Here is a 121,896-nt window from a genome sequence, read left to right as displayed (position 1 = left end):
CAGTCCAGTATGTATGAGTTCAACAGAAGCTTCAGTTGCAGTGGAGGCCCTCACCCACGAGTCATGAGTTTTGTTAAATTCCAGAGTGTCAAGTTCAGACAATGCAGTCCTGTGATAGTAAAATGCAATCGCAGTACGAACAACCTTTTCTTATTATTTGTTCAGTAAGTCATACTGTAGATAAGCAATCCAAATCACATTTCTTGCTTGGAATGTTTCTCTCAGGAATCCCTTTCTATAGGAAAAATCTGCTTTTCAAACGATTTTGCCTTTGAATCCACTGTACTCCAATAAACATGTTTTACAAAAGATCTTGCCCTTCCCAGCTTCTACCCCCAGGGGAGGGAGGCCTTCTCAGCCTGCAGACCCTCCCAGACTGAAAGCCCGGACTTGCTTCTGACTTCCTGCCTGTCTGCCTTCCTCACCGGCCATTCGCACCTGAGCAGCCATGCGTTTAATTCATGTTGTTGTTATTCGGTCCTCAGTCATGTGCGACTGTTTTTGACCCCACGGACTGTCATGCGCCAGGCTTCCCTGTCCATGGGATTTCCCAGGCAAGAATACTAGAGTGGGTTGCCATTTCCTCCTCCAGGGGATCTCCACCCAGGGATCAAACCCAAGTCTGTGCCTCCCGCCTTGGCAGGTGGGTTCTTTAATACTGAGCCTTGTTTTGTGTTCGTTGAGCTGAAATGCAGAATGCCTTGTCGCCCATTCTAGACGTTAGCTCAGCTGCTGTTGTCAGACTGTTCTCAGGCCATTCTGGAAGCAAATCTGTGAGTAACAGCATCTCTGTGAAAATACTGCTGCTAATTTCCTCTCTCAATTGGACTGACAAAGGGTCTGCTCTTTCCTTCATAACATAACCTCGAATTATGTAGGATCATCACACTTAGGGGCTTCCCTGGTAACTCAGCTGGTAAAGAATCCACCTGCAGTGCAGGAGACCTGGGTTGGGAAGATCCCCTGGAGGAGGGCATGGCAACCCACTCCAGTATTCTTACCTGGAGAATCCCATGGACAGAGGAGTCTGGCGGGCGACAGTCCATGGGGCTGCAGAGAGTCAGACACGACTGAGGGACTAACACACAGCAGTCACACTTAGACGTGTTTACCCTCTAACTGTGTCTGTGTGATGGATACAGTTTTGGAGTTACATTCTGTTTCGCCACTTCCTGCCTTTCCATTCCTGGAAAAATTATTTAACTTCTCTAAGCCTCAGTATATTCATATGGAAACTGGTAGATTAAAATTTTCCATGAAGGTTGTGAAGCCTAAAAACAATATATTTAAAACCACCGAGCAGGATGTCTGGAGCCTCCAAGAAGAACGCAAGGACCTTTGCGTGTCCAGGAGTATTCTTGTAAGAAGATTCACAGTGACTGTTCCATCAGACAACGCGCGCAAAGCTCCTGCTGTTTATCACCGACTAGGAAATTTTAATAGTGATAACTTCTCTCTGTGTAAAATAAAATGTAAATTCAGGTATGGAATGTGTGCTCGACATATTCTATTGCTGGTGATCTTCCTATGATTAACTTTTTTCAGAGTCAATAAATGTGGTAGAAATAGGAAAGTTGTCAGAAGGAAAGGAAAAGGACTATAATTTCCTTTGAGGCAAAAAGGAAGAGTGTTCCCAAGTAAAGGAGTCTATAATAAAGAAAATGCTACTGTACAAAATGATGGAGGAGGAAATGATAACCCAATCCACTATTCTTGCCTTGGAAATCCCGTGGACAGAGGGGCCTGGTGGGCTACAGTCCATGGAGTCACAGAAGAGTCAGACACGACTTAGTGACTGAGCACGCACACAAAACGGGGGAATCAGTTGATGACAAAACAGGACAAAAACAGCCAACAGTTTTGGTAGAAGAATCAGGGCGATGTATGTGGAAGAGACAGTGTTTTTCTGTGGATAAGAGCTTGAGTTACGGTGGCAGAGAGAGACCTGGTTTAGATACTGATCTGGGCAGGTTTTTGGTAATGCTCTGCAGTGAAATTTTTTCCACTCGAAGAGACATGTTGTAATACCATCTTCCTGACGGGTGATTTATATCTGGCTAAATAGTAAATCAAAACAATTTGAGGCTTGCCAACGTCATTTCATTAAAGCTTGCTTTTGACAGTTTTACAGTCAAGCACACCTGTAAAATACTTACACCTGTAAAATACTTACAGGAAGGTGAATTTACCTTCTTGGTGTAATTAACCCACTTGAATTACTTTAATCCCTGAGGGTCCTCGAACTCCAAAATTCTGGAAAGGAATTTTCAAGGAGTGCATATGCTTCTTTCCTATAGAAATATAACTGCTTTTCTCTAATTCTTGCTTCCTGCTTGATTTCTGTTTAAATTTTCTATGTTTTGTAACTGACATAATGCATTATTTTGGTGGCTCTAAAGACAGTCATGTGTTTATACCAAGGGGGTGAATTCAGGTGTCATTCAATCAGAGCTGCTGAGAAGAAGGCTCAGTCGATCATTTAATTTTAATGTAAACTCAATAGTTTAACAAGCAACCCAGTCAGTAACTATCTCCCCTATGACTTGAGGACTTTTGCTTATTATGCAAAAGCCTGCCTTTTGCTGAAGGACACACACCCAGAATGGAGATTAAACAGGTGAACTTGACCTCATATATTGGCCTCTTTAATATCCAATTCTTCCCAGTTAGTCCATAAATCTTAAGGATATATATATATATATAACGGGATGTATAAATATATATCCTAAAGACTATAAATATGAAAATATAATCACATGATTATGTAAAACCATTTCTCATTTTCTGAGATAATTCATAAAACCTGATATTTATCTCTGAAATAGATGATCAGAACACTTAAAATGAAAGTTTAGGTCTGCTGAAATCCAACTCTTTAATCTCTGATGTTCTTCTTTATCTACAGAAGCATGGCAAACCATTGCATTTCTTTAAAAGCTTGTTATCATTGGTAACTTTTAGTAGTCTCTGACATGTAATGTAAATATTCTATGAATATATCTTTTGATAGATGGGCATATAAATGTTAATATAAAACCATATGTACCACACAGAATATAGTTTTAATTACTTCCAAATAATTGTACTTGAATGAACAAAAAGGGAGAAATTTTCTATTCATCCAAGTACAATTATTTGAAAGTAATAATCGGGAGAAAACAACTTCTTTTACAAATTAAATCATTGACTGTCCTGGCCTAAATTACGTAACAACTTCTGTTTCTTTAGTAGAATGTAACTGCCTTACAATTAATAAGATGATGAAGGAAGTTTCAACTGCAAATAAGATCCTGAAATCTCAAGGTAAAATTAAGATTCATGAACCAACAGTGATGGAAAGTAGTTACATTTGAGGTCCCATTCAATATTTAATTTGAAAAACAATATAAGTAAATAAAAATTTCTAGGGATTAATACTTTGTAAATGGGTAAATAACATCATTTTTGCGCCAAAGTTTCACCAAATAATTGTTTTCTTTTCTTGCATAACATTTTTGCACTAAAAATAAAAGGCTTCTGGAAAGCATTTTTAATGATACAGATTTGTAGAAAATCCTCAACAAATGTATATAAAATTTCCAGGGCTGTGTGAAGTGGATATCTTTTCAAACGATGTATGTTTAAATAACTCAGCGTCTCTATAGGCTCTTCCAAAGTTCATGGACTATTAGAGCAATTGGATCAAAGTGACTCAGACAAGGAAAAAAATAAAATGACTAAACTAAGTCTTACATTTGTTTAAATTCAAAATAATTGTTAAAAAATAAACCGTATTTTCTGAACATACCATAGGTTTTAAATAAAAATTAGCAGTCAGGTTTACTTTTAGTTTCTTACAGAGAGACGTTAAGTATGGAGACAAAAAGAGCTTATTACACTTCAGTTAGAATTCTGAGTCAGGTAACTTTAGAAAGTAGGGATCACTGAATTGCCTCTAGAGAATAATACATTATTTCAAAATTAGCACGAATTTGATATTTAATAACACAAACTTGGTTTAATAGTGACATCGAACACCTACTCATTAAAACTTTAATGAAGATAAATTAAAACACCAGTATTTCTTGTTGAAAATGTCAAGAACCACAAATGAAATTTTGTACACGAGGTTCACATCTCGAAAAACTGTCAAGTTTTATGAAAATAGCCATTATACTCGCATAGTCTCCGCAAAACATTTTGATGATAGTGTTTAACTTCGGGGCAGATCAAAAGGTGTTTCGTGTGTGGTCAGTTGAATAGACTTGTTTCACGGTGTCCCTAGAAAGAACTGAAGTTCACAGTTCAATCCAATTTAAGTATGTCCACTCTCCGCTTTGGTTTCTCAAGCAAAAAAACACAGGGTCAGTTACGGACAAGCATTTATTAATATACTGAGCCACCAGTCACAGGCAGAATTAATGCACAAAACAAACAGAACCGGTAGCCTAACCCCTGGCTCTGTGTTGATTTAAGAAACATTAATTAGAGAACCTATGAAAGCAGTGTAATCTTTTGAGAAAGCTGGTGACTTGTGGAAAGTGGGTTGATTAACACATGGTTAATGATTTATTTTCTGCTTTGTTGTTTTTAACACTCAGACTTTTTCTGCTCCTCCAGCCTCTAGCTTCATGCTTCACGTGGCTAGGTTTTATATGCATCTATACCATTCACTTGGAGAAGGAAATGGCAACCCACTCCAGTATTCTTCCCTGGAAAATCCTGTGGATGGGGGAGCCTGGCAGGCTACGGTCAGTGGGGTTGCAAAGAGTTCCACACGACTGAGCGACTAACACACATACTATTCACTAAATATATTAAACTGTTATGTGTCTTATGTTAAAAAATAGTTTATTTACGAAAGAAATGATTACCCAACAGGGACGTTTTGGAGAAATCATATATGTGCACCATCATTGGTACACTTGGGCTTCCCTCATAGCTCGGTTGGTAAAGAACCTGCCTGCAATGCAGGAGATCCCGGTTTGATTCCTGGGTTGGGAAGATCTGCTGGAGAAGGGATAGGCTACCCAATCTGGTGTTCTTGGGCTTCCTTTGTGTCTCAGCTGGTAAAGAATCTGCCTGCAATGTGGGAGACCTGGGTTCGATCCCTGGAGAAGAGAAAGGCTACCCACTACAGTATTCCGGCCTGGAGAATTCCATGTATAATCCATGGGGTTGCAAAGAGTCACACACGACTGAGTGACTTTCATTTGTACACTTTTGTATGTATATACATTATCTTAGGATTTAGCCTTATTACATTTTGACGAAACCTTTTAAAAACAGCTTCAAAGTCCAATATATTTGTAAGCATAGGTTTCATACATTATTTCCCCCAAATCACAAATTAAATGTGTATTATAGCATTTTACTGCTACTTGGCACTTAGTGAACAATCCAGTGTTCATTTGTTGTTGCTGTGGGTCAGTCACCAAGTCCTGTCTGACTCTTCGAGACCCCATGGACTGCAGCATGCCAGGCTTCCCTGTCCCCTGCCATCTCCTGGAGTTTACCCAAGTTCATGTCCATTGCATTGGTGATGCCATCCAACCAACCATCTCATCCTCTGTTGCCCCCTTCTCCTTCTGCCTTCAATCTTTCCTAGCATCAGGATCTTTTCCAGTGAGTCGGCTCTTCCCATCAGGTGGCACACGTGTTGGAGCTTCAGTATCAGCATTTCCAATGAATATTCAGGCTTGATTTCCTTGAAGATTAACTAGTTTGATCTCCTTGCTGTCAAAGGGACTCTCAAGAGTCCTCTCTAGCACCGCAGTTCAAAAGCATCGATTCTTCAGTCCTTAGCCTTCTTTATGGTCCAACTCTCACATCTGTACATGACCACTGGAAAAACTACAGCTTTGACTAGTCGTACCTTTGTCGGCAAAGTGATGCCTTTGCTCTTTAACACACTGTCTAGGTTTGTTACAGCTTTCCTGCCAAGAAGCAATTGTCTTCTAATTTCTTGGCCGCAGTTACCATCAGCAGTGATTTTAGAACCTAGGAAGAGGAAATCTGTCCCTGTTCCCACCTTTCCCCCTTCTATTTGCCATGAAGTGATGGGACCAGATGCCATGATCTTATTTTTTTTAATAATGAGTTTTAAGCTGGCTCTTTCACTCTCCTCCACCCTCATCAAGAGGCTCTTTAGTTCGTCTTCACTTTCTGCCGTTAGAGTGGTATCATCCACATATCTGAGGTGGTTGATGTTTCTCCTGGCAATCTTGATTCCAGCTTGTAACTCATCCAGCCTGGCATTTCATATGATGTACTTAACATCTAAGTTAAGTAAACAGGGTGACAATAAACATCTTTAGTATACTCCTTTCTCAATTCTGAACTAGTCAGTTGTTCCATACAAGGTTCTAACTATTGTTTATTGACCTGCATACAGGTTTCTCAGGAGACAGGTAAGATGGTCTGGTATTCCCATCTCTTGAAGAATTTTCCACAGTTGGTTGTGATCCATGCAGTCAAAGGCTTTAGTGTAGTCAGTGAAGCAGAGGTAGATGTTTTTCTGGAATTCCCTTGCTGTCCCTTGATACCATAGTTTTCTTCTGCTGATCTGCATCATTGTAGCTATGGGGGTTGAGAAGATCAGGAATCAAAAATCCACAAATTCAGGTCTGAAAGCCTCAAATTCACTTTTTTTTTTTTTTTTTCCTGGTGGAAATTGCTTTACAACGTTTTGTTGGTTTTAGAACAATGCAAATCACTGATAATTGTATATATATATCCTCTCTCTCTCTTGAGCCTCCCTCCCAGCCCCACATCCCACCCTGCTAGGTCATCACAGAGCATGGAGCTGAGCTCCCTGTGCTACACAGCAGCTTCCCACGTGCTGTTTTACACACGGCAGTGTGTGTATGTCAGGGCTCCTCTCCCAATGGGTCCCACCCTCTCCTTCCTCCGCTGTATCGACAAGTCTGTTCTCTACGAGGTTCATCGGTGCCATTTTTCCAGATTCTCTATATATGCTGTCATATTCCTGGGTGGCTCAGAATCTGCCTGCCAGTGTAAGAGACACAAGCGTGATTCCTGGGTCAGGAAGATACCCTTGAGCAGGATATGGCAACCCACTCCAGTATTCCGGCTGGAGAAATCCCATGGACAGAGGAGCCTGGCAGGCTACATACAGACCATGGGGTCGCAAAGGGTCAGACACAACTGATTGACACACACATATACAATACTTCTTTTGACTTGCTTCACTCTGTATAACAAACTCTGTGTTCATCCACTTCACTATAACTGACTCAAATTCATTCCTTTTCATGACTGAGTAATATTCCATTGTATATATGTAACACATCTTCTTTATCCATTCAGCTGTTGATGGACATCTAGGTTGCTTCTATGTCCAGCATTATTGTAAATAATGCTGCAGTGAACATTGAGGTACATGTGTATTTTTGAATTGTGCTTTTCTCAGGGTATATGCCCAGGGATTGCTGGGTCATGTTGTCGATTTATTCCAATTGTTTTTTTTTTTTTTTGTATTTTCTTTAAAGGATTACTTTATTAATTCTAAGTACATAACATAAAGTATACTAATTTTAAATGCACAATTTTTCAAAACATGTATACATCAGTAAAACTACCACTCATAGGAAGGTATTGAACATTTATTTTACAATGAATGCCATGTTATCTACCGCATAAATCAGCTTAAATGTTACAACCTGTACTGTATGTCTTATAAATATGCTGTAGCTTGAGTTGTCTAATAAAAATATTGCTCCCTACTTGCATTTCTATGACTCTTTGTTTTCACTATCTTTATACTCTTTTATGGTTTGTTTTCTACAAATATGAGTATCCAGGGTTACAGAGCCATACTGTTCTTCATAGTGGCTCTATCAATTTACATTCCCACCAACAGTGCAAAAGGGCTCCCTTTTCTCCACATCCTCTCCAGCATTTATTGTTTGTAGATTTTTTTTGATGATGGCCATTCTAACCGAGGGCTTCCCTGATAGCTCAGTTGGTAAGAACCTGCCTGCAATGCAGAAGACCCCAGTTCGATTCCTGGATCGGGAAGATCCACTGGAGAAGGGACAGGCTACCCACTCCAGTATTCTTGGGCTTCCCTTGTGGCTCAGCTGGTAAAGAATCCGCCTGCAATGTAGGAGACCTGGGTTTGATCCCTGGGTTGGGAAGATCCCTTGGAGAAGGAAATGGCAACCCACTCCAGTATTCTTGCCTGGAGAATCCCATGGACAGAGAAACCTGGTGGGTTAGGGGTCCATGGGGTCGCAGTTGGACCTGACTGAGTGACTAAAACTTTGATTGTAACCATGTGAAGTGATACCTCATACAGTTTTAATTGCTCTAATAATGAGTGATGTTGAGCATCTTTTCACGTGTTCATTGGTCATCTGTACGTCTTCCTTGGACAAATGTCTGTTTAGGTCTTCTGCCCAGTTTTTGGTTGGGTTTGTTTTTCCGATGTTGAGCTGCATGAGCTGCTGGTATATTTTGGAGATTAATCCTTTGTCAGTTGCTTCATTTGCAATTATTTTCTCTCATTCTGAGGGTTCCCTTTTCATCTTGTTTGTAGTTTCCCTTGCTGTGCAAAAGTTTTTAAGTTTTATTAGGCTCCATATGTTTATTTTTGTTTTTATTTCCATTACTCTGGGAGGTGGGTCATAGAGGATCTTACTGTGATGTATGTCACACAGCGTTCTACCTATGTTTCACTCTAAGAGTTTTATTGTTTCTGGTCTTACATTCAGATCTTTAATCCGTTTTGAGTTTATTTTTGTATATGGTGTTAGGAAGTGGTCTAATTTCATTCTTTTACATATAGCTGTCCAGTTTTCTCAGCACCACTTATCGAAGAGGCTGTCCTTTCTTCATTGTATATTCTTTTCTCCTTCGTCAAAGATAAGGTGCCAATATGTGCATGAGTTTATCTCTGGGCTTTCTACCTTCTTCCATTGATCTGTATGTGTTTTTGTGCCAGTACCATACTGTTTCAATGACTGTAGCTTTGTAGTATATCTGAAGCCAGGAAGGTTGATCCCTCCAGCTCTGTTTTTCTTTCTTAAGATTGCTTTGGCTATTTGGGGTCTTTTGTGCTTCCAAACAAATTGTAAAATTATTTGTTCTAGGTCTGTGAAAAACAATGCCTTCTGTAATTTATAAGGATTGCATTGAATCTGTAGTTTGCTTTAGGTAGTTTAGTCATTTTCACAATATTTATTCTTCCAGTCCAGGAACATGGTATATCTTTCTATCTGTTTGTGTAGTCTTTGATTTCTTTCCTCAGTGTCTTACCATTTTCTGCATACAGGTCTTATGTGTCTTTAGGTAGGTTTATTCCTAGGTATTTTATTCTTTTTGTTGCAAACACATTTCTTACTCTTAAGAACTGTTTTTTTTTAAGAGAAAAATTTCCTGTAGCCTCTATCTGATTTTGGATAATTTCTACTGCTGTTACATTTTCGACTTTTTATTTCATCTGGCTCTATAATTGTTATCTAGTATAAATTTTATCTACACTGGTTGAGTCTACACAGCCATTTTACTTGGACAACATTTCTGGACATTCTCTCTCTCTCTCTCTCTCTGTTAAAAACTAACATCTATTTATTTATGTTTGGCTGTTCTGGGTCTTTGTTCCTGCATCGGCTTTTCTCTAATGGTGGTGAGCAGGGTCTATTCTGAAGTTGTGGTATGTGAGTTTCTCATTTCAGTGGCTTCTCTTGTTGTGGCTCCTGAGCACAGGCTTAGTAGTTGTGGCTCCAGGCTTAGTTGCTCTGAAGCATGTGGAATCCTTCCAGACCAGGGATTGAACCTGTGTCGCCTGCATTGGCAGGTGGATTCTTAACCACTGGACCACCAGGGAAGTCCCGGATGTTCTCTCTTTATGCATAAAATGTAATTAGTAAAAATCCTGTGAACATAATCTTCTAAGTATTAAAACTTTTCTTTCTTTAAAGAGATTTCCTTAGAGTATTAGTGCACAATTGGTCAAAAACATAAACATTTTTCAGATATATTGTATTATGATGAGATAAATAAATGATTTTTCTCAAATCCCTGTGGGTGAATGTTGCTGGTAGCTGGAATGGGAGAGTAATAGTAAACCAGCAAGCATTCCAGTGTTTTAAAAGAGGGTAAGCTTTGCAAAGCATATTCAGATCAGTATTGTGGTAGGAACAAGAGAAGTTTGTTTGTTTGTTTGTTTGTTTGTTTACAAGAACATAATTCACTTCTGTGAAGCTCTGAGTAATATGAACATTGTGAATGTCTCATTGAAACATTTACCAGTTTACAAGTTGACAAATTTGGTTCAGAAAGATTTTCTCTTCAATCATTATTATCATCATCTCAGTTTCTAATAAAAACACTGAAAAGCACAACCTCCCTAATGACTATTAATTTTGCTCTTCTTACTTTCTTAGATACATCGTGTTGTCAGAGTTAAAATCGAACATAACTGGGGAAACACGATGCTACAAATAGGAAAAGTGGGAAAGTTTTTACTCAAATTGTCACTTGGTATCAAAGACCTATATAATAACAATGCTTAATTTTCTTGGTTCTCTTTAAATCCCTTGAAAGTACTTGAAAATTGAACAGAAATCAGACGCTGTGGAAATACTAGATGTATTAGTAGCTAAATACAGTGTTTGAAAACAATTCAGTGTACAATTCAGACTTTTGCAGAATTTGAACAGCAGTGAACATCTGCAAGAATGTAATTAATCTTAACCCAACGAAGCTGGTTTTCCTAAATCCTAGGCATGACTCCCTGACTGCAGTGAGGGGTCCTTTGCCTTACTCTGACTGCACAGGTCACACTGTCTCAGTCTCCTGCTCTGTGAACGCTTTCTCTTCCCCACCTCCCTATTTGGAAATGTCCCCTGATTCGTATTAGGTCCTTTTCTGTTTCTGTGTAAACACTTGTCCTAATTTATCTCATTTAATTCCTGAACTTTGAAACCGTCTATCAACTTAGGAGTCCCAATTTTTGGATTGGCCCCGAGCTCCAAAATGTTTATTCAACACCCTCACTTGCATGTCTACAAAGAGAAAAACAAATATCATGTGTTAATGCATATATATGGAATCTGAAAAAATGGATATAGGTTATCTTATTTACAAAGCAGAAATATACATTCAGACATAGGGAACAAATGAACAAATGTATAGACACCAAGGAGAGGGAGAGAGGATGAATTGAGAGAACGGGATTGACACACATGTATTATTGACACTATGTATGAAGTAGGTAACTGATGAGAAGGTACTGTATAGCTCAGGGACCTCTACTCAGTGCTCTGTGACCTCGTAAGAGTGTTAGTCATGCAATCGTGTCCGACTCTTTGCAACCCCATGGACTGTAGCCCCCCAGGCTCCTCTGTACATGGAATTCTACAGGCAAGCATACTCGAGTGGGTTGCCATTCCCTTCTCCAGGGATCTTCCCGACACAGGATTTAACCCAGGTCTCCCGCATTGCAGGCAGATTCTTTACTGTCAGAGCCACCAGGGAAGCCCATGGTGACCTAAAGGGGGAGGAAATTCAAAAAAGAGGGGGTATGTGTATACGTATAGCTGATTCATTTTGCTGTATAGCAAAAACTAGCACAACATTGTAAAGCAACTAGACGCCAAGAAAAATTTTTTTAATGTATCAAGAAGGACCAGGCACTTTTATTCACCTCAATGCAGCCCACCCTCCCATGTGAGTCAAAGCCACCACATTCCTCCCACGACCCAACCAGCTGCTCAAACCAGGAATCTGGGTCTCACCCCTCAGAGCCTTTGTGTACCCTGAACCACCAGAAGGTCCTGTGACACTGCCTTGCGGTGTGTCCTGACCTGGGTCAGCGTCTCCTCTCACGCCAGCTAGTCCTCTGCTCCCTCGTCCTCACAGAGCAGCTTTGATGACCTGCTCTGCTCTGCAGTGTCCGGTCTGCAGGCTGAACCAGAGAGAGTTGGATCTGTCTCTCACCCCTCTAACATCCTTCACTGACAGACAGTTCAGATAAAACCCATCTTCTGCCCCAGTCTCGCCAGGCTGTGCTCAGGCCTTGGCCTTGCCCTGAGCCTTTCTGCCTGCTCACCTGCCTTTCCTTCCAGACCAAAGGCCGTCTCCTTGAGGGCTTGTGGACAGCAAACTCGGCTCCTGCTCAGAACCTTAACGTGACATGTAAACCTGCTCTTCATTTATGTGGACCCCTGTGCCCATATTTGGCAAGCGTGGCTCTTTCTTCTTATTGAGACCTCTGCTTGAACATTGCTTCCTTATAATATCTTAACCTGGCCAACCTGTTCTTTTTTTTTAATTTGATTTTTTAAAACTGAAGTAGTATAATAATGAGTACAATTCAGACAGTAAAGAATCCGCCTGCAATGCAAGATACCCAGGTTCGATCCCTGGGTTGGGAAGATCCCCTGGAGAAAGAAATGGCTACCCACTCCAGTCTTCTCGTCTGAAAAATCCCATGGAACAGTGGAGTCTGGCAGGCTATAGTCCATGGGATCCCAAAGAGTCAGCCACGACTGAATGACTAACACTTTCACTTTTCTGTGTTGATTCATAGTGTGCTAATTACTTCCGTACAGAAAAGTGATTGCTATATATACATATATATATACACACACATACATATACCTTTTATTTATATTCTTTTCCATTATGGCTTATCACAGGATAGTCAATGTAATTCCCTTTGCTGTACAGTAGGACTTTGTTGTTTACCCATCCTCTATATAAAGCTTGTGCTGTGCTGTGCTTAGTGGCTCCGTCGTGTCTGACTCTTTGTGACCACATGAATTGTAGCCCTCCAGGCTCCTCTGTCCATGGGGATTCTCCAGGTGAGAATGCTGGATTCGATTGCCATGCCCTCCTCCAGGGAATCTTCCCAACTCAGGGATCAAACCCGGGTCTCCTGCATTGCAAGCAGACTCTTTACCATCTGAGCCACAAGGGAAGCTCATATATAGTTATATATGATATATACAAAGCGCCCAAAATAGTTTGAATGAATGAATTGGTTTTTCTAAGGATTTGGAACCGAGGGCAAGGCAGGCGGTCATGTTGGTGGGCCCCTGGACGTCCCCGTGTGGCCGTGCTCTCACCCTGTATGGCATATTCGGGTCACCTGTTAGTGTAACAACCAAAGTTACCAGTCACCCAAATTCATTTACTTTTCAGAAATATTCTTTTCCAAGACTTCAAAAATGTTATCACTGGTCATCCTAGCCAGCAATCCCTGAAACCTCCATCTTTGAAAACCTCAAGACTCTCTCCAAAGCAAAATAGGAAATGTTAGCTTTCCTGAATTGTGTTGCTTATCAATTATAACAATAGATTTTCCTTGTATAAGCCACATTTCTCCAACTCTAAATGTGACTGTCAATTTCATATATCGACAGAGTATTGCTCTTCAATCTAAAGCAATTTTTTGAGAGAATTCACATAGAATATACAATAGCTATCTATGTCATGCATAAATGAAAAAATATGATTTTAAAAATTATCTTTATCTCTGCACTTTGGACATAGACTGATATTCAAAAGCCCATTTAAGGCTGCCTCTAATTGGAAATTTGCATTCACCCTTTCCATTTTGTAGCAACAGAATTCATGCATTAAAATAACCTGTTTTAAATTATTTTTCAAATCAGAGACTCCAAACCTTACAAGAAATTTAGTTAAAACTCCAAGAAAAAAGTAACATACTACAAAATTATTTTCACCACTTTTAAAGTTAGATTCTAGTACATTAGTTATATATGTTAATTTGAAACAAAGTTCATATTTCTGGAATAGTAATTTTCATATATTTCAGAGATTAGAAGTCAGAGAATCATTCTCATTAAAGAAGGAGAAATACTTATGATGGTAAATGGGTCTCATATGACATTAAAAGCAATGTGTATTGAAAAGAGGTATCAGGTGTTTCTGGAGGATATTTTCCTTTGGGTTTGTCAATACCATTTTAAAAATTGTTTTTTATTTATCCGACTGTGCTGGGTCTCGTTGCTGCACAGGCTTTTCTCGAGCTGTGCAGAGCGGGGGCTCCTCTCCGTTGCAGAGTGCAGACTTCGCTTTACAGGGGCTTCTCTTGTTGCAGCCCGGGCTCTGGAGCACAGGCTCAGTAGTTGGGGCACACGGGCTTAGTTGTTCTGGGGCAGGCGGGATCTTCCCGGACCAGGGACTGAACCCTCGTCTCCTGCATTGGCAGGCGAATTTATTTGTTTTGAAATGGAAACACAAGATGCGTCTGACTCCCATGTGAAGGCTGGAGCTGGTCCTAGGAAGGAGCATCAGTTCTCACGGAGCAGATGTGAACAAAGCAGAGCCATAACCATGACTTAACTTTTCTTGAAATCAGTAAATAAAGTTCATGTCATCATATAAAAATCCTTCCCTGGTGGCTCAAGCAGTCAAGAATCCACCTGCAGTGCAGGAGACATTGATTGGATTCCTGGGTCAGGAAGATCCCCTGGTGTAGGAAATGGCAACCCACTCCAGCATTCTTACCTGGGAAATCCCATGGACAAAGGAGCCTGGTGGGCTGCAGTCCATGGGGTTGCAAAGAGTCGGACACGACTGAGCGACTGAGCACACACACTAGTCTTACCCATTGAAATAGCAAATATAGTTTTTGCAAAATAATATTTCATTTTGATGTGTGACTGTGAAGTATTTAAGAAATAGACAAGCTGGAATTTACATATCCAGGCATGTATTGTTGTTTGCCTTGGGAGATTATTAATGATGGCAGTGATGCCCTTGTTTCAGTGATAAAAGTGAGTATTTTTCAGCACCAAATGTGCCAGCTTTGTTCTAAACACTTTAAATAGTTTTAATTTGTCCCTGTAAACAAGCCTATGAAGTAGGCTTTATTATTTCTCCATAATATAGTTGAGGTTGAATATATGGAAAATGAGATTCAGATGGTTGATGCTCTGTGGAGCATCCTTGTGTGAGGTTTTAGTGAAGATAAGGACCTGGAGCGGCAGGCAGGAGAGTCCAGGCAAACCATGGGCTTTCCATCGAGGCCCCCCACATGGGAGGATGCGACATCCACAGATGGGACCATCACCTGTGGATGTGTGTTGCTTTGGGAGACTTTGCTAGAAGCTTCCGGTGAGATCTGTCTCTGGTTATGCAGCCAAGCCAGGCTGACTCACCTGCACCAGCAGTTCCTGGTTGCTCTGGGAGTTGTCTGGGGTTAGTCTGAAACTGCTGCAGTGGGACACCCGCCCGCGATGCAGTAAGGAGTTTCATGATGCAGCCCCCACTTTGGGCTTCTTTTCCCTTCGGGTGTCTCAGGCCCATTTTCCAGACCGCATCAGAGGCCCACTGGCTCATCCCCAACAATGGGCAAAAGCCACTTCTGCTGTTGGCGATTTCCTCTGACGGTGAAAGGAACAGTGCTTACCTCTGCCCACAGCGGGCTTTTCTTTGACCTCTTCAGTTAGTGTAATGCCATCAGCATGTCAGCAGAGCACTGTTTTCTAGATGGAACACAGGCTGGTCATCTTGATCAGCGGTTCCCAACCTTTCTGGCATCAGAGACCAATTTTGTGGAAGACAATTCTTCCCCCAGCCGGCGATGAGGGGTGTTTTCAGGATGATTCAAGCTTTCCATTTACTGTGCACTTTATTTGTAATCTAACCTCACTACTGATGATGACAGGAGGTACTGAACCACAGCCTGGAGACTGGGGACCCCTCCTCTAGATGGTCAAGGACCGTCTACCATCCATGCCATGTGGCACCCTCTGATAAGTGTCACAGGAAAGGGACCCCTCAGTGACATCCTTTCAAGAGTCCACAGGGAAATGGAGGACCCGGGGGAACACCAGCCTCCTGAACATCCTCCTGATGAGGTCCCATAATATGCTTCCGCCCCCAACCCCCATGATGCTGTGAAAGTGCTGCACTCAATATGCCAGCAAATTTGGAAAACTCAGCAGTGGCCACAGGACCGGAAAACGTCAGTTTTCATTCCAATCCCAAAGAAAGGCAATGCCAAAGAATGCTCAAACTACTGCACAACTGCACTCATCTCACACGCTAGTAAATGCTCAAAATTCTCCAAGCCAGGCTCCAGTGATAGGTGAACCGTGAACTTCCAGATGTTCAAGCCGGTTTTAGAAAAGGCAGAGGAACCAGAGATCAAATTGCCACTGGACCACTGAAAAAGCAAGAAGAGTTCCAAAAGACATCTATTTCTGCTTTATTGATTATGCCAAACCCTTTGACTGTGTGGATCACAATAAACTGTGGAAAAGTCACCAAGAGATGGGAATACCAGACCACCTGACCTGACTCTTGAGAAACCTGTATGCAGGTCAAGAAGGAACAGTTAGAACTGGACATGGAACAACAGACTGGCTCCAAATAGGAAAAGGAGTACGTCAAGGCTGGATGTTGTCACCCTGCTTATTTAACTTCTATGCAGAGTACATCATGAGAAACGCTGGGCTGGAGGAAGCACAAGCTGGAATTAAGATTTCCGGGAGAAATATCAATAACCTCACATATGCAGATGACACCACCCTTATGGCAGAAAAGTGAAGAGGATCTAAAAAGTCTCTTGATGAAAGTGAAAGAGGAGAGTGAAAAAGTAGACTTAAAGCTCATCAGTCAGAAAACTGAGATCATGGCATCTGGTCCCATCACTTCATGGCAAATAGGTAAGGAAAGAGTGGAAACAGTGTCAGACTTTATTTTTGGGGGCTCCAAAATCACTGCAGATGGTGATTGCAGCCATGAAATTAAAAGACACCTACTCCTTGGAAGGAAAGTTATGACCAACTTAGATGGCATATTTAAAAGCAGAGACATTACTGTGCTAACAAAGGTCCGTCTAGTCCAGGCTATGGTTTTTCGAGTAGTCATGTATGGATGTGTGAGTTGGACAGTGAAGAAAGCTGAGTGCCAAAGAATTGATGCTTTTGAACTGTGGTGTTGGAGAAGACTCTTGAGAGTCCCTTGGACTGCAAGAAGATCCATCCAGTCTATCCCAAAGGAGATCAGTCCTGGGTGTTCATTGGAAGGATTGATGTTGAAGCTCAAACTCCAATACTTTGGCTACCTCATGCGAAGAGTTGACTCATTGGAAAAGCCCCTGATGTTGGGAAGAATTGGGGGCAAGAGGAGAAGGGGACGACAGAGGATGAGATGGCTGGATGGCATCACTGACTCGATGGACATGGGTTTGGGTGGACTCCGGGAGTTGGTGATGGACAGGGAGGCCTGGCGTGCTGCAATTCATGGGGTTGCAAAGATTCGGACACGACTGAGCGACTGAACTGAAAAGAAGTCTTCACTAAGAGATAATCTTGTATCAACCTAGAGGGGTGGGATGGGAAGTGAGATGGGAGGGAGGTTCAAAAGGGAGGGTCTATATGTGTACCTGTGGCTGATTCATGTTGCGGTTTGACAGAAAAGAACAAAATTCTGTAAAGCAATTATCCTTCAATTAAGAAATAAACTAATTAAAAAAAAAAATAGATGATCTCTCCTGGACTCCCAGCTTTTCCGCTGGTCCTGGGTCTGAGGACAGGAAACAGTGGTGGCAACAGTGTGGGGAACAGCTAACCCCTTCAGGGTCCAGACGGGTCTCACTTATACCTTTGCGCGAGTGGTTCAGCCAGGGGAGGTTTTAGGAAGCATGCACGGCCAAGTATTTTTATAAACAATGAGTGCGCTGTTTTAACCAACTAACCTGTGCCTTTTTAATGAGATTCTGTAAAGAATACTGATCCACTGCAGCCCCACAGGAGCTTGGTGACAACAAAGTGACTTAGTGCAAAATACAGCTGAACTCATTTAACAGCAGTTGGATAAACTGTGCACCCTCCCCTGATCTCTAACAACCACCCTCAGACAACAGAAGGCTAAAAGGCTAGAAATTATCCACATGGAACTGAACAGGGATCAATCTCAAATTCAAGTTAAAAGAAGCATTTATAAAAATCAGAAAACAACAAAGAACAGACCAAGGAAGTGACACCCCTGGGTTGACTATAGACTCCATGGAGAAAAACACCTGCCTCAAAGTCAGGGACCACGGCCAGGCCCTTCCCCCGGGCCTCCTCCTAAGGCAGGCCTCTGGGTCCCCAGCCTGGCCGCCCTCCCCCAGGATGGGAGCCCGCCCCACGGGTGCCCACGTGACTAGGACGGGCAGTACCGTGTCCTCACTTAACAAGAGGGCAAAGCAGGCCACAAAACGGGCGAGCCGTACACCCAGGTCACAAACCCCAGGGTGACGGTGCTGCTCTGCTGTGCCCGGCAGAAGGGTTCCTGGGCACTGCGCTGCCTGAACTGGAGCGCGGCTGCCCGAGTCCTGCGGAAAGCCCCAGGAGTGCTCGATTAGCAGGCTGGAAGCGAGAGAGGGACAAGGAAGGCCAGCCCTCGGGGCACTGGACTCCAACAACAGGGGCTCATCCAAGTGACCCGAGCGGAGAGGCACCGAGCTCCCTCCTGATGCTCCCTCCATCAGGGATGCCATGATGGACACGAGAGCCTCTGGAGGAAAGCGGGCTGGACGGCACCACAGCTAAGTGTCCAGGCTCTGATCAGACCAGTCCCCACCGCACTGCTGGGTGTGCAAGCCTGGGCATGGTGCCCAGCCTCTCTAAGCCTCAGTGTCCATGTCTGCTGAATGGGGATAACAGCAGCCTGGACCTCACCTGGGTGTCTGTGGGATTAGATGACAGGCTCGGAAAGCACTCTTCGGGGTGCCTGGTGCACAGAGTCCTGCACACTGCTACCCACCATCATTAAATTGGTTTCCCCCAATTCTAACATCTATGGTTCTGATTCGGTCATTTCTTTTAAAAAACCACTAAGTGGAAATTCCATGGTGGTCCAGAGGTTAGGTCCAGAGGCACTTTCACTGCCCGGACACAAGTCTGATCCCTGGTTGGGAAACTAAGATCCCGTAAGCTGTGCAGCATGGCCAAAATAAATAAGTAAATAAAATTTTAAAAATAATAAATAATACTACGTCCATTATAAATAAGCATGAGATGATTAGAAGGCAAACAAGTGGGAGAAAGGCAAACTGTTACAATTTCCCCAAGGAATGACCCATTTGCAACAAAATCATCAGCATATTTTAAGTGGTGGGTGAGTTTCATCACTTCCATTAAAATGTCAAGTATTCACCGGTACATAACCACATAGCGTTCATTCATGTAAAACGATAAAGACTCTTTAATACTTCATCGAGAAACAAAGGCATGCTAAATTACTAAATAGTTTACCTTTCGACGATGCTTCCTTAAATCACTAGGCTGATAGATGCATGCAAAGAAATGAAGAGAAACCAGATTTATTGCGACTTTGAAGCTAAAAATCCAAGAATCCGTATAGGCAAAGACAGTAAAGCAAAAATGACAGCAAACATATAAGTGAGATGAAGATTTAGAGAACATGTAACTGGAAACAGAACATTTTCTTGGACCACAGAAGTTAAATAAGCTATTCAGGATTTACTAGAGAAACACTATACGTTATTCCTCAGGAAGATACAATTCTATTCCAACATCATGATTTGTTAAAGCACAGCATTCTGTACAACGAAGGGCCTTAACAAAGGGCCTGAGTTTTCTATTCTCAGCCAAACTTCTCTATAACTTAGTTTCTCTTAATAAATAACATGTTATACTTCAAAATAGTAATTTAACAGATGAGGAAGTTACCATAATACCTTTTTTTAACACTGAACAAATCTAACCACCTATTGGACGTTAATGTAATATCTTTACGTAGAATCTGATTTCAAACTTCTCAAAATAAATTCATTAAAGCAGGTACCCTGTGAAAATATATAAGAATGAAAGCTAGAATAATAGCAGGTGGAGTCTTTACATTTTATGAACCATAGAAGATACATTTTAAGAGAGTCTAGTAGAGACATTAACCGTGCAAAAGCTGATGAGATTTACAGTCTTAAGTACAAGCACCAACACAGAAAGGATATTGTGTCAAAAGTCCATTAATTCTACACTTAGATGATCATTTCTTTATGTAAGCATAATCTCATTTATGAATCACACATGTTACGTAGTGTACTATCCATCTACATTCTGCTTGTAACTGCATAGTGATACAATAATTCAAACTTCCTGCTGTGGGGGAAGAACATCATTTAATGAGACATGACGACAAAGCACAAACCCGACGAAAAGGGACACACGCTGTGGACCACAGCACTGCTATGACCAGAGCAAGTGGGAGGGCGAGGGAGGGGAGACGGATGGGTAAACTACAGCCTCCGGGTGGGGGGATGGGAGGCTGGGGTCTGGACTGACGACGACTAAGCAGACAACAGTATGAGACAGGAAATCAAAACCAATGATGAAAGCAGACACACCGTCAGAGAGCTCCAACAACAAGGAAAAAATATACAGAACTGTTCTTTTACAAATACTCGGAAAGAAATCAAGCATGAAACCACAGAGAAATTTCAAAGAATTTTAAATACCAACTAATTAGCCAGTGATGCAAATTATAAAAACAGTGTGTCAAGAGACCACAAAATGGACTAGTTACCACTTCATCTGCAGCTAAAATGATTCACCGATAATTTAATTATATGCTAACTAACAATGCAGCTACAATGAAATGGGTGGTAACAAAAAATAGTGATACTACAAGTGCAGTTACAAAGCAGAGTGTTGCAGACATGATTTCATGGGGTAAACAGCAATGCACTCACAAAACCTAAGCTAAACACGCAAGAAAGCTGGAACATGTGCTTTAGAGCCGCACACTCTGTCACCAAAAGCCCTAGGTCGTCATCCCATTTTTAGACTCGGAAGAGCGAGGAAGCCCAACTTCTTCCCTGGGGCCCTGGGCTTTTAACCTGGTTTCACACGCAGAGCTGGCCTGAGCGTGCGGCCAGGTCCAGCAGCAAGCAGACCAGTTTAGCTTCTTGGTTTTGTTCCCACCGCATGCCCTGCACCCTGCAGCCAGGCATCCCCAATGGAAAACGTGCTGCACGGTTTTCACACACCATGAGACCTGCCTATGGTTACTTTCACGAAGCTGTCTGCTCCCTGAGAACAGAAAACTTCCCTGCAGCTGCTGTGCCCAGCACAGGCCAGGCCCAACGTTACAGAGGCAGGCTCTGGCTGAGTTCATGATGATGTGGCTAAGCCGGCGGTCCAAATATCAAGACTCATTTGTCGCTGTGTGATTACGGAATGATTAAAGACTAGCCAGTTTTAAAAATCTTACACCTCTGAGCGTAGCAAATGTATATCTGATTTTATTCTGGGTAAAAAGAGAAAAAAACAAAAAAGAAACAAATAAAACACAAAACCAGTGTGCTGGGGGAGGGACGCAGCAGGGAGGCCAGAGTCTTGATGTCCAGCTTGTCTACCTCTTGCTCCGGGCTGTGCAGCCTCCTTTGGGGCTTGGAGCGCCCACTGCTGGGCAGGCAGGAGTCGGCAAGCGAGGAGGTGGGACACAGGTTGAGGGAGCTCACAGATTCACGACGACGAAGGTTGCCTAAGCTCCCCCTGCACACTCTGCTCTCAATCTCCTCGACCCGCTGCTCCGTGTTCTCCTTCTCTTCTTGGATCAACCTAAAATAGAATACAACTCTTCACCTGCCTTTGTCAGCAGAGGAACGTGTCTGGACAACAAATGTGGGCTTGCATTCTGTGTCACGATTAGCAAATTCCAGGAACAGTTGCTCAACTAACATCTCAGCAAAAAGGTAGGACTTTCCCTCTTTTCAACAGTCTCAAACTTAGAATAATTATCATTGAGTCTTACAAAGTGGCCCCTGATCGTTCACGTTTGATTTGACTGATTTACTCTAACATTCTGACGGGGCCTGGGTGGCGCCTCTCTCCCTGTGAGGAGATAACCTGAAGTTGACAACCTTCACCTTCCCCGCTCTCAGGGCAGAGATGCACGGCAGTGCCTCAAGTCTTTTCCACTGGGAATCGGGAACTCTGTATAATCAAACAGCAATTCACGAACAAGCTGGAGTTTCTAAACACAAGTCTCCAGACCAGATGAAGTGCTGAGTTGATTTTTTTTTTTTAAGGTTCTATACATACAAACGCATCACTTGATGCAGTTCTCCACCAGCTTTGTGTGAGTTTCTGGATTCATGTCAATGTGCTGCGTTAACCTGTAATTCATGGTTACTGCTGTTCTCCCCTAATGTGTGGTGGATGATTTTATACAGCAGTTTAAATACTCGATTATGCAAATAAAATGATTTTCAAATTTAACTACAAGATTCTTACAGGTCGTAACCTCTCCAGTTTCACTTCTGCTTATACATACTGGAAGTTTTTCACCGTTGATAACAAGTTGATGGACAGCATTTGCCATTTACATCAAGTTAACTTGTGGCATAAGGAAAAATCACCTTTACCTGACAACGTGCTGTAAAAATAAAAATATTAATATATAACCGTTCCAGATTACCTGCGGGGACGGGGAAAGACAATCTTTCTGAGCTGTCTGTGCTCAAAGCCGGCCCACAGAGCAGTCTGTCTACGGCGTCAGAAGTGCAGGCGGCACCACCTGCGTTTGCTGGTTGGCCGTCACCCCCGCCTTTCCCCCGGGCCCCCCGTGCTCGGCCGACAGGAACGGGCACCTCGGCCTGGGCTGACGTGACAAGAACAATCTGAGCAGCGGCTCTGCCAGGTCCTGTGCAGGGTCACCGGCCTGCGACCAACTCTGAACGTGGACTCGGGACAGGAGGCATGGCTGTGCGGGTGTGGTACCAGGCAGATCTCGGGGCCCCCAGCCACCCGGCTGCACCCAGACCCAAGGCCCCCTGTTCACCACGAGGCCGGCCTTTGGATTCTAGCCCGTTTTGTAAATTGTTATAACTGCCAAGACGGTGTCTAAGGAAAACATCTTCAATATACTGATGAGATGAGAAAAACTCAAACACATGTCCTTGGACCACTGTCTTACTTACAACAAGCCAATCTTCACACTGTATTAACTTTAAAAGGAAAATGCAGATCTGAGTGGGAATTTGCCAACCCCAAAACCCCAGCTTTTCTGTTCTAGGTGGCTTTTCACCAGAACGTGGGCGGCTCCGAAGGACACACGAGGGCGAACCCTCAGTGCCGGAGGGTGCACGGGCCACAGGGGGACACCGCCTTGGCACCTCACCCACCTTGGGGCTCAGAGCTGAGAGGGGAACACCCCACAGCGCCTCCCCACAGAGTGCTGACAACACACTGTGGACCGAACGCCCTGGCTGACTGAGCTCTATAATCAAGGGCCATCTCGGAACTGAAAATTCTTGAAGCAGACCTGAAGTCAGTTTTCTTACTAGGGAACACTCAAGACTTGTCTAAGGAGAACAGCTCCTCAGAGAAACCAAGTTTCCAGGAAGCTGGGCTCGGGCGCACCCACCGGATCTCTTCGTTGATGCCGTCCAGCTGCTCCTGAAGCATCGCAGTCAGAGTCTCGGCATCGCCCTGCCCTCTGGGCGACAGCAGAGCGGCCGAGCTGCAGAGGGTGGCCCTGTCGTCCTCGCCGTCAGACACGTCCACGTCACTCTCGAACGCCTGGGCCACGCTGGCCGGCACGCTGGCTTCCTTGGCGCACTCGCAGTCCTGTTTCTTCGGGGTCTGCACCTGGGCACGAGAGGACCACGTCTCGTCAGTGACCACGATTTTACATGGGAGCCCTGACTTTGGATAAATGGGCCATGCTTATGAGACACTGCCATCTCTTAAGCGAGCAGTACTGAACAAACGGGCAGGAGGAGAATCCAGTTCCTAGATGGCCTGGTGACATTCAGGTCTTAGCGTGGACGGAAGGCAATCCTATGAGGTTTTTCATAAGGGTGGGCTGATGGAGTCAGAGACAAAAACCGAAAATTAAAAAAAAATACATCCATGCTTCCTTCAGCCAGGCGGAAGGAAAAGAAAAAAAAAATCCTTCAGCTCCGCAGCAGCTGGGTCCACCTCAGCCGTCATCACTTGTACTAGTTCACCGAGGAGTACAGTCCTCACAGGTTCCCAGCCCTCCGTTTTCCAGGCTGGTCTGAACACCTCAGACAGGAGCGAGCAGGGGCAGCCAGGGGACCGGAAGGCCAGCCCCCCGCGGCTCTCCTCTCCGGGCACAGGCACTCGGGCTGTTCTGGGGGACGGCCCCTCACACCCCAGGGGTGGCTCTGTCATCAGAGATGCCCGGGAGAGTGCCTGCTGGGCCCCATCCTGCTCTTCCACTCTCACACCTCACACCCTTCTCTCTGCAAATCTCCCCCCTGCCCCACTCTCAACCCAGGTCCTGCCTTCTTTTCCCAGACATGACCTCAAAGCAACCAAGGGGCAGCCTTGAGGGGCTGGTTTGCCGGCTCCCTGTCCCCCGTTGCCTGTGCCCTCACCCTCTGTCTTCGTCACAATCCCTCCCCAGGGCTGGGCCACCCCCTTCGCTGGCTCCAGCACCTCCTGCCATCATTCCTGCTCCGCTCCAGCGAACCAGCTGCCTATGGGTTCACCCCCATCAGCCCGGTCAGCACATCCTCTCCCTTTTCTCACCTTAAAATCGCACAATGGGAACCAGCAGATTCCTCCTCCAGGGCTCCCTGCAGCACCCACTGCAGGTCTCTGAAAGCTCCCTGGGAGCGGCCTCTACTGTCCCCTGCCCCACCCGGTCTCCAGCTCTCTGCAAGCAGGTGGTGTGCCCCACCCCGCAGGGCAGTTCCCCGGGGGCGCCAAGGAACCCATGTTATCAAGCCCCCTCCCCTCCTTGCCCCCGCAGCATGTCTCTCCCTGGGCTCCAGGCCCCTCCCTCTCTGGGGTTATTCCTCAGTCCCTCGCGCCCCTTCTCAACCTTGGAATGTGGGGCACCCCACGGCTCTACTCTTGCACCCCATCTCTCTCCACCAGCACATGCCTGGTGACTTTACCATGCTCGTGCCTTTAAATGCCATCTGTATGCCCACGACCCTGAGTCCTCTCCCGGATCCAGGCCGGAACACTCAGCTGCTGACGGGCTCGTCCACTTGAACAGGGCTGAGGCCGGCTCTTAGCTCCCCACCCCAGTGCCCTCCTCACTTCAGGAAACAGGCTCCGGCCTCGAGCTGCTCAGGCCTGAGCCCAGGGTCCTCCCTGATGTGGCCCTCTCTCTCCGTTATCCCAGCTTGTTGACACGACCCTTGATCTATCTCCGAGTGGCTCCTTCTCTTCCTGCCTCTGGGGCTCTGTTCAAGGTCACCCTCCTGGTGTCACCTCGTTGGCCACCCTGTTCACACTCAATCGTCCCCCCTTCCTTGGACAACTCGGGCACTCAGGTCTCCTTTCCCTGCTCGTTACTGTCCAACGGGCTGCGCGGGCTTAAAAATGGATCCACAAATTCTTCCATCCTCCTCCCTTCAAGAGGCAGAGGGGGCAACTCCTGCTCAGCCCCTGAGCGAGGCAGGACTTCGCAGCTCACTCTCGCAAACACAAGTCAAGGTGTACGGTTTCTGAGACCGGGGCGCGAAAGGCCCCGGGATACACCCCGCACTCTCGCTCTCAGAGGGTGTTCCGAGGAAAGCCAGGCCATGAAGAGGTCCACACGGCAGGGACCTGGGCCTGTCCCCACCAGCCAGGTGAGTCTGAAAGCCTGCCATCCAGCCCTGGGGGGCCTTCCCATGTTTGCGTCCTCAGGAGGCCCTGAACCAGGCCCACCTGCTGCAAAGCACAGAAACTGGACTGTGACCTGCTCACTGGGAAGCCACTAAGCTTTGCAGTGATTTGTTACATGGCAGTGGATAAAGAACGCACACGGTTTTTAATTCACTGCTGGAGTCCTAGTTCTGACGATGTCTGGCCCAAACTAGCTGCTCACTGAACATGGCAGCTCAAAACACAGACATGTATGAAAAAATACATGCCATAAATGAGGCGAAAATACAAAGGTACTTAAACTTCCAATGAGAATTCTTCTCACTATAAAATGATGGGTATGTGTATCCATTTACTCGCAGGATGATTTCAATCAAAACGGTGCTAATTAGTACTGTGCTGGGCCGCACAGTAGGCCACAAGTTATCAAAATTGGTTCTTTTAAGAAAAAAAAGCATGCCTTAAAAGGAAACTCGTAGCCAGAAAAAGGAAAATGGGAAGACATAAAGCGATCTATCAACGCTTTGTTCCAAAACCATTTCAGGACCACAGTGTGAGGGGGCAGGTGCCTTACAACGTGGGAGCCACATGAAAAGGTGTTTACCTTCCTTCCTCAGGAATTCACCACTATAAAAGTCAGACACAGTTCAGTAAAAGCCGTTACCTGTCGATGCATAGAATCCTTATCTGCGATTTCATTTTCAAGTTTATCATTGAGGTCGTCGTGCACAGAGGTGGCTTCGCGCTGGGCGGCAAGGTAGCATCTCTCAAGGGTAGTGATTCGCACCTCCACGTCCGTGTTCTGGACCATGGCCTACACCGGGCATTGCAGAGTAGAAAAGGTAAGTCATTATCATGGAACATTCCGATACACGTACGCGTAAAAGAGTTGGACTAAATCCTAAGTTTCAACTCAAAAATAAAGTTAGCGTCCTCAAAATTAAAGTCCTAGACACGGCAGTTTCCTCGGACGTGAGCAAAAACGTGCCTACTTAAAATGTCACATTTGCCACGATTGGCACCCATATGTCTGTATTAACGTTCTGTCTGGCCACTCGGTTTCCCAAGCTTCTCTTCAACATAATAAACCCAAACAGCAAAGAGTATACTAAACTACCCTGTTACTGCATGAATTCCAGGAGGAATGGTATCTGGCATGAAGTCACGACCTCTGTCTGCTACACCACACAGGCGGACTGGATCCACAAGAGGGAGGGACCTTCAACAGATCCAACAGGGACCTCTGAGGCTCGTTTCCTCGGGTAAAAGTCGGAAAACTCTCATGCAATTTCCTCAGAATTCAAGTAATAGTAATGAGTGGAAACAGAAGTCAAAGCTTAACACAACTGGAAGCAGCCTTCTCAAGCCTAATTCTTCTAAAGCAGACTTACACCACATGTATGAAAGGGTCAAACCAGGACCAGAACTTGCTGCTGGTGCAACTCCCGTCCTCCAGGTCAAAATCCACTGCAGGTCCCTCCGTAGTCGACTACTAAGTAACCAATGTGGGCAAAGGCCTGACATTAAAAGTGAAAGGTCTCAAGGCCGCTTTTCCCAGAATTCTCTACATATTGAACTCTGCCACCTAATCTCCTCCTGTTGCCAAAGAGTAGTGGGAAAAGGTTATACAAGCGTGCAAATATTCTGTTTTGAGTTCTCACCTTGAGCTCTCACAGAGAATTACTCACACCAAGCTACTAAACAAGGACACCTGCTGTAGCACATGTCGGAGGGGTTCTGTCTGAGACGGTCTCACGGGGGAGGGGTGGGGCAGGGTGGGCGCTGTCTGTCTGCCTACAAAGGAGAGGTGAGGCTCACAGGAGGAGGCCCGAACCCTCAGCACTCTTCTCTTTTCACAATGACCGTTAGGCGGTTTCTCATCAATCGTGACAGCCGCAGACACGACCACCAGAAACATCATGACTCTACATGGTTACACAGCACGGGCCTGAGGCTCTGAGGGTGAGCAAACGCCACTCGACCTGTCTGACCGCTGGTATCAATGTCACACATCCCCTCAAGGAGCAGAACCTCAGAAAACTAGAGAAGACGGCCAGGCAAGCTGCCTCAGCAGGGCCCACACAGCGGGCTCCCATCTCTCCGAGAGAACGGGCTCCACAGACGTCACCAGACTCGCCTGAGTGAACCCGAAGGAAATTTCAGCATCATCAGGTATACATTCGACAGGCGGGTGGGGGGGATGAACTGGGAGACTGGGGTTGACGTATGTACACTACTGAGACTATGCGTAAAGTCAACAACGAGTAAGGACCTACTCTACAGCACAGGGCAGTCTACTCAGGGCTCTGTGGTGAAGTAAATGGGTAGGAAATCTAAAAAGAGGGATATATGTAGACACACACACACACACGTGTGTATATATATATATATAAATATAAATATAAATATAAATATATATATAAATATAAATATATATATATAAATATAAATATAAATATATATATATATATATGACGGATTCACTTTGCTGTACAGCAGACATTGACACAGCAGTGTAAAGCAACTGCTAACTGCTAAGTCGCTTCAGTCGTGTCCGACTCTGTGCGACCCCACAGACGGTAGCCCACCAGGCTCCCCTGTCCCTGGGATTCTCCAGGCAAGAATACTGGAGTGGGTTGCCATTTCCTTCTCCAGTGTATCAAAGGGAAAAGTGAAAGTGAAGTCGCTCAGTTGTGTCCGACTCTTAGCCACCCCATGGACCGTAGCCTACCAGGCTCCTCCATCCATGGGATTTTCCAGGCAAGAGTACTGGAGTGGGGTACCATTGCCTTCTCCAAGAAAAAGGAAAGCAACTAGACTCCAATAAATGAATGAATGGATGAATGAATTTTTCAAAGAGGAACACACTGGGCACCCTAGAGCTTGTAGAAATGAGGAGTCCACACCCAGGGTGAGCACAGCGCTAGGGATGCCCTCGTGTTGCTCCACTGCCAATGGACCGCCTGGACCAGGCCTCTTCTACCCCAGAGATCTCGACGCAGAGGCGGGGAGGCCGCCAGTCGCGGTCTCGCCAGCGCTCTGCTCCTACTCACGCAGCCATCCCAAAGCTCAGATCAGCCGGAGAACAAGGGACCCACATTCCACCTCAGGACAACAGACACGTCCGCTGTCACTCACTTCGCGGACATCCCGCTGTGGTTGTCTGTTCGCTTCCTCGGACGCGAGGAGCTCCTTCCTGGCCGTGTCCGGGTCCTCCTCCGGCTCTCTCACGTAGGCCGAGAGGTTTGCCAGGCACTCCTTCGACTGGCTCTGCTCCCCTGACTGCCTCTCGATGACCTCCTGGAGCTCGATCACCTTAGCCAGGTCTTCCTCGTGGCTTGGGGAGCCGTCGGAGGATCTCTAAGGGGGAAAGGAAGCCTTAGACAGACAGCCTTGTTTTGGGAGGGAGGGAACACAGCATTTCCGGGCAATCGGTGAGGTCAAAACTTTCTTCTGCACTCTGGGAGCTCACACGACCCTCACGGCCACTCAGATCTACATGGTGCATTGCTGACAGGTCCCAACAGCCCCGCACAGACTGGATGGTAAGGCGAGAACCAGACAGAGAGCGAGACCGAGGACTTGCCTTTCCATTGGTGCTTGGCATGTTTACTTGCTCGGGATTTACATCAAGCACCCCGTCCGTTAGTAGCTTTCCCCAGTTATTCTGCTCTTTAAGAATCATCTGCTAAACGTGAAGTCCACCGGACTTTAGGAAGCATCACTACAAACAAAGCTAGTGGAGCTGATGGAATTCCAGTTGAGCTATCTCAAATCCTGAAAGATGATGCTGTGAAAGTGCTATATTCAATATGCCAGCAAATATGGAAAACTCAGCGGTGGCCACAGGACTGGAAATGGTCAGTTTTCATCCCAATCCCAAAGAAAGGCAATGCCAAAGAATGCTCAAACTACCGCACAATGGCACTCATCTCACGTGCTAGTAAAGTAATGCTTAAAATTCTCTAAGCCAGGCTTCAGCGATAGGTGAACCGTGAACTTCCAGATGTTCCAGCTGATTTTAGAAAAGGCAGAGGAACCAGAGATCAAATTGCCAATATCTGCTGGATCATCGAAAAAGCAAGAGAGTTCCCGAAAAACATCAATTTCTGCTTTATGGACTATGCCAAACAAAGCCTTTGACTGTGTGGATCACAATCAACTGTGGAAAATTCTGAAAGAGATGGGAATACCAGACCATCTGACCTCTCCCTTGGGAAACCTGTATGCAGGTCAGGAAGCAACAGTTAGAACTGGACATGGAACAACAGACTGGTTCCAAATAGGAATAGGAGGACGTCAAGGCTGTGTGTCCTTGTCACCCTGCTTATTTAACTTAGACGCAGGGTACATCATGAGAGACGCTGGGCTGGAAGAAACACAAGCTGGAATCGAGACTGCCGGGAGAAACACCAATAACCTCAGATATGCAGATGACACCACCCTTACGGCAGAAAGTGGAAAAGAACTAAAGAGCCTCTTGATGAAAGTGAAAGAGGAGAGTGAAAAAGTTGGCTTAAAGCTCAACGTTCAGAAAACTAAGATCATGGCATCAGGTCCCATCACTTCATGGGAAATAGATGGGGAAACTGTGGAAACAGTGTCAGACTTTATGTTTGGGGGCTCCAAAATCACTGCTGATGGTGACTGCAGCCACGAAACTGAAAGACACTTACTCCTTGGAAGGAAGGTTATGGCCAACTTAGATGGCATATTTAAAGGCAGAGACACTACTTTGCCAACAAAAGTCCGTCTAGTCAAGGCTATGGTTTTTCCAGTGGTCATGTATGGATGTGAGAGTCGGACGGTGAAGAAAGCTGAGCGCCACAGAACTGATGCCTTTGAACTGTGGTGTGGGAGAAGACTCTTGAGAGTCCCTTGGAGTGCAAGGAGATCCGAATAGTCCATCCTAAAGGGGATCAATCCTGGGTGTTCATTGGAAGGACTGATGTTGAAGCTGAAACTCCAACACTTTGGCCACCTCATGCGAAGAGCTGACTCATTGGAAAAGACCCTAACGCTGGGTAGGATTGGAGGCAGGAAGAGAAGGGGACGACAGAGGATGACATGGTTGGATGGCATCACTGACTCGATGGACATGGGTCTGGGTAGACTCTGGGAGTTGGTGATGGACAGAGAGGCCTGGCGTGCTGCAGATCATCGGGTTGCAAAGATTTGGACACGACTGAGCGACTGAACTGAACTGAACTGAACTGAACATCCACAAATTTGAACGCAATATTTTAGGGTAATAAGAACTTGACACTGGGACTTAAATTCCAACGTGGGAGTCACATGAAAAGGTGTTTACCTTCCTTCCTCAGGAATTCACCACTATAAAAGTCAGACACAGTTCAGTAAAAGCCGTTACCTGTCGATGCATAGAATCCTTATCTGCGATTTCATTTTCAAGTTTATCATTGAGGTCGTCGTGCACAGAGGTGGCTTCGCGCTGGGCGGCAAGGTAGCATCTCTCAAGGGTAGTGATTCGCACCTCCACGTCCGTGTTCTGGACCATGGCCTACACCGGGCATTGCAGAGTAGAAAAGGTAAGTCACTATCATGGAACATTCCGATACACGTACGCGTAAAAGAGTTGGACTAAATCCTAAGTTTCAACTCAAAAATAAAGTTAGCGTCCTCAAAATTAAAGTCCTAGACACGGCAGTTTCCTCGGACGTGAGCAAAAACGTGCCTACTTAAAATGTCACATTTGCCACGATTGGCACCCATATGTCTGTATTAACGTTCTGTCTGGCCACTCGGTTTCCCAAGCTTCTCTTCAACATAATCAACCCAAACAGCAAAGAGTATACTAAACTACCCTGTTACTGCATGAATTCCAGGAGGAATGGTATCTGGCATGAAGTCACGACCTCTGTCTGCTACACCACACAGGCGGACTGGATCCACAAGAGGGAGGGACCTTCAACAGATCCAACAGGGACCTCTGAGGCTCGTTTCCTCGGGTAAAAGTCGGAAAACTCTCATGCAATTTCCTCAGAATTCAAGTAATAGTAATGAGTGGAAACAGAAGTCAAAGCTTAACACAACTGGAAGCAGCCTTCTCAAGCCTAATTCTTCTAAAGCAGACTTACACCACATGTATGAAAGGGTCAAACCAGGACCAGAACTTGCTGCTGGTGCAACTCCCGTCCTCCAGGTCAAAATCCACTGCAGGTCCCTCCGTAGTCGACTACTAAGTAACCAATGTGGGCAAAGGCCTGACATTAAAAGTGAAAGGTCTCAAGGCCGCTTTTCCCAGAATTCTCTACATATTGAACTCTGCCACCTAATCTCCTCCTGTTGCCAAAGAGTAGTGGGAAAAGGTTATACAAGCGTGCAAATATTCTGTTTTGAGTTCTCACCTTGAGCTCTCACAGAGAATTACTCACACCAAGCTACTAAACAAGCACAGCTGCTGTAGCACATGTCGGAGGGGTTCTGTCTGAGACGGTCTCACGGGGGAGGGGTGGGGCAGGGTGGGCGCTGTCTGTCTGCCTACAAAGGAGAGGTGAGGCTCACAGGAGGAGGCCCGAACCCTCAGCACTCTTCTCTTTTCACAATGACCGTTAGGCGGTTTCTCATCAATCGTGACAGCCGCAGACACGACCACCAGAAACATCATGACTCTACATGGTTACACAGCACGGGCCTGAGGCTCTGAGGGTGAGCAAACGCCACTCGACCTGTCTGACCGCCGGTATCAATGTCACACATCCCCTCAAGGAGCAGAACCTCAGAAAACTAGAGAAGACGGCCAGGCAAGCTGCCTCAGCAGGGCCCACACAGCGGGCTCCCATCTCTCCGAGAGAACGGGCTCCACAGACGTCACCAGACTCGCCTGAGTGAACCCGAAGGAAATTTCAGCATCATCAGGTATACATTCGACAGGCGGGTGGGGGGGATGAACTGGGAGACTGGGGTTGACGTATGTACACTACTGAGACTATGCGTAAAGTCAACAACGAGTAAGGACCTACTCTACAGCACAGGGCAGTCTACTCAGGGCTCTGTGGTGAAGTAAATGGGTAGGAAATCTAAAAAGAGGGATATATGTAGACACACACACACACACACACGTATATATATATATATATATAAATATAAATATATATATAAATATAAATATATATATAAATATAAATATAAATATATATATATATATATATATATGACGGATTCACTTTGCTGTACAGCAGACATTGACACAGCAGTGTAAAGCAACTGCTAACTGCTAAGTCGCTTCAGTCGTGTCCGACTCTGTGCGACCCCACAGACGGTAGCCCACCAGGCTCCCCTGTCCCTGGGATTCTCCAGGCAAGAATACTGGAGTGGGTTGCCATTTCCTTCTCCAGTGTATCAAAGGGAAAAGTGAAAGTGAAGTCGCTCAGTTGTGTCCGACTCTTAGCCACCCCATGGACCGTAGCCTACCAGGCTCCTCCATCCATGGGATTTTCCAGGCAAGAGTACTGGAGTGGGGTACCATTGCCTTCTCCAAGAAAAAGGAAAGCAACTAGACTCCAATAAATGAATGAATGGATGAATGAATTTTTCAAAGAGGAACACACTGGGCACCCTAGAGCTTGTAGAAATGAGGAGTCCACACCCAGGGTGAGCACAGCGCTAGGGATGCCCTCGTGTTGCTCCACTGCCAATGGACCGCCTGGACCAGGCCTCTTCTACCCCAGAGATCTCGACGCAGAGGCGGGGAGGCCGCCAGTCGCGGTCTCGCCAGCGCTCTGCTCCTACTCACGCAGCCATCCCAAAGCTCAGATCAGCCGGAGAACAAGGGACCCACATTCCACCTCAGGACAACAGACACGTCCGCTGTCACTCACTTCGCGGACATCCCGCTGTGGTTGTCTGTTCGCTTCCTCGGACGCGAGGAGCTCCTTCCTGGCCGTGTCCGGGTCCTCCTCCGGCTCTCTCACGTAGGCCGAGAGGTTTGCCAGGCACTCCTTCGACTGGCTCTGCTCCCCTGACTGCCTCTCGATGACCTCCTGGAGCTCGATCACCTTAGCCAGGTCTTCCTCGTGGCTTGGGGAGCCGTCGGAGGATCTCTAAGGGGGAAAGGAAGCCTTAGACAGACAGCCTTGTTTTGGGAGGGAGGGAACACAGCATTTCCGGGCAATCGGTGAGGTCAAAACTTTCTTCTGCACTCTGGGAGCTCACACGACCCTCACGGCCACTCAGATCTACATGGTGCATTGCTGACAGGTCCCAACAGCCCCGCACAGACTGGATGGTAAGGCGAGAACCAGACAGAGAGCGAGACCGAGGACTTGCCTTTCCATTGGTGCTTGGCATGTTTACTTGCTCGGGATTTACATCAAGCACCCCGTCCGTTAGTAGCTTTCCCCAGTTATTCTGCTCTTTAAGAATCATCTGCTAAACGTGAAGTCCACCGGACTTTAGGAAGCATCACTACAAACAAAGCTAGTGGAGCTGATGGAATTCCAGTTGAGCTATCTCAAATCCTGAAAGATGATGCTGTGAAAGTGCTATATTCAATATGCCAGCAAATATGGAAAACTCAGCGGTGGCCACAGGACTGGAAATGGTCAGTTTTCATCCCAATCCCAAAGAAAGGCAATGCCAAAGAATGCTCAAACTACCGCACAATGGCACTCATCTCACGTGCTAGTAAAGTAATGCTTAAAATTCTCTAAGCCAGGCTTCAGCGATAGGTGAACCGTGAACTTCCAGATGTTCCAGCTGATTTTAGAAAAGGCAGAGGAACCAGAGATCAAATTGCCAATATCTGCTGGATCATCGAAAAAGCAAGAGAGTTCCCGAAAAACATCAATTTCTGCTTTATGGACTATGCCAAACAAAGCCTTTGACTGTGTGGATCACAATCAACTGTGGAAAATTCTGAAAGAGATGGGAATACCAGACCATCTGACCTCTCCCTTGGGAAACCTGTATGCAGGTCAGGAAGCAACAGTTAGAACTGGACATGGAACAACAGACTGGTTCCAAATAGGAATAGGAGGACGTCAAGGCTGTGTGTCCTTGTCACCCTGCTTATTTAACTTAGACGCAGGGTACATCATGAGAGACGCTGGGCTGGAAGAAACACAAGCTGGAATCGAGACTGCCGGGAGAAACACCAATAACCTCAGATATGCAGATGACACCACCCTTACGGCAGAAAGTGGAAAAGAACTAAAGAGCCTCTTGATGAAAGTGAAAGAGGAGAGTGAAAAAGTTGGCTTAAAGCTCAACGTTCAGAAAACTAAGATCATGGCATCAGGTCCCATCACTTCATGGGAAATAGATGGGGAAACTGTGGAAACAGTGTCAGACTTTATGTTTGGGGGCTCCAAAATCACTGCTGATGGTGACTGCAGCCACGAAACTGAAAGACACTTACTCCTTGGAAGGAAGGTTATGGCCAACTTAGATGGCATATTTAAAGGCAGAGACACTACTTTGCCAACAAAAGTCCGTCTAGTCAAGGCTATGGTTTTTCCAGTGGTCATGTATGGATGTGAGAGTCGGACGGTGAAGAAAGCTGAGCGCCACAGAACTGATGCCTTTGAACTGTGGTGTGGGAGAAGACTCTTGAGAGTCCCTTGGAGTGCAAGGAGATCCGAATAGTCCATCCTAAAGGGGATCAATCCTGGGTGTTCATTGGAAGGACTGATGTTGAAGCTGAAACTCCAACACTTTGGCCACCTCATGCGAAGAGCTGACTCATTGGAAAAGACCCTAACGCTGGGTAGGATTGGAGGCAGGAAGAGAAGGGGACGACAGAGGATGACATGGTTGGATGGCATCACTGACTCGATGGACATGGGTCTGGGTAGACTCTGGGAGTTGGTGATGGACAGAGAGGCCTGGCGTGCTGCAGATCATCGGGTTGCAAAGATTTGGACACGACTGAGCGACTGAACTGAACTGAACTGAACTGAACATCCACAAATTTGAACGCAATATTTTAGGGTAATAAGAACTTGACACTGGGACTTAAATTCCAACGTGGGAGTCACATGAAAAGGTGTTTACCTTCCTTCCTCAGGAATTCACCACTATAAAAGTCAGACACAGTTCAGTAAAAGCCGTTACCTGTCGATGCATAGAATCCTTATCTGCGATTTCATTTTCAAGTTTATCATTGAGGTCGTCGTGCACAGAGGTGGCTTCGCGCTGGGCGGCAAGGTAGCATCTCTCAAGGGTAGTGATTCGCACCTCCACGTCCGTGTTCTGGACCATGGCCTACACCGGGCATTGCAGAGTAGAAAAGGTAAGTCACTATCATGGAACATTCCGATACACGTACGCGTAAAAGAGTTGGACTAAATCCTAAGTTTCAACTCAAAAATAAAGTTAGCGTCCTCAAAATTAAAGTCCTAGACACGGCAGTTTCCTCGGACGTGAGCAAAAACGTGCCTACTTAAAATGTCACATTTGCCACGATTGGCACCCATATGTCTGTATTAACGTTCTGTCTGGCCACTCGGTTTCCCAAGCTTCTCTTCAACATAATCAACCCAAACAGCAAAGAGTATACTAAACTACCCTGTTACTGCATGAATTCCAGGAGGAATGGTATCTGGCATGAAGTCACGACCTCTGTCTGCTACACCACACAGGCGGACTGGATGCACAAGAGGGAGGGACCTTCAACAGATCCAACAGGGACCTCTGAGGCTCGTTTCCTCGGGTAAAAGTCGGAAAACTCTCATGCAATTTCCTCAGAATTCAAGTAATAGTAATGAGTGGAAACAGAAGTCAAAGCTTAACACAACTGGAAGCAGCCTTCTCAAGCCTAATTCTTCTAAAGCAGACTTACACCACATGTATGAAAGGGTCAAACCAGGACCAGAACTTGCTGCTGGTGCAACTCCCGTCCTCCAGGTCAAAATCCACTGCAGGTCCCTCCGTAGTCGACTACTAAGTAACCAATGTGGGCAAAGGCCTGACATTAAAAGTGAAAGGTCTCAAGGCCGCTTTTCCCAGAATTCTCTACATATTGAACTCTGCCACCTAATCTCCTCCTGTTGCCAAAGAGTAGTGGGAAAAGGTTATACAAGCGTGCAAATATTCTGTTTTGAGTTCTCACCTTGAGCTCTCACAGAGAATTACTCACACCAAGCTACTAAACAAGCACAGCTGCTGTAGCACATGTCGGAGGGGTTCTGTCTGAGACGGTCTCACGGGGGAGGGGTGGGGCAGGGTGGGCGCTGTCTGTCTGCCTACAAAGGAGAGGTGAGGCTCACAGGAGGAGGCCCGAACCCTCAGCACTCTTCTCTTTTCACAATGACCGTTAGGCGGTTTCTCATCAATCGTGACAGCCGCAGACACGACCACCAGAAACATCATGACTCTACATGGTTACACAGCACGGGCCTGAGGCTCTGAGGGTGAGCAAACGCCACTCGACCTGTCTGACCGCCGGTATCAATGTCACACATCCCCTCAAGGAGCAGAACCTCAGAAAACTAGAGAAGACGGCCAGGCAAGCTGCCTCAGCAGGGCCCACACAGCGGGCTCCCATCTCTCCGAGAGAACGGGCTCCACAGACGTCACCAGACTCGCCTGAGTGAACCCGAAGGAAATTTCAGCATCATCAGGTATACATTCGACAGGCGGGTGGGGGGGATGAACTGGGAGACTGGGGTTGACGTATGTACACTACTGAGACTATGCGTAAAGTCAACAACGAGTAAGGACCTACTCTACAGCACAGGGCAGTCTACTCAGGGCTCTGTGGTGAAGTAAATGGGTAGGAAATCTAAAAAGAGGGATATATGTAGACACACACACACACACACACGTATATATATATATATATATATAAATATAAATATATATATAAATATAAATATATATATAAATATAAATATAAATATATATATATATATATATATATATGACGGATTCACTTTGCTGTACAGCAGACATTGACACAGCAGTGTAAAGCAACTGCTAACTGCTAAGTCGCTTCAGTCGTGTCCGACTCTGTGCGACCCCACAGACGGTAGCCCACCAGGCTCCCCTGTCCCTGGGATTCTCCAGGCAAGAATACTGGAGTGGGTTGCCATTTCCTTCTCCAGTGTATCAAAGGGAAAAGTGAAAGTGAAGTCGCTCAGTTGTGTCCGACTCTTAGCCACCCCATGGACCGTAGCCTACCAGGCTCCTCCATCCATGGGATTTTCCAGGCAAGAGTACTGGAGTGGGGTACCATTGCCTTCTCCAAGAAAAAGGAAAGCAACTAGACTCCAATAAATGAATGAATGGATGAATGAATTTTTCAAAGAGGAACACACTGGGCACCCTAGAACTTGTAGAAATGAGGAGTCCACACCCAGGGTGAGCACAGCGCTAGGGATGCCCTCGTGTTGCTCCACTGCCAATGGACCGCCTGGACCAGGCCTCTTCTACCCCAGAGATCTCGACGCAGAGGCGGGGAGGCCGCCAGTCGCGGTCTCGCCAGCGCTCTGCTCCTACTCACGCAGCCATCCCAAAGCTCAGATCAGCCGGAGAACAAGGGACCCACATTCCACCTCAGGACAACAGACACGTCCGCTGTCACTCACTTCGCGGACATCCCGCTGTGGTTGTCTGTTCGCTTCCTCGGACGCGAGGAGCTCCTTCCTGGCCGTGTCCGGGTCCTCCTCCGGCTCTCTCACGTAGGCCGAGAGGTTTGCCAGGCACTCCTTCGACTGGCTCTGCTCCCCTGACTGCCTCTCGATGACCTCCTGGAGCTCGATCACCTTAGCCAGGTCTTCCTCGTGGCTTGGGGAGCCGTCGGAGGATCTCTAAGGGGGAAAGGAAGCCTTAGACAGACAGCCTTGTTTTGGGAGGGAGGGAACACAGCATTTCCGGGCAATCGGTGAGGTCAAAACTTTCTTCTGCACTCTGGGAGCTCACACGACCCTCACGGCCACTCAGATCTACATGGTGCATTGCTGACAGGTCCCAACAGCCCCGCACAGACTGGATGGTAAGGCGAGAACCAGACAGAGAGCGAGACCGAGGACTTGCCTTTCCATTGGTGCTTGGCATGTTTACTTGCTCGGGATTTACATCAAGCACCCCGTCCGTTAGTAGCTTTCCCCAGTTATTCTGCTCTTTAAGAATCATCTGCTAAACGTGAAGTCCACCGGACTTTAGGAAGCATCACTACAAACAAAGCTAGTGGAGCTGATGGAATTCCAGTTGAGCTATCTCAAATCCTGAAAGATGATGCTGTGAAAGTGCTATATTCAATATGCCAGCAAATATGGAAAACTCAGCGGTGGCCACAGGACTGGAAATGGTCAGTTTTCATCCCAATCCCAAAGAAAGGCAATGCCAAAGAATGCTCAAACTACCGCACAATGGCACTCATCTCACGTGCTAGTAAAGTAATGCTTAAAATTCTCTAAGCCAGGCTTCAGCGATAGGTGAACCGTGAACTTCCAGATGTTCCAGCTGATTTTAGAAAAGGCAGAGGAACCAGAGATCAAATTGCCAATATCTGCTGGATCATCGAAAAAGCAAGAGAGTTCCCGAAAAACATCAATTTCTGCTTTATGGACTATGCCAAACAAAGCCTTTGACTGTGTGGATCACAATCAACTGTGGAAAATTCTGAAAGAGATGGGAATACCAGACCATCTGACCTCTCCCTTGGGAAACCTGTATGCAGGTCAGGAAGCAACAGTTAGAACTGGACATGGAACAACAGACTGGTTCCAAATAGGAATAGGAGGACGTCAAGGCTGTGTGTCCTTGTCACCCTGCTTATTTAACTTAGACGCAGGGTACATCATGAGAGACGCTGGGCTGGAAGAAACACAAGCTGGAATCGAGACTGCCGGGAGAAACACCAATAACCTCAGATATGCAGATGACACCACCCTTACGGCAGAAAGTGGAAAAGAACTAAAGAGCCTCTTGATGAAAGTGAAAGAGGAGAGTGAAAAAGTTGGCTTAAAGCTCAACGTTCAGAAAACTAAGATCATGGCATCAGGTCCCATCACTTCATGGGAAATAGATGGGGAAACTGTGGAAACAGTGTCAGACTTTATGTTTGGGGGCTCCAAAATCACTGCTGATGGTGACTGCAGCCACGAAACTGAAAGACACTTACTCCTTGGAAGGAAGGTTATGGCCAACTTAGATGGCATATTTAAAGGCAGAGACACTACTTTGCCAACAAAAGTCCGTCTAGTCAAGGCTATGGTTTTTCCAGTGGTCATGTATGGATGTGAGAGTCGGACGGTGAAGAAAGCTGAGCGCCACAGAACTGATGCCTTTGAACTGTGGTGTGGGAGAAGACTCTTGAGAGTCCCTTGGAGTGCAAGGAGATCCGAATAGTCCATCCTAAAGGGGATCAATCCTGGGTGTTCATTGGAAGGACTGATGTTGAAGCTGAAACTCCAACACTTTGGCCACCTCATGCGAAGAGCTGACTCATTGGAAAAGACCCTAACGCTGGGTAGGATTGGAGGCAGGAAGAGAAGGGGACGACAGAGGATGACATGGTTGGATGGCATCACTGACTCGATGGACATGGGTCTGGGTAGACTCTGGGAGTTGGTGATGGACAGAGAGGCCTGGCGTGCTGCAGATCATCGGGTTGCAAAGATTTGGACACGACTGAGCGACTGAACTGAACTGAACTGAACTGAACATCCACAAATTTGAACGCAATATTTTAGGGTAATAAGAACTTGACACTGGGACTTAAATTCCAACGTGGGAGTCACATGAAAAGGTGTTTACCTTCCTTCCTCAGGAATTCACCACTATAAAAGTCAGACACAGTTCAGTAAAAGCCGTTACCTGTCGATGCATAGAATCCTTATCTGCGATTTCATTTTCAAGTTTATCATTGAGGTCGTCGTGCACAGAGGTGGCTTCGCGCTGGGCGGCAAGGTAGCATCTCTCAAGGGTAGTGATTCGCACCTCCACGTCCGTGTTCTGGACCATGGCCTACACCGGGCATTGCAGAGTAGAAAAGGTAAGTCACTATCATGGAACATTCCGATACACGTACGCGTAAAAGAGTTGGACTAAATCCTAAGTTTCAACTCAAAAATAAAGTTAGCGTCCTCAAAATTAAAGTCCTAGACACGGCAGTTTCCTCGGACGTGAGCAAAAACGTGCCTACTTAAAATGTCACATTTGCCACGATTGGCACCCATATGTCTGTATTAACGTTCTGTCTGGCCACTCGGTTTCCCAAGCTTCTCTTCAACATAATCAACCCAAACAGCAAAGAGTATACTAAACTACCCTGTTACTGCATGAATTCCAGGAGGAATGGTATCTGGCATGAAGTCACGACCTCTGTCTGCTACACCACACAGGCGGACTGGATGCACAAGAGGGAGGGACCTTCAACAGATCCAACAGGGACCTCTGAGGCTCGTTTCCTCGGGTAAAAGTCGGAAAACTCTCATGCAATTTCCTCAGAATTCAAGTAATAGTAATGAGTGGAAACAGAAGTCAAAGCTTAACACAACTGGAAGCAGCCTTCTCAAGCCTAATTCTTCTAAAGCAGACTTACACCACATGTATGAAAGGGTCAAACCAGGACCAGAACTTGCTGCTGGTGCAACTCCCGTCCTCCAGGTCAAAATCCACTGCAGGTCCCTCCGTAGTCGACTACTAAGTAACCAATGTGGGCAAAGGCCTGACATTAAAAGTGAAAGGTCTCAAGGCCGCTTTTCCCAGAATTCTCTACATATTGAACTCTGCCACCTAATCTCCTCCTGTTGCCAAAGAGTAGTGGGAAAAGGTTATACAAGCGTGCAAATATTCTGTTTTGAGTTCTCACCTTGAGCTCTCACAGAGAATTACTCACACCAAGCTACTAAACAAGCACAGCTGCTGTAGCACATGTCGGAGGGGTTCTGTCTGAGACGGTCTCACGGGGGAGGGGTGGGGCAGGGTGGGCGCTGTCTGTCTGCCTACAAAGGAGAGGTGAGGCTCACAGGAGGAGGCCCGAACCCTCAGCACTCTTCTCTTTTCACAATGACCGTTAGGCGGTTTCTCATCAATCGTGACAGCCGCAGACACGACCACCAGAAACATCATGACTCTACATGGTTACACAGCACGGGCCTGAGGCTCTGAGGGTGAGCAAACGCCACTCGACCTGTCTGACCGCCGGTATCAATGTCACACATCCCCTCAAGGAGCAGAACCTCAGAAAACTAGAGAAGACGGCCAGGCAAGCTGCCTCAGCAGGGCCCACACAGCGGGCTCCCACCTCTCCGAGAGAACGGGCTCCACAGACGTCACCAGACTCGCCTGAGTGAACCCGAAGGAAATTTCAGCATCATCAGGTATACATTCGACAGGCAGGTGGGGGGGATGAACTGGGAGACTGGGGTTGACGTATGTACACTACTGAGACTATGCGTAAAGTCAACAACGAGTAAGGACCTACTCTACAGCACAGGGCAGTCTACTCAGGGCTCTGTGGTGAAGTAAATGGGTAGGAAATCTAAAAAGAGGGATATATGTAGACACACACACACACACACACACAAACACGTATATATATATATATATATATATATATATATAAATATAAATATATATATAAATATAAATATAAATATATATATAAATATAAATATATATATATATATATATATATATATATATGACGGATTCACTTTGCTGTACAGCAGACATTGACACAGCAGTGTAAAGCAACTGCTAACTGCTAAGTCGCTTCAGTCGTGTCCGACTCTGTGCGACCCCACAGACGGTAGCCCACCAGGCTCCCCTGTCCCTGGGATTCTCCAGGCAAGAATACTGGAGTGGGTTGCCATTTCCTTCTCCAGTGTATCAAAGGGAAAAGTGAAAGTGAAGTCGCTCAGTTGTGTCCGACTCTTAGCCACCCCATGGACCGTAGCCTACCAGGCTCCTCCATCCATGGGATTTTCCAGGCAAGAGTACTGGAGTGGGGTACCATTGCCTTCTCCAAGAAAAAGGAAAGCAACTAGACTCCAATAAATGAATGAATGGATGAATGAATTTTTCAAAGAGGAACACACTGGGCACCCTAGAGCTTGTAGAAATGAGGAGTCCACACCCAGGGTGAGCACAGCGCTAGGGATGCCCTCGTGTTGCTCCACTGCCAATGGACCGCCTGGACCAGGCCTCTTCTACCCCAGAGATCTCGACGCAGAGGCGGGGAGGCCGCCAGTCGCGGTCTCGCCAGCGCTCTGCTCCTACTCACGCAGCCATCCCAAAGCTCAGATCAGCCGGAGAACAAGGGACCCACATTCCACCTCAGGACAACAGACACGTCCGCTGTCACTCACTTCGCGGACATCCCGCTGTGGTTGTCTGTTCGCTTCCTCGGACGCGAGGAGCTCCTTCCTGGCCGTGTCCGGGTCCTCCTCCGGCTCTCTCACGTAGGCCGAGAGGTTTGCCAGGCACTCCTTCGACTGGCTCTGCTCCCCTGACTGCCTCTCGATGACCTCCTGGAGCTCGATCACCTTAGCCAGGTCTTCCTCGTGGCTTGGGGAGCCGTCGGAGGATCTCTAAGGGGGAAAGGAAGCCTTAGACAGACAGCCTTGTTTTGGGAGGGAGGGAACACAGCATTTCCGGGCAATCGGTGAGGTCAAAACTTTCTTCTGCACTCTGGGAGCTCACACGACCCTCACGGCCACTCAGATCTACATGGTGCATTGCTGACAGGTCCCAACAGCCCCGCACAGACTGGATGGTAAGGCGAGAACCAGACAGAGAGCGAGACCGAGGACTTGCCTTTCCATTGGTGCTTGGCATGTTTACTTGCTCGGGATTTACATCAAGCACCCCGTCCGTTAGTAGCTTTCCCCAGTTATTCTGCTCTTTAAGAATCATCTGCTAAACGTGAAGTCCACCGGACTTTAGGAAGCATCACTACAAACAAAGCTAGTGGAGCTGATGGAATTCCAGTTGAGCTATCTCAAATCCTGAAAGATGATGCTGTGAAAGTGCTATATTCAATATGCCAGCAAATATGGAAAACTCAGCGGTGGCCACAGGACTGGAAATGGTCAGTTTTCATCCCAATCCCAAAGAAAGGCAATGCCAAAGAATGCTCAAACTACCGCACAATGGCACTCATCTCACGTGCTAGTAAAGTAATGCTTAAAATTCTCTAAGCCAGGCTTCAGCGATAGGTGAACCGTGAACTTCCAGATGTTCCAGCTGATTTTAGAAAAGGCAGAGGAACCAGAGATCAAATTGCCAATATCTGCTGGATCATCGAAAAAGCAAGAGAGTTCCCGAAAAACATCAATTTCTGCTTTATGGACTATGCCAAACAAAGCCTTTGACTGTGTGGATCACAATCAACTGTGGAAAATTCTGAAAGAGATGGGAATACCAGACCATCTGACCTCTCCCTTGGGAAACCTGTATGCAGGTCAGGAAGCAACAGTTAGAACTGGACATGGAACAACAGACTGGTTCCAAATAGGAATAGGAGGACGTCAAGGCTGTGTGTCCTTGTCACCCTGCTTATTTAACTTAGACGCAGGGTACATCATGAGAGACGCTGGGCTGGAAGAAACACAAGCTGGAATCGAGACTGCCGGGAGAAACACCAATAACCTCAGATATGCAGATGACACCACCCTTACGGCAGAAAGTGGAAAAGAACTAAAGAGCCTCTTGATGAAAGTGAAAGAGGAGAGTGAAAAAGTTGGCTTAAAGCTCAACGTTCAGAAAACTAAGATCATGGCATCAGGTCCCATCACTTCATGGGAAATAGATGGGGAAACTGTGGAAACAGTGTCAGACTTTATGTTTGGGGGCTCCAAAATCACTGCTGATGGTGACTGCAGCCACGAAACTGAAAGACACTTACTCCTTGGAAGGAAGGTTATGGCCAACTTAGATGGCATATTTAAAGGCAGAGACACTACTTTGCCAACAAAAGTCCGTCTAGTCAAGGCTATGGTTTTTCCAGTGGTCATGTATGGATGTGAGAGTCGGACGGTGAAGAAAGCTGAGCGCCACAGAACTGATGCCTTTGAACTGTGGTGTGGGAGAAGACTCTTGAGAGTCCCTTGGAGTGCAAGGAGATCCGAATAGTCCATCCTAAAGGGGATCAATCCTGGGTGTTCATTGGAAGGACTGATGTTGAAGCTGAAACTCCAACACTTTGGCCACCTCATGCGAAGAGCTGACTCATTGGAAAAGACCCTAACGCTGGGTAGGATTGGAGGCAGGAAGAGAAGGGGACGACAGAGGATGACATGGTTGGATGGCATCACTGACTCGATGGACATGGGTCTGGGTAGACTCTGGGAGTTGGTGATGGACAGAGAGGCCTGGCGTGCTGCAGATCATCGGGTTGCAAAGATTTGGACACGACTGAGCGACTGAACTGAACTGAACTGAACTGAACATCCACAAATTTGAACGCAATATTTTAGGGTAATAAGAACTTGACACTGGGACTTAAATTCCAACGTGGGAGTCACATGAAAAGGTGTTTACCTTCCTTCCTCAGGAATTCACCACTATAAAAGTCAGACACAGTTCAGTAAAAGCCGTTACCTGTCGATGCATAGAATCCGTATCTGCGATTTCATTTTCAAGTTTATCATTGAGGTCGTCGTGCACAGAGGTGGCTTCGCGCTGGGCGGCAAGGTAGCATCTCTCAAGGGTAGTGATTCGCACCTCCACGTCCGTGTTCTGGACCATGGCCTACACCGGGCATTGCAGAGTAGAAAAGGTAAGTCACTATCATGGAACATTCCGATACACGTACGCGTAAAAGAGTTGGACTAAATCCTAAGTTTCAACTCAAAAATAAAGTTAGCGTCCTCAAAATTAAAGTCCTAGACACGGCAGTTTCCTCGGACGTGAGCAAAAACGTGCCTACTTAAAATGTCACATTTGCCACGATTGGCACCCATATGTCTGTATTAACGTTCTGTCTGGCCACTCGGTTTCCCAAGCTTCTCTTCAACATAATCAACCCAAACAGCAAAGAGTATACTAAACTACCCTGTTACTGCATGAATTCCAGGAGGAATGGTATCTGGCATGAAGTCACGACCTCTGTCTGCTACACCACACAGGCGGACTGGATCCACAAGAGGGAGGGACCTTCAACAGATCCAACAGGGACCTCTGAGGCTCGTTTCCTTGGGTAAAAGTCGGAAAACTCTCATGCAATTTCCTCAGAATTCAAGTAATAGTAATGAGTGGAAACAGAAGTCAAAGCTTAACACAACTGGAAGCAGCCTTCTCAAGCCTAATTCTTCTAAAGCAGACTTACACCACATGTATGAAAGGGTCAAACCAGGACCAGAACTTGCTGCTGGTGCAACTCCCGTCCTCCAGGTCAAAATCCACTGCAGGTCCCTCCGTAGTCGACAACTAAGTAACCAATGTGGGCAAAGGCCTGACATTAAAAGTGAAAGGTCTCAAGGCCGCTTTTCCCAGAATTCTCTACATATTGAACTCTGCCACCTAATCTCCTCCTGTTGCCAAAGAGTAGTGGGAAAAGGTTATACAAGCGTGCAAATATTCTGTTTTGAGTTCTCACCTTGAGCTCTCACAGAGAATTACTCACACCAAGCTACTAAACAAGGACACCTGCTGTAGCACATGTCGGAGGGGTTCTGTCTGAGACGGTCTCACGGGGGAGGGGTGGGGCAGGGTGGGCGCTGTCTGTCTGCCTACAAAGGAGAGGTGAGGCTCACAGGAGGAGGCCCGAACCCTCAGCACTCTTCTCTTTTCACAATGACCGTTAGGCAGTTTCTCATCAATCGTGACAGCCGCAGACACGACCACCAGAAACATCATGACTCTACATGGTTACACAGCACGGGCCTGAGGCTCTGAGGGTGAGCAAACGCCACTCGACCTGTCTGACCACCGGTATCAATGTCACACATCCCCTCAAGGAGCAGAACCTCAGAAAACTAGAGAAGACGGCCAGGCAAGCTGCCTCAGCAGGGCCCACACAGCGGGCTCCCATCTCTCCGAGAGAACGGGCTCCACAGACGTCACCAGACTCGCCTGAGTGAACCCGAAGGAAATTTCAGCATCATCAGGTATACATTCGACAGGCGGGTGGGGGGGATGAACTGGGAGACTGGGGTTGACGTATGTACACTACTGAGACTATGCGTAAAGTCAACAACGAGTAAGGACCTACTCTACAGCACAGGGCAGTCTACTCAGGGCTCTGTGGTGAAGTAAATGGGTAGGAAATCTAAAAAGAGGGATATATGTAGACACACACACACACACACACACACACACACGTATATATATATATATATATATATAAATATATATATAAATATATATATAAATATAAATATATATATAAATATAAATATATATATATATATATATATATATGACGGATTCACTTTGCTGTACAGCAGACATTGACACAGCAGTGTAAAGCAACTGCTAACTGCTAAGTCGCTTCAGTCGTGTCCGACTCTGTGCGACCCCACAGACGGTAGCCCACCAGGCTCCCCTGTCCCTGGGATTCTCCAGGCAAGAATACTGGAGTGGGTTGCCATTTCCTTCTCCAGTGTATCAAAGGGAAAAGTGAAAGTGAAGTCGCTCAGTTGTGTCCGACTCTTAGCCACCCCATGGACCGTAGCCTACCAGGCTCCTCCATCCATGGGATTTTCCAGGCAAGAGTACTGGAGTGGGGTACCATTGCCTTCTCCAAGAAAAAGGAAAGCAACTAGACTCCAATAAATGAATGAATGGATGAATGAATTTTTCAAAGAGGAACACACTGGGCACCCTAGAACTTGTAGAAATGAGGAGTCCACACCCAGGGTGAGCACAGCGCTAGGGATGCCCTCGTGTTGCTCCACTGCCAATGGACCGCCTGGACCAGGCCTCTTCTACCCCAGAGATCTCGACGCAGAGGCGGGGAGGCCGCCAGTCGCGGTCTCGCCAGCGCTCTGCTCCTACTCACGCAGCCATCCCAAAGCTCAGATCAGCCGGAGAACAAGGGACCCACATTCCACCTCAGGACAACAGACACGTCCGCTGTCACTCACTTCGCGGACATCCCGCTGTGGTTGTCTGTTCGCTTCCTCGGACGCGAGGAGCTCCTTCCTGGCCGTGTCCGGGTCCTCCTCCGGCTCTCTCACGTAGGCCGAGAGGTTTGCCAGGCACTCCTTCGACTGGCTCTGCTCCCCTGACTGCCTCTCGATGACCTCCTGGAGCTCGATCACCTTAGCCAGGTCTTCCTCGTGGCTTGGGGAGCCGTCGGAGGATCTCTAAGGGGGAAAGGAAGCCTTAGACAGACAGCCTTGTTTTGGGAGGGAGGGAACACAGCATTTCCGGGCAATCGGTGAGGTCAAAACTTTCTTCTGCACTCTGGGAGCTCACACGACCCTCACGGCCACTCAGATCTACATGGTGCATTGCTGACAGGTCCCAACAGCCCCGCACAGACTGGATGGTAAGGCGAGAACCAGACAGAGAGCGAGACCGAGGACTTGCCTTTCCATTGGTGCTTGGCATGTTTACTTGCTCGGGATTTACATCAAGCACCCCGTCCGTTAGTAGCTTTCCCCAGTTATTCTGCTCTTTAAGAATCATCTGCTAAACGTGAAGTCCACCGGACTTTAGGAAGCATCACTACAAACAAAGCTAGTGGAGCTGATGGAATTCCAGTTGAGCTATCTCAAATCCTGAAAGATGATGCTGTGAAAGTGCTATATTCAATATGCCAGCAAATATGGAAAACTCAGCGGTGGCCACAGGACTGGAAATGGTCAGTTTTCATCCCAATCCCAAAGAAAGGCAATGCCAAAGAATGCTCAAACTACCGCACAATGGCACTCATCTCACGTGCTAGTAAAGTAATGCTTAAAATTCTCTAAGCCAGGCTTCAGCGATAGGTGAACCGTGAACTTCCAGATGTTCCAGCTGATTTTAGAAAAGGCAGAGGAACCAGAGATCAAATTGCCAATATCTGCTGGATCATCGAAAAAGCAAGAGAGTTCCCGAAAAACATCAATTTCTGCTTTATGGACTATGCCAAACAAAGCCTTTGACTGTGTGGATCACAATCAACTGTGGAAAATTCTGAAAGAGATGGGAATACCAGACCATTTGACCTCTCCCTTGGGAAACCTGTATGCAGGTCAGGAAGCAACAGTTAGAACTGGACATGGAACAACAGACTGGTTCCAAATAGGAATAGGAGGACGTCAAGGCTGTGTGTCCTTGTCACCCTGCTTATTTAACTTAGACGCAGGGTACATCATGAGAGACGCTGGGCTGGAAGAAACACAAGCTGGAATCGAGACTGCCGGGAGAAACACCAATAACCTCAGATATGCAGATGACACCACCCTTACGGCAGAAAGTGGAAAAGAACTAAAGAGCCTCTTGATGAAAGTGAAAGAGGAGAGTGAAAAAGTTGGCTTAAAGCTCAACGTTCAGAAAACTAAGATCATGGCATCAGGTCCCATCACTTCATGGGAAATAGATGGGGAAACTGTGGAAACAGTGTCAGACTTTATGTTTGGGGGCTCCAAAATCACTGCTGATGGTGACTGCAGCCACGAAACTGAAAGACACTTACTCCTTGGAAGGAAGGTTATGGCCAACTTAGATGGCATATTTAAAGGCAGAGACACTACTTTGCCAACAAAAGTCCGTCTAGTCAAGGCTATGGTTTTTCCAGTGGTCATGTATGGATGTGAGAGTCGGACGGTGAAGAAAGCTGAGCGCCACAGAACTGATGCCTTTGAACTGTGGTGTGGGAGAAGACTCTTGAGAGTCCCTTGGAGTGCAAGGAGATCCGAATAGTCCATCCTAAAGGGGATCAATCCTGGGTGTTCATTGGAAGGACTGATGTTGAAGCTGAAACTCCAACACTTTGGCCACCTCATGCGAAGAGCTGACTCATTGGAAAAGACCCTAACGCTGGGTAGGATTGGAGGCAGGAAGAGAAGGGGACGACAGAGGATGACATGGTTGGATGGCATCACTGACTCGATGGACATGGGTCTGGGTAGACTCTGGGAGTTGGTGATGGACAGAGAGGCCTGGCGTGCTGCAGATCATCGGGTTGCAAAGATTTGGACACGACTGAGCGACTGAACTGAACTGAACTGAACTGAACATCCACAAATTTGAACGCAATATTTTAGGGTAATAAGAACTTGACACTGGGACTTAAATTCCAACGTGGGAGTCACATGAAAAGGTGTTTACCTTCCTTCCTCAGGAATTCACCACTATAAAAGTCAGACACAGTTCAGTAAAAGCCGTTACCTGTCGATGCATAGAATCCGTATCTGCGATTTCATTTTCAAGTTTATCATTGAGGTCGTCGTGCACAGAGGTGGCTTCGCGCTGGGCGGCAAGGTAGCATCTCTCAAGGGTAGTGATTCGCACCTCCACGTCCGTGTTCTGGACCATGGCCTACACCGGGCATTGCAGAGTAGAAAAGGTAAGTCACTATCATGGAACATTCCGATACACGTACGCGTAAAAGAGTTGGACTAAATCCTAAGTTTCAACTCAAAAATAAAGTTAGCGTCCTCAAAATTAAAGTCCTAGACACGGCAGTTTCCTCGGACGTGAGCAAAAACGTGCCTACTTAAAATGTCACATTTGCCACGATTGGCACCCATATGTCTGTATTAACGTTCTGTCTGGCCACTCGGTTTCCCAAGCTTCTCTTCAACATAATCAACCCAAACAGCAAAGAGTATACTAAACTACCCTGTTACTGCATGAATTCCAGGAGGAATGGTATCTGGCATGAAGTCACGACCTCTGTCTGCTACACCACACAGGCGGACTGGATCCACAAGAGGGAGGGACCTTCAACAGATCCAACAGGGACCTCTGAGGCTCGTTTCCTTGGGTAAAAGTCGGAAAACTCTCATGCAATTTCCTCAGAATTCAAGTAATAGTAATGAGTGGAAACAGAAGTCAAAGCTTAACACAACTGGAAGCAGCCTTCTCAAGCCTAATTCTTCTAAAGCAGACTTACACCACATGTATGAAAGGGTCAAACCAGGACCAGAACTTGCTGCTGGTGCAACTCCCGTCCTCCAGGTCAAAATCCACTGCAGGTCCCTCCGTAGTCGACAACTAAGTAACCAATGTGGGCAAAGGCCTGACATTAAAAGTGAAAGGTCTCAAGGCCGCTTTTCCCAGAATTCTCTACATATTGAACTCTGCCACCTAATCTCCTCCTGTTGCCAAAGAGTAGTGGGAAAAGGTTATACAAGCGTGCAAATATTCTGTTTTGAGTTCTCACCTTGAGCTCTCACAGAGAATTACTCACACCAAGCTACTAAACAAGGACACCTGCTGTAGCACATGTCGGAGGGGTTCTGTCTGAGACGGTCTCACGGGGGAGGGGTGGGGCAGGGTGGGCGCTGTCTGTCTGCCTACAAAGGAGAGGTGAGGCTCACAGGAGGAGGCCCGAACCCTCAGCACTCTTCTCTTTTCACAATGACCGTTAGGCAGTTTCTCATCAATCGTGACAGCCGCAGACACGACCACCAGAAACATCATGACTCTACATGGTTACACAGCACGGGCCTGAGGCTCTGAGGGTGAGCAAACGCCACTCGACCTGTCTGACCACCGGTATCAATGTCACACATCCCCTCAAGGAGCAGAACCTCAGAAAACTAGAGAAGACGGCCAGGCAAGCTGCCTCAGCAGGGCCCACACAGCGGGCTCCCATCTCTCCGAGAGAACGGGCTCCACAGACGTCACCAGACTCGCCTGAGTGAACCCGAAGGAAATTTCAGCATCATCAGGTATACATTCGACAGGCGGGTGGGGGGGATGAACTGGGAGACTGGGGTTGACGTATGTACACTACTGAGACTATGCGTAAAGTCAACAACGAGTAAGGACCTACTCTACAGCACAGGGCAGTCTACTCAGGGCTCTGTGGTGAAGTAAATGGGTAGGAAATCTAAAAAGAGGGATATATGTAGACACACACACACACACACACACACACACACGTATATATATATATAAATATATATATAAATATATATATAAATATAAATATATATATAAATATAAATATATATATATATATATATATATATATGACGGATTCACTTTGCTGTACAGCAGACATTGACACAGCAGTGTAAAGCAACTGCTAACTGCTAAGTCGCTTCAGTCGTGTCCGACTCTGTGCGACCCCACAGACGGTAGCCCACCAGGCTCCCCTGTCCCTGGGATTCTCCAGGCAAGAATACTGGAGTGGGTTGCCATTTCCTTCTCCAGTGTATCAAAGGGAAAAGTGAAAGTGAAGTCGCTCAGTTGTGTCCGACTCTTAGCCACCCCATGGACCGTAGCCTACCAGGCTCCTCCATCCATGGGATTTTCCAGGCAAGAGTACTGGAGTGGGGTACCATTGCCTTCTCCAAGAAAAAGGAAAGCAACTAGACTCCAATAAATGAATGAATGGATGAATGAATTTTTCAAAGAGGAACACACTGGGCACCCTAGAACTTGTAGAAATGAGGAGTCCACACCCAGGGTGAGCACAGCGCTAGGGATGCCCTCGTGTTGCTCCACTGCCAATGGACCGCCTGGACCAGGCCTCTTCTACCCCAGAGATCTCGACGCAGAGGCGGGGAGGCCGCCAGTCGCGGTCTCGCCAGCGCTCTGCTCCTACTCACGCAGCCATCCCAAAGCTCAGATCAGCCGGAGAACAAGGGACCCACATTCCACCTCAGGACAACAGACACGTCCGCTGTCACTCACTTCGCGGACATCCCGCTGTGGTTGTCTGTTCGCTTCCTCGGACGCGAGGAGCTCCTTCCTGGCCGTGTCCGGGTCCTCCTCCGGCTCTCTCACGTAGGCCGAGAGGTTTGCCAGGCACTCCTTCGACTGGCTCTGCTCCCCTGACTGCCTCTCGATGACCTCCTGGAGCTCGATCACCTTAGCCAGGTCTTCCTCGTGGCTTGGGGAGCCGTCGGAGGATCTCTAAGGGGGAAAGGAAGCCTTAGACAGACAGCCTTGTTTTGGGAGGGAGGGAACACAGCATTTCCGGGCAATCGGTGAGGTCAAAACTTTCTTCTGCACTCTGGGAGCTCACACGACCCTCACGGCCACTCAGATCTACATGGTGCATTGCTGACAGGTCCCAACAGCCCCGCACAGACTGGATGGTAAGGCGAGAACCAGACAGAGAGCGAGACCGAGGACTTGCCTTTCCATTGGTGCTTGGCATGTTTACTTGCTCGGGATTTACATCAAGCACCCCGTCCGTTAGTAGCTTTCCCCAGTTATTCTGCTCTTTAAGAATCATCTGCTAAACGTGAAGTCCACCGGACTTTAGGAAGCATCACTACAAACAAAGCTAGTGGAGCTGATGGAATTCCAGTTGAGCTATCTCAAATCCTAAAAGATGATGCTGTGAAAGTGCTATATTCAATATGCCAGCAAATATGGAAAACTCAGCGGTGGCCACAGGACTGGAAATGGTCAGTTTTCATCCCAATCCCAAAGAAAGGCAATGCCAAAGAATGCTCAAACTACCGCACAATGGCACTCATCTCACGTGCTAGTAAAGTAATGCTTAAAATTCTCTAAGCCAGGCTTCAGCGATAGGTGAACCGTGAACTTCCAGATGTTCCAGCTGATTTTAGCAAAGGCAGAGGAACCAGAGATCAAATTGCCAATATCTGCTGGATCATCGAAAAAGCAAGAGAGTTCCCGAAAAACATCAATTTCTGCTTTATGGACTATGCCAAACAAAGCCTTTGACTGTGGGGATCACAATCAACTGTGGAAAATTCTGAAAGAGATGGGAATACCAGACCATCTGACCTCTCCCTTGGGAAACCTGTATGCAGGTCAGGAAGCAACAGTTAGAACTGGACATGGAACAACAGACTGGTTCCAAATAGGAAAAGGAGGACGTCAAGGCTGTGTGTCCTTGTCACCCTGCTTATTTAACTTAGACGCAGGGTACATCATGAGAGACGCTGGGCTGGAAGAAACACAAGCTGGAATCGAGACTGCCGGGAGAAACACCAATAACCTCAGATATGCAGATGACACCACCCTTACGGCAGAAAGTGGAAAAGAACTAAAGAGCCTCTTGATGAAAGTGAAAGAGGAGAGTGAAAAAGTTGGCTTAAAGCTCAACGTTCAGAAAACTAAGATCATGGCATCAGGTCCCATCACTTCATGGGAAATAGATGGGGAAACTGTGGAAACAGTGTCAGACTTTATGTTTGGGGGCTCCAAAATCACTGCTGATGGTGACTGCAGCCACGAAACTGAAAGACACTTACTCCTTGGAAGGAAGGTTATGGCCAACTTAGATGGCATATTTAAAGGCAGAGACACTACTTTGCCAACAAAAGTCCGTCTAGTCAAGGCTATGGTTTTCCAGTGGTCATGTATGGATGTGAGAGTCGGACGGTGAAGAAAGCTGAGCGCCACAGAACTGATGCCTTTGAACTGTGGTGTGGGAGAAGACTCTTGAGAGTCCCTTGGAGTGCAAGGAGATCCGAATAGTCCATCCTAAAGGGGATCAATCCTGGGTGTTCATTGGAAGGACTGATGTTGAAGCTGAAACTCCAACACTTTGGCCACCTCATGCGAAGAGCTGACTCATTGGAAAAGACCCTAACGCTGGGTAGGATTGGAGGCAGGAAGAGAAGGGGACGACAGAGGATGACATGGTTGGATGGCATCACTGACTCGATGGACATGGGTCTGGGTAGACTCTGGGAGTTGGTGATGGACAGAGAGGCCTGGCGTGCTGCAGATCATCGGGTTGCAAAGATTCGGACATGACTGAGCGACTGAACTGAACTGAACTGAACTGAACATCCACAAATTTGAACGCAATATTTTAGGGTAATAAGAACTTGACACTGGGACTTAAATTCCAACGTGGGAGTCACATGAAAAGGTGTTTACCTTCCTTCCTCAGGAATTCACCACTATAAAAGTCAGACACAGTTCAGTAAAAGCCGTTACCTGTCGATGCATAGAATCCGTATCTGCGATTTCATTTTCAAGTTTATCATTGAGGTCGTCGTGCACAGAGGTGGCTTCGCGCTGGGCGGCAAGGTAGCATCTCTCAAGGGTAGTGATTCGCACCTCCACGTCCGTGTTCTGGACCATGGCCTACACCGGGCATTGCAGAGTAGAAAAGGTAAGTCACTATCATGGAACATTCCGATACACGTACGCGTAAAAGAGTTGGACTAAATCCTAAGTTTCAACTCAAAAATAAAGTTAGCGTCCTCAAAATTAAAGTCCTAGACACGGCAGTTTCCTCGGACGTGAGCAAAAACGTGCCTACTTAAAATGTCACATTTGCCACGATTGGCACCCGTATGTCTGTATTAACGTTCTGTCTGGCCACTCGGTTTCCCAAGCTTCTCTTCAACATAATCAACCCAAACAGCAAAGAGTATACTAAACTACCCTGTTACTGCATGAATTCCAGGAGGAATGGTATCTGGCATGAAGTCACGACCTCTGTCTGCTACACCACACAGGCGGACTGGATCCACAAGAGGGAGGGACCTTCAACAGATCCAACAGGGACCTCTGAGGCTCGTTTCCTCGGGTAAAAGTCGGAAAACTCTCATGCAATTTCCTCAGAATTCAAGTAATAGTAATGAGTGGAAACAGAAGTCAAAGCTTAACACAACTGGAAGCAGCCTTCTCAAGCCTAATTCTTCTAAAGCAGACTTACACCACATGTATGAAAGCGTCAAACCAGGACCAGAACTTGCTGCTGGTGCAACTCCCGTGCGCCAGGTCAAAATCCACTGCAGGTCCCTCCGTAGTCGACTACTAAGTAACCAATGTGGGCAAAGGCCTGACATTAAAAGTGAAAGGTCTCAAGGCCGCTTTTCCCAGAATTCTCTACATATTGAACTCTGCCACCTAATCTCCTCCTGTTGCCAAAGAGTAGTGGGAAAAGGTTATACAAGCGTGCAAATATTCTGTTTTGAGTTCTCACCTTGAGCTCTCACAGAGAATTACTCACACCAAGCTACTAAACAAGCACAGCTGCTGTAGCACATGTCGGAGGGGTTCTGTCTGAGACGGTCTCACGGGGGAGGGGTGGGGCAGGGTGGGCGCTGTCTGTCTGCCTACAAAGGAGAGGTGAGGCTCACAGGAGGAGGCCCGAACCCTCAGCACTCTTCTCTTTTCACAATGACCGTTAGGCGGTTTCTCATCAATCGTGACAGCCGCAGACACGACCACCAGAAACATCATGACTCTACATGGTTACACAGCACGGGCCTGAGGCTCTGAGGGTGAGCAAACGCCACTCGACCTGTCTGACCGCCGGTATCAATGTCACACATCCCCTCAAGGAGCAGAACCTCAGAAAACTAGAGAAGACGGCCAGGCAAGCTGCCTCAGCAGGGCCCACACAGCGGGCTCCCATCTCTCCGAGAGAACGGGCTCCACAGACGTCACCAGACTCGCCTGAGTGAACCCGAAGGAAATTTCAGCATCATCAGGTATACATTCGACAGGCAGGTGGGGGGGATGAACTGGGAGACTGGGGTTGACGTATGTACACTACTGAGACTATGCGTAAAGTCAACAACGAGTAAGGACCTACTCTACAGCACAGGGCAGTCTACTCAGGGCTCTGTGGTGAAGTAAATGGGTAGGAAATCTAAAAAGAGGGATATATGTAGACACACACACACACACACACACACGTATATATATGTATATATATAAATATAAATATAAATATATATATATATATATATGACGGATTCACTTTGCTGTACAGCAGACATTGACACAGCAGTGTAAAGCAACTGCTAACTGCTAAGTCGCTTCAGTCGTGTCCGACTCTGTGCGACCCCACAGACGGTAGCCCACCAGGCTCCCCTGTCCCTGGGATTCTCCAGGCAAGAATACTGGAGTGGGTTGCCATTTCCTTCTCCAGTGTATCAAAGGGAAAAGTGAAAGTGAAGTCGCTCAGTTGTGTCCGACTCTTAGCCACCCCATGGACTGTAGCCTACCAGGCTCCTCCATCCATGGGATTTTCCAGGCAAGAGTACTGGAGTGGGGTACCACTGCCTTCTCCAATACAAAGTAAAGCAACTGGACTCCAATAAATGAATGAATGGATGAATGAATTTTTCAAAGAGGAACACACTGGGCACCCTAGAACTTGTAGAAATGAGGAGTCCACACCCAGGGTGAGCACAGCGCTAGGGATGCCCTCGTGTTGCTCCACTGCCAATGGACCGCCTGGACCAGGCCTCTTCTACCCCAGAGATCTCGACGCAGAGGCGGGGAGGCCGCCAGTCGCGGTCTCGCCAGCGCTCTGCTCCTACTCACGCAGCCATCCCAAAGCTCAGATCACTGGGAGAACAAGGGACCCACATTCCACCTCAAGACAACAGACACGTCCGCTGTCACTCACTGCGCGGACATCCCGCTGTAGCTGTCTGTTCGCTTCCTCGGACGTGAGGAGCTCCTTCCTGGCCGTGTCCAGGTCCTCCTCCAGCTCTCTCACGTAGGCAGAGAGGTTTGCCAGGCACTCCTTCAACTGGCTCTGCTCCCCTGACTGCCTCTCGATGACTTCCTGGAGCTCGATCACCTTAGCCAGGTCTTCCTCGTGGCTTGGGGAGCCGTCGGAGGATCTCTAAGGGAGAAAGGAAGCCTTAGACAGCCTTGTTTTGGGAGTCAGGGAACACAGCATTTCCGGGCAATCGGTGAGGTCAAAACTTTCTTCTGCACTCTGGGAGCTCACACGACCCTCACGGCCACTCAGATCTACATGGTGCATTGCTGACAGGTCCCAACAGCCCCGCAGAGACTAGATGGTAAGGCGAGAACCAGACAGAGAGCGAGACCGAGGACTTGCCTTTCCATTGGTGCTTGGCATGTTTACTTGCTCGGGATTTACATCAAGCACCCCATCCGTTAGTAGCTTTCCCCAGTTATTCTGCTCTTTAAGAATCATCTGCTAAACGTGAAGTCCACCGGACTTTAGGAAGCATCACTACAAACAAAGCTAGTGGAGCTGATGGAATTCCCGTTGAGCTATCTCAAATCCTGAAAGATGATGCTGTGAAAGTGCTATATTCAATATGCCAGCAAATATGGAAAACTCAGCGGTGGCCACAGGACTGGAAATGGTCAGTTTTCATCCCAATCCCAAAGAAAGGCAATGCCAAAGAATGCTCAAACTACCGCACAATGGCACTCATCTCACGTGCTAGTAAAGTAATGCTTAAAATTCTCTAAGCCAGGCTTCAGCGATAGGTGAACCGTGAACTTCCAGATGTTCAAGCTGATTTTAGAAAAGGCAGAGGAACCAGAGATCAATTTGCCAATATCTGCTGGATCATCGAAAAAGCAAGAGAGTTCCAGAAAAACATCAATTTCTGCTTTATGGACTATGCCAAACAAAGCCTTTGACTGTGTGGATCACAATCACCTGTGGAAAATTCTGAAAGAGATGGGAATACCAGACCATCTGACCTGTCTCTTGGGAAACCTGTACGCAGGTCAGGAAGCAACAGTTAGAACTGGACATGGAACAACAGACTGGTTCCAAATAGGAAAAGGAGGACGTCAAGTCTGTGTCCTTGTCACCCTGCTTATTTAACTTATATGCCGAGTACATCATGAGAACCGCTGGGCTGGATGAAACACAAGCTGGAATCGAGACTGCCGGGAGAAACATCAATAACCTCAGATATGCAGATGACACCACCCTTACGGCAGAAAGTGGAAAAGAACTAAAGAGCCTCTTGATGAAAGTGAAAGAGGAGAGTGAAAAAGTTGGCTTAAAGCTCAACGTTCAGAAAACTAAGATCATGGCATCAGGTCCCATCACTTCATGGGAAATAGATGGGGAAACTGTGGAAACAGTGTCAGACTTCATGTTTTTGGGCCCCAAAATCACTGCTGATCGTGATTGTAGGCATGAAATTGAAAGACGCTTACTCCTTGGAAGGAAGGTTATGGCCAACTTAGATGGCATATTTAAAAGCAGAGACATTACTTTGCCAACAAAAGTCCGTCTAGTCAAGGCTATGGTTTTTCCAGTGGTCGTGTATGGATGTGAGAGTCGGACGGTGAAGAAAGCTGAGCGCCGCAGAATTGATGCCTTTGAACTGTGGTGTGGGAGAAGACTCTTGAGAGCCCCTTGAACTGCAAGGAGAGCCAATCAGTCCATCCTAAAGGAGATCTGTCCTGGGTGTTCATTGGAAGGACCGATGTTGAAGCTGAAACTCCAATACTCTGGCCACCTGATGCAAAGAGCTGACTCATTGGAAAAAGCCCTGATGCTGGGAAAGATGGAGGATGAGATCAATCGATGGTAATCATGAACTCGATGGACATGGGTTTGGGTGAACTCTGGGAGTTTGTGATGGACAGGGAGGCCTGGCGTGCTGTGACTCATGGGGTCGCAAAGAGTCAGACACGACTGAGTGACTGAACTGAACTTAAAGAAGTAAGTAAAGACAGCAGAACTCCACTTGGAAAAACTCAACTCTAAACTGAAAACAGAATATAAAAAGAAAATTCACGGTGATGCTATCCATCGCGAATACAACCAGGTGATTAGAGTCAGAATTTGTCTTCTACTGGACAAATGGGTACTTAAGAGATTCTGTAGCTCTGAACCACAAGTCTAGTTTACTAGTCATTAAAATAACCCAGGTGGGCAGGTCCTCAATCAGAAAGATAAATAACCTCTGATGTCCACCACTACAGCCTTCATACTTTTTTAAAATGAAAGGATGCAAATGACAAACCCTTAACTGAAATTACACGATGACTGATCAAACTTACCCCGTTACATGTGGCACCTAATCCTTCTTCTAACAAACTCCACCTTTCGCGTGCTACTCATAATCGCTCTCTCAACTCAAATAAAAGGGGCCGAGTCACTGTGTGTTGATGTGTGCATATACCTTAGGGCACTTCTTATTGTATACTCACCCTAATACATGGCTACTGTAACAGAATACCTTTAATGTCTCTCATTGATCTTAACGTTAAGAAAATCTCCTTCTTAACAGCTTTAAATTCTAAGTTTGAGACAACAAAATGTTATCCTAAATTAATTCTATTACCCAGTTTTTAAATGCAAATTGATATACAGAATATAATCAATCTTGAGTCATTTATGCCAACTAACACTTTTTAACTGCGGGCTTCCCAAGTGGCTCAGTGGTAAAGAATGTGCCTGCCAATGAAGAGGGCAGGTTCAATCCCTGGGTCAAGAAGATCCACTGGAGTAGAAGATGCCCACCCAGTCCAGTATTCTAGCCTGAGAAGTCCCATGAAGAGAGGAGCGCGGTGGGCTGCAGTCCACAGCGTCGTAAAGACTCGGACATGACTGAGCATGTATGCAGGCAACGCTTTTTAACCATATAAAACTCTGTCTTCTTACAGAAAGAACCTATTTACAAAAATTCAAGAAGCTCAAAAGTCAACTAGTTACATAAATACGTGCAGCATCCACCTAACAAGGCAGCAAGTGTACAAATTCAAGACGGCCAGGTGGCTGGTACCTTCTCGTCCAGGGCCTTGTGGTGCTCGAACAGCGATTTCAGCGCCCTGAGCACCTCCACCTCACTGGTCATGCCGGCTGGGGACTGCGCCTGTTGCTCATCCGCCGTCATCCGGAGGGACGGCATGTACTGGGAAACCAGGCGCTCCAGACGCTCCAGCAGCAGCTGCAGGGCGGGGCCAAAGGAGCACGTTCAACCTCATGCTTGAATTCAGGGCCGATAACTCCTCTCAGCCTCATGCTAAAGCCGAAACCATGCTAAGGCAAGTCGGAATCCTGCCAGTTCAGCCTAAAGTTAGAGTGGACTTCCACAGTGGCCCAGTAGTTAAGACTCCACACTTCTGCAGGGGACATAGGTTTTAATCCCTGGTCAGGGAACTAAGATCCCACACAAAGTGGAGCATGGACAAAAATGTAAGTTAAGAGAACTCCCCCCTCAAATGTACTAAAATTACATTAGCTCTCATCATAAATTTGAAGCAAGGTATGAGAACCCCAAACTGATCCACCTCGGTCTGCTCAGAGGGAAGATGTGAAAAATAACTTGAAAACAGACAGAGTTTAAAGACAGCAACACGGAGCCCAGTGGTGACCCCCGCAAGGCAAATGTCAACACGTGACAATCCCCCTACTGACCCCGGTGTTGTTCCTTTCGGCTTTCAGCTCAGCGATTTCTTCTTCTCTTTCAAGAAGCTGCTGCCTGCATACATTTAGTCCTTCGGTAAGCGTAGCAAAATCCTAGAAAACAGTGAAATGAGTAAGTAACTAAATGCAAACACAAATTAAAAAGAGAGCAAGATGCTGAAGACTGACCCTGCCAAGTCTTTCCAAGATCCACACAAAGGATCTCCTTGCCCCTCCAGAGAAGAGGGGTCTGCTGACCCCAAGACCACACAGACCACCACAACTCAGACCGGCCTGCAGCCTCCACCTCGACCTGACAGGCACGTGGCAGGGGAGAACCCGGAATCCAAGCCTGCCTTCTCAAGACCCAGGGACGTCTGAGAAACTTTCCTAAACATAAATCCAACAACAAAGTGCATAAAGAGATTCTTAAACAACACACAGACAAGTGACCTAGAATCACTGGGGAGAGTGAAGAAAAAAGGAAAGGTCTACAAGGCCACCAGGCTTTGGAGTGTTCCCCTGGGAAAAAGGCTGATGGCACCCCAGGGCCATCCGTTAGCCTGACTCCACTGAAGTCACCCAGTCATTCAGTAAACAGTGCCCAACACTTGCAAGAGGCATGTAGTAGACATGTGAAGCTATGAGGGTGTATGTTATACACGTAAGCAGTAGGTACCCGTCATTAAGATACTGGACACACTGTCCTGTGCTTTGTAAGATGAGAGACGTTAAGAGGCTTAGCATTTCTGCTTCAAGGACGGACTCTCTAGCTCGATCCACATGCCCCAGAGACTCATCCAGCCAGTGTTTCCCTTCTTGTGGGGCCTCCGCCCATCCTCCAAGCAGCACCTGCACAACCTCTTACAAGGTAAACCTGCTGGGGTCGATCCTGCCCACTAAGGCCGAAATGCCCTGGCCGGCAGGGCCCACAACCGTGCTAACAAGAAACACGACCCCAGTGCTTCACCGCGTGAGGGCCGATCCGACGAGCCCAGCCTCCATCTGCTCTCACCTCAAGCAGCTCTGCATCCAGGACTTGGGCCGCGTCCAAATTCTTCCTCGTCTTGGCCTTTGCCTTGGGGTAGCAGCACTGAAAAAGCGCCCAGACGCGGGCCTTTCTGCGACCCATCCTCACGGATGGGGGCAGCCCCCCACTCGGGGGCAACTGCTGGTTCACTACCAGATACCTGAGCAACGGAGCTATCACCACCACTATTCACACTACGACCATGGCTATTCACACCATGAACATCACTCTCACACACCCCACTCTCACACCCCACTCTCACACCCTCCTCTCACACCCCGCTCTCACACACACTACTCTCACACACACAGCTCTCACACTATGACCACCGCTCTCACACTATGTCCACCAGCACCGGTGTCTCAAGAAGAAATGGCACGAAGGCTCTGCCTCCAGCACGTCTCCCAGGAGCCCGGAACCCGGAACCCACTCAGTCACAAGGGGCTCCGTGGTAACAGGGGGGCTGGGCTCAGGCCCACCATCAAGGGCGCCGAGAAGGGGGAGGGGCTGCCAAAAAGACGGCAGGTGAGTGTGGGGTGCGGGAGAAGGAAGGCCGTGCCCACAGCTCAGGCCCACCGTCAAACATGACCCTGCAAGGTACTGGTTCACAGTTGAACCGAACAGTATGAACTGCTTCAGAAACCACCACCACTAGGAATGAGCATGTCTTCTAAGTGGACTTCTGCCCCTCCACCCCCTAAACAAGCCTCCAGTGAGGCTAGTGAAAGGGCACCCCTGAACTCAAGGGCGTCCCCAGAACCCACCCAGCTGAGGAGGACTCACCACACTAGCTGCCCCTCACTCTCACCCTGAGCTCGGTCCTCCCTGACTGACTCTCTCAATCGAGCTCAGCAAGGGCTTGACCAACCTCGCTCCAGGCACTTAACATGAACCCACAGTGGGTACAGGGGTTCACTCAACCTGTTGCGAACTCGCTCTCTTAACTTCAACCCTGGGCGGCCAGACAACTCTGCCCCGTGGGGGCTGCACGGTGGAGGTTCAGGGGTGTCCCTGCCTCGAGCCCCGACAGCCAGCGCCTCCCAGACCCCCCTAGGTGCTGCCCCTCCCTCCGCCCCCGAGTCTCCCACCCCCTCTCCCGGCTCCACTCCCACCCTCGCGGCTCTCCACTCACTGGGGCACAGGCCACACTGCTCCTGGCTCAGCCGGGACCTCTGCTGTCACTTGAGGACCTCAGTCCTGAGGGTGCTTGGGGTTCTATATCCACCCATCTCAGCCATTACAGACTCCGGGAGAGACACAGGACAGTTTGGGGTCCCGCCCGCAGTTCACCCGGAACACATTCTGTTTTTTTGGCTTTATCTACTGGAGTTTTCTGAGATGTCTTTTGAAAACCTCAACTGTTGCTTTCAGAAAGACTGTAAAATCACTGTACTCAAATTTAAGAATAAAATCTTCATTTTCAACCTTAACGTGAAACTGGAGGGAAGACTAAAAGCAGTCATTTTTTTCAAACTGAAAAAGTAAACTCGCATGTGACCACGTCACAGAATACACGTCACCGAACCCCTTCCCCCTCAGCCTTCTCCTCCACCACCAGCCGGTCATCACGAGGCCTGCCCTGGGCCGGCAGGGGCAGAGGAAGAGGGGAGACCGGCAGGGGCAGAGGAAGAGGGGAGACCGGCAGGGGCTGAGGAAGAGGGGAGACCGGCTGCTCTGCCCCCAGGCCGAGTGGGCTGCTTGCTCTACCTCCTTCCCAAGTTCAAGTGGCACTGAAACAGCCCGGCAACCTGGGGATTCTGATCAGAAACACAACCGTGGGTACTAAGCAAGGACTCCTGGTTCATGTTTTCCCTGGTATCAAATAAAGATGATCAGTAGAATTACTGTGACTTTTACATGTGGCTTCAGATGAGAGAAGGCACCCAGGGCTTCCCCACTTCCAGTTACAGACACAAGCAGCCTGTAGGTCAGCCTGCCAAAAGCTAGAAAAGCTAAATACATTTGAAAAGAGGTCCTTAGGCAGCCACAATCCAAGATTTCAAACAAAAGGGAAGCCCAGGGAGGGAGCCAGAGGCTGAGAGGGCTGCTCCTTCCCTTGGGGCATTTGAACAAAGCTGACTCTGGGAAGAAAAGGCAGGCAAAAAGTCAAGCAGAGGGGACTGGCTAACACAGCTCTGGATGGTTCCTTGGGCTGGGAAGACAAAAATTCAAGCACAGGCCTGACAACTCAGTCCGGATGTTAGAGACCAAGCTCCCCAAGAAAAGGGAGGCACAGAAAACGGACCCAACACTCTGCCCAAACCGGCTGAGCGCTGAGTATCAATCACCTCGTGGCGCTCAGGAGACAGACGGTGGGCTTCAGGACCTGCCGAGAAGGAGGGGCCCTGGGAGGGACCCCAGGCTTGCAGACGGAGACGCTGGAGGGCTCCTCCCTGGGGTTGGGGGGGAAAGTGGGTGAAGGCTGCTGAGACTGAGCTTACAAGGAGCCCCCAGTCAAGTCACTCAGGCCCGAGTGAACAGACAGCTCTGTCCCCACTGGAGGTCTGCGTCAGAGGAAACTCTGGAGAAGACAGCATCACTCAGAACCTCTAGGGTTTTCCATACATCATGTCCAACATGCAACCAAAAAAGCAAAAAGGGGTGTAACCACAAACAGGACCAAGAGAAAAAGAACTGAAACAGCTCCACAGGTGTCAGATGTATATCAGCATATCAGAGGTACGCTAGAGGTATCAGATACAAACTTCACCTGCTCAAAAAGATACTTGACAAAAGGAAAAATTTCTGAGAATCACAACCGATTCTAGAACTTTACAATAACAGTGACTCAATTTAAAAACTCAGTCTCTGGGCTTAACATCAAATTGGACGTAGCTGAAGACAGGATCAGTGAACTGAAGAATGGATCGGTTAAAAATACATATATAAGAGGGCGGAAAGTATAGAATATACTGAAGGAGCCCGTTGTTAAACTACGTTGTTAAAATCTATAAAGGGGGCCCCTCACAGTGGGGAAAAGACAGAAAGGGGAATAAGAAATGTCTACAGGGGTTGAAACTAAAGAGCCTCTTAATGAAAGTGAAAGAGGAGAGTGAAAAAGCTGGCATAACACTCAACATTCAAAAAAGGAAGATCACGGCATCCGGCCCCATCACTTCATGGCAAATAAATGGGGAAACAATGGAAACAGCGACAGACTTTATTTTCTTGGGCTCCAAAATTAAGGCAGATGGTGAAATTAAAAGACGCTTGCTCCTTGGAAGGAAAGCTATGACAACCCTAGACAGCATATTAAAAAGCAGAGACGTTACTTTGCCGACAAAGGTTCATTTAGTCAAAGCTATGTTTTTTCAGGTAGTCATGTATGGACTTGAGAGTTGGCCCATGAAGAAGGCTGAACGCCGAAGAATCGATGCTTCTGAACTGTGGTGTTGGAGAAGACTCTTGACAGCCCCGTGGACTGCAAGGAGATGCAACCAGTCAATCCTAAAGCAAATCGGTCCTGAATATTCACTGGAAAGACTGATGTTGAAGCTCCAATACTTTGGCCACCTGATGCGAAGAACTGACTCATTGGAAAAGAACCTGATGCTGGGGAAGACTGAAGGCAGGAGGAGATGGAGACGACAGAGGATGAGATGGTTGGACGACATCACTGACTCGATGGACATGAGCTTGAGCAAGCTCCGGGAGTGGTGATGGACAGAGAAGCCTGGCATGCTGCAGCCCATGGGGTCACAACGGGTCAGACACTGAGCGACTGAACTGACGGACAGGGACAGTGGCAAGAGTTGGATCAAGAATCAGACCATTGACTCAAAAATGCAAACCGCACATTGGTTTCAGCAGCTCTGCGGGTGCCTAAGGCAAGAAGAAAATGTTCAAGCGCTCAGAGGCTTTTAATGGCACAGCAAGACTGAGAGCTGACTTCAAGAACAAGGAAGTCAGAAGATGATGGACTGGCATCTGTAAAATGCTGAAAAACAAATAACCACCAACCTGGAATTCTATACCCAACAAAAACACGTTTCGAAAGTGAAAGCAAAATAAAGACTTTTAGGGCAAATGGAAATGAGACAACTCATCAGCCACAGACGTGAACTAAAAAAACATGAAGGCAGTTCTTTGGGAAAAGGAAAAGTAGTCTCTGACGGAAACAGACAAAACAAGTAAAGACCAACAATGAGGTAACTCTGAGGGTAAATATTAACTCTACAAAACAATGATGATCATGCCAAAAATGTATCTAAAATTTTCAAGTATAACAGTGACAAGGAGGAAACAATCGTGTCAGGGAGGCAGTAAAAGTACTAAGTTAGACTTAAATGTGAAACACACGCTGTATCTGCCAATGTACGCCCAACAACCTGACAGAGGAGTACAGAACTAGAGAAACACTTCATACTTCTAAAAGAAGGCAAGAGAAAAAGAACACAGAATAGGTGGGACAAACAGTAACATGGTATCTACACACTGAAATATCAAAATAATAAATAGAGCAAATACTCTCATTAACAGGTACAGTGTCAAACTGATTATAATTAAACCTATACACTATTCACAGAGGTACATGTTAAGATAGAAGATCTTTTAGACAGGTGAAAGTAAAAGATACCCAGGCAAACAAGGACAGAAAACTCATGTGGCAATATCACTGTCAAACAGTGCCTAAATTAAGAAGCATTACTAGCGATAAAAAGGAGCATCTCATACTGATACAAGTTCAGTCTAGCAAGAAGATGAGGATTCTAAATTTGAATGCACCTAATAACATAACCTCAAAATATCAATCCATAAAAACTGACAGAAATAGAAAAGGAGTAACAGCCAAGTTCATCATCGCAGTGGGAGACGTTAAAGACACGTCTCTCCTGGAACTGGGCTCCCTGGTGCGGAGTCACCTGCAGCCACGAAGTACCTGAAATGCGGCTGGCTCGACAATGAGACGCGCTGCAAGCATGAAACACACACTGGATTTTCAAGACTCAGCATGAAAAACAGAATGTGAAATATTTCACTAGGCTTTATCATGTTGATCACACACTGAAATGATAATATTTTGGGTGTGTTAAATAAAATATATTACAGGTAATTTCACCGACTTCTGCTTTATTCAGCATGGCTACCGGAATCTGAATTACACGAGTGACAAGCCTGCTCTAACTGATACATACGGAACACTGCACTCCCACTGACCCATATTATTTTCAAGAGCCCAAGGAACATAGAACAAAATGAATATATATTGGGCCATTAGGAAAGCTCAAATTATTTCCAAGGACTGAAATAATTCAGGGTATACTTACGGATTGCAATGGGCTGACGGTTTATGTGCCCTCAAGCTTCACCTCGCACGTGGTGATGATACTAGAAGGCAGGGACTCTGGGAGGGGTCAGGTCAGGAGGGAATGGGCTCCCGTGCTGCGAGGACAGAGAGAAGAAGCAGGCAGCCTAGGAGCCAGGAAACAGGCCTCACCAGATGTGGCACCTGCGGGTGATCTTAGGACTTCCCAGCCTCCGGGACTATAAGAAACACCTTTCTGTTGTTTACCAGCTAGTCTATGGTATTTATAACAGTAGCGCAAAATGACTAAGACGGGGCTCTTCATGGAATTAAGTGAGAAATCAAAAAAGGGTCACTAGAAAAACCTCCCCAAACATTGGGAAGTTCAATGACATGCTTCTTGAAGAATTTCTTCAATAAAATTTTAAAAACCACATGAAGATTAGGAAAAACTTTTACATAAAAGATAGTGAAAATCGGGCTTATTCAAACTTGTGGCACGCAGCGAACTGTGTTTAGAGGGTAACTTAAAGCCTGAAACACATATACTGGAAAAGAAGGAAGGCTAAAAATCAACTAAGCCTCTAGCCCAAGAAACCAGAAAAAGAGCAAAGCAAACGAAACACAAGGCAGATGGGGAAAAAAGGAGCAGAAAATAAGGCAACAGAAAGCAAATATGAACATTTTTAAAAACAAAGCCAAAAGTTGGCTCTTTGAAAGGACTGATACAACTCATAAACCCCTAGAGACACTGATTAAGAAAAAGAGACAAAGCACAAATCACCAGTATCAAGGATTTTTGAAAGGGGAGACAACACATCTTGCAGATAGGAAACATACTATAAACCACAGTTCACTTACTAATTGGAGAATCTGCTGGCCTCAATAAATTCCTAGCAGGGGGAATATGCTTTACTTAAATAGACCCAAGAAGACATACAAAATCAGAACATTTTATTTGCATGAAAAAAATTAAATCTGAAATTAAAAGCCTCCCCACAATGAAACCAACTGGTTTTGCCAATCAATTCTTTCCAAAATCTAGGGAAGAAAACAGTAATCTCACAGGAACTCTCGGGGTAAACAAGGAACACTCTGCAACCTTGTTTTAGAAGACTAGCATAACCTTGATACTAAAACCAACAAGGAAGAAGTACAAGAAAGCAAAATTACAGACTCTGAGTATAGATGGAATAATCCTAAATAAAACCCCAACAAATAAAGTCCAACCAAAGGAGAATACATCGAGATCAGGTTGGGGTCGTTTTAGAATCACAAAATTTTTTAAAAGTAAAATCGCCACATTAAAGAAAAATCACCTGTTTCAAAACCTGCAGAAAATAAACTTAACAAAATTTAATGTAATAATCTTAGTTCATGACTAAGAAAAAACTCTTGGTCAACTAACAGAGAAGAATTTATATATTTTGATAAAAATGTCTCCAAAAAAGCTAATATCATATGTGATGGTGAAATACTGAAAGCTTTTCCTCTGATTATGGAAAAGAGACACGGATACTTATTCTCACTACTTCTGTTCACCACTGTACTCTGTACTGGAGATCCCAGTCCGAAAAATAAGGCAAGAAAAAGAAAAGGGTTATCACAGTTGCAAAGGGGAAAGAAAGCACTTATTTGAAGACATAATTATGTATACATAAAAAAATACAATTAGAATTATTTGAAATAAATGGAATTAGGAAGTGAATATAGAAAAGTCAGTTCTATCTCTATCTATGAGGAATTTATAATGCCACTGAAAATATCAAGATATCTAACTAAACATGTGCAAGACATACAGCAAACTATAAACTTCTAAGATAAATTAAAGAAGATCTAAAAAAATGGAGAGCTATATATATTGTGTTCATGGATTCTAGAACAACATTAAAGAGACAAACACACACACACACACACACAGATTTAACTGTGTGAGGCGATGCGTATGTTGGGCAATCATTCCATGAGGCCTATGGGCATCAAGTCATCACAAGGTAGACTTGAAATACACACAAACTGTATCTGTCAAGGACTCCTTAGTGAAGCTGGGGGTCTAAAATCAGGGCCTGGCACCTGGTAGCTGGCAGGTGTGGGAATCCGGGTTCACATGCAGGCTGTACACACTCTTAATCACAGGTGAGACCTGAAGCAACCCAGCAAGTCTCTGTTTTTCTTTTTCTGTTTTTCTCTGTTCCCCTTGCCATTTGTGTTTAACAGATTCCCAGGATCGAGTGAGCAGCGCCAAGGCAGCAATCATGTTTCCCCATCTAAGGCGGGAGCATGTAACAACAACAGACTTCCCAACCGCCCGGAGATAAGTGGGGTGTCCCATCACAACAAAAAGCAAAGAAACAAGACATTCCCCGAGACAGAGCTGCCCGACGGCAGTGGAGACTATGGTCCACCAGACTTCCCAAGGGGACCCCCAGGGGCTTGGAGCCCACGCTGGGCCCCTCAGCTTGAGGCCACACTCGCCTTTCCACCATCCTGGGGGTCCTGGCAGAAGAAAGCCAGGCCACAGAAGGGGGATGGTGTGGCCGGCCCGTGGGACTCAGGGCAGGACCGACTTGGGTCTGTGCTGGGCTCCACGTCCAGTCACCACCCTTGGAGTGTACAAAGTTCTTGGGATCATTGTAGGTTTTTGGCAAAAACCAATGGAGCCAAAGTCACTTAGGATGGTTTTTAAGGAAAAAACCTCACTGAGGATTCACTTGGTGCCAGCCTCGGCCCCTAGCGAGATGCAGACTCCTGGTCATCCATGGCTGTGCCCGCAGCCCACCAGGGCAAGGGGAAGCTCCCGGACACCGGCTGCCACATGGGGTTCTTCCCCCACTTTGAGTGAAGGGCTGCACCCCCTGGATGGACCCGGCTCACCCCTCCACCTCTGATGCTGAGACCCCGAGCCTCCCACGACCAGAGGTTCCAGCCTCTCCCAGGGCCTCCGTGTCACTGCACAGGCCTTGTCCATGCGGCCCCAGCAGGCAGGGTGAGTCCTGTGTGGAGCCTCCCAGCTCGTTGGCCTCGTTCCCCACATCAGGGCCGTGCAAGAGCACCGCGTGTCCACTGAACGAGTGGATGAGGACCCCTAATGATGGTGATGATGACAAGGAGGAGGAGGTGAAGGGGGCTGAGACCCAAGTGGCAGTCCCTGATTCAGGCATCTCATCTGTGCATATTCATTCCTTTAACCTTATGACAAGATCGTGGCGGGGGGCGGGGGGGCAGGGGTCGCGGGTCCTGCCACTGTTTTCACCTTGGAGCCAGCAAGTTCACTCTCGGTGTCCAGGGGCGGCTGCAGCCACTGGCCACACACTGGACAGCTTTAACACAAATTCATTCTCCCCCAGTTCTGGAGTTAGAAACCTGTGATCAAGGTGTGGGCAGGGCTGAGCTCCCTCCAGAGGCTCCAGGGGAGTCCCCCTGGCCTGCTCCAGCCCTTGGGGAACCCCAGGCCTCCCTGGGCTTGTGGCCACATCACCCCGACCTCTGCATCCATCTGCACAAACCTTCTCCCCTAGGTGGCTCTGTGCTTCAGATCACCCCCTCTTCTCTTCCAAGGACACCCTTCATTGGATTTAGGATCCACATGCATCCCGGGTGATCTGGTACAGAGGTCAGTAACTTACTTCCATCTGCCGAGACCTTTCATCGGAATAAGATCACCTTTACCGGCTGCAGAAGGATGGACAGCTTTCGGGGCCACCATTCAGCCCACCATACCTGTCAGGACACACACAGAGACCCTGGGGTCACTCTGCCGACACCTCAGGACACACACAGAGACCCTGGGGTCACTCTGCCGACACCTCAGGACACACACAGAGACCCTGGGGTCACTCTGCCGACACCTCAGGACACACACAGAGACCCTGGGGTCACTCTGCCGACACCTCAGGACACACACAGAGACCCTGGGGTCACTCTGCCGACACCTCAGGACACACACATACAGACCCTGGGGTCACTCTGCCGACACCTCAGGACACACACATACAGACCCTGGGGTCACTCTGCCGACACCTCAGGACACACACAGAGACCCTGGGGTCACTCTGCCGACACCTCAGGACACACACAGAGACCCTGGGGTCACTCTGCCGACACCTCAGGACACACACATACAGACCCTGGGGTCACTCTGCCGACACCTCAGGACACACACATACAGACCCTGGGGTCACTCTGCCGACACCTCAGGACACACACAGAGACCCTGGGGTCACTCTGCCGACACCTCAGGACACACACATACAGACCCTGGGGTCACTCTGCCGACACCTCAGGACACACACAGAGACCCTGGGGTCACTCTGCCGACACCTCAGGACACACACAGAGACCCTGGGGTCACTCTGCCGACACCTCAGGACACACACAGAGACCCTGGGGTCACTCTGCCGACACCTCAGGACACACACAGAGACCCTGGGGTCACTCTGCCGACACCTCAGGACACACACATACAGACCCTGGGGTCACTCTGCCGACACCTCAGGACACACACAGAGACCCTGGGGTCACTCTGCCGACACCTCAGGACACACACAGAGACCCTGGGGTCACTCTGCCAACACCTCAGGACACACACATACAGACCCTGGGGTCACTCTGCTGACCCCCAGGCTGCTCTCCCAGGAGACGCATCTCCAGGCTGTAGTCTAGCTGGTGGCGTCTTCTGTTCAGTAGAAATGTGCCGCAGACCACTCTTCCACTGAAATCTTAGCCGGATGCTTTTGCATCTCTAGCTTAGTTTGCTTTCTGAGTATAAAAGACCATGGTTTTAAAAGCCTCAAGTCATTGAGCCCGATCTCCTTGTCTGAATGGAATTGAATGTTTCACTAATAAAACAACTGGATGGAAAATGCAGTGTGCAGACCCCACAGTCAAGAAGATATTGTCTGTAAGGGGGTTTCACATTTCCAGGGAACTCCAACAACATTGTTCTGCATGTGGTTTAAAACGGAAACAAACTATTGAAACTCAAGAGATGCATTAGCAGAGAGAAACAAAGAAAAAGCTTCTTACCAGGTTCAGCTGTGGATCGAGGTTCTGTTCCCCACATGAGAAAAAAAGACATCAAAACAGAGCATTCGAGTCAGTTTCTGTTCATACGAAACCTGCCCATCCTTTCCTGTGGCCTTGTCTAGGACATGTCTGCAGAAACACTGGAGATAAGCCCCATCGCAAAAGAGAGAGGGACGGTAGATCAATTTACATTCCCATAAATAAACTAAGACTCCCTTAACAGCTCACACTAGCAAGGTTTTCAATTGCAGTTCATAGAAGGCTCAGAGCCTCCTAGGATGACTGGCCCAACTTTGAATTCAAATGTGGATGTGTGATTTTTGCGGAAGAAGAAAACAAAACTTCAGTCAGGGCTTGTGAGGGCCCATAGCCAGCAGGATGGCTTTCATGTGCTGGAGCCCATGTCCCCTCACTCTGAGACCACAAATCTACACACCTCACACCACTGTCCATAAACAGATAAACAACCAGGTTTCCTGTACAGCACAGGGTCCTCTACTCCATACTCTGTAGTGACCTGTATGGAGCAAGACTCCAAAAAAGGATGGATTCATGTATGCTGTGCTTAGTCACTCAGTCGTGTCCGACTCTTTGCGACCCCATGGACTGTAGCCTGCCAGGCTCCTCTGTCCTTGGGATTCTCCAGGCAAGTGTACTGGAGTGGGTAGCCTACCCCTTCTCCAGGGGATCTTCCCAACCCAGGAATCAAACTGAGGTCTGCTGCATGGCAGGCAAATTCTTTGCCACCTGAGCCACCAGGGAAGCTTGGATGCATGTAGATGTATAGCTAAATCACTTTGCTGTACACTTGAAACTAACTCAATATTGTTAATAAAAATAAAAATTAAAAAATATCTAGAGGGTTGGGATGGGGTGGGAAGTTCAAGAGGGAGGAAGAAAAAAATAGTTAAAAATAATAAAATGCCAAAAAAAAAAGGAAACAAAGAAGAAATCCATGCATCTTAGTGACTGAACCCTTCCTGGTTCTCCTGGGCGGAGACAGGGCCTGGTCAGCCCCGGGGTGGTGCTGTGGGCAGCACTGTGAGGGGGCCCCTCTCCTTACTTTTCTGCAAGATCCAGAAGTCCGGTGAGTCCTGGATCTCGCTGCCTTGCCGGAACCAGCAGACCTGCAGCGGGGGCGTGCCGCGCACACGGCACTCCAGCATGACCACCTGGCCCTCAGACGCACGGATGTTCTGCAGCTCCTGAAACACCGGGACACACCCATCAGGTCTGGGCTCACACAGCCACACGACACGGTCTCATGACACAGAGGAACACTTCCTAAGCTCAGAGGAGCACTTACGGGGTGGGCACCGTGCACACGAACCCCTCCTCAGGTCAGGAGAGCACTGGATCCCAGGTGATGAAGTGAGGGAGGTCCCGGGGCCCGCCCTGCAGTGCACGGGCTCCATTACCCATGGAACGTCTCAGTGTCGGCATGACCTGTCTTTATCAACACCAGGATGCGCTGGTGCAATCCACCCGTGTTCCATCTGGGGGTAGAGTCCTAGGGGACCAGACAGGAGGGGAAGGAGATGCCACTTGTCCACCAGAGGAGCCCGCCAGGCTCCTCTGTCCATGGGATTCTCCAGACAAGAATACTGGAGTGGGTCGCCATGCTCTTCTCCAGGGGATCTCCCCGACCCAGAGGCTGAACCTGGGTCTCCCATCTGTGCCCCAAGCTCCGACCTTCCCCCAGGACCTTCATGTGTCCACCAGCGTCCTGGGGCAGCTGCACCAGAAGGAGGGCTGGCATTTCCTCATCTGCAGGTTCTTTTGTTTTTTTTTAATAATTAAATTTATTTTTAATTGAAGGATAATTGCTTTACAATATTGTGTTGGTTTCTGCCAAATATCAACAAGAGTCATCCACAAGCATAGATATGCCCCCTCTCTCTTAAACCTCCCTCCCACCCCGCTAGGTTGTCACAGAGCACTGGTTTGCGTTCCCTGAGTCACACAGCAAATCTCCAACTGGCCATCTCTTTTACCTATGGTCGTGTATATGTGTCTACACTACTCTCTCCATTCATCTGACCCTCTCCTCTCTCCCAGCCCCCCTCCCCGGGTCCACAAGTCTGTTCTCTATGTCCGTGTCTCCACTGCTGCCCCACAGATAGGTGCACCAGTACCTCTTTCCAGATCCCATTCACCTGCAGGGTCTGAGCGAAATAAAACGGGAGCACTTCCCCCACCTGACCTTCCTCGCCTCCTCCCCCTGACCAGCACTGTCACCCTGGTGCTCCAGCCACTCTAGCTCCAGACCAATCAACTCTGACAGCCCAACAGACCAGAAAGGAGTGTGGCTTCATAGATGCAAAGAGCTGAAACTTGTCAAGCGGCTACTCAAAACCAAAGGAATGACTGACCCTTCCAGGTGCCTCCCTTGCCTTCTTCCCCTGGCAACAGGCCCACTGAAACTTTCTACTATCTATGTATGTGCCTACAGGGTATCGCATCCAATAAAGGACAAGTACGGCTCTTGAAGTAAGTCAGATGCAATAATTGATTATGCATAGAACCAAAGCAAACAAATTCACATTAGGCAGGATGCTTTTTTTTTTTTTCTGTTTCCATTTTTGCTTTTTACATTTTTCTCAAAAGACGGCCAAAGGTGTGCTGGGGAAAAACAGATCCTGTAGCAACTGGCCTGCAGTGCATGTGCTCTGGCCCTGTGAAACCTTGGAAGTCCACAATGTGGGCAGAAGCAGGAAAGTCTAATGTACCTGCTGAGAATTTTGGTGCCAAAGGCCTTTTTTGATAAATGAAAAGGTGAATATTATTACCTACTTCTGAGTCCATTCTCTCTTCATTCTTACTTGTAGATGTAGAAAAGTCTCTGGTTTTAAATTGACTTCCACTTTCTGATTAGTCCAGAGGGCAGTATTTCGCAGATCAGCAGGGAAGATGTTGCCCTCGGGGTCCAGCTAGTGAGGATGGAGTCATCGATGTCCCCGGTGTGTTCAGGGAGCATTCACAGCGCGTTACAGACGCTGCACTAATACTCTCCACGTGTGAGCTTCCAGACACCCAGGGGCCTCTGGTTTGCTCCTAGGACTGCGCATACTCTTCACACTGGAGAGTCACAAAGGTAGGACCTGGGTAGAAACCAAGCACGTCACACACACAGGTCTCCGTAGTTTTCCAAGGTCTGCCACGTGGCTCCTCCTGAGTGAGCTTCTCCTGAGCAAAGCCACGTTCGCACGGCTGACCTTGGGAGGCTGGTCTGTGGCCCTGGGGGTTTGAGGTCCACAGGAGGGCATCTCCTGCTCTCAGGTCCACCTGGTACCAAGACTCCCTGCAAGGTCCACGGCTCCAGGGAGAAACGCCACACGGGGTGGCCGCTCTCCGGGCCCCGAGTGTGTCCCTGGGACCCGTGAGCTGCTGTCCCCACCAGGTTGGTGGCCCCGGCTTCAGCCCCAGGGAACCCCACCAGGGGCGTGGGGGGACACGGATGGAGGTGCCCAAGGACTGGCAGAGCCCAGGCCCTGAAGGACGGGGCAGGGCAGGGAGGGACAGCGCCCCCAGGGGAAGGGTGCTGCAGGCACCAGCGAGGAGGAAGAGGCCGGCACAGCAGGCGAGGACAGTCACTCTACTGTTTGCGACTTACGAACTCAAGCTTTAGAAAAATGTGGAATCCTGGTTTCCTTTTCTATCAGGCTCAGAGCATGCCTCATGGCTCCCTTTGGGTTGAAGGGGACAGTGTGCTGGGGTCTCTGCCCCAGGAGCTGGACTGCACTGTGCGGACACGGATGGGCTGTGGCTGGCCCGAAGGAGTTTCGCAGCCCTGAGGGAGACAGGAGTGTCTCAGGTCTCTCTCCGCTGGGTACCCCAGGACGGTGTGACACCTCAGCCCGGAGGTGCGTGGGGCCCTGGCTCCAAAACCAACAGCGTTCCGACAACAACTCAGCAGCTCCCACAGACTTCACGGATGGGGCTGCTTGTCAACAGCTCCTGCGCTCCATGCAATAGTCACGCCGGCCGCTCTGTGAACGACTCCTGCTCTGAGCACGGATAGATGCCCCGTGGGCTGTTATCCCGACATCGCTGTTCATAGGCAGGACGTGACTTCTTCCTTCTTTGGGTATTTTATCCTGGGTAGGGGGAGGTGGACCCTCACTGTTGTTGTCAACAGCCCTCATTCATTGACTGTGTCCTCCGTAAACACTCTGTAGGAAGAGGTCTTTAACCAAGCTGGCTGCAGGCTGGCTTAGGAGGAAGCATCACTCCCTGGATGAAGACAGACAGAGGCTCTTCGCGGCTGCCTTGTGGAAGATTCACAGATTTCAGAGAATGGACTACAGAAGCCACTGTCACATTCGTCCTGTTACTTGGGGTTGATCCTGTGAGATGGGTGAGGCCGGGGCCCACCTCTGAAGAACCCACCCTGCCCAGGGACCCTCGGGTTGCTGGGGCATCTTGTGGGCGCTCTCGGGGCCTCGTCCTGCTGTTTGGCCAGGTTTGAGCCAGCCCTGCCCTCCTGGCGCTCTGGTCTAGGGAGTCCTGACATCTCACATCCTAACACCATCTCAGCCTGCCCCTGCAGGAGGACCCCAGCTGCTCTCAGCCACTTTTGAAACCACAAAAGGTTCAGAATCAGCCTGCCAAGCTCAACAACAAACAGAGATAAAAACGAGGATCTGTTGCAATTTGAGGAATACTACACTCAACTTAGCTGGGCTGGGGGCATGACTTCCGACAGTACGCTGGTACACAGGCATGGGGCACCTCTTCAACTGTGCCTTTTAAATATCTTTCCATCAAAAAATGATACACGTGAACTTACGTTCAAAACAGAAATAGACTCACACACTCAGAAAACAAATTCTACCATTAGCAAAGGGGAAAGGGGGGGATAAATTAGGAGACGGGACTGACGTGTACACAATATAGTCTATATACAGTAGATAACCAACAAGATCCTACTGTATTACACAGGGAACTCTACTCAATGTATTTTAAAACTCGATAAGGAAAAAGAATCTGAAAAAAACTACATCTATAACTGAATCACTTTGCTGTACACCTGAAACTAACACAACACTATAAATCAACTCAACTCCAATTAGAACATTTACAATTTTCTCGGAAAGAGGTGGGGAGGAGACAGAGGAGAAACACCCCACGGGACCATTTCTGAGCTGAGCTGACCAGCTGACCAATGTCATCATGCCTGGTGATGCAAAACACCCCCTGAGACAAACTGAAAATCTGTCAGTTGGTTTTGAAACCATCTACAAACCTTGCTGCTTTCCCAGGTTCCCATCCATCATTCTGTCTCCTCCCATGCACTGTTTGGTGTTCCCAGTCTGTTCTGAGCTCTATCAGGCCCACCTTTCGCAGACCTTTATATGATCATGGTCACACAGCAGCTGTGCACCGAGTATCTGTTTAGCCCCACAGGTAACCTTGAGATGAACCCGTTCATCACTCGTTTTCATGTTTAAAGACTATACATGAAGCCACAGGAGAATGGAATCAAAGGCCCAGAGCAAACTCAGAGGATGAGACATGCAGCTGCCTGACCTTGGTGAAGACAGGCGGGAGGCAGGCGGCAGCAGGTCCATCCGGCCGGCAGAGGAACAAGGTGGGGCTGGGGGCCTGGAGGGCAGAGGCACGTGGGTCAGACTCGGAACACGCAAACCACGGAAACATGGACCCACGTGGGTGACAGCATGGCCACTGACAGGGCTAAGCATTCATCGCACACCTACCAGTGCTTACATAGCAAACACGAAACAAGTCCACTGGTGCACAGAATGGTTTCTGTAAAGTCCACTCTGCTTTGGGGGTTGACAGGGAGTTTCTACTATACATGCCACCTCTGAATGACTTCTACTGCTTGGCTCTTTCCTAGTGTCTCATCTCAGATGTGCTTTCTCGATGGTTTGCATACCCAACATACCACAGAGTAAGTAAGAGCTAGTCGCTCAGTCGTGTCCAACTCTTTTGCGACCCCATGGACTGTAGCCCGCCAGGCTCCTCTGTCCATGGAATTCTCCAGGCAAGAATACTGGAGTGGGTTGCCATTCCCTTCTCCAGGGGATCTTCTCCAACACAGAGATCGAACCCGGGTCTCCCTGCACTGCAGGCGGATTCGTTACCACTGAGCCACCAGGGGAGCCCTGTCATTTCTAAAACACCCATGGGCGCTCAGTGGCTGGAGGGCACACTTATGACTCAAGAATGCGCTCATGTTGCAAGAGGCTTGGGTTTACAGATGCCCACCACAGCACCAAGGCAAAGTATCACATCTCATTTAGAGACATCTAGATTCTAATTTTTTACTTAAAAAAAGCTTCAGGTTTCCTGTGTTTGCAAAGTGAATTCACTACAATGACCCAGTTGTGGATACTGTTGTTCTTGGATAAAGCAGTTTTACAATGAAACGAAAGCAGGATGAAAATGCACAGTGACGTGAAGGAATCTGAATATTCCCATATTATCTGTTAAGCTCGCAGAGGATAGGTGGACTTCTGAGCTCTATCGGGTGGACTTTGTGGATAAGGGGGACTTTTCTCCTTTTCTGCTTTCTTTTAAATGAGCTAACGAATTTGGCTACGTGGAAGATGGCACATATGTGAGGGAGAATCAAGCAGTAACAGCCAACACAGATACCACTTTATCAGAGTATTAGCTGTGAGAAAAAGGAATTCTCAAAGGAAATGCAGATGTTGATTAATCAGTGGTGTGTCTCGGATTAAAAATTATTTTTAGTGCATTAAAAGGAAGAACTTAACTTATCATTTTCTTTCCTCCCAGTTGTGTGTCCACTGAGGAGATATTTCAGGGGAGGACTAACTGGGGTCTTTATGCTAAAGAGTCTGACTCCTCTCGGACTGTGGATAGGGCTCACCTGCTCAACAGGGACTGACAGAGGCTGGATCACAGCTGTGGTCACTCTTGTCTTTGGAGATGATGATCCAGTGGTCAAGGACATAGAAGTGGTTTTCTTCTGAGCTCTGCAAAGTAAGGAGTGAAGTCTTGGGTCAGAATTTCTTAAGCAGGAATTATTCTTTGAAATACTGCCACAGAACAGGCCAGTTTCTTTATGTTTGCTTAATCTGCTTCAACTGGAACTGCTTCAGAAATGGGGACCCACAACCTACAGTTAGAACAGTGGTGCTCAGTATATATTCAGAGGGGCCCACAGACAGCAGCAAAATAAACACACAGATGAAAGTACTAACTATGTATCTCAGCTCTTATTAGAAAGCAGAAAGTATTGAACTGGAAAATCCTAAGACAAAAGATAATACTTAGAAAAGCCCAGTCTGGAGCAGTAAGCAGATATGTTTAGGAAATGTTTAGGAACAGCCTTCGATATTTAATTCAAAGTTCTGGTGGTTGCTTTTCAGTCCAGCAACTGCTCTTTATTCCAGTTTCCCATTGTGTAAAGTTGAGCATGTCTTGGACTGTGGTCTTTTCTTAGTGCATAAAAGTTAAGAGCTGTTTCTAGGTCCAATTTTGCTAAGTCACAGGCTGTGTAATCTCAAGCGAGTCATGGAACTTCACTAAACTTGAGATCCTTGTCGGAATGCACAGGTAGCAGAGTATGTGATCTTATTAAGAGCCCTTTAACACATATGCTCAGTTAGCACTCAGTCATGTCTCTTTGCCACCCCATGGACCGCAGTCTACCAGGTTCCTCTGCCCATAGGATTCTCCAGGCAAGAATACTGGAGTGGGTTACCATGCCCCCCTACAGGGGATCTCCCCAACCCAGGGATCAAACCCATGTCTCCTGCATTGGCAGGCACATTCTTTACCACTCAGCCACCAGGGAAGCCCCCTTTAACATGAATGCTCAGTGATAATTTGAGGCTGAATGGCTATGATTGTTATGTATATACTAGTAAATCAAACAAATTTCTTAGCACAGTCTCAATATTCATGGAGTTTTCTACAAACTCTTGGTAGATTTTATCTTTGCAAAATAATTAAGATCCTAACATATTACTAATAATCCCTATGTCTTTGTAGGGACAATGACATTTTGAGATTTTCATGACATGATCTAACTGGAGATACACTTGATCCAAATGGAAACCCATTTCTAGCCTAATTAGATATTTTCTAATTTATGTGACAAGTTGTTTGTCATTTACATTTTAGTACTGATGTCAGTCATTTTCTCTCATTGTGACTGCTCCTTCTACATATTTATAAGCAGTCAGTTGGCACTGGAACAAACATTGTGGATGGTTAGATTTGGGGACACTGAGGATGAAATGCGGATTTCAAAGTTCAAAAGTCAAAGACTCTGTTCCAGGCTCAAGCATCTGATCTCTCACTGACATCAGCTGACCTCTTCCTTCAGCGCACAACACCAGCGGCGTCACTGAGCACAAGTCTGCTGACATTTTCTACTTAAACGGACGGAATCATACACACTTACTGTGGCATGGCTCCAGGCTTCAATTTGCAAGCTAAACTTTCACTGTCAGAATCTGTTGAACTGGCACCTGAGTGAAAAAAAAAAAACACAACAAAGATGTAGGTAGTATCTATATCTGCTTCCATTAGCATATTGGGCACCTACTGACCTGGGGAGTTCATCTTTCAGTGTCCTATCTTTTTGCCTTTTCATGCTGTTGATGGGGTTCTCAAGGCAAGAATACTGAAGTGGTTTGCCACGCCCTTCTCCAGTGGACCACATTCTGTCAGACCTCTCCACCATGACCCATCCGTCTTGGGTGGCCCCACACGGCATGGCTTAGTTTCATTGAGAGAGACAAGGCTGTGGTCCGTGTGATCAGATTAGTTAGTTTTCTGTAATTTTAGTTTCAGTGTCTGCCCTCTGATGCCCTCTCGCAACACTTACCATCTTACTTGGGTTTCTCTTACCTTGGGCCTTGGGTAATTCCTCTCGCGGCCGACCCCGGCCCCCAGTCCCCGGCCCAGCCTAGCCCCTGTCGGCCGCCGCCCCCGGCCCCCGGCCCGGCCTAGCCCCTGTCGGCCACCGACCCCGGCCCCCGGCCCGGCCTAGCCCCCTGTCGGCCGCCGCCCCCGGCCCCCGGCCCGGCCTAGTCCCTGTTGGCCACCTCCCCTGGCCACCGGCCCCCAGCACGGCCTAGCCCCTGTCGGCCACCGACCCCGGCCCCCGGCCCGGCCTAGCCCCCTGTCGGCCGCCACCCCCGGCCCGCGGCCAGGCCTAGGCCCTGTCGGCCGCCGCCCCCGGGCAGGCCTAGTCCCTGTCGGCCACCTCCCCTGGCCACCGGCCCCCAGCCCGGCCTAGCCCGTCGGCCACCGCCCCCGGCCCCCGGCCCGGCCTAGCCCCCTGTCGGCCGCCGCCCCCGGCCCGCGGCCAGGCCTAGGCCCTGTCAGCCGCCGCCCTCGGGCCCCGGACCGGCCTAGCCCCTGTCGGCCACCGACCCCGGTCCCAGGCCCCCGGCCCGGCCTAGCCCCCTGTCGGCCGCCGCCCCAGGCCCCCGGCCCGGCCTAGTCCCTGTCGGCCACCTCCCCTGGCCACCGGCCCCCAGCCCGGCCTAGCCCGTCGGCCACCGCCCCCGGCCCCCGGCCCGGCCTAGCCCCCTGTCGGCCGCCGCCCCCGGCCCGCGGCCAGGCCTAGGCCCTGTCAGCCGCCGCCCTCGGGCCCCGGACCGGCCTAGCCCCTGTCGGCCACCGACCCCGGTCCCAGGCCCCCGGCCCGGCCTAGCCCCCTGTCGGCCGCCGCCCCAGGCCCCCGGCCCGGCCTAGCCCCTGTCGGCCACCGACCCCGGCCCCCGGACCCTGGCCCGGCCTAGCCCCCTGTCAGCCGCCGCCCCAGGCCCCCGGCCCGGCCTAGGCCCTGTCGGCCGCCGCCCCCGGCCCTCGGCCCGGCCTAGTCCCTGTCGGCCACCTCCCCTGGCCACCGGACCCCAGCCCGGCCTAGCCCCTGTCGGCCACCGACCCCGGCCCCCGGCCCGGCCTAGCCCCCGTCGGCCGCCGCCCCAGGCCCCCGGCACGGCCTAGGCCCTGTCGGCCGCCGCCCCAGGCCCCCGGCCCGGCCTAGCCCCTGTCGGCCACCTCCCCCGGCCCCCGGCCCCCGGCACGGCCTAGCCCCCTGTCGGCCGCCGCCCCCAGCCCCCGGCCCGGCCTAGGCCCTGTCGGCCGCCGCCCCCGGCCCTCGGCCCGGCCTAGTCCCTGTCGGCCACCTCCCCTGGCCACCGGACCCCAGCCCGGCCTAGCCCCCTGTCGGCCGCCGCCCCCAGCCCGCGGCCAGGCCTAGGCCCTGTCGGCCGCCGCCCCCAGCCCCCGGCCCGGCCTAGCCCCTGTCGGCCACCGACCCCGGCCCCCGGCCCCTGGCCCGGTCTAGCCCCCTGTCAGCCGCCGCCCCAGGCCCCCGGCCCGGCCTGGCCTAGGCCCTGTCGGCCGCCGCCCCCGGCCCTCGGCCCGGCCTAGTCCCTGTCGGCCACCTCCCCTGGCCACCGGACCCCAGCCCGGCCTAGCCCCTGTCGGCCACCGACCCCGGCCCCCGGCCCGGCCTAGCCCCCGTCGGCCGCCGCCCCAGGCCCCGGCACGGCCTAGGCCCTGTCGGCCGCCGCCCCAGGCCCCCGGCCCGGCCTAGCCCCTGTCGGCCACCTCCCCCGGCCCCCGGCCCCCGGCACGGCCTAGCCCCCTGTCGGCCGCCGCCCCCAGCCCCCGGCCCGGCCTAGCCCCTGTCGGCCACCGACCCCGGCCCCCGGACCCTGGCCCGGCCTAGCCCCCTGTCAGCCGCCGCCCCAGGCCCCCGGCCCGGCCTAGGCCCTGTCGGCCGCCGCCCCCGGCCCTCGGCCCGGCCTAGTCCCTGTCGGCCACCTCCCCTGGCCACCGGACCCCAGCCCGGCCTAGCCCCTGTCGGCCACCGACCCCGGCCCCCGGCCCGGCCTAGCCCCCTGTCGGCCGCCGCCCCAGGCCCCCGGCCCGGCCTAGGCCCTGTCGGCCGCCGCCCCCGGCCCCCGGCCCCCGGCCCCCGGCCCGGCCTAGTCCCTGTCGGCCGCCTCCCCTGGCCACCGGACCCCAGCCCGGCCTAGCCCCTGTCGGCCACCGACCCCGGCCCCCGGCCCGGCCTAGCCCCCTGTCGGCCGCCGCCCCAGGCCCCCGGCCCGGCCTAGGCCCTGTCGGCCGCCGCCCCAGGCCCCCGGCCCGGCCTAGCCCCTGTCGGCCACCTCCCCCGGCCCCCGGCCCCCGGCCCGGCCTAGCCCCCTGTCGGCCGCCGCCCCAGGCCCCCGGCCCGGCCTAGCCCCTGTCGGCCACCTCCCCCGGCCCCCGGCCCCCGGCCCGGCCTAGCCCCCTGTCGGCCGCCGCCCCAGGCCCCCGGCCCGGCCTAGGCCCTGTCGGCCGCCGCCCCCGGCCCCCGGCCCCCGGCCCCCGGCCCCCGGCCCCCGGCCCGGCCTAGTCCCTGTCGGCCGCCTCCCCTGGCCACCGGACCCCAGCCCGGCCTAGCCCCTGTCGGCCACCGACCCCGGCCCCCGGCCCGGCCTAGCCCCCTGTCGGCCGCCGCCCCAGGCCCCCAGCCCGGCCTAGGCCCTGTCGGCCGCCGCCCCAGGCCCCCGGCCCGGCCTAGCCCCTGTCGGCCACCTCCCCCGGCCCCCGGCCCCCGGCCCGGCCTAGCCCCCTGTCGGTCGCCGCCCCAGGCCCCCGGCCCGGCCTAGCCCCTGTCGGCCACCTCCCCCGGCCCCCGGCCCCCGGCCCGGCCTAGCCCCCTGTTGGCCGCCGCCCCAGGCCCCCGGCCCGGCCTAGGCCCTGTCGGCCGCCGCCCCCGGCCCCCGGCCCCCGGCCCGGCCTAGGCCCTGTCGGCCACCTCCCCTGGCCACCGGAGCCCAGCCCGGCCTAGCCCCTGTCGGCCACCGACCCCGGCCCCCAGCCCCCGGCCCGGCCTAGCCCCCTGTCGGCCGCCGCCCCAGGCCCCCGGCCCGGCCTAGCCCCTGTCGGCCGCCGCCCCGGTCCCCGGCCCGGCCTAGCCCCTGTCGGCCGCCGCCCCCGGCCCCCGGCCCCTGGCCGCCGCCCCTGGCCCCCGGCCCGGCCTAGCCCCTGTCGGCCGCCGCCCCCGGCCCCTGGCCTCCGACTCCCGGCCCCCGGCCCCGCCTAGCCCCTGTCGGCCGCTGCCCCCGGCCCCCGGCCCGGCCTAGACCCTTGTCGGCCGCCGCCCCCGTTCCCCGGCCGGGCCTAGCCCCCTGTCGGCCGCCGCCCTTGGCCCGCGGCCGGGCCTAGGCCCTGTCGGACGCCGCACCTGGCCCCCGGCCGGGACTAGCCCCTGTCGGCCGTCTCCCCTGGCCACCGGCCCACGGCCCCGCCTCGCCCTAGTCAGCCGCCGCCCCCAGTCCCCGGCCCGGCCTAGCCCCCTGCCCGGCCTAGCTCCTCTCGGCCACGCTTCTGCGCCGAGGCGTCACAGCCGCCTCGCTTCTGCGTGCTTCTACTACCCAAGTTAAATATTCCAGAGAGTTCCAGAAAAACATCTATTTCTGCTTTATTGACTATGCCAAAGCCTTTGACTGTGTGGATCACAATCAACGGTGGAAAATTCTGAAAGAGATGGGAATGCCAGACCATCTGACCTGCCTCCTGAGAAATCTGTATGCAGGTCAGGAAGCAACAGTTAGAACTGGACATGGAACAACAGACTGGTTCCAAATAGGGAAAGGAGTACGTCAAGGCTGTATATTGTCACCCTGCTCATTTAACTTATATGCAGAGTACACCATGAGAAACGCTGGGCTGGATGAAGCACAAGCGGGAATCAAGATTGCCGGGAGAAATATCAATAACCTCAGATATGCAGATGACATCCCCCTTATGGCAGAAAGAAAAGAAGAACTAAAGAGCCTCTTGAAAGTGAATGAGGAGAGTGAAAAAGTTGGCTTAAAACTCAACATTCAGAAAAGTAAGATCATGGCATCCGGTCCCATCACTTCATGGCAAATAGATGGGCAACAGTGAGAACAGTGGCTGGCTTTATTTTTCTGGGCTCCAAAATCACGGCAGATGATGACTGCAGCCATGAAATTAAAAGACGCTTACTGCTTGGAAGAAAAGTTATGACCAACCTTGACAGCTTATTAAAAAGCAGAGATATCACTTTGCCAACAAAGGCCCGTCTCATCAAGGCTGTGGTTTTTCCAGTAGTCACGTATGGATGTGAGAGTTGGACGATAAAGAAAGCTGAGTGCTGAAGAATTGATGCATTTGAACTGTGGTGTTGGAGAAGACTCTCAAGAGTCCCTTGGACTGCAAGGAGATCCAATGAGTCAATCCTAAAGGAAATCAGTCCTGAATAGTTATTGGAAGGACTGATGCTGATGCTGAAACTCCAATGCTTTGGCCACCTGATGTGAAGAACTGACTCATTTGAAAAACCCTGATGCTGGGAAAGATTGAAGGCAGGAGAAGGGGACGACAGAGGATGAGATGGTTAGATGGTATCACTGACTCAATGGACATGAGTTTGAGTAGACTCTGGGAGTTGGTGATGGATAGGGAAGCCTGGCGTGCAGCAGTCCACGGAGTCACAAAGAGCTGGACACAGCTGAGCAACTCAACCTCAGCCTCTTGCCTCTCTCCCCTCCCCCAACGCTGCTCTAACCATGGAGAAGTCTAGGGCACAGGACCCCCTCCCCGACCCCAGAGCCAACGGAGGAGGAAGGACAGGCGGGAACACTCCCTGCCCCGGCCCCGCTGACCTGCCGGAAGTCGGCCGGGACTCCGCGCGCCCCCTGGCCCCGCGCGTCCACCGCCCCGGCCCCGCACGACCCGCGCTCCGCGCCGCCCGCACTAACCGGCCTCGCCGCAGACACCTCCTGCCCGGAAACAGCTCGTCTCGGGCCTCAGGACTCAGTCCTGCTCGGCTCGCAGCGCCGGCCTCAGAATTCGGTCTCGTTGGCGGAGCGCCAGGGACGGAGAGCGCGCAACCGGCGGCCAGGAGCCGGGGCGAGGGCGGTGGAAAGACTTCTCTGTTCAGTCGGCCTGTGGCGGAGGGGGCCTGAGCTTCGGGTTCACGGAGGGGAGCGGAAGGGTGTGTCCTCGGGCGGCTGGGGAGGGGGAGGGGTGTGTCTTGGGGGCTGAGGAGGGTGTACCCTGGGGCTGGGGAGGGGTGTGTCCTGGGACTGCGGAGAGGGGAGGGGGTGTGTCCCGGGTTTGCAGCTGAGGGGCAGGAGGTGTCTCACTGGGGGTGCTGGGGAGGGGGAAGGGGTGTGTCCTGGCGGGGGGGGGGGGGTGTTGCTGGGAGGAGAAGGGCTGTGCCTGGGTCTGGTGGGGGAAGGAGGTGTGGTATATCCTAGGGTTATGGAAGTCAACAAAACGGATGACAGTTTCTGCCCCATGGCATCGATATCTTGGGGGAGGCGCATAAAGCAGACAATAAACATATAAGTTATATGTTGTGTTAGAATATAATAAGAGTAATTGAAAACATAGAGCTAGATAATGGAGACTGGAAATGGCAGGTGGGGACTTAGATTTTAGATGGAGTGGTCAGAGGTGGCCTTGTGGAGAACGTGACATTTAAGCAGAGTTAACGGTGGTGAGGGGGTGAGCGCTGGGATTCTCTGGGGAGGCTAAGGGAATGGCTTGTACAAAGGCCTTGAGGTGGGAGGCTGACCCGCATGATTGAGGTACAGGGAAAAGCCATGCGACTGGAGAAAAGCAAGGTGGACTGTCAAAGGAGGGGAGGGAAATCAGGGGGCCACAGTCAGCCGTCAGAGGGTCTCAGGCAGAGGAGAGGTGTGATACGGATCGCTCTCATGTGTCACATCTCATGGCATTGTCCTGGACAGATGCCACACAACTGAAGCAGGACCCGAACGATAGACCCTGTGCTTCCAGTATTTGGCTATTAAAGCGTTGCAAGCTTCCACATGCGACATTCTACCTGCTGTGTCTAAGGTATTCATCACGGCAAGTGAGATCACTGGGCTGTACATTCCTAATTCTGGTGGACACAGCCCTGTTGCCTCTCAAAGGGCTTCGCCAGCCCAGATGCCCACCAGCAATGCTGACCACTGCCTGTTCACCACGGCCTTGCCTGCAGACCACTTCGGCAAACGTCCGAGTGTCCACTAGTCTGATGGGTGAAGAGTGACGTCTCAAGCAGATTCATAGGGACTTCCCTGGGCGTCCAGTGGCTAGGACTCTGTGCTCCCAATGCAGGGGGCCCAGGTTCAGTCCCTGATCAGGGGACTAGATCGCACAGGCCGCAACTAAGATGCTAAAGATTCCACTTGCCTCAACAAAGACCCTGTGTGCCACAGCTAAGACTTAGCACAGCCAATAAATAAACACAGAAAAATTAAAAAGGCATACTCACAGATCTTAAAATCAAACTTTACAGTGACCAAAGGGGAAGCGTGGGGGGAAGTAATAAATTGAGAGATTGTGGTTGACATATACACACTACTATATATAAAATAGGGAACTCATGAGAGCCTACTGGATAGCACAGGAAACTCGGCTCAATATTCTGTAATGACTTCCATGGGAAAAGAATCTAGTGTATAGGTATAACTGATTCAGTTTGCTCTACAGCATAAAGTAACACAACATTGTACATCAACAATAATAAATATTAAACATAATAAAAATTAAACAATTAAAAAAAAGGACAATTCTGACTGCCTTTCTGTGATATTCAAGTAGCTAGTTGGCTACCTGTGTCAGGATACATTTAACAGGAGGCTTCCTGTGTGCTGTTTTCAGTCTTGCATGAATTCTATGTTCTTTGGCACCCCACTCCAGTACTCTTGCCTGGAAAATCCCATGGACGGAGGAGCCTGGTGGGCTGCAGTCCATGGGGTCGCTAAGAGTCGGACACGACTGAGCGACTTCACTTTCACTTTTCCCTTTCATGCAATGGAGAAGGAAATGGCAACCCACTCCAGTGTTCTTGCCTGGAGAATCCCAGGGACGGGGGGGCCTGGTGGGCTGCCGTCTGTGGGGTCGCACAGAGTCGGACACGGCTGAAGTGACTTAGCAGCAGCAGCAGCAGCATGAGAGTTCAATAATTTTTCTGGACACAAGGTCCACATAAAATTCAGTCTCATCTGTTTCATTAAGGAATTATTCTGTTAAGACCAAAATAAAAATAATATAACTTGAAATATTGATAGAAAGACAAATATGAATAATTGGAACCAAATAAAGTTTCTTGTAATTGGCAAAAACTATACAAATGTTTACTAAATCTTTCAGGAAAGAAAAACACAAAAATAATTCAACAGATATGTCCTGTTAGTGACTTCTCTAAATTGATTGCTAAGTTTACAGTTATTTTAATTGATATTTGAATAACATTTTTTGAGATCCATGTGAAAATATTTTGAAATACTTCTAGAAAACAAATGAGCCAGGATTGCTATGAACTTTGAAACACGGAGAAAAATTCAGAGAGGTGTATTGTGGATAATATCCCAACAGAATAACAACAAAAATCACATTATAATAATTATGTATGATGATAGCAAAATCAATATGTATATATAACTGAAAAACCTTATTTGTTGTTCTTCAGTTGCTTAGTTGTCTCTGATTCTTTGCCACCCTATGGAGGGCTGCACACCAGGCTTCACTGTCCATGACCATCTCCTGGGGCTTGCTCAAACCCATGTCCATCGAATCGGTGATGTCATCCAACCATCTCATCCTCTGTCATCCCCTTCTCCTCCTGCTTTCAATCTTTCCCAGTATCAGGATATTTTCCAATGAGTCTGCTCTTCACATCAGGTGGCCAAAGTATTGGAGCTTCCGCATCAACACTTCCAATGAATATTCAGGACTGATTTCCTTTAGGATGGACTGGATTGATCTCCTTCCAGTCCAAGGGACTCTCAAGAGTCTTCTCCAACACCACAGCTCAAAAGCATCAATTCTTCAGTGCTCAGCCTTCTTCATAGTCCAACTCTCACATCCATACATGACGACTGGAAAAATCCATACTTTGACGAGATGAACCTCTGCTGACAAAGTCATGTCTCTGCTTTTTCACATGCTGTCTAGGTTTGTCATAGCTTTTCTTCCAAGGAGCAAAAGTCTTTGAATTTCATGGCTGCAGTCACCATCCGCAGTGATTTTGGAACCCAAGAAAGTAAAGTCTGTCACTGTTTCCACTGTTTCCCCATCTATTTGCCATGAAGTGATGGGACCAGATGACATGATCTTAGTTTTTTGAATGTTGAGTTTTAAGCCAGCTTTTTCACTCTCCTCTTTCATCTTCATCAAGAGGCTCTTTAGTTCCTCTTCCATTTTCACCCTAAGGGTGGTATCATCTGCATATCTGCCGTTTTTGATATTTCTCCCAGCAGTCTTGATTTCAGCTTGTGCTTCATCTGCCCTGACATTGTGCGTGATGTACTATGTCTAAAGGAAATCAGTTCTGAATGTTCATTGGAAGGACTGATGCTGAAGCTGAAGCTACAATACTTTGGCCACCGGATGCGAAGAGACGACTTATTGGAAAAGATCCTGATGCTGGGAAAGATTAAAGGCAGGTGGAGAAGGGGTCGCAAAGAGTCAGACACGACTGAGGACTGAACTGAACTCTGCATATAAGTTAAATAAGCAGGGTGACAATATTCAGCTTTGATGTACTCCTTTCCCAATTTGGAACCAGTCTGTTCTATGTCCATTTCTAACTGTTGCTTCTTGACCTGCATTCAGGTTTCTCAGGAGGCAGGTAAAGAGATCTGGTATTCTCATCTCTTTCAGAATTTTCCACAGTTTGTTGTGATCCACACAGGCAAAGGCTTTAGCATAGTCAATGAAGCAGAAATAGATGTTTTTCTGGAACTCTCTTGCTTTTCTATGATCCAGTGCATGTTGGCAATTTGATCTCTGGTTCCTCCGCCTTTTCTAAATCCAGCTGGAATATCTGGGAGTTCTAGGGTCACTATGTGAAGCCTAGCTTGAAGGATTTTGAGCATAACCTTGTTAGCACGTGAAATAAGTGCAATTGTGTGGTAGTCTGAACACTCTTTGGCATCGACCTTCTTTGGGATTGGAATGAAAACTGACCTTTTCCAGTCCTGTGGCCACTGCTGGGTTTCCAAATTTGCTGGCATATTGAGTACAACACTTTCACAGCATCATCTTTTAGGATTTGAAATAGCTCAGCTGGAATTCCAACACCTCCGCTAGCTTTGTTCCTAGCAATGCTTCGTAAGGCCCAACGTCGATATTTTAGGAATCAGTGAACTAAAACAGACTGGAATGCGTGAATTTCATTCAGATAATGATCATTTTACTACTGTGGACAAGAATCCCTTAGAAGAAATGGAGTAGCCTTCACAGTCATCAAATGAGTCCAAAATGCAGTACTTGGGTGCAATCTCAAAAACTACAGAATGATCTCTGTTCGTTTCCAAGGTAAACAATTCAATATCACAGTAATCCAAGTCTATGCCCAAACACTAATGCCAAAGAGGCTGAAGTCTATGAAGACCTACAAGACCTTCTAGAACGAACACCAAAAAAAAAAAAAAAAATGATGTCCTTTTCATCATAGGGGACTAGAATGCCAAAGTAGGAAGTCAAGAGATACTTGCAGTAACAGGCAAGTTTGGCCTTGGAGTACAGAATGAAACTAACAGAGTTTTGCCAAGAGAACACACCGGTCACGGCAATCACCCTCTTCCAACAACACTAGAGACAACCCTACACATGGACATCACCAGATGGTCAATATCAAAAAACCTTCTACCTATTATTAAAACTACATTTATTTTGGATCACGCAGTCAACAGACTCCTCTAAAAGCATCTCATGTCCCTCGGGTCCAGGACTTAACCCGGGAGCCTGGGCACCCTGCTGCTCAGTGCCACTTCACTGCATGCCACCTTTTTGTCACCAGTCTGAAATTCCAGTCTTTGGAGAAGAGTCTCTGCCTTCCCACCTCCACTCTGCAGCTGCCAGACCATCTCTCTGACGTGAATAGACACCCTGCCCCACACTGGGTCTCCAGAGATACACTCACCCACCTTGATCCAATCCTCACCCTCACTCACTGCCTGTTTCCACACCCGACTCATTACCTTCCTATGATCCCCACATTTCCACGATGGCTTTAAACCCCCAAAATATGATCTGCTTAACATCCTAGCGCTTCAACTCGCTTTTCTCCACATCTCCATAATTCGTCAGAGAAAAACTGTACCACACACAACTCAACAGGCCAGGATGCCCTTGCAAAAGGAGAGAGACTGCCCCCAGCTCCTCTGGGATAAAGGCAGGCGAGGTCTGAGCCCTGGGCTGAGCTAGTGAGTAGTTCAGAGGACACAGGGTGGGGGCCCGGTCACGCCATGAGGACTCCCGAGTCTGCCTACTGGCACTGAGGGTTCTGCCTGCCACAGAGCCCGGGGCCAGCAACTGTCTCACTCAGTGACTGTGGCTGAAAGGGGCGGATTCTAAGCCCTTGAGGAAGGCATTTCTAGCCATCCAGCAAGTGGTTGGGAGAAGATTTACATCTCAAATGAGTAAAGAAAGAATTTACAACCACAAGTTTTCCAAAGTAAATGCTCTCAGAAAAAAGAAAAGATGGAAGGCTTATGATAAGGAGAAGTTTATCTAAATACTGGTCAAGCTGAGGGGCTGCTGAGGTCTTCCTGGTCACTACTGTGACTGCATGTATGCATGCTAAACTGCCCAGTGTCCGACTCTTTGCGACCCCATGAACTATAGCCTGCCAGGCTCCTCTGTCCATGGGATTCTCCAGGCAAGAAAACTGGAGTGCGTTACCATTTCCTTCTCTAGAAGATCTTTCTAACCTGGGGATTGAACCTGTGTCTTTTTTGTCTCCTGCACTGGCAGGTGGTTCTTTATGACCACAATCTCCCCGCAGCGATTGTACATCCAGGCATTTTACCAGGTTGATGGGTTGGTGGAGGAGGAAGGGCAGGCCTCAGAGCCTAGGAGCAGAGCCCCTGTTAAAAGCAGGGGCGGGATTCCCTCCTCTCACAGCTCCCTCCCTCAAGACTCTTCCTTCTCTGGAGAGTCTGCACTGAGTAAGGGGCAGATGGGCCCCTGAGTAGAGCAGCTGGAGTTTGTCAGGTGGATTCAACGGGAGCTGTGTCTTCCCTGATACTCCAAGGACGGAGTCAGTGGCAGGAGCCGAGCTCTGCGGGAGTGAGAGAGAGGATGAGCACACCTGTCCCTCCTGAGGGCGGGGAGACGAGGCCCCGCCCCACCAGGCACCAGTGTGCAAGCGGCTCCTTAGGGGTCTCAGAGGGAGGGGGCGCCATCCTATAAGTTGTTGTTGTTCAGTCGCTCAGTCACGTTTGACTCTTTGCGACCCCATGGACTACAGCAGGCCAGGCTTCCTTGTCCTTCACCAACTCCTGGAGCTTGCTCAACCTCATGTCCATCGAGTTGCTGATGCCATCCAACCATCGCATCCTCTGTCGTCCCCTTCTCCTCCTGCTTTCAATCTTTCCCAGCATCAGGGTCTTTTTCAATATGTTGACTCTTTGCATCAGGTGGCCAAAGTATTGGAGCTTCAGCTTCAGCATCAGCCCTTCCAATGAATATTCAAGGTTGATTTCCTTTAGGATTGACTAGTTTGATCTCCGTGCTGTCCAAGGGACTCTTGAGAGTCTTCTCCAGCACCACAGTTCAAAAGCATCAATTCTTCGATACTCAGCCTTCTTTATGGTCCAGCTCTCACATCATAATAAATGTTGTCAAACCTCCCACAATCTTCTGTGCTAGAATCCATCTTGGCTAAAAGATGAGCATGTATATGGGGAGGGCGCTGGGACAGGTCACATGTGGGGAAAGAGGCGAGATACCTGGCCAGAGTGGAACACAGCCCTGGAAGAAGTGTCCCACATTAGTGATTTAAATCCCGTCTCTGGCACACTCCTCACTAGGGACGTTGCCTGCTGTCTTCTCTGGGTCTGTGTGTCCGCTTTGCTCCTGCTCTACATGAACTGCTTCTTTGTTCCCTTTGCGTGAACTGTGCTGCCAATAACTTCTGTGCCTGCTTCACTCCATTTCTGCGGGGAATTCTTTCTCCAAAACAGAGAGGGACCCTGGTGGTCTCACCTGCTGTCAGCAGGACCAGAGCAGTGACTTTCCTCTCAACGCACATTGTAAATCATTCAGAGCCGTGTGGTGAGAAGGACATGGGGTCTGTTCAAACTGGATCCGTGTGGAGTTCAGGGAAGCCTTTTGCTGGTGGGGTAGGAGGGGGATGGAAGAAAGGCCACATTCTCTCCTCCCCTCTATTTGTATTGAATCTTTTAAAAGAAAAGTCTGTAGCAGCAGGAGAGGGGGAGACGGAAGGCACCTCGGCCACGGCAGGGGTACCCTGAAACTTCCACTCACGTTGGGCCTTCTCCCTCCACTGGGAGCACCAGGGGACGAGCTGGCCCACTGGCCTTGGCCCCTGCACCGTGGGCTCTCCCTACCTGCAGTGTGGCACCCACAGCACTCACTCACTCTCCAACACAACTCTCTTCCAGGCTGTGACAAGGACCTGCTGATCGACATCCTGACCCAGCGCTGCAACGCCCAGAGGCTGCTCATCGCTGAGGCTTACCTGGGTGCCTTCGGCCGGGTGAGTCCCCCCAACTCCTCCCGTTTCCAGGCAAACTTCTGAGACACCTCCGCACAGGGTCTGGGCTCTCTAGTCTCTGATCACAAAGGTGTCCGACTTCACTGAACATTCAAGACAGTTCCTCTACCTCAAACGTGTTGCACAGGATGTGGGAAAGAGACACATCAGAAGTGCCGGCACGTGATGTGTGACCCCACCAGCCCTTTCTTAGAAATCATTCAGCTTCATAAAGTACAAGCTCTCACAGCCCAACACTACCAGCTGGTCCAATTAGGCACTGCCTGGGAACACCCCGTGTTCAGCTCCAGGGAAGGCACATAGAGCTAATGATCCAGGCCCAGAAATAAGATCTTTTCCTGCAGTTCTCCTGAGGTCCTCACCCGCATCTCTATCCAAGTGGCTTCCCCACTAGCTTTTCCTCCCAAAGCTGCAGTTAGAGACCATTAGAAAAGAATGGTGCTCAAAAATAATTTCAGGCAATAGAACTGTCCAGAGTACTTTACGGAATCATGCACTGGTTTCAAAGCAGGTGCCATTAAGGATGTCTCTCCTCTTTTGTGCACTTAAACCACAGATTAAGAATGAAAACTCTTCAGTCCAAAAGGACCTGGAATAGCAATTACTTTTTGTCACCTGACCATTATCGATGAAATACCACCATAACTCTTTCTCTGTAAGACTAGTTCTTAAAGATTTACTCCATCTCCAAACCTCAGGCTCTGAACAATCACAGTACACAAAACAAAGGTGTTCTCTGCTTTGGAATGAATGACATCCAGAAGGCCACCACTGCTCATGAAATTAGCTGAATTAAACCGTAGTAGGAAACCAGTTGTTGTTTTTCTTCCAGGTAAAACTGCTCCTTTTCTTATGTTCCTGTGACACCCGGAGTAGTTTTCCTTTGAAAGAGAACATAAAAGCTACACAAGCAGCACTGTGTACAATAGCCAGGACATGGAAGCAACCTAGATGTCCATCAGCAGACGAACAGATAAGGAAGCTGTGCTACATATACACAATGGAATATTACTCAGCCATTAAAAAGAATGCCTTTGAATCAGTTCTATTGAGATGGATGAAACTGGAGCCCATTATACAGAGTGAAGTGAGCCACAAAGAGAAACACCAATACAGTATACTAATGCATATATATGGAATTTGAAAGATGGTAACGATAACCCTATATGCAAGACAGAATAAGAGACATAGATGCATAGAACAGTCTTATGGACTCTGAGGGAGAAGGTGAGGGTGGGACGTTCTGAGAGAATAGCATTGAAACATGTATATTATCATATGTGAAACAGAACACCATTCCAGGTTCAATGCATGAGACAAATGCTCAGGGCTGGGGCAATGGGATGACCCAGAGGGATGGGATGGGGAGGGAGGTGGGAAGGGGGTTCAGGATGGGGAACACATGTAAACCCATGGCTGATTCATGTCAATGTATGGCAAAAACCACTACAATATTGTAAAGTAATTAGACCCCAACTAAAATAAATAAATTTATTAAAAAAAAAAAAGCTATACAAGTTGCAGCATCAGTCACCCAATATTGCTGCAATATGCATACTGCCGTAAGAGAGGTCATTTTCAGTAAGTTCATATCCCAAAAGTTTACATACATCTGTGCCTTTCATAGATGAGGTTAACTTGGGTAAAAGCAATACTTTATCACTTTCTACAAAATGGCCCTAAAACAGACCAAGAAAAAAACTAAGAAACGAGGTGTTTGCACCTTCTCAGACACCGGATCCTCCAGGGAAGAGGCCTTACCACACGCCCAAGGTCTCAGAGTGGTCAGACCCCCTGTTCTAGCACCCCAGGCCTCCAGAGAGCTTGAGGACCCTCAGAGGAGCCTAGTGGGGCCCCTCGGCTCTCAGATCCCATCAGGTCAGTTAGTCAGTCTCCTAGTCACTTTTACTGCCACGGGTCCCTGGCTCACACGGTTCTGATTTGGGCATCGCCACGTGGTATCCAGATGGATGTGGAAATGGTGCCCCCCCCCCCCAAAGCTGCTGCCCCAGGACCTTACCCTGGCTATCCCTAAACTGAAGGCAGGAGGAGTCCAAACCTAAAACTCTACTGTCCCGCTTTAATACCAGAGCATTAATCTCGATCCCCCCGCAAAATACCCATCTGTGCACCGAATTCAATCCATCCTCCCACCCCTCTCACCAAGTCCACAGCATCTGCACTCTGACCCTCAAGCTGGGCTGGCCACCTCCCGCTCTGCCCACTGCATCAAGAGGAGGCCCTGCAGGTCTGCAAACTGAGCGGCCAGGGCTCCATGCACTCTCCCCGGGACCTACACACTCAGGCCACCCCAGACACACACCCCCGAGACTGCTACACCACATCCTCTGCTGCCGGCGCACAGGCCTGGCTCTCTGCCCCTCCCTCCACGCCAGGTGTGCGGACTGACCTTACCTCCCGCCCCTCAGCCTTCACCTCCTGGAGTCAGGGACCGGGTCCAGCCAGGGTCTGATACAGAACAGGAACTGCATTCATAGAAGTCCACTCTGCCTGTAAATAAAAAGGAGGGAAAAAAATCCCATTAGGGTACACTTAACAGGGAAAAAAAAAACACCGACAAACTGTCTAAATTTCCCTTTTCCTTCATTTCTTCCTCTGGCTGCCCCCCAGTCAGCTTGCTGGACCTTGGGGATGGCTTCCTGACCCCCACTGCTCACGTTCAGAATGACTTCTTCCACCTGGACAAGGCCAGCTTTCCCTTCCTGTGGGAGAGCTGATAGATTTCCTGTATGCTAACCATTGATTTTTATGAACATGAATAAGAAAGATGAGAGGAAATTACTCTCTTAGCTGCTGAATAAGGTACAGTTCTGGGCACATTCCACAAATACTTCTTACTATTTGATACTTTACGTTAGACGAGCTGCTGACACTAGTCCCGAGACACACGAGAGGAGCCTTGGAACACCGCTGACACACTGGTCAGCGTAAGGGATGCGGTCACTCCAGACCTTGACCCAGAGCAGTTCTCCCCAGTGCAGTGGAACCTGGGACCCAAGATGCCCCTGGGCTGGGGAGGTCTGTCCCAGCTGAAGGGCTGGGCAATCTGACAGTGGTTCCTAGAGGAGGCAAATTCACCTGAAGTAATATTCTGGAATACAAACTGGCGCAGCCACTATGCAGAGCAGTATGGAGATTCCTTAAACAAACAGTTATCATATGATCCAGTAATCCCACTCCTGGGCATACATCTGGAGAAAACTCTAATTTGAAAAGCTACATGCATCCCAGTGTCCATAGCAGCATACAATAGACAAGACGTGACTTTTATATCTAAGACAACCTAAATGTCCAATGGCAGAAGGATGGATAAAGAAGATGTGATATGTACATATGTACAATGGAATATTGCTCAGCCATAAAAAAAATGAAATAAAGCCATTTGGAGCAACATGGATGGACTTAGAGATATTATCATACCAAAAGAAGTAACAGAGAAAGAGAAATACCATATGATATCACTTAAACATAGAATCCTTAAAAGTAATACAGATGAATCTACATAGAAAACAGAAACAGACTCACAGACATAGAAAACAAACATATGGTATCAAAGGGGAAAGGTGCGGGGGATAAATTAGGAGTCTGGGATTAACAGATAGATCCCACTGTAAATAAAACCGATAAACAACACCGGTTTACAGTATAGCACAGGGAACTCTACTGAATATCTTGCAGCAACCTATAACGGATCACCCTGCTTTATACCTGAAACTAATACAACATTGTAAATTAACTACATGTCAATATAAGTAAATACGTTTTTTAAACATTTACTTAGCACTGCACAGTGACAAAGCAGTTTGCACAAGTGTTTTTCTAATGTAACATAAAATTTCCCGAGGGTTTACACGATGACTATTGGGGTGGGCAGAATTAACACAACTTCTAAGTCACACTTGGTACAGGTCTACAACATGGCTTCAAGAGCAAGTATTTTTTTACAACAGCAGGAAAAGTGATAGAAGTTATAAACATATTCCAACAAGCAGAGTGCTGGCCATCCTGTGTCTTGCCCTGAGCGCACACAGTTAGGTAAAGGTGAAAGGAAGAAAGAAAAGGGAACCACACCATGTCACTTTTAGTTTAAGTGGAGCTGTCGGAGCTGCTGCGACACGGCCCACCTGCAGCTCCAACAGATCCACTTGAAGGGCATCCACTCATCAGCCTAGTTTAGGCCCAGGCTGTGAGGCCCAAGGAGTCCCTTTGGGGCGAGTCTTTGGCAAACAGGAAAGAGCAGCAGGCAGGCTTCGGAAAGGCACCCTGCGAAGACTGCATCTGCAAAGCTGTGTCTGTCCCTCCGGAGAGCATTTAAAACACTGACTAGACAACGCAGGTGAAGGCTCCGCTCTGAACTTGAGAAGTTTGGCTACTTCAACATGTTACTCAATATCTGTTTTCCCTAATGAAAGGACTGTCTTCTGATGTCCTGAAAAACAAGCCACCACTACAGCGAGCTTCCCAGGTGGTGCTAGAGGCAAAGAACCCGCCTGCCAATGCAGCAGACTTCAGAGATGCGGGTTCAATCCCTGAGTCAGGAAGATCCCCTGGAGAAGGAAAGGGCAACCCCCTCCAGTATTCTTGCCTGGGAAATGCCAAGGACAGGGAAGCCTGGCGGGCTACACTCCATAGGTCACAAAGAGTCAGACAGGACTGAAGCAACACACACACACGCACGCGTATCATGTTAGAATGAACTAGTGCTCTGGAGAAAAGATCAAGCCGGGCGAGAAAAAGTACTGGGGCCGGGGCATACTGTCAACGGTGATGAGAGCAGGCTCTATGAAGTAGGCAGCCAGCACAGACAGCAAAAGAACATGCAGGTAACAGGACCAAGTCAGGTCCCCACAGTACCCAGTGTGGGCTGGGCGCCTTAGCCCCTGTCACATGGACAAGCCACACCTTATGGCTTCCCTGAGTTCTAACAGCAGGACCTGGGGGTTTTGTCTAGGTACACACTTCCTTGCTGTAGCTCTGTTACCTCCTTTGAGCCCCGCTTTTGTCCTCTAGAAAAAGGACATTGATTGCTACCTTAGCAGGTTGCTACCTTAATCCTGTGAAGACTAATTAGGGGAACCCTACAATGAGCAGCTTGCCTTAAGACATATCAATGACTAGCTGGCCTTAAGAGATCCTGGGCTTCCCTGATAGATCAGCTGGTAAAGAACCCTCCTGCCATGCAGGAGACCCCGGTTTGATTTCTGGGTCGCGAATCCTGATCCGCTGCAGAAGGGACAGGCTACCCACTCCAGTCTTCTCGGGCTTCTCTTGTGGCTCAGCTGGTAAAGAATCTGCCTGCAATGCGGGAGACCTGGGTTCAATCCTTGGACTGGGAAGATCCCCTGGGGAAGGGAAAGGCTACCCACTCCAGCAGTCTGGCCTGGAGAATTCCATGGACTGTAGAGCCCATAGGGTCGCAAGAGTCGGACACGACTGAGGAACTTCACTTCACTTTCAAGAGATATGACCTGAATCCAGATTAAACTGGAGGCTCCCAGTGTCCTCTGGCATTTCTTCCCTGAAGCCAGCCAAAACCCACACACGTGCATTTCCAGGGTCTCCACTTAGCCAGCTGGACAGAAAACCCAGCATGGTGCAAACAAGCTGACAGACAAGCAGGAGAGGACTCACCGGCAGACGGCTTCGCTCAGGTCTCAGGTGGATCTCCGGGACCACAGCAGGAACCGGCGCTCTCAGCCCCTGGGCTCAGCAGCGCCCTCATTCTCAGGCGGGCGGCTCTGCCCTGACGGGCGCGGGAAAGCCACCAACTGCCCCAGGCTGACCTCACGCCGCTTCCACGGCTGTAGCCTGACCTCACCCGGCCACACCCCTTTTGGCGGAACTTCCTCTTCCTCCCTTGATTCCAGCCTGAGGTCCGGCCCTGGGCCCCGATTGGTCACAGCCCCATCCCTGAGCCAATCACGGTGGCCAGGGAGGATGGAGCACACCGATTGGCCAGGTCCAGGTCATGGGACCATATTCCAGGTCCCGTGACCATACTCCAGGTCACGTGTGAGCTGCTCACCCTGTGTCAGCAGTGGAGAGAGTGCGGTACCCCAAGAGCAGGGCTGAGAGTCCAGTCACTGTGTCCGTGTGCTCAGTGTCCTGGGACCTGCCTGCGCGTCCTCTCTACACACTGCTTTGTCCTCTGCAGACAGAAGATTCACGATAAACCTCTTCGCTTCGCAAGCGCTGTTGCACGCACCCACATTCAAGGGAGCAAGGCCTCCGGTTTGAAGGTAAGTTTGGAGATCCTCTCTTAACCTCCGGGCTTGTTTCTTGTATCCTGTTAGAATAATTTATTCAGTCTGAAAACCCCCAGGAGGACCACCACATGCTGCTTTGCGTATTCAGGATTCTTAGCTGTTCTGAGTAGAGGGCATGGCCCAGGGGCCTCCCAAAGGCAATGAATTTTGTCCAAGGAAGCACCTGAGAGGCTGAATCTGAGTCACTTTGCTGTACACCTTAGACAAACAAATTATGGTAAATCAGCAATACCTCAATTTAAAGAAAAGATATTTCCTCATCAAAAATTGTTCGAATTTTGTCAAGTTTTTCTTTCAATTGTTGGTTCTTAGTATGCAGTCTAATTGGTTTGGTGGTGTTTTGTGAGGTAGGGATCCAACTTACCTTCTCCTATGGATACAATATTGTCCCAATGGGACGATTCCTTTGTCCTTTCTCCTGGAAATGTCCTTTCTGCATTTACATATTAAGAAGCATTTTTTTTTAAATGCCAAGTATCAAGGACTGCAGGTCTTTGGTAATTTGTACAGCACCCCAGAGGCATGTTTCCACTTCTGTGTCTTCTCTTCGCATTTTACCATTGCCCGTTTCTAGTATACACAAGTGCCCTCAGAGGGCTCTCTGCAGTGAACCATGTATGTTTCTGTGAGGACAGAGGATGTGAGCATGGAGGAGAGGCTGAGTCCATAGTGACCATGTGAGCATGCTCAGCAACCCCAATATTAAGTCTGGCTGAGACTTTCTCAGGCAAGGTCTGTGTTTCTTCCTCTTGGTGTCTGGATACGCAAAAAGATGTTGGTGGATTGGGACGTGGGTCTCTGGGTCCAGCAGTGTAGAGATATACCCATGGCCTGCTTTTCCATGATATTTTCCTCCTGCGGGCTCCGCTGAGCTGGTGTGGAGAGATTTCTGCTAAAGGCTTGAGAGGTAGTCAATCCTTCTGCTTTTCATGCCCTGCCTCGTCCATACTTCTGTCATTTTTTTTTAATATAGCTAATTTTCAATGGTGTTAGCCCTTGTGTCATTGTGACACTCAGGCACCTGTGGTTTAATAGACCTCCAAGTCCCGGGAGCTCTTTGCCTGGTGGAGACATGGAGCACTCAGGGAGCAGTACCACATCACACTGGAGCCTGGACCAGAGAGAAGGTTCTTGCCAGGAAGGCTCCATCCCTGCTGTGGGGGGTTCGGAGTTATCACTTCCGATTGCACATCCCCCGGGCCCTCGGTGCAGGCCCCACTCTGAGATCTGGAAAGGAGGTGGCTTCCCTCCCTGACACAGAACTAGTCTTTTCTGTCCTCGTCCTTGTCGCGTCCCATCTGGCTCCCAGGCTCTACCCTTGAGCCTCACCCACAGGATCAGGAGAGCCCAGTTCTAGAGGAGTGTCATACAAGGAGAGTCTCCTGGAGACACTCCATCCCCGGGCCTAAATAAGCACTTCTTCGGAGTTTCACAGCCCTGGGTGTAGATCCTGGGTTTGTGTCCATTTTACAGTTGAATATGTTGAGCCTCAGATCATTGTGTGATTTGCCCTGGGTCACTGTGCGGGTCAGCGGGTGAGCTGAGGTTTGAACCCAGACTGTATGTCTTGGAGGCCGTGACGATACAGGTGTTTCCGCTCCTCGGTTAAATTTATTTCAAGTTTTTTTTTTTTTTTTTTGATGCATTTGTATATGGGACTTTTCTGTTTTCTTATGCTTCCTATCCTGCTATATTGCTGAGTTTATTAGTTGTAATACTTCTTACTTGGTGGCGTTTTTAGGGTTTCATATAAATCCTGTCATAATCAAATAGTGACAGTGTAACTTCATCTGTTCCAATGGGGATGCCGTTTATTTCCTTTTCTGGCCTAGTTCCTCTGGGTAGGACACTTCCGCCACTATGTTGAACAAGATTGGTGAGAACAGGCATCCTTGTACTATTCCTGATCTTTTAGGAAAATCTTTCAGCTCTTTATCACTGAGTTGGATGTTAGCTGTGGGTTTGTCTTAACGTGCCCTTTAGGATGTTCCATGGATAACCACTGTATTGAGAGATGGTATCAGAATTGATGTTACACTTTGTTGAAAGCTTTTTCTGCAATTATTGAGAAGATCACATGATTTTAGTCTTCATTTTGCTCATATTGTGTATCACAGTAATTGATGTACAGACAATAAATCATGCTTGCAGGCCCAGAATAAATCCATTTGATCCTAGTGTATGATTCTTTTAATGTATGCTTCAGTTTGGCTTGGTAATATTTTTTTGAGGATTTTTACATCCAGGTACACCAGGGTCAGGGTTCTCTAGTGGTTCATATGGTAAAGAATCTGCCTGCAATGTGGGAGGCCTGGGTTTGACCCCTGGGTCAGGAAGATCCCCTCGAGAAAGGAATGGCTACCGCACTCCAGTATTCTTGCCTGGGAAATTCTGTGGACAGGGACCTGGTGGGTTGTAGTCCATGGGTCACAAATAACTGGACATGACTGAGTGGCTCACACTTACAAGAGTGCTTCTTGACATTTTTAATATCTACATTGAAGATTTTATCTCAGTCAAAAATTGCAGTCAAAGGCAAACATGTCAAAAGTCCAAGAGTCCTTAGAATTAAATGACAATAAGACATAACAGATGAAAGCAAGAAGGACTCCACATATTTACTTTTCATAAGAATTTTAGCTCTTCCGAGGAATTCTCATTAAGCTGAATTAAAATGCAAGCTTTAGTTTAAAATCTTAACCTTTTTCGGTATTATGTTTCTATTTTGAGACTGAAAGTTCATTATTTATGTACGAGATATTAAGCAATGCTATGTAGCTATTAAAATCATATTTTCAAAAACTCTAATGACATTTACAAGCACTTATACTGGAAAAATAGCTAGGAATAGAAGATGATCCCGTATAGCTTTAAATGAAAGTACATATGTGTTGAATGATAGTTTTCAGATTGTATTTATTGATTTTTATTTGGAGAATAACTGCTTTACAATGTTTGGTTGGTTTTCTTCATGCAACACCACGAATAAGTATATTATCCACTCTTTGGTTAGACTGCCTCCCAGTTCCTGGCCTCCCACCCTCTAGGTCGTCCCAGAGCACCATGCTGGGCTCCCTATGTTATCCAGCAACTTCCCATTAGCTAGCTATTTTGCATATGGTAGTGGCTATGTTTCATTGCTACTCTCTCCATTTGTCCCACTCTCTCCTTCTCCAGCTGAGTTCACAAGTCCTTCCTCTACATCTGTGTATTTATTTCTGCCCTTCAAATATTCACCAGTACCATTTTACAAGATCGCATGCGTATGCATTAATATACTACATTTGTTTTTCTCTTTCCGACTGACGTCACTCTGTATCCCAGTTTCTAGGTTCATCCACCTCAGTTCAACGGATTCGTATTTGTTCCTTTTCATGGCTGAGTCGTGTTCCATTGCATGTATGTCCCACAACTTCTTTTTCCATTGTTCTCTTGAGAGACATTAGGTTGCTTCCATGCCCTGCCTATGTTAAATAGTGCTGCAATGGACATTGGGTACGAATGTCTTTTTAGAGTTATGGTTTTCTCAGGGTGTATGGCCAGTAGGGGATTGTTGTGTCATATTGTAGTTTTAGTCCTACTTTTTAAGGAAACCTATGTTCCTTCTCCATAGTGGCTGTATCCATTTACATGCCTACTAACATTGCAAGAGGGTTCCCTTTCTTCCATGTCGTGTCCAGCGATTATTATGTGTAGAATTGTTGATGATGGCCATTGTGACTGGTGTGAGGTGATACCTCATGTAGTTTTGATTAGCATTTCCTGAATAATGAGCGATGTGGAGCATCTTTTCATGTGTTTGGTGGCCTTCTTCCTGTCTTCTTTGGAGAAATTTGTTCAGGTCTTCTGCTCATTTTTCAATTGGTTGCTTTTTTTCCAGTATTAGTCTCGATCATCTACTTGTGTACTTTGTAGATAATCCTTTCCCAGGATTCCATAACGTACATAATTCCTCAGAACATACCTTAGTCTTTTTGGACGGAAGAACATCCAAGTGCCTTCTTTGGTGTGTATGTATGTACATGGCATGTGTTTATTTTCATTGTGCAGATCTTGCCCTTATTCCATTAGATTTATCCCTGAGGAGTTCATAGTTTTTGATGACATTATAATCAAGGGTATTCTTTAAAATGTCAATTTCTGGTCTCGTTTAGTATGCTGAAGTATGGAGCATTTTTATATGTTGACCTTGTATCCTGCAACGTTGCTGAACTCACTTTCATGCTTGTACCTCTTTTGTTGATTCATTTTCCACATTAATCATCAGGTCGTCAGCAAGTACAGTTATATTGTTTTTTCAGTTCATATGATTTCGATTTCTTTTTTCTTGTCTTGTTACAGTGGCTAGGAGTTCCAGTACAGAGTTCAATAAAAGCCAAGAGAGCAGACATCCTTGCTTTGTTCCTGATCTTCAGGAGAAACACCATATGATGTCAGCTCTACATTTTTTGTAGATGCCGTTTATGAGGTTGGGGCAGTTTTCTTCCATTCCTAGATTGCTAAGATTTCCATATATAAATGATAAATATTGTCAGATGCCTTTTCTCTCTCTTTTGAGGTGAGACTGTGGTTTTTATTTTCAGTCCATTGATATGGTGAATTTCACTGATTTCTTCAAATGTTGGCCCAAACTTATGTTCTTGGGATAAACCCTACTTGTCATGCTACCTTGTACTTTTAATTGATTACTGATTTCCTGATGTGTCATTAAGGAATTTTGCATCTGTGTCTCTGAGGGATATTGATATTCTTGTAATATGTTTGTCTGGTTTGGGTATCAAGAGAATTCTGGCCTCAGAATGAGTTAGGTGTTTCTTTCTTCACTATTTTGGAATAGTTTGTGTATAACCAGGATTTTCTTCATAACTGTTTGTTAGGATTCACTACTAAGGCCATTTAGGATAGAGATTTTGTGCGTGTGGGTGTATGGGTAGGTAAGATTTCTAACTACGGATTTGAGTTTTAATAGATTGAGGTTATCTGTTTCTTACTGAGTGGCTTTCATAGGTTGTGTCTTTCAACAAAGTAGGGTATTTTATCTAAGTTGCCTGAAGTTGTTCACAGTTTACCCTTTCCTTTCAGTGTCTATAGGATCTGTACTGATGTTCCCTCTTTGATTCTTGATATTGGTAGTTTATGTCTTCTCTTTTTTCTTCGTCACTCGGCTTAGTCAGTTTTATTGATAGTTTGAAGAACCTGATTTTAGTTTTTTCATTTCATTTTGTTTCTCTGGTCTCTGTTTCATTGATTTTTACTCTTTCATTTTCTTCTTTCTGCTTGCTGTGGATTTCATTTGTTCTTTTATAAGTTGTTTAAGATAGAGTCTTAGAGTATCGATTCAGAATCTTTCTTCATTTGTGTAAGTATTTAATCCTATCAGTTTCCCTCCAGGTAGTGATCTAGCCATGTCCCGTAGCTTTTTAGTATATTGTATATTCACTTTTATTCACTTCAACATATTTCCTGTTTCATTTGTGATTTCTTCTTTGACACATGAATTCTTTAGAAATATGCTACTTTGCTGATGTTTGGGAGACTCTTGGATATCAGGGGTTTTTTAATTTCTAATTTAAATCTGTTGAGATCAGAAAACATGCTTTGTATGATTTGAGTCACTTTAAGTATGCTGAGATTTGTCTGTCTTTTGAAGAATGTCCCGTATCCCCTTGAGAAGAGTTTTATCGTGCTTCTTGTTGGATAGAGTGTTCTATCAAATGTCAGTTAGATCAAGTTGGTTGATAGTGCTGTTTAAGAGGGTTCTCTGGTAGCTCAGATGGTACAGAACCTGCCTGGAATGCGGGAGACCTGGGTTTGATCCTTGGGTTGAGAAGATCCCCGGGAGGAGGGCTTGGCAACCCACTCCAGTACTCTTGCCTGGAGAATTGTTTAAAGGCTTCAACATCCTTACTGACCTTGGTTGGTTGTCTGTTTTGGCTTCCTTGTTCAATCAGTTATTGAGTCACGGAGAGGAAGACTGAGGTCCCTGACTGTAATCGTGGGTGTGTCTATTTCTTCTTTCAGTCTATTTCGTTGTTGTTTTCCTTATCTCTTCTTTTTAAAGCTATTTTTTAATACACTTAACTGACTTTGAAATTAGCAGATGTGTTGCTAAAGAAATTTGGAACACAAAGCGTTGAAACTAAAATTCAAGCTAGCCAGAGATATTTTTAGTGAGTAGAGTTAGGTCGATCCTTCAAACTTGTTCATGAGTCGTGCTCATTCTTTGTTGACATATTATGATGTATAAAAGCTATTTCAGAGAAGTAATGTGTAGTCATTACAATTTTATCATGGTTTGGTAGATAGGTTAAATTTATTGCCACAGATGAGTCATAGACTTTTAATGGTATAATTTCTTTGTATAAAATTTTGCCAGCAAATTTAAAAGGTAGCAAAGAAAAGATCAAATAATTTTGAAGTTATGCTCAATACTGTTGTCTTTGGCTTAGCCTTTGAGATTATGTAATTGTTTAAAAATCCATTTTCAAGATGATGTAAATGGCCCTTGTGACTGCTTCCGTGGGTTTTTGTCCTCAATTGCTGCTGCTGCTGCTAAGTCGCTTCAGTCGTGTCCGACTCTGTGCGACCCCATAGACGGCAGGCCACCAGGCCCCCACGTCCCTGGGATTCTCCAGGCAAGAACACTGGAGTGGGTTGCCGTTTCCTTCTCCAATGCATGCAAGTGAAAAGTGAAAGTGAAGTCACTCAGTTGTGTCCTACTCTTCACGACCCCATGGACTGTAGCCTACCAGGCTCCTCCGTCCATGGGATTTTCCAGGCAAGAGTACTGGAGTGGGTTGCCATTGCCTCCTCCATTTTTTCCTCAATTAACCATTCTTAATTACTGAATGCAGACCCTCGCGTACAGGAACGTGAAACATGAGTGGATCGGCAACAAGTGGCTGCCCAGTCTCGGCCTCCCGCACAACCGTAGCTATTTCGTGGAGTGCCTTGTGCACGTGCGGATGCTGGACCACTTGACCAAGAAAGCCCTTCGTGGGCAACTTAAAATGGTTGATAGTTTTCACAGGTCAGTCGGTGCAAGAAGTTCTCACAAGCCTGCTGAGAGATGTTTGCCTGCGGCCAGGTCTAAATTTTTTTTTTCTCTTGGAAACAGAAACAGTTTCCAGTGTGGAATTGTGTGCCTGCAAAGGTTGAACTATGACCAAAAAGAACTGGAAAGGAAAAGAGAAGAAAGCCAGCATGACCTGAAAGGCTAGTACAGTCCTATTTCTTGCTTCCCAGTGTATAAGCAGCCTCAGTGATTTCCTATTTGAAAGAAAACTTCAGGAAATGCTTTCCTTGGAGAAAACACACCTCGCATCATGACAGAGGAGGGAGGGATGGAAAGGACTGTTTTTGAGGTCGTCCTCTGTGGCCAGAGAACTTGTGCTCCGTCCTTGGGCTCACGTCGGTGAGCTCAGTCGTGTCTGACTTGTTGCGACCCCGTGAACTGTAGCCTACCAGGATCCTCCGTCCATGGGATTTTTTAGGCAAGAGTACTGGAGTGGGTTGCCATTTCCTTGTCCAGAGGATCTTCCCGACCTAGGGATTGAACCCAGGTCTCCTGCATTGCAGGCAGATTCTTTACCATCTGAGCCACCAAAGGTGCTGAGTACTCTGCAGATTGTAGATGCCACTGATTAATTCACAGAAATTCCTTGCTTAGGACTTTGCAGATGAAGTTACTGCTTAAAGATTACTTTTGTCATTTAAAAAAAGCAAAGTTAATATCTGATTTGAATGTGATGACTGTTTTAATTAATTTCCATTTATATGCACTATCAATTAATTCAATTAAAACATTGGGCTTTTAAAAAATTGAGTATCTTATACTGAAGTGAGTTTCTCTTTGTGCACGTGCTAACAAACTTCATGCATCTATCTGTGCGTCATGAATTGTTTTTTTTTCCCCTCCCTTCCTTTCTGCCTTCCTCATCTTTCTTTTTTGTAAAGTGTAGTTGATTTACAATGTTACATTAGTTTCAAGTGTGTAACAGTGATTCAGAATTTTTTCTTTTTCTTTTTTCTTTTTTTTACTGGCTGTGCTGAGTCTTTGCTGCTGCACAGGCTTTTCCCTTGCTGCGGCAGGCGGGGACACTCTCCAGCGGTGGTTCCTCAGCTTCTCACTGCAGTGGCTTCTCTTGCTGTGGCTCCCGGGCTCTAGAGCACTGGCTCAATGGTTGTGGGGCATGGACTTGGTTGCTTCTTGGCATGTGGGATCTTCCTGGATCACGGATTGAACCCGTGTCTCCTGCATCAGCAGGCGATTCTGTGTCACTGAGCAACCAGGGAAGCCCTGATTCAGCAGTTTTACAGATTACACTCCATTTAAAGCTATTACAAAATAATGACTATATTTCCCTGTGCTGTACAATATATCTCTGTTGCTTAGCTATGTCATACATAGTCGCTTGTATGTCTTAATCCCATACCCCAATTTTGTCCCTCCCCAATTGTCCCTGAGATAAAGTTGTGAGATATATACATATACAGTGGACTATTACTCAGCCATAAAAGGAGAAAACTCGGCTATACACAACAATGCGATCGACCTAGAGAGTCTTCTGTTCAGTGAAATAAGCCAGGGAAAGACAAATACTCTCTGCTGTCACTGACATATGGGATTTTTAAAGTGAAATAAACAAACATACCAATCACAGTTATAGACAAATGTCCTAGCAGCTCCCTGCCTCTCTTCATCCCGCTTCCCTTCCCGACTCTTTCCTTTGCTTTCCTCCCCGCTTCCTTCTGTGCTCTTCCTTCCCTTTCTCTCTCTGCTTTTCCTTTTTCTCCTCCTCTCTCTCCTTTCCATGCTCACTCTCCTTTCTCCCTCCACCCCATGCCTTTCAGTGACCATGTTGAGCCAAGGGGGTGTTGTTGTTGTTTTTCAGTCACTAAGTTGTGCCCAACTCTTTGTGACCTCATGGACTGCAGCTGTCAGGATGCTCTGTCCTCCACTATCTTCTGGAATTTGCTCAGATTTATGTCCATTGAGTCAGTGATGCCATCTAACCATCCCATCCTCTGCTACCCCCTTCTCTTGTGGCCTTCAATCTTTCCCAGCATCAGGGTTTTTTCCAGTGAGTTGGCTCTTCCCATCAGGTGGCCAAGGGGTAAATTAAGCTTATTTCTTTCTTTAGCACATTCACTGGAGTAACACATAGAACAGGCTCAGCATCACTAAGTTGGTCTGTTTCCTGAGCTGACTATCGTATTAACAGATCCCTACCAGAAAATGTGCTGTGTCCAGGAATCACTCAACTTTTTAACTTTCTAATCGCAAAGTGAATTCTTCCTTTTATATCTTAGAGGTCGGAGAAAATTACATCTTTGGGCTACTTTCCTTTTTCCAATTCACCTGCTTTCACATTTTAAGTATTTGATTTTACAGTTTTAAGCAAATCATGGGGCCGTGTGTGTATGTTCATAATCTGAAATACATCACAACTTATCTTTGTTTCATGAAATGCCAGTTAAACACTAGATACTGTCATTTGGTCAATTTGTGATATATACAAGCTGTGCTTGTATCTATTTGCATTCATCAGGACAAGTATTTAAACTAAATTGGTGTGCTAGTTCAATATGACTAAGTTCCATCAATTTTATCAGTTGATTGCCTCATTTAGTGGGTGTTTACATTTTTCTAAATAACTAACCTCAAAATTTAAAACTAGCCTTGTCATTGGGAATCCAAAATTAATTTAATTTCTAACAAGAGCATGAGAAAGGGTGCAATTAGGATACTTGATAAAGTAAGTTTTAAATCAAAAAGATCAAATTTAAAACATAGAATGATAATCTGACAAACTGGGTTTAATAATTACTGTGAATTTTGACCCAATACAGATGTAAATATCATGAAATATCTACACTTACACATGTCCACATCAATAAGGTTTATTGGCAGAAGTCTTTTGCAAGGTAATTTGATAATACATATTATAATAACTAGAGAAATGTGTATAAACTTCATGACTACCACAGGGAAGTAAACATTCCATCTTAAAAAACTGGGAAAATATCTGGGCATGAAGACGTCCATCATGGTGTTACCTATAATAGCAATACATTAAAATCAACGTAAACATCCAACAATAGGAAAATGACCAAATAAATAAGAGTATCATGAAATTGATAGAATTTTGTATAGCCATTAAAGAAGTAAAAATCATGGAGGCTCTGTAGGAACATAGAACATTCCATACTAAAATGTTATATGCTGTCTGTGCTATCATTTAATTTATGTGAGAACCACAGAACTAGAACTATTTATCCAATGTGTGCTTAGGGAGAATATGTCAGACTCTGTGCTAAAAACAACAGGCAGAAGCTGGCATGTAAAACCTTTGAGTATTTAATAAGTGTTTATGTGTAGTTTGTTTAATGCAGTGCTTGCTGTGTTAGTTTGCTGGGGCAACAATATCGAAGCCCTAGAGACACCTACTGCCTCACACTTCTGGAAGCCAGAAGTCCACAACCAAGGTTCAGGCAGAGCTGACCCCTCCTGAGGGTCAGGATGGCATCTCCCCCACGCCTCGCCCGTCAGTGCTGGTGGTTTGGCGATAATCACGGGCGCGCCTGGGCTGCGGGAAGCACCACCTCCATCTCTGCCTTCGCCTTTATATGGTGTTCTCCCCGTGTGCTGGTCTGTCTCCGGATTTTTGCTTTTTTAAGGATATCACTCACAATGGATTGGGCCCACCCAAGCTTAGTGGTGAAGAAGTGCCTGCCAATGCAGGAGACTTAGGTTCAATCCCTGGGTCAGGAAGATCCCCTGGAGAGGAAAATGGCAACCCACTCCAGTATTCTTGCCTGGGAAATCCCATGGACAGAAGAGCCTGGTGCGCTACAGTTCATGGAGTTGCAAAGAGTTGGACATGACTTAGCAACTAAACAACAACGTGTGTGTGTGCTTGCTAAGTCACTTCAGTCATGTCTGACTCTGTGCAACCCTATGGACTAAAGCCCGCCAGGCTCCTCTGTCCATGGGATTCTCCAGGCAAGCATACTGGAGTGGGTTGCCATGCCCTCTTTCAGGGGAGCTTCTCGACCCAAGGATCAAACCCATGACTCTTATGTCTCCTACATTGCAGGCAGGTTTTTATCACTTTAATAGTAGGACTCAGTGCCCCCTGGGGAACCCTAGCAACAACAATGACCTCTAATTAAATCCATCCCCTCGGTAAAGATGCGCTCTCTAAATAAGGTCAGCCTCTGAGGCGCTGGCGGTTAAGCACACCAGTAAATGAATTTATTGTGGATGGGGGTGAATTCAACCCATTACATTTAGGATACTATAACGTTTTAATAAATATTGGCTAATATTGTTATTATTCTTGCCAATAGTGTTAAGAGCAGTAGTCAGAATATCATGAGATTGTGTGTTGTGAAACCAATCGCATTAACAAAATAGGATGAAAACCGTTGATTTTCTAGGGTGATAAGTTTCTAAGTAATCAGGAATTTTTTGTTTCCTTCTTCTGTTTTTCTCACCCTTATTTTAAAATTTTTATCATGCCTATCCTTCTCTAGATTTCGCACTATTTAAAAAGGGGGGAAATCTAAAACATCTCTTAAATATTAATATAAGCAGTTGCCATTCAACCATAAATACAAATTCCCAGGCTTTCCTCTCTTTCCCATCTTCAAACAGTGTCTTTTTCGTCTCCAATAGAAACACACCTGTGAAAAGTCCAGCTCCCTGATGGAGGAAGACAGAGGCTCTTTTCTTTCATTCTGTCTTTAACTATTACTTGAAACAGCAGCCTTCTCAGCTGCCTTCGTGTCCATTCCGAGGACTCTCTTTACTTTCTGGCCACACCGTGCGGCATGTAGGAGCTCAGCTCACCAACCAAGGGTCGAACCCTTGCCCCCTGCACTGGAGGCGCGGTGTCTTAACCACTGGACCTCCAGGAAAGTCCCAGTTCTTAGAATGTTACTTCACCATCTCTGCTTTTCCTGGCAGGAAAAACAAAGCATAATGTTTAAATTTCTTTCATCTCTGCTGGTGACTGTGTAGTGATTACAACGTACGTGTTACTGCCTGTGGACTGTTTGTAGGAAAAAGGCCCTCAGGCCAGGTGACAAAATCTTTGCCTGTTTTAAAGTTATTCTTTTCTGTCATGATCTTTTTAAATATTTGTTTTCCTCCAGGTATCTGGTCTGTTGGATTTCTGTCTTCCTTGTGTGTCACCATCCTTGAGTTAGGACCCAGTGTTTTGTTTTCAGGAAACAAAATCTTGGATTGTGTAGCTTTCAGATTAAGAAGAAATGAATGATAAAGGTAACCATCATTTTGGAGTATTGATGGGCCACTTTTAAAAATATATATATATAACTCATAGATTATTCAGCTAAAATTTTTATAACTTATTTTATTTTATTTGACCATGCTGGTCTCCGTTGCTATGCGGGCTTTTCTTGTTGCAGAGAGAGGGCGCTCCCCTCTGACTGCAGAGCCGGGCCCTGGGCTCGCCGCTCAGTGTTCGGGCCCCAGGGTCCAGAGCACAGGCTCAGTACCGTGGTGTACGGACTGTTGCTCCAGACGTATGGGATCTTCCTGGACCAGTGATCGAACCCGAGTCTCCCGCACTGGCAGGCAGATTCTTTACCACTGAGACATCTGGGAAGCCCCCAGGAAAGAAATTTTAAATTAAAAATGTATTGTTTTCACCTCATAAGATACAAACTGTCTTATTAAAATAGTAAGACTCAGTATTAACACGAGGGTGAGGCAGAAGCCACAGTCCCTGGGACCGTAGTCATGAGCCCTTCTGTCTGGCCCTGCTCCTGATATCTCAGGGTCCCTACAGTTTTAGAAAGACATTTCATGTGCAAGAAAACAGAGGATCCGTTAAATGAATTATTATTCATCCAAATGATGGGATGCCTGATGATCATTAAACACTGCGTTAAGGACAATATTTCATGGAAAATGTTCACGATATATCAAGTGAAAGAGTAAGCTAATAAATATAATACAGATTCGATTTTCTGCAATAATGATTAAAAAGTGTGGAAGTGTATACATCAAACTTAAACCATCATTGTTTCTAGGCAATGGCACGATGGAAAAAGCTTTGTGATTTTAGCATTTTATCGTTTCTTTAGATGAACATGCACTGATTATGAAATTGGGTGGACTGAAGTTGGGGTCTGTTATAATGTTGAGGGCTGAGGTAAAGCCATTATATAAAGAATCTTGAATATATAACACACTGGAGTATTAACACCCATTCATTTGTTTAATCACTTAACCATTAATTCATTTAACAAATACTTTCTACCCTTTTACTCTATGATAATCACTGAGGAAGGGCTTCCCAGGTGGCTCAGTGGTAAAGAATTCTCCTGCCAATGCAGAATCCCCTGGGTCAGGAAGATCCCCTGGAGTAGGAAATGGTAACCGTCTCCAGTATTCTTGCCTGGAGAATGCCATGGACACGGAGCCTGGCGGACTACAGTCCATGGGATCTCCTATGAGTCGACAGGGCTTAGCGAATACACAACAACAAAAAGTCATGGTGGAGGCCACCACGGATATACAACAGTGAGGAAAACAAACTCTCCCTGCCCTTAAGGAGCTTAGTGGGGAAAAGGAGAAGTAATAAGAATCACCCAAGTACATGTATAATTATATCCATGATAAGTGCAGTGAAGGAAAGGAATAGTGCTATGAGGGTCCATGGCAGGAATGCAATATCCATATTAAATTTTTAAATTATTATCTAATCAAAATATATAGTGCCTCCTTGTGTGTGTGTGTGTGTGTGTGCGCGCGCTGTGTATTGTACGTTGTCACCAGCAGCATCATCTCAAGTGAATACTCCAAAACTAGGAAAAGGAAATTCTAGCGAAAACATCTAGAAATACCAAAAGAGTCTGAAAATTCTTCAAAAGTAATATTGAAAAAAAAATATTGAACCTTTGCATGATGAATCCTGGATAATTGCCTGAAGCTCTTAGTGGTGGACCCCTGAAGATTTAGTTTTCCACCATGCTCTTATCATGCATGCATTTTCCCTCAGAAGCTGAAAGATAAATCTGACAAGCTCTGGATAAACACTGGCTAAGACTCTACACTTGCTGGTATGGGAAGGCGACATGACTTAGTCCCTGTTATCATCAGGTCTCCTATTAGGCAGCCTCGGCAAGGAGTCTGGATAGATCAACGTGTCAGGCTGCGTGCTTGGTGATAATTCAGACTGGGGTTGAGTTGAAGTCGCCACTCAAACAACTGGGAGTGTACAGCCATGCACAATTCCATTTAAACTGCAGGAAAAGTGAGAAGAGGGATAGGGTTTTGAACCCTGGCCCAGGTGGCATTGTGGTCAAGAATCCACCTGGCAATGCAAGCGACACAAGGGACCCGGGTTTGATCCCTGGGTCAGGAAGATCCCCTGGAGGAAGAAATGGCAGCCTGCTCTACTATTCTTGCCTGGAGAATCCCATGGACAGAGGAGCCTCATAGGCTATAATCCATAGGTTCTCAAAGAGAAGGACACAACTGAAGTGACTTAGCACAACAAGAAAATCTTACTTGTCACTAACCCAATTGTTTTGCATTTTTACTGATTTGTTCTTTATACACTCTAGCTTTTCTAACTTTCTATATTGCTTTTACAGTGAAAAATAAGACTTCATTATATTTTGCTATATGATATGTAAAACATAAGGTCCTAAGATACTGGAAGGAAATGTGCAAAATATAACCACAATTATCTTGGAGTGATGGGGCTTTATGCAATTCAACTGCGAGGGCCCTCTGAATTCTACTTCTGCATTTTAGGAATTTATTATAAGGACAAATAAATATGCTTTTTTAAAAAGATTTAATTGCCACCTGGACAACAAAGTGGTGCAACACTGTAAACATCTAAAGTGAAACAGCAGATAAACCTCCACAGGTCCTAGAGTCAGTAGACTCTTCACCTTCCATGGGACCTTCACTAAGTCACTGACCTGTTCCAGACCTCTTCTGTAAAACTGGAACAGTAATGCACCTACCTCACAGGAAATTAAAATAGGAAAATACTGTTTTCTGGATGACTAAACTGAAGATGTAACTGCCTACATAAAAATGAAAGTTCTTTGGAAAAAATCTACAAGTTTATGATAACACAATTTAACAGTGTTTTGCTACTGACACAATCAGTTCAATCTTCAGTGAATTAAAGTTTGAGAAACCTTCAGGGAAATTATAAAGAATTAAAATTCTAAAATAATCGGCAGCAGCTCTGATGAGACAATGGATGTCCAGCCTGCCTTTTGTTGATATTTATCTGCATTTTACATAGATCAACATTCTATCAAGGTAGAGGTTCTATTGCGTGTGTTCACTGAGACAAAGCCTCCTATTGCTTTACTCTAGTTCAAAGATGCAAATACACTTTTGGGATTTTGATTCTGAAAATTATCCTATCTGTTTCTACACCATTTTGACATCAATGTAATTGTTGATTTTCCACCACAAGGAGTATAAAAGGAAAGAGTGGCCTAGAGGCAGCAATGTATTTTAGATCAAGGGTGGCTATGAATCCCATTTTCTCACACTGGTCCACCGAGTGAAATACTTCATTGTGTACTGGTGGGACAGAATGAAGCACACTGCTTTGAAACTTTTATCTTTAACTGGTTTTTACTATAGTATTTTCTTTCTTTTCAATTTAGAAAGATAATAAGAGAAAGAATTACAGGGGAAACTATGTTTCTATCTCAGTGTTTTGGACAAAGCAATATATTGAATCTTTGACATTTTTAGAAACCACCCACATGATTTAAAAAAAAAAAGTTTGCTTCTTCTTGAGGCTCATTTAAAGAAACTTCAAATACAAGGAAATACATGACAATTATCTTTTGATTCCTGCAATTCAGTGGGACTCATTTAATGTTAGAATGCCAGTAAAAATTTTTGCTGCCCAGCAGAAACACAGAATCCAGATCAGATGGTCCTGATTACCTGTAACACTGACAATAGATGTAAGAACAGGCACTGTATTTTGGAGCATATTGCTCTTATTGTGAAGCTTTGGACAACTTTTTTTTTAACTTTCTATGTTGTACTGGGGCATAGCCGATTAACAACGTTGTGATACTTTCAGGTAAACAGTCAGGGGACTCAGCCATCCATATACACGTATCCATGGGCTTTGCCAATGGCTCAGTTGTAAAGACTCTACCTGCAATGTAGGAGACAAAGGAGACATGGGTTCAATCCCTGGGTGGGGAAGACCCCCTGGAGGAGGAAATGGCAACCCACTCCAGTATTCTTGCCTGAAAAAATCCCATGGACAGAGGAGCCTGGTGGGCTACAGTCCAAAGGGTGGCATTGAGTCGGACACGACTGAGCAGGTTCTCCCCCAAACTCCCCTTCCATCCAGGCTGCCACATAACATCGAGCAGAGTTCCCTGTGCCATACAGTAGGACCTTGTTGGTTATCATTTTAAATATAGCAGTGTGTACATGTCTATCCCAAGCTCCTTAACTATCCCTTCCCTCCATCCTGCCCCCTGGCAACCATAAGTTTGTTCTCTTAAGTCTGTGAGTCTAGGACAACGTTTAAGTGAGGATTCTTCCTCGATAATCTTCTTTCTGAAAGAGATTCAAACTCCCTTGATCTAAGTTCAGATTTCACCCTGGGGCCACTGGTTGCTGGCTGAGGATGGCCAGCAGCAGATGCAAGGGAGAGACATAGCGCAAAGGCGAAGGCGGGCTGGGGCTGGGTGCAGAGGAAGAGAGACACAGGTAAGTGATCAGTGCACAACAAGGCACGTTTGTTCATACATCAGATTTGTGTTATTGAGGGAGTACTGCTTCTTAGTACTTCTTCTTAGAAGAAAACTACCACTATTAGTCAGGATCCAATCAGGAAAACAGGGTCCACGCCATGTGGTTCAATAGGAGGAATTTAATATAGGAGCCTGTCACAAAGGTCATGAAATCTGGGGCCACCATGACTTTCTGCCCAGAGTGTCTTTACCATCAGGCTGTTTCTTTCACTTAGGGAAGAATTAAGTAAAAACAGATATTTTCCGGTCGTTTCTTTCTTAGGAGTATTATTTTCCCCACTCATTCTTTAAAATATGTTTTAACAGTTATACTAAAACCCTTTCCTTATTTGCTTTTCCTCATATGCAAATCAGACTCTGAAAAATACCTTCAAAAATGCAAAAATCAACAATGCAGATCATAGAAATAAAAAATGCAAAAAAAAAAAAAAATCTTGAAAATACCAATCACTCTACACCCAGAGATAATAATTTCAAATTTTTGGTTGAAAATTTTATAGAAAAATCTTACAGTATTATACAGTCTTGTTACTAGCTTTTATCCTCCAATGAACATTTATTTATTTTTTTCTACTTCATTGAATATTCTTCAGAAACTTTCTTTTTGGTGTATTCAATATATATCAAGTCTAAATTTCTTTACCATTTTCCTACTGTTGGACATTGAGTTTATTTCCAACCATGTAATTTTAAATAAAGCTAAAATATAATATTCTTATAAGTAGGCGTTTTTTTTTTTTTGCCTCTTTGATTATTTCCAAAACTAAGAGAAGTCCTACCCTTTTTTTGTCTCTTCTTAATTTGTGAGAGGGGGGAAAAAGTCAGGTCTAATTATGACTTAAATATGAGTAGTGCTTAATGACATGGTTTCTTAGAAGTTAAAGAAAATTATAACTTTAAAATACAATTATATATAAAAAATAACCAATTCCAGAAACCTCTAAAGTTTTCATGCACTTTAGTCCCCTCAATGTTCTCTTCATGTTCTCTCTATTTTCCTCTTAATGAACATAATTTTCTACAGTGTCATCCTTCAAGAAAAAGGATCAGATTCTCTTATATAGATTTTCTACTTTATTCAGTTACTGTAATTGGAGGCAATATTATTTTCTACTATTTCAATAAACTGTCCTTCAGCTGAATAACAGGCTTGGATATATATCTTTATACTTAATATTGTTTCTATGGGAAAATGTATTCAGAGATTCAAATACATATTTAAAAATAAACTTTAACAACACAATTTGCTTACAGGTAAAGGACATTCAGTATTTCAAAAAGTAAACCATATTTGGTTAACCTTGTTCCATTATTCACATATTACCAAATACCATTGTACTTTGATATATAGTTCATCAGGTCAAATATGAAAAACTTTTCTAAGAAATGTGTGTGTGCGCATTAAATATTAGATATGGTAGATTCTTTGAAGGATTTAGGCACTGGAATTACTAGCTGACCCTTAAGTTATGTTGATTTCCAGAAGGAGACTATAAACTGTGTCAATGAAGATTCTGAGCAAATTTTGCACAATAGCATAGTCATCACTGTTGTTATTGTCTTGCTTTATTTTCTTTTCATAACATTTCTCATTCGGTTTATAATATATTTAGATGTTTTTATTTTAAATTCCATCCTTCATTAGAGTATTAGCACCACGAGAGCAGGTCATTTCTTTCATTCTCTGCTTTATTTACTGTCTTGTATATAGTAGGTACGCAATAAATGCCTTATTTGAATGAATGACTATTGTGTGAATAAAATGTGATGATTGTTTCAGATCTGATACAACAGAAATAACATATAAAATATTGAAAATTTTGTAAATAAGCCCAATTTAAAAAATTGCAAGTGTCATATTTTTATTATCATACAAAGTATTTGTGAGCTGTTTTGTTTTATAGATATATTCATTTGTGTCATATTTTAGATTACATATATAAATGATATCTTGAAATACTGAGTGTGTCAAATCTTGAGCTGTGTCTGTACAGAAAAGAAGTGTGAGTCTCAAAGCCTACATTACAAAACATGTATCTTTTTCTTTCCAAGTAAATTAAAAAGTTTTGTCTTAAAAAAATGTGAAATAGACCTAACTCTTTAAACCAAGCAGCATTGCTGATGATTTTAGAATGTGGTTGCCCTGACCTTCATGGAAAGTCACAAATATTTTCTTCATTTAATACAGACTTCATTTGCTTTACTCTTAATAAGTAAGTTAAACGTCCCACACCATAAAAATTACCCTTAGACAAAGGGTACTTTGTCTTCTGAAAGTAAGAATTCTGAAAGTAAGAATTCTCAACAATTCAAAGATAAACATTAGTCTTTTTGGAGAGGCAAGGCTACAAAGAAATAATAAGATGACCAGCGTCAAATTTAGTCTGGCTTTTTTCCCCCAGCAACTCTTAGGCATTTGTCATGGTGTTTAACAGAAGTTCCCAAAGTTAAATGAGGGAATGGAATTAGAATAGATTTTAAAAAAAATGTTTATTAAGATCCACAACTGTATTCACTATTGGTAAGTGGAACTTCAAAGCAGAGTAATGAATTTAAATACATAATAACAGAAAAAATCTTTTTAAAATTTATAGAAGGAACAAGTTAGGTTGGAAAGAATTATTACCATCAATCAGTCTTAGAATTGAAGCCTTTATTTCATGCATGCCTGAGAGGTAAACTGGTTAATATATCTATGGCCTGCACATTTCCACTATATCTCTTTTCTCTCTCTTTCCCACTCTACCCTTCATTTTTCAGACCCTTTCCACCTCTCCCAACCCAGTCAGCCCACACATTCATGCACATGCACAAGTCTGTCTTTGGTATGAAGCTAACATCTTAGGTTTATAATGACCTCATTAGAAAAGTTAAAACAATAGTGCCTATTACCACATAAATGCGTGCAAATGATTAAAAAAATAATTCCTTTTTCTTGTTCTAAATTACATAGACTGTAATGAAAGCAATTACTGTTGCCATTTCCTGCGTTATCAGAATGTTCATATCACTGCAGAAGTAAGAAAAGTTTTTCTATTTAGTTTGGCCTCTGCAATCACAACAAAAGGTATTTATATAAAAGGCCAGAAAACCGTCAAGAAATTGTACTCAATAATCCCAATGCTATCAAATCTATCCTAAGAAAATATTCTAAAATTCTGAAAATTAAGAATACAAATATTGCTGCAAGCAACAAAATGAATTCAAGGTAAATTAAGCAAGTAGGAGAATTTGTTGAAAAGATAAGTCATAAATTTAATGACACATTTGTAAAACAGCTTCAGGAACAGATAGGAGCTAAAACAGAATTCCTAGAATTTCTTATCATTGTGCTACCACTGGAATTAGTTAGCTCCAACTACATTTTCCTTCTTGATTTTTACATGCTTAAGATTCAAAAAGTAAAGAAAAAAGAGGACTAACTAAAATCAGAAATGAAAGGGAGATATTACAACTGATACCACAGAAATATGAAGGATCATAGAGACTACTATAAACAATTACATGCCAACAAATTGGACAACCTAGAAGAAAGGAAAGAATTTCTAAAAACATACAACCTATCAAGACTGAATCATGGTGGAAGAGAAAATCTAAACAGACCAATTAACTGGTAATGAAACTGAATCAGTAATTAAAAATCTCCCAGCAAACAAAAGTTAAAAACTTCACTGATGAATTTTACCAAAAATTCAAAAGAGAATTAAACCAATCCCTCTCAAACTCTTCAAAAATAGAAGAGGAGAAAACTCTTTTAAACTCATTTAAAGAGGTCAGCATTACCTGATACCAACATCAGACAGGATACCAAAGGAAAGAAAATTATAGGCCAATATTATTGATGGATGTAGATGCAAAAATCCTCAACAAAATATTATCAAACTGATTTCAACAACACATTTTAAGGATCATACAACATGATCAAGTAGGATTTTTTCCAGGGGTGTAAGTATCATTCAATATCTGCAATGAAGTCAATGTGATACAACACATTAAAACAAAATGAATGATAAAAATTATGATTATCTCAACCGAAACAAAAAAAAAGCATTTGACAAAAGTCAACATCCATGTACAAAAAAATCTCTAAATAAAATGAGAATAGAGGGACTGTGCCTCAACATAATAAAGGCTGTACATGACAAACCCACAGCTAACATCATACTCAATGGTGAAAAGCTGAAAATCTTTCCTCTAAGATGAGAAACAAGACAAAGATGTTCACTGTCACCAGTTATTTTCAACACAGTATTGGAAATCCTACACAGAGTAATTAGGTGAGAAAAAGAAATAAAAGACATCCAAATTGGAAAGGAAGAAGTAAACCTGTCACTTGCAGATGACAAGATATTATGCCATTAAAAACTGTTAGAGCTAATAAACAAAATCAGTAAAGTTGCAAGATATAAAACCAATATGCAAAAATTTGGTGTGTTCCTATACACAAATAAACTAACATAAAGAGAAATAAAGAAAACAATCTCATTTATAGTTATATCAAAAAGAATAAAATTCTCAGGAATAAATTTAACCAAGAAGGTGAAAAGCTTACATATTGAAAACTAGGGAATTCCCTGGCGGTCAAGTGGTTAAGACTCAGCACTTTCAATTTGGGGGCCTGTGTTTGATTGAAATAGATGAAAACAACAGAATGGGAAAGACTAGAGATCTCTTCAAGAAAATTAGAAATACCAAGGGAACTTTTCATGCAAAGATGGGCACAATAAAGGACAGAAATGATATGGACCTAACAGAAGCAGAAGACATTAAGAAGATGTGGCAAGAATACACGGAAGAACAATACAAAAAAGATCTTCATGACCCAGATAACCATGATGGTGTGATCACTCACCTAGAGCCGGACATCCTAGAATGCGAAGTCAGGTGGGCCTTGGGAAGCATCACTATGAACAAAGCTAGTGGAGGTGATGGAATTCCACAGAAAGTTATAAGACACTGATGAAAGAAATCAAAGATGACATAAACAAATGGAGAGATATTCCATGTTTCTGGGTAGGAAGAATCAATATTGTGAAAATGACCATACTACCAAATGCAATCTACAGATTCAATGCGACCCCTATCAAATTACCAATGGCTTTTTCACAGAACTAGAACAAAAAATTTCACAATTCATATGGAAACACAAAAGACCCCGAATAGCCAAAGCAGTTGAGAAAGAAGAATGGACCTGGAGGAATCAACCTTCCTGACTTCAGATGATACTACAAAGCTACAGCCATCAGGACAGTGTGGTACTGGCACAAAACAGAAATATAGACCAATGGAACAAGATAGAAAGCCCAGAAATAAACCCATGCACCTA

General features: G+C 47.0%; 1 protein-coding gene and 1 long non-coding RNA gene across 18 annotated transcripts; one reads left to right on the top strand and one right to left on the bottom strand.

Annotated features, from left to right (window-relative positions):
• Positions 1 to 21,216: 21,216 nt before the first annotated feature.
• LOC145504523 (liprin-alpha-1-like) lies at positions 21,217 to 99,380 on the bottom strand. Of its 17 annotated transcripts, none has more exons than XM_081485591.1 (25): positions 99,142 to 99,380; positions 95,905 to 96,000; positions 80,371 to 80,437; positions 78,829 to 78,934; positions 77,499 to 77,573; positions 73,033 to 73,174; positions 71,970 to 71,993; positions 60,682 to 60,783; positions 60,047 to 60,211; positions 56,938 to 57,159; positions 54,504 to 54,653; positions 52,272 to 52,493; positions 49,794 to 49,943; positions 47,561 to 47,782; positions 45,075 to 45,224; positions 42,842 to 43,063; positions 40,344 to 40,493; positions 38,111 to 38,332; positions 35,637 to 35,786; positions 33,404 to 33,625; positions 30,934 to 31,083; positions 28,701 to 28,922; positions 26,227 to 26,376; positions 23,359 to 23,582; positions 21,217 to 21,551 (listed from the first exon to the last, which is right to left on the bottom strand). In XM_081485591.1, exons 5-25 carry the CDS (start codon positions 77,537 to 77,539, stop codon positions 21,233 to 21,235), a joined length of 3,621 nt encoding a protein of 1,206 aa, XP_081341717.1. In that variant the 5' UTR covers positions 77,540 to 77,573; positions 78,829 to 78,934; positions 80,371 to 80,437; positions 95,905 to 96,000; positions 99,142 to 99,380; the 3' UTR covers positions 21,217 to 21,232. The 17 variants fall into 17 exon arrangements, with proteins under 17 accessions (XP_081341717.1, XP_081341711.1, XP_081341704.1 ...); XM_081485585.1 differs by having other exon boundaries at positions 95,900 to 96,000; positions 99,142 to 99,374; XM_081485578.1 differs by lacking the exons at positions 95,905 to 96,000; positions 99,142 to 99,380 and adding an exon at positions 85,709 to 85,902.
• Positions 55,709 to 63,138, top strand: LOC145505762 (uncharacterized). Its single transcript, XR_014053279.1, has 2 exons — positions 55,709 to 56,011; positions 59,928 to 63,138. It is a non-coding gene; the product is annotated as an uncharacterized LOC145505762 (long non-coding RNA).
• Positions 99,381 to 121,896: the final 22,516 nt, after the last annotated feature.

This window comes from Giraffa tippelskirchi, chromosome 1, assembly GCF_054371585.1.
Source record: "Giraffa tippelskirchi isolate mGirTip1 chromosome 1, T2T-mGirTip1v1.2.pri, whole genome shotgun sequence".
NCBI classification, from domain to species: domain Eukaryota; kingdom Metazoa; phylum Chordata; class Mammalia; order Artiodactyla; family Giraffidae; genus Giraffa; species Giraffa tippelskirchi.
This window is presented reverse-complemented; position numbering and strand designations above follow the sequence as displayed.

What these genes read in the sequence shown, in the direction of transcription:
- LOC145504523 (XM_081485591.1), bottom strand. Translation starts at nt 77,539, where the DNA reads ATGGACCTGCTGCCGCCTGCCTCCCGCCTGTCTTCACCAAG. An exon ending in CACAGCGGGATGTCCGCGAA is followed by an intron (nt 49,944 to 52,271) that starts GTGAGTGACAGC and finishes TGCCCGGTGTAG; the next exon opens with GCCATGGTCCAGAACACGGA. An exon ending in AGGATTCTATGCATCGACAG is followed by an intron (nt 33,626 to 35,636) that starts GTAACGGCTTTT and finishes TTTCCCCCTTAG; the next exon opens with AGATCCTCCGACGGCTCCCC.